This window comes from Callithrix jacchus, chromosome 7, assembly GCF_049354715.1.
Source record: "Callithrix jacchus isolate 240 chromosome 7, calJac240_pri, whole genome shotgun sequence".
Lineage (NCBI taxonomy): Eukaryota > Metazoa > Chordata > Mammalia > Primates > Cebidae > Callithrix > Callithrix jacchus.
In genome coordinates this window covers 27,953,990-28,075,885 of record NC_133508.1, presented here as the reverse complement: position 1 = coordinate 28,075,885, position 121,896 = coordinate 27,953,990, and the positions used below count along the sequence as shown (strand labels likewise).

General features: G+C 41.5%; 1 protein-coding gene across 9 annotated transcripts; it reads left to right on the top strand.

Moving 5' to 3' along the window:
* Positions 1–549: 549 nt before the first annotated feature.
* MKX (mohawk homeobox) lies at positions 550–69,103 on the top strand. 9 transcript variants are annotated; one of them, XM_017974125.5, is made up of 7 exons: positions 550–662; positions 2,829–3,098; positions 4,818–4,977; positions 10,986–11,139; positions 11,556–11,891; positions 66,439–66,472; positions 66,572–69,103. In XM_017974125.5, exons 2-7 carry the CDS (start codon positions 2,911–2,913, stop codon positions 66,573–66,575), a joined length of 876 nt encoding a protein of 291 aa, XP_017829614.1. In that variant the 5' UTR covers positions 550–662; positions 2,829–2,910; the 3' UTR covers positions 66,576–69,103. The 9 variants fall into 9 exon arrangements, with proteins under 9 accessions (XP_017829614.1, XP_008998340.1, XP_078185800.1 ...); XM_009000092.6 differs by having other exon boundaries at positions 66,567–69,103; XM_078329674.1 differs by having other exon boundaries at positions 550–965.
* Positions 69,104–121,896: the final 52,793 nt, after the last annotated feature.

Below are 121,896 nucleotides of genomic sequence, written 5' to 3'. Positions count from 1 at the left end.
TAGCACTTTCCGCAATACGCTCCAGGGCTGTAGGCGCAAAACCGAGCTCTAACTTCCCTCCAGCTAATAGCGAGGAAAATACAGGGCGCGTCATAGTGGCCTCTCCCGCCTAGCCACGCGCGGTGAAATTTCCGGCAATCGGGCCAGCTAAGACACGGGATTTGCACCGCGGCCTCTCAGCTTCTGGCGCCGGAGCCCAGCGCACCCGGCAGCTTCTCCAATTTCTCTACTAAAGTGCGAAGGGAAAAGCCCCTTCTGCTCCGCGACTGCGAGGCCGGCGGATCTGGGAGCCTTGCCCGGCTGGGAAGGACTCGGCGGGCTCGGGGCTCCCCGGAGGCGGCTCCTCTGCGAGGGGTTAACTGCAGCCCCCGCGGCCGGGCGGGCGCGGACGCTTCCTCTCCACCCGCCCGGGAACGTGTATACCGCGTCGGCAGGATGTTCGCCGGCTGGGCCCGGCAGTCAGGAAACATGAGAAGGCCTCGCTATTCCTGTTCCCGGGCCGCGCGCGCCGGGCTGGGTAAATAAAGCGGAGACGACCGCGGTGGCGGTGGTGAGCGCGCTGGAGCCCGCGTGGAGAACATGCGGCGGGGATGGGAATGCGCCTAGCCTCGAGGCAGGAGAGCCAGCCGTGCTGCCGCCTGCCGCAGGCCTCGCAGCTACAGGTACAGCCCCCGCGTCGCCGAGTCCCAGCCCGCCGCTGCGGAACGCCAGACTCGCTCCAGCCCCAGCGCCCCACCTTCTCTGTGCCCTGGGCGCCTGTGCTCTTCCCGCCCCTCCCCCAGCCTCCGTCGGAGGTCCGAAGGAGACGCTCGGGTGGCTGCCAAGGCTGGCCCAAGGGTCTGAGCAGAGCCTGGGAGCCCACCTGGGCCGCGCCTCCTTTGGTTTAAGATTATTCCCCGGCGTTGGGGGAGGGGGACACTTCTGCAGAAAGTGACCTCCGCGGCCACAGTCCGGAGTGAATCGGGGTAAGTTACTTGAGAAGAGGCGCGGGGGGGCCCGGCGCGGGAGTCCTGGGAAGGTCAGGAAATGTGGTTCACACGCCTGCGGGCCCCTTGCGACAGGAAGGCACTCGGACCTTTGCCATCGCTTGCCCCAGAGCCTGCTGCCTGCAGACCTAGAGCGCGCCGTGTGTCTGTCCTGCAATCTCTGCGTGGGCTTGGGGCTGCCGGGGAAGGGTCCGAGGTGGCAAACCTCGTGGTGACTTCGCTAGGAAAAACCCGTTGTCGCATCTAGGAGGACTCCCTGGGGTGGCGTGGAGAAGGACGGGCCAGGAAAGGGTGTCTTGTACAAATAAAGCAGCGTGAACACACATCCCTAAGGGCACTGATTTTAAAAGAAAACAGTCACGCGAGTCTTGACTGTAGAACAGGGGCTGAGAGCACGGAAATTCTCTTTGACACTTACCGTGGAGGCTGTGTGCACACCCCAGGCTCGTACCTGTCTGAGAGGGAGGACGAAGTCCTAGGGGCTACGCGGCATCCAGCAGAGGTCTGACTTCACTCCCCTACGAACACTGACCGTAGCCGTCCTTTGATCGCTGTGGCCACTGTCCTAAATGTCGCGCGTGGCCTCTGCTGTTGTGGCCGGAGGGCGGGGCGGGGGGCGTTGGCGAGTGTGGGCATTTGGCGAGGCAGAGGGTGTGTGTGTGTGTGTGTGTGTATGCGCGCGTGTGTTTGTGGAGTGGCAGCCCATGCCGTGGCTGGGCGGGCGAAGGGGGCGCTGGCAGCTAAGCCGAGACCGCTTGGAGGAAACGGGAGCTGTCCCGAGGCGGGGAGATGGGGTGGGCGAGGGCGGCCGCGCGCTTTGGGGCGGTAAATCCGCGGCGGTCAAGCCGACCAGCGCCCGACGCCCGCGCGAGGCGGGCAGAGGCTCCCGGCCTCCGCGACCCCAGAGGTGAGCTGCGGGCTCTCCCCGACGGTGGCAGCCGCGGGCCAAGAGGTGCGCCGACCGAGCTGCCTCTCGCCTTGGGCTTCAGACATCTTTACAGACTCTGAAAGGGTCCCTCGAGACCCCAGCGAGGGGCGGGTGTCGAGGGGCTCTGATCCCTCTGCTGACATCCGCTCTGCGGAAGAGAATGGCATTGATTGAGGGCTCTGTGGACCCAGGTCCTGGCGCCTTGGACCCGGGGAGAGTTGGAGGATGATAGGAAGATTCGGGGAGAAAAGGGGGAGAAGTGGTGCTTTCGTCCTGACACCACTTAACTGTTCCCGGTCCTTGAACTCACCCTCATCCCGGGGGACCTTAGCTGAAAGAAGATGCGGGGTTTTCAACAAACCATCCAGGATCTAGAAAATCCCCTAAATCCTGGTATGGCCGGGGACTCATGAACTGGCCCTCGCAGATGCGGTTGTCACATTACCCCAAATATTCCCTTCCATCCAACCCCTCCTAACGACCTGAGTTGGGATTCCCAGAGGCTTTAGTCTTCAGCTGTGAATTGAAGAACCACGCGCGGCCTCACGCCTGTCGCGCTCTGCAGTCAGGAGTCTGCGTCTCCCAGACTCAAACTGAAACCCGGAGGCTCGTTTGGGAATTTGTTTCCTTTGCCTCTGCGGGTAAATGATTCCCGGTAGAAGTTCTGAGGAGTTAGGTGATAGGGGGATCGATCGCTCAAGCAAGGAAGAGGGCAGGTACTTGTCCAGGGAGCCTGCAGGGGCGGGGGCGTGTAGCCAACTGGGGAGAGCCGTAGGGTCGCCTGCCAGTTGCGGCGGCGCCGCTCCTCCCCTCCGCTCCGCAGCCCGGCTACCCGTCCAAGTTCAAGGCTCGGGACCCGCCGGAATCTGAGCACTCTCGGCCAGTAAGTAACGAGATGCACCTTCCTCTCCTAGAAGCTGAGCCCCTCTGCGGAGCTCCGGGCGGCCCAGACCCGAGGCTCTGCGGCCGTGCCGCAGGTCCCTGCCACCTGGCACCATGAACACCATCGTCTTCAACAAGCTCAGTGGTGCGGTGCTGTTTGAGGACGGAGGCGCCCCGGAGCGGAAGCCGGACGGCCGGCCCTACGGCGGTGTCCTGGACTGTCCTCACGCCCGCCCGGAGGTGGGCATTCCCGACGGTCCGCCCCTCAAGGACAACCTCAGCCTGAGACACCGGAGGACCGGGTAGGCGCAAGCCCCGGGGACCCTGCCCGCCTGCGGCCAGGAGGGGTGGGGACGGTGAGCGATGCTGGGGTCCCGGGGCAAAGCGGGCAGGGGCGGGGGGGAAGGACCTAGAGTTCCCTGGGAGCGCAGGTCTGCCCCTCCAAGGGGCTCCTATCTCAAAACATGAGGGATCAATTAGTCGGGGCCCCTCCAAAGAGCTCGGTGGATATTGAGGGCACCGGGAGCTGCCCCTCGGCCCTCCGCTGCCTGGACCTCGGAATTGGGGGTTATTTGCCCCTCTCCGGACTGCGGGTGCCGGCGCGCGGCTGAGGGCGAGGAAAAAGGACTGAGCTGGGTGCCGAGAAACAGGCGAAGCCGATCGGTCGGGGAGTCCCGGTTCAGGGTCCGCGGACTGCTCTTCAGTTATCCCTCGCCAGGGCCCCAGGCTCGCCGGGCCTTGCTCAAGGTGTCGGGAAGGTCGCCTCCCCGCAGGGAGTCCGGGGCGCGCGCGCAGCTCAGCTGGGCCCGCGGCGAACCCGGAGGGGGAGGCCCTGGGCCTGCGGGGCCGGCTTTGGGTTTAGCCGGGTGAGGGGGATGCTGGGGGGCGGCAGCTCCCGGGTGGGCCGGCTGCTCCGACTGCCGCTTAGTGGAGGGCAGGGTCTGCCCGGCCAGATCCCGGCGGCTCCCCGGGCGCCCCGCCCGCGAGGGGCAGCCGTCCTGGCCGCCTCCACCTAAACGATTGCATCAGCTGCTTGTTCTGCGGCGTCGCTGCCTAGTAAAAGAGAGATCGGTTTTGTCAAAATGTTACTACCAGTCGCTTCGGGTGGAATTGCATTTCAAAGTGTTTAAAGAGGCAGAAGCCCAGGAGGCTCCAGCGCAGGCGCGCAAGCCTCGGGGAGCGGCTGGGCGAGCTGGCAGCCACGCGCGACACCTCCCGGACCCGTGCGGGAGCGCAGCGCCGCAGGTCAGGGTCCAGGCTCCAGGCTCCGGGCTCCGGGCTCCGGGGTCCAGGCTCCAGGCTCCAGGCTGCTTCCGCCTCCACCCCCTTTGAATATGCTTTTCCTGATATCTTTTTACTTAACCTGATGAGACAGAGTTTGCCGTACTTTTAACCCTACCTTAGTTGGGAAACGGCCCGACAGTGGTTTTTGGTTCTGCAGCCTTCCTCCGCAAACCACCGCCTCCGTTTAAAAGTTTCCCCCTTTTCCTAAAAGATCAAAGGAAATAAAGAGCTCAAAGAGAGCCCGGGCGGCAGTGCTACTTTGCTTTATTTCCTCTGTCCACTGGGCGACCTTTCCCCTAACCACAGGAGACGGGAAGCCTCTGGGAGCAGACCAGAGATCCCCAGGGAAACTTCGAGAGCCAGCCGCGTACCCTGCTGGGCCTGCCAGGCCAGGGCCACTCGATGGCGCGGCGCCCACGGGCGGGGAAAGGGTAGCAGTTAGCCCCTCTGCCCAGATCCGCGACTGGAATAGCAGCTTTCTTCAAATCACTTGAACTTCGTCTTCTAAACCTCTAGACTCGGGGTACTGGGTTCAAGGGATCCCCAATTCAAGATAAACCCAGCGAAATGATCTCCTTATCCAGAAACTGTGGCTCCCATCTCCTGCTTCTCCCAACCTCTGGGCTCGCACAGAGCAGGGGCGACGGCAGGACTACGCGGTTTAGGGTGCGGGGCCCGGACTTGGAGCTCCCAGACCGCACTGGTCACCAGGGCCTCCTCCTCTCCCCACGTCCCAGGGCCCGGCAGAATGGCGGGAAGGTGAGGCACAAGCGGCAGGCCTTGCAAGACATGGCGCGGCCTCTCAAGCAGTGGCTTTACAAGCACCGTGACAACCCGTACCCCACCAAGACCGAGAAGATACTCTTGGCCCTCGGCTCGCAGATGACGCTAGTGCAGGTAATCAGGACCCATCAAGCCCCTGATCCGTTTCTGGGCAAGGGGCTGAGTAACAAGCACTCTTAGGGTTTGCGTGGCTCTCCACCTGATGTTTCTACCCGGACAGGGATGGAGCTGAGCCGTGGGAGTTTCTGAATTACTTCTCACCCTCGTCAGTTCAGTGCAGATGCTAGTGCAGGAGGGAATGCAGGATGCGCTGTCAGGGAGGGAAGTGAAAAGTCAACTGCAGACTTATGAGAAGGTAACTGGGAATCTGGGTTCAGGAGCCACATATAGATGAACCCAGATGATACCATCTGCCGTGATTTTCAAGGTTAGTGAGAGTCAGAATCGCCTGGAGGGCTTAAAATACAACTCGCTGGGCGGCACCATTCAGATTCAGCAGGTCTGGGGGTGAGGCCGATCCTTGGCATCTCTTACAGGGTCCCAGGTGTGGCTGAAGCTGAGGCTAGAGAGGAACCCCACTTTGAGAACCATGCAGTGTGATATTAAGGCCCAGTATTAAAGCTCAGGTACAGAGTAACTTTCAAAATTACTATTACTGACAGCTAGGACTAGGGGATAGAAAGGCAAGAAACGATGTTTGGATCAACAATCCCCCCCAACACACACTTTAAAAAAAAAATAGGAAGCATCCTAAGCATTAGCTGCAATCCACAGCATTTTGCTCCTGGTGCTTTTTACTGCTAGGCTTAAGGAGAGGAGGCAGATTTCAGATGGATGAGTTTCTTTGCGAGTGTAGAGAAACGGTGCAGTTTGTGTATTCTCTAGTGAACAGCGTTACTTTACATTTGATTCGCTTTTCAAAACCAAATCTAAGTTCACAAAACCACGATGATGTAGGCAGTTACTATTAGCATTTTACACTTGATATAAGCAAGGCTTGGGGCAGTTGTGTCAGTAAAAGGCAGAGATAGGCCTGGAAATAAAACAATTCCAGATCAAATGCTCTTCCCATCGTTTCACCGTTTTTAAAAATAAATATGGTGGCTTGAACTTTTCTACATGCAAACAGGCAAATTTATTCAGAAAGAAGAGGAGGAGAAGCTATATCACGTGAGAAGTTTTGCACATTACAACAGCATGACCTGATTGTGAACATGTGTTTTATTAAATTTACAGTAAGTGGGAAGCCCAAAAAGAAAAAAGGAACTACTTGATAAAATAAAAATTGCTTTCCAGAATATTTTAAATTTCCCTTTAGGAATTACTGGACAGTTTGACAAGGCATGAAGGTTGACTTACAGTCAGGCTATCAATACTAGAATATGTAATTTCTGCTTATTTTTAGAATATAACTCTATACAAAAACATCTATTTTCTTTCACATTATCAGGCAATGGCATTAACAGTGATTTGCTGCAGCAGTGGAGGGGAAAAGTAATTTCGTGTTCTTGGCTTAATATCTGTTTAACGTATTTCTGTGAATCTTTTAGTGATTGACCAAAGCAGCATCTAAATAAATCATTCCAGTAAGAAAAACTTGATTTGCAAAAACAAATAACCCATGTTAAATTTTCAGTTTAAACAAGTATGCTATTTATTTTTTAAATACACCAATTTATAGAGTGATTTGAATATTTCACAGTGATATCAGCAATGAAATACTAGGTTATTTTGGTTGATTACAGAGCTTTATATTTAATGGTGGCTATTCTTTCATATAGAAAGCAAAAAACATTTATGACATGTTTTAGAACATTTTAAAATATGAAATAGCATTTTTCATTAGGAGAACCATTTAAACTTTCTTATGTAGTAGTTTTGTTGAGCTGCAGTACAAGTAGTTATAATTTTTAATTTGTCACCTGTAATGATAGTTCAAATACAAATAACAGTGCTTTTTACATGTAGATCTTGGTAAGGCTATTATATTTTAAAAATATACCTGACATAAAATTTTTATTCAGAACACTTTTTTTCTCTTACACTAGTACTCAGAAAATAAAAATGCACAAAAATATGTAATTTTAAGTGGGATAAAATAATTTTTATAATAATGACAACTGAAATGATTTTAGATTTTATTATTAATGAAGTTGGTTTCTGAAAATTTAAAGTGATAAATGGAAAAAATTAAATTGTATAGAATTACCAGTGGACCTTATATATAATCCTATGGCTGACCATTGCTCAAATGCTGTAGAAATACACTCTGTACTCTCAAAATAGAAACAGCTTTATTGTGGAATAATATAAAATGATATGTGATTGGGAAGGATCTGGAACTTACCCAGGAATAATGAGTAGATGTTAATGCTTCCTCTTCTAATAATGGAAGTCTCATATTCCTGTGATATGTCCATGGACAATTTGTTAAAACTGCTATGTTGCAAGATTCTGTCTCCTCTGTTGACATAACTCTGTCTTTGCTTCGTATTGAGTGTGTCTGCTGAGTTATATATGCTGTTATCAACTATAAGGCTTATAACGACTGTTAAATATTCAACAAAATCTCAGATCAGTCCTTATTTATTATTCTAAGTGTTATACTACATGATGTGGAAATAAAGTGCTCTATATTTCAGTTGAGTAGCTCAGAAGTTTGTTAATTCAGTGTGTTCAAAGGACAGATGCCAGTTTATCCCTCTGGGGTACGATAACAATTGCTTGGTCAACATGATGAAAGTCAACCTTTCTGTTAGAGTAGGGTGAGTATTAGTTAGTTTTCCCTTCCAGCTTCTAGATGTTTGGCCCTCTAATCTTTCACTATAAAATATAGGAGATAGATAGACAGATACAAATTATAATTATATAAAGTATAAATTATATAAATTAGACATATCTGTCTATCTACCTATCTCCCATGTTTTATAGTGAAAGCTTAGAGGCCAAATGTGTGTGTGTGTGTGTGTGTGTGTGTGTGTGTGTGTGTGTATGGCATTCAGTTTGACGTTAAAATTCTGTTCCAGAACCTATCCTTGGTAAAGAGCCCTGTTTCATGTAAAATACAATTTGAAAGAATATGAATGACAACCCAAAAGAATCCATAGTAGATTAAAAGTAGAAAATTTAAACTGTTGTTTTTTACCTTCAGTGAAACAGATGGGATTTGCATTAATTCATCAAAGAAAAAAATGCAAAGCAAGTATATGTAAATTTGTTAACCAACTGTTTGCTGTTTGCCGGACCTACTGCAAATACGCATTAAAAACCTTGGAGTGTATCTAGTTGTTAGGTTGTATTATACTGAGAAAACAAAACCAACAAATAAAAAAATCCAGCAGAATACATATATTAGCAGACTGGGTGGTGGTCAATTTGTGAAATCAGTTTTGAAAGTCTATTTTAGACATCAGCAAACCTTTCTGGAAAATCACCTAATGTGTAACTATTATGATATGGTAAAAAAGAAACTATGAGTATATAAAACATAAAAGAGGCATGATGCCTATATATGAAAAGTTAGTTAATCCCCATGACATTTAAGTGTTCCCACATTTTTGTCTCTTAGAAGGATAGTGTAGTACTTTTTTAAAGTTAGAAGGCCATTGCATTTCCATTATGAGAAGAGTTTCATAAGAATTGGATTTTATACCATACTATGCGTGGCTGCTGTGTGAAGGCTTAAGGTTAGTCAAGATTTAAGGTTAGTCTGAATTCTATGCTGTTTAGTAAAGAAAGTTACAAAAATGTTTTGGAATTGAATTCTAGTAAATATGAATGATCTAGGGGAAATTGCAGGCTGTACTCTGTGTGTGAAAGGAGCAAAGAAGGACATAAACACACTTGCTGGAGACCGTACTGACTTGCTGGAGACAGTACTGGTCGACAGAGGGAGGTTAGTACCTACTATAAAGGGAATTAAGCCATCTTAGTTTGTAGAGCTAGCAAGGATATTAGGAACCATCAAATCCGTTTCAGAGATGAAGGATTCAACATTCAGAAAAGTTGAATAACTTACCCAAATTCACACAGCATGTTTTTGGCAAATTCAGAACAGGAAGCCAGGTCCTTTTCCTTTGTGTGGTGATTATGGGATAACAGGACATTTATGTAGATTTGAGGAAGTGAAGTGATTCAATCAAAATGGCACATCAAGTCTTGAAGTTGATGATGGTTGCTAAGATCCATTTAAGAGAACAGAATGGAAAAGAGGGAAGTTAGAAAGAGAAATGTTTTCAAATTCCCAGTTAGTAGGTATGGTCAGATAAAGTAGTTGGATGAAGACTTTGGCAGTGAGTTGAAGAATCCCAGAGAAGTTTGAGAAATGTCATGAATAAAGGGATGAGACTCCGTGTGGTTCCACAGCTAATGTTCACTGGTGTATCCCAGTTAATCGTGTACTTCTTTTCTGCTAGTCCTTCTGGGAGTGCAGAACATAATTATTCATTCCTAGCACTTAACACCGTGGCTCAAGCACAATAGCCGCTCAAGAATTTTGTTGTCTGTCTGCAGAAAATGGGAAAGACTGAGAATTTGGACTCAGACTGAATCATAGTAATAGTAACATAGCTTAGCGGGAAAAAGTGCTGACAAAGACTGACTTCTGAAATGCCATGGTGAGATAATATGTCATTGCATATACATTTGAAAGGATAACTATCATTGCTTCAGGTACAAAGAAGATAATTGACTAGATTGGATATTAAATACATATGGGAAACCTACCATGTGTTACCCATGAGGACAGAGAGAGAAAGTATAATTTGTCTTAAGTAGAATAATAAGGACTTGAGTAATGCACAAAAAATGTGTATTTATAGTATAAATCTGAAAAAAAAGTAGAAATTTCCAGTGCAAGCATTGCCACACAAACCATTACAGTAATCTGGCCTTTCTTCAAAGCCTAGCTTAAATTCCTCAGTTTGGTCACGTTCTGAACCAAACTGGCAGAAAGACTTAATTCTCTTCCCATGTTTCATTATTTTAAAGGCAAGTATTGGCCTTTTGGGTTTCTAAAATTCTATGCACTGATGATAGCCTTTTAGAAGAAACCTCATGTATCATTTTAGCACTTAGGAATCCAGTAGCATCTTTAAAAAAAAAAAGAATGAAAGTAGCTTTTCTTTGTCTTGGAATGTTTCTTTCTTTGCCTTCACCTATTTGCCTAAGAAACACTTGACTTTTGGCTTGAAGTGAGGTGTTCTTTGGTTTATTTTCCCCCTCTTTGCCAATGGCTCTACCTCTGTTTGTTTTGCTAGCTCCTCTTCTGGAAGCAGAGGTCAGTCCTACCTTTTGCTTCTCTAATGGTTTCCAAAGCTTGGTCCCTGATCCTGCTTTCATTCTCTCTATTCTTGCAACCTTGACTGTCACCTCTGTGCCTTTCCTCTTTAATTTGGTCATTCCTTCCCTTCAATCTCAGGTACCATTTCTATTTTCTTACCAGACATCTCACCAGTATTGGCACTTCAAACTAGACATTGCACAAGCCAAACACATCATTTTATCCTCAAAAAATTATATTTATTTCCCAAAATGGCACTACCCTTCTCTTGGGTTACACAGGTTTGATGACCCAAGGCCATCTTTAACTCTTCCCTCTTCCTCAGCCCCTACAATATCTCTCGAACTTTACTTCTATTTGCTCCTATGTCCTCTTCATTGGGAATACACATCCCTTCCCTCTTGACCTGACCTATTCTGGACTTTCTTCAAAGCCTCACTTAAATTCCTCAAAAGGCTGGAGACACATATGAAAGTAACCTCTCTTTCCTTTGGACTCCTGTATCATTTTAATGTCTTGTATGCCACTTATCACATTCTTTCTTACATTAGTTATTTGTGTACTCTCCTACTTCTCTTACTGGACTTTTACTAAAATTTTTTGATGGCGAGGCCTCTTCATTTTTCTTATTCCACAAATGCGCTAAGTGCTCAGTGTGTGTAGTAAGTGCTTAACATGTTTGTTGAATGAATGAATGAATGAATGAATATGAATATCCAGTATTCTTATGTCCTGAGAATATTTAATGATCAGAGGTGCTGAGAGAGGCTTAGCTCCTTTATGAGAAAATAATTGCACCATGGTTAATGTTTTTAAGTTTTGTTAATTGATACCGTTTTAGGTGTCAAATTGGTTTGCTAATGCAAGACGTCGGCTTAAGAATACTGTTCGACAGCCAGATTTAAGCTGGGCTTTGAGAATAAAGTTATACAACAAGTATGTTCAAGGCAATGCTGAGCGGCTTAGCGTAAGCAGTGATGACTCATGTTCTGAAGGTTTGTTAATATTTTTATTTTGCTTTCTTTGCTTTGTCTCTATAGCAAGTTCACCATAATTGCTATTTTTAAGGTTTCTCCCAAAAAATAGGATGGTGCCATAATGGTTCTTTTTTATTGCATGAAATAACTTCATTTTTACAATACTATAAATGGCCAAAAGAATGATGGCCATTTCCTCTTGTTTATAGATATACCATATGTCAGAATAACATATTCAGTGAAATTCATTAAAATTAAAATACCATAAGTGAGAAATGCTTTCTTTTGCCTAAAAATTAATCTTCAATATCAAAGATGGTTTTATATACCTTAAATATATGTCCTTTGTATATTTTTAAGGATTAAATATAACAGTTGGGTGGTTGGGGGAAAGTTTGCATATCATCCTACTTAGCGATATTGTTCTGCTTTAGATGGAGAAAATCCTCCAAGAAACCACATGAACGAAGGGGGCTATAATACCCCAGTTCACCATCCGGTGATTCAAAGTGAGAACTCAGTCATCAAAGCAGGAGTGAGGCCAGAGTCACGGGCCAGTGAGGACTACGTGGCACCCCCCAAATACAAGAGCAGCTTGTTGAACCGTTACCTTAATGACTCTTTGAGGCATGTCATGGCCACGAACACTACCATGATGGGAAAAACAAGGCAAAGAAACCACTCGGGATCTTTTAGCTCCAATGAATTTGAGGAAGAATTGGTGTCTCCATCGTCATCAGAAACCGAAGGCAACTTTGTCTATCGCGCAGGTAAGCCCGTGCTTTCTGTAGTCATTCCTGTGATACCTGTTTAAACGACAATTAAAACCGCATCAGAGGGGTTCAACAGGTATAAAGCCATCAGATTTTTCATGTATTGCTCGTAATTCAGTTTTAAAGCTTTTGTTTTGTTTTTAATTGCCAGTGGAGTAGATTATGGTCTTTGTTAGTAGATTATGGTCTTATTGAGAAATTTTCAGTTTTAATTATAAAGACAAGTCACTTTTTAATGTTTTTTTAACTCTTTAATACTTTCATTTTGTTTTTACACAAAAGTTAACTCAAGATGGAAGAATTTCCATTCTTAATGATAATTTTCATCTTCATGATAACAATGTTTAGGGGAGGTAAATACTGGCTTTTATGAATAATTTATAATAAAGGATAGTGCCAGATTGTGGCCAGTCCAGCAAATACTTTGTATTTTATCTTTTCTGTTAAATGTCTTGATTGCTAAATAGTGATGGTAAATGAAAACATATTAATAGGGGTGCCAAGCTTTTGTGAAAGAAAGGTATAGGTCTGTTTCCATTGCTCTGGAAATTTTACTCTCATTCCTGAAAAGCATTAGCAGGGCTGAAAAATGGCTTTTTACATTTTACTTTCCTGCCAGAAATAAATAACAGATTCCTACCTGTCCCAAACTTTCAGATGGAGTAGCACGTTTGGTAAAAATTTCTATCTTGATTTCAGTTCCCAGAGAGGTTTGCTCCTAAGAAGTGTGTGAGGTGACTTTGGAACAAGGGATATGCATGACCTACATCTGGTGTAGACAGAGTTTGGATCCTGAAAATGCCAGGAAATGAGATTTAGAATATTAGAGCTGGAAATAACCTCAGAAAACATTTAGACCAGGCACATTACATCACAAATAAAAAAACCCAGACTGGGCCGGGCGCGGTGGCTCACGCCTGTAATCCCAGCCCTTTAGGAGGCTGAGGCGGGTGGATCGCGAGGTAAAGAGATCGAGACCATCCTGGTCAACATGGTGAAACCCCGTCTCTACTAAAAATACAAAAAAATTAGCTGGCATGGTGGTGCGTGCCTGTAATCCCAGCTACTCAGGAGGCTGAGGCAGGAGAATCGCCTGAACCCAGGAGGCGGAGGTTGCGGTGAGCTGAGATTGCGCCATTGCACTCCAGCCTGGGTAACAAGAGGGAAACTCTGTCTCAAAAAAAAAAAAAAAAAAAAATGAAAATGAAAAGAAAAGAAAAGAAAACCCAGACCAAGAACACATAGTAGGCACTCTCCTCCAGATCTCTGATTCTGTACAAGAGACAGGAAGAACATTACTACTGTAATCACTATTATTATCCCTACTGCTACCAATCATGTATTGAGTAGTTATGGTATGCTAGGCCTGTGACCAAAACTATACACATTTTGCTACCTATTTTCTTCATAATATCAAGAAGTTTGGTCCGTGAACAGTAGGGCTTTATTAAGAAATCTAAAGTTGCTCTGTTAATGTACCCTTTAGATCATTTACCTAGAAATCTGATTTTCAAACATCTACAAATATATATGCAACAATCATCTGTGAAAATTCAGGGAAAATAGCAATACATTTCTAAAGACTTAAATCAACCTCATTTTCTCTTTGTATCACCAACTCCGACAATAAAAACAAACTCCAAACACTCAGAAATACAGAAACAGTCTTGTAAATAGTAACTGGGTCTAGGAAGAAGTAAAAATAAAAGGCTATTTAGCCAATAATGAAAATGCAGCTGGGCACGTGGCTCACACCTGTAATCCCAACACTTTAGGAGTGGAGGGAAGAGGATTACTTGAACTCAGGAGTTCGAGACAAGCCTGGGCAACATAGTGAGACCCCCATCTCTACAAAAAAATTTTTTTAAATCACCCATGCATGGTGGTGCATGCCTGTAGGGCCAGCTACTTGGGAGGCTGAGGTGGGAGGACTGCTTGAGGCCAGGAGACTGAGGCTACAGTGAGCTGTGTTTGTGCCACTGCACACCAGCCTGGGCAAGAGAGGGAGCTCCTGTTACAAAAGAAAAAAAAGAAAATGAAGAAACTACATATTAATATCAAACTATTGTGACCAGAGCAGAACTTGAAAGTAATTCAGAGCTTTATGAATGCCTATTTTTAGAGAAAGGATAAGAAATCACATTGTTCAAATACAGATAATTGAAAAAAGTAATAAAAATAAAATAAAAAAGTTAAATGGAAAGCTGAAAAATAAATAAGAGTTGACTGTTTTAAAACAATAATAAACTAAACAAGCAAAAATCTACACAAATTAAATTGAAAATTACAAAGGAAGGAAACAGCAATCAATAAATAGTTATTAAACAAAAATGTTTTAAAAAATTATGACGAAGTACTCTGCACAAGTGTCTGGCAATATACTGTATGTAAATTTGTATTTAAATAAGTTGGCATTCTCCACACATATTAAATTATAAATTCATAAACAAGATGAGTTTTAAATGACCAATAACTCAGGAAAAACTAATTTTAGTCAATTCAATTCCCAAAACACATGACTTAATACAGCCATTTTTTTTCAAACTTTGAAGAATTCATGTTCTTGTTTTACACATTTTTCTGGAACACATAAAAATCTCAATTTTAAAAAAATGTAAATGTTATCCTAATCCCAAACCAGATCAAGACTGCATAGAAGTCAAAACTCTTTATTTATAATACTGATACTACAAAAATACCTAAGAAATATTTATAATGTAGTATTAATTAAAAAATAATTCAAAATTGTGGAAACACCGAGTAGTTATGACAGTACAAAGGTGCATAGACAAATACAAAAAACGACAAGTACATTAATTTTAATGAGACAGAGTAATTGGTTATTGGTAATTTTTTATTTAAGAATGTTTTTCTTATAAAAAATTTTAACATTGCCTAGTAAAACTATTGCATAGGTTAGATGCCTATGCAATTTGTCCAGTGTGGTGAGTCTTCTGAAAATGCATGCTCTTTTCAAAAGTGACAAATTATAAACCCAGAATGAATAGCATGCCTGTATAGTTGACTCTTTTCAAAGTCAAATATCTTGGTGGCTTATTTTTATTAAAGCATTCCAAAGGCACTTGGTCCATACTATGGACTATTCATTTGCCAAGTTTTTAAATAAATAGTTTTTAAATAAAAGCCTATTTTTTTTTTATTTTTTTAGTTATTTAAGCAATGAGAAAGCCACCAAGATGCAAACTTCTGGTTTTTCATGCATGCGCATCAACTTAAAAAGGACAGACTAAATGATTTGTTTTCATGGCTGGAGAATTAAGAAAGACTGGTGGCCTAAGACTGATCTGCTAGGTTTCAGATCAAAACAATCAGTGGCTGTCTTGTGTGGGAACTGAGGGACAGCGTTGCTGCAATTGTAGCTGAGTTCCCAGGCACATATAAATAGTAAAACAGGGGATTTCAAGAAATACTTTCTGAGCAACTGCTATGGTTTTCTCTGGCATACAAGCTTCTTCTGAATTCTTTCAATTCCATCTGGTTATATCTTTCTTTCCTCACCTAAATAGAAATTTTCTAAGTCTGTATTAACACACCCACCCCCAGTGCTACAGTAGTACAAAGATCTTGAACTTAGAAATTTTTTAAAAGAAAACTTTACAATTTTTTTTTACAACTTATTGCTAAGGAACTTTATCCATTTATTCATCCATTTTTGTTAGAGTGGCTGTCTTGTGATGAGTTTTATTAAATGCATGGAATCAAAAAGCCAATTGAGGCAGGGCACGGTGGCTCATGCCTGTAATTCCAGCACTTTGGGAGGCCAAGGCGAGCAGATCACCTAAGATCAGGAGTTTGAGACCAGCCTGGCCAACATGGTGCAACCCCATCTCCACTAATTAGCTGAGCGTGGCAGCACGCGCCTGTAGTCCCAGCTACTCAGGAGGCTGAGGCCGGAGAATCACCTGAACCCAGGAGATACATGTTGCAGTGAGCCGAGATTGCACCACCATACTCCAGCCTAGGTGACAGAGTGAGACTCCATCTCAGGAAAAAAAAAAATTAGCTGAGCTTGGTGGCAGGCAGCTGAGACATGAGAATCGCTTGAACCTGGGAGGCAGAGGTTGCAGTGAGCCGAGATCGCACCATTGCGCTCCAGCCTGGGTGACAGAGTGAAACTGTGTCTCAAAAAATAAAATAAAAGCTACTTCAAAGTTGGTGTGTGAAAGGGCAATGTACTACTGAATTTTATTTTACTTATTTTTATTAAGTCCTAGGGACAGACCTCTTGTAGATTATAAAGTAGTAATCCTAACTGAAGATACTGCTAGAAACATTAAAGCATATGCAAACATTTTTCCTGATTTTAAGTAGACATTATTTCTCTGTAAGCCAGTCTTTGGGTTCATGCCAGGGGCATAGTAGGCTTTCAATACAAATGGGTTGCAACATTTTTGACAGCAGTAGTTATACCATTGCAACTAATCAGAATTATTAAGATCACTGCATCTAAATGTAATTAACACTCAAAGGAAATTTAGTCATTCAGTGTCATCCATTGAAATAAGTTATCTAAATTAAAATTATAATTTGCAATTATGATATTAGCTTAGCGAATGGTAATTTTCAAATGTCTGACTGAGTGAATTTCCTTACAAACTCACTTCTAAGCCTCCAGCCCCCAGGTGGTCTGCTCTCTGAGGTACCAGGACAAGAACCCCCAGCGTAATATTCACCTCCATTCCTATTGAACCAGGCTCAGATTCTCCAAATGGAACCGTCTTTGCCACCTGACAGAGAGGGTTCTCACTGGAACCTTTCCTAACTTGAAGTAGAGTTTGACTTTACCCTCAGAACCAAGCCTATGGAATTTCTTTAATGAAGGAGGAGAGAGGTTTCTAAAAGGAGGAAATCAGACAAATCTTAAAATAAAACCTGTGGACTTCCCCTCTTGTTTTGCTTGGGGACAAAGCCTTATTGCATTTTTCCCTCTCAAAGATCACAGATAATCAATTTATAAAGGCCTAGTGCATTAAGATGGTTGCTCTATGAGCCCCACAGCTCTCTGTCAATATATAATTCATATATTATCCTGCTCCCAAGAGGCTGAATATTTAAACCTCATCTTGTGAAACTGTCTAAAATTCCTCTTAGACACATCTGGTATAAGCCAAAGCATCGAGGCAGATAGGAGCTTTTCTATGTGTGAATTAATGGGGCTACCTTCCCCTCTGCTTGACGGAGGTGAATATCCATGGGAAGACATGAAGATTTTGATTGAGAGAATATAGAAGACATTTATTGGTGCATGGGACACTTGGGGAAATAGGATCCATTTGGATGTCTTGCCACAGTTAGAGAAGTGGAACAAAACGAGACATTTTGTTTACTGGGGAAAGAGGAACAAAGGCAAAGAAGGTTTGGGAGGATAACAAGTGTAACTGCCATCTCCAAACCTCTTTTCTTGGCTCATAATGACACTCAGGGGAGAAAATGTTCTTTTTTTCTCTCTTTTTCTGCACACTATGTACTTTGGAATATAAGCTGGTATCAATAGTAAGATCTAGATATGCTCAGGAGTTCAATAAACCATTGGATCTGCCTGGGCTTCAAGCTTAATTTACTACGGCATAGTTTCTCTGGCGAAATGTAACCAACGTAACAAGGACCTTCTGAAACACAATCCATTGGTATATGAGGTGCTGCTCCTATGTGCATTCATTCCACATGCAAAAATGATAATTAGGAGCCACTCCATGAAGGCTCTGGCTTAGACTCACTTAGAGCCCCGTGTTTGGTGCTGACTCCTCTATCCATGAAACAATCTTTAAAGGAACCAGAAGAAAAGTTTTCAAAGATGCCTCAGCAGATCTTTTTGAGCAGTGTATATACCCCTGACGATATATGTTTCCTTCGTTTCAGCTTTTGTTTTGGGGGGTAGCTTAAAGGAAGTCTTATGGCTGTATCAAGAGCCGTCTTTGTGTTAAGGGCCCTGCGTGAGTGCATCTGTGGACATGCGTGGTTTCTCTTTTGGGCTTTTGTTGACCAGTAAGTCTACCTTGGATACTTATTTTCTTATTTTGTTTCCCTTTCTGTGCTGTAACTTTCTTGGTTTTAGTGAGAGAATTAAGCTTTGCCTTTTTGGATTATTCCAGACATTCTTTTCCTGGCATGCAAATGACTTTTGATGTACTCCAGCAGAGAATAATAAAACCTTCTATCGCCAGTCCAGCTAGTGACATTTAAAGGATACTTGAAAGGTTGTCCAATTCCTTGTCTTGTACCTTACCTAACAAAGGCCATCTGGGAATGAGGTATTTCACATAAGTCCAATTTCCAGATAGCAGAAATTTAAGGACCAATTTCTTAAAATAGAGAATTTTCTTCTGTTCTAAATTTACACTATTCAGCACAGCTTTGGAGAGGTGCCTTCATAATCTTTTTCTTCTCTGCACTTCCTGTTCCTTGTACTTTTTATATACTGTTCCACCCTTTCAAATCAGTAACCTCAGGGTTAACCACAATCGGAAACTTGACCCTCTCTCCTTTGGAGAAAGAGCCTTGTTTTCCTGACAGCTTTTTAAAAAGGGAACCTTTCTAATTACTTATTGCTAAGCAGTCATCTTTTAAAATGAGATTTATACAAATGCTGACCCTTTGAATATGCATGCGATTACTATAGAATTATAAAAACATAGGCACTATAGATTCTTAGTAAACATTTATGAGTGACAATAGCAGCAAAACACATTGACATGGACTCTTTCTGGAGTTCAAATTAATTTGGTGTTTGAAAATTACACTTCTTTCTGGCTTCACTTGGAAAAATCCAAATGCAATTACACCAGGATTTCTTTCACTTATTGTGAAGAACTGAGAGACTAATGGCAGATAAGAAAAGAAAAAAGAAGAAATATTGGCGACAGGAGCTGTGTGCTGGCTCCCTCAGGGGTGGCTTTCCATTCACTTTTCTTTGTTATTTGGTATCATGTGAGAGTCTGAAAAATCTTACATCTAGAGAGATGCTGAGACTTGCACTTTCATACTATGTGGCTTACAAATCGAAAGTATGAGGCAGTTTAGCCTAGAAACTGTACAGATATTGTAGGGTTGTGCTTGCTCATGACATTTTTGTCCTTTTACATTGTGGTACCTAAAAAATATAGCAACACTGATTTCATGTTTGGCTGAATGTGGGCAAATTGTTTTCCGAAATGCAGCCACATCCTATCTTTCTTTTTTTTTTGGTGCTGGCTCTCACTGCCTTGTATGTATTAAAAACTCCTGGAGGCCCAGAAATGGTGTTGTATTAATTTTTATAATTCCCCTAGTGCTTACTGCTGTATCTTTAACGCATTTGCTCTATAAATGTTTCTTAAGTGAATGAGTTCATGTTTTGATGATTTAGCGTGTCTGCTCCTTAAATCATAAAAGACATTTTAATTTAGTTAAGTATATGTTGATCTGTGTCTATGAACAGAACAAGAGAAAGAAAAGGGTCCTGAATAAGTTTAAATTAGTTTTTTTAAAAAGCTTTAAAAAGAAGAAAACTGTAAAGTAAAAAAACAAACAATGAAGCTGAAAACAATGAAATGTTTAAGGGAGTCAAAATAAAACATAGAAAGAGTAAAATGAAACTAAATCGATTTTCAAGTAAAAGAGTGACTTCCAGGGAGATGCAAGGATGAAAAATGGAAAAATTTAGCTAGTTTGAAGAAAATCCGCCAAAGAATAAAAAGCACAGCCGATAGACAAATAAAAACAAACGGAGCTTTTGCGCATTTGACTTCACTAAGTAATGGGATTTATTTTTTACCAGTACTACAGCCTCGGAGGTGAGACTTCAGAAATAAAGCACAGATCTAAACCCACTCATTCAAACCCTCCTGCCACATTTACTGTCAGGGCTGGCAAGAACACTAAGTTGTGACTTTTTCAGAATGACTATTTTTTGCTGCATTTGAAAATAAGAGAAAGTCCATCCAGAAATTTTACATTTTCTCTCTTCCCTGTATGTGTAAGAGCAAAGATCCCATGCATTTTTCATATTTTCCTGTTAGGAACAAGTTTACCAACATGAAATTTTGACCTTGCAAAGGCATTCTCTGTATTTTGGCATTACCGTTCTACTAATATTTATCAGCGAATCGATCATAATGGACTTCTGACACTCAGTGCATTTCAGACTTGCTTCAGTGGTCAGTCACATCCTGGGACAGCTTCATAGAAGTGCTTGTTCGTGTCACTATATTTAAGACTGTGTCAGTATTTCCGTTAAGAGACTTTCTCATTCCCTAGGGCTTCTAAATAAGTCGTAAAAAGTCAAGCCAAACTCAAAGCTGTCAAAAAGGGTGCTTTTCTTTCTTCTCCTATGAGTAAGGAATATAAGCACATAACTCCCATTAATTCTATATTTAGTTAGGTTTGTAAATGCTTTACACACTGATGAGACCAAATAGGATCCAATGATGCTTCTGTGGCCTAAGACTGAAAAGAATGTCAGAAACATTTTACTGTCTATGAAAATAACAAGACATTCTATTTCGTGAATATAGACACGATTTCTTTTCTTTCTTTCTTTCGTTCTTTCTTTCTTCTTTTTTTTTTGTTAGTTTTTCCCTTCTGCCTCCCTACTTTGTTTCTAAAATTAAGCAGGTATTTTTCTGTGTTAAAATTTGTCTTGTTGATGTAACAGAATTTTTTCACAGGGTAAATATGTGCTTTCTTCCACTCCAGAGTTTTGGTACTTTTAATTTTGGAAGGCTGTGTTCTTGCTTTCCATTATAAATGATATCATTTATAATTGTGAGGTTTGAAGAAGTGAAAAAGCATAATAATAAACACGTACACTTTGCCCAGTTTCCTTCACAAAATTCGCATTTTTTTTTTTGGTTTGCAGTTTAAAAGAAGGATGGTGAGTTTAACTAACAGCTACCTGAAACTGAACCTGAGAAAAGATAATGAACCTTTTCTCTCTTTCCTCTTCGACAGCTTCATTACCCAATTTCTCTGTTTCATTGTACTAAAGAGTACATATTCAGGGACATTTGTAAGCCCAGCAATCAGCTTTTAAAGGATCTTCCAGATCAATCCCTTATTTCTCAGGTTCGGAAATTGCTTTAGGCTCTATACAAGCCTCTGAAAATGTTCACTTTGGGCTGTGAGTTGCTCTGCTGCTTGGAGATGCGATCCTGATCCTTTGCATAGCAAGTCTAATGGCTTTTGGCAGTTTCAGGTACTTAAATGACTTTTACTTAAAAAATACTTAAATCATTAGTGTTGAACTTTTGAGAACTTGGAGTAGGTGTGTGTGCATTTCTGAAAGTTTCTCTGTTTTAACAGCTACAGTGGAAAGGTTTTTATACAAGTTGATACTATAAATTGTGGGTTGTAATAGCCATACAGTACCTAGGGATCATCTTGGTTATTAAGGGAAATAGAAATGGTTTGCAGAAGATCCCACACAGTTAATACTGGTGGCCAAAGCTTTCTGTGGGGGAGGTGTGTGTGTGTGTGTGTGTGTGTGTGTGTGTGTGTGTGTGTGTGTGTGTGGAGGAGGAGGAGGAGGAGGAGGAGGAGAAGAAATTGAACGTTGTTAGAAACACAAGGACGCTTTTGAAGATGATCCATTGGTGGCATCTCCCCTCTGCCTTGAACGTAACACTGGAGTCATTGAAGTTATCACCAGGAGTGGTGAGAATGAATTTGAGGAAGAGCAACCCATTGGAAAGTGGTTTTGGGGAGACAGATTAGCCTCAGTTTGAAGCAGGGACACCACTCTACTTCCAACAGTTCTGTCTTCCCCGAAGTGAATCAATAACTGTTTTCCGCAGACCAGTAGGAGGCGCTGCAGGGTGAAATTCACTTTGACCATTTGTTCAGGTCTCACACCTAGAAAAAGCAAAATTGAAGGTTAGTTCGACTTCACTTTCTCATGGATTCGGGCAGCACCTTAGCAGTGGGCCATGTTTCCCTTTAGCGTTTTTTTCATGTCTTCCAGAATTGCTGGACTGCAGATGGGGGTACAGACTGCCTCTTACCCGCTGACTTCTGTGCTTTTGAGTATCTTTGATACAGTGATGAAGATGTACATCTTTTACACACTATGTTCCCTTCTTGCTCTTGTTACACACACACACAATTTTGCCTTTCATCAGTTTTCATTTAAATAAAGAGAACGTTTTTTACAATAGTGACTTAGAGAGGAATATTTTAGTAATACAAAATTAAAATGGAAAAACAGAACTCAAATCAAAATGAAACCTTTTAAAATGCTGAAAGGTAGTCAGAGACAACCATTCATAAAGTGATATTTCCAAGAAACAGCTTGCTCCTTAAGTTTTCACAAAGTTGCTGTGTATTGAGAACTGATAGTCCCTTCAGCCGAGCCAGTCTCAGGTGATGGTGAACAAATCTCTCAGTATGGCAGAGACATTTCAAGTAAGAATGCCCTGTTCTGCCAAGACTGTCATGATACTAAAATGTACCCTTTTGCTAAGGGCCAAAATTCAGAGTCTCTCCTCCCAGTTTCTACACTGATGTAGACAACAGATGCACAAAAAGGCAAAGTGGCATGTCACATGGCTTCAGGGCAAGAGGATGGCCATCTGGCAAGGGAGAGAATTCCTTAAATGTTACTGGGGCTTACATTTCTTAACGTAAAATTCCTAGCCAGAAGCTATGTGGTGCCAAGTATCTTTGCTGTGATTCCCGAGCCTAGCAGGAGCCTGATGGTTGCAATATTGTGGCTGCTGTTGGAATCCACACACCCTTTGCTAATTTGCAACCAAGATTGAGTGATATGATTATCTGCCACTTTTCTTATCATTGTTTTGGTTGCATCTAATCTTGCTGTATTTTCTTCTCCTATAATTCTCTCCTGAGCTGCTAAAGCTACCCAGATGGGTCAAGGAGTTTCTTCATAACCTTGTCACTAGTGCAACAGGTCTTGTTTTAGTGTTGATGGTGTCTCCTGGGTTCATTTATTTTAGACCTTTTTAGAAATATGGCACCAATTCATATTTATGCAGCAACCCATGAGGACTCTAGCTTATCTAACTGTGTACTTTTTTCTTTCAACTGTGTACCTTTTTCTTTCAGAAGATTTTGTATGTATATTTTTTTCTTAAAATATGCTTGGAAAGTATAAACATAAATCATCTGGAATAGCAATTCTCAACTATCTTGAAAGGTGTTCGAGGATTGTTTCATGGTTACTATGATTGAAGCAGTAAAATTTGGTTTATAGTTACAATAACTTTCCTCTCATTAGGAAAATATAAAAAAGCTCAACTTTATGATTTCACGACATATTACCAACCCCTAAATTCCATTCCTAATCCCCACCCGCTAACGCACACAGACTCGGTGAAATGCTAATAGGAAGCTCAGAGAAGAACCATAGAGGCATATGATCTGTCTGTGCTATGTCTGACCTCACCTTGTCTCTCAGCTGCTTTCATTAAAATGACGGTATAAAGGTCTAGGTAGAGGCTGGGGTGAAGCAATATACATCGAATGTATGTTTTGACTATAGTAAAGTTCCTGCTACTTCGGCTGTGATTTGGAAAATGATTTTGTGGGGCTCCACTTTTCTCTCCAGTCAGCTTCCTTACCTACATGAAATTACTCACTTGTAGTTGAGACCACCAGAAGCTATAATGTGTACAGAGCAGAGAGCAATGCCTTTGAAATCAGCAGCTCTGTGTGTTGGCCAGATCTGTTAGCAACAGGGTGTGTGTTCTAAGCCAATTGTCTTTATTAATCATGGCTTTGGTTCCTTTAGCTGTAAAACAAAGATGCATGACAAGATAATCCATCAGTAACTTATACCTCTGACAGTGTGAAATTCTGTGCAATGCATAGGGAGACAAGGAAGCCCACAGTTTATAGAAAGTCATGGCTAAAGGCATATCTTATATCACTATTAGAACAGAACTTGGGCTCTGAGCCACAAGACAGGGACATTTCAAAGGAGCACTGGGGAGCATGGAACCAGTAAACTTCCCAGGTGGCAGATAAAGGACTCTGCCCAGTGGGGGTGTTGGACCCTGAGCATGGGGTAGGAGGCCAAGAGGGTAGACATCACGTGTTTAAATCTAACAGTTTGCCTTATGTCGTGTGTTATTTTTAGGAGATCTCTCCCAAGATTATAGAAGTATGCTGTGTTTTAGTTTTTCTGATAATTTTGTATCACAGTATATTTTTCTGACATTTTTATTATTTTAAGTACATATTATATGCTTATAATCTACCTACAATTTATTTTTGTAAATTATATGAGATCATGATCAGAATAATTTTTCTCTGCCAGATGAACAGCCAGTTGTTCCAACATTTTACTGATTACTTCTACCTTGCCTTACTGATTTGAAATGCTACCCCTGTTATACACTAACTTACTTTATATGTATGTCTATTTCTGGACTCCATTTTATTCTAGCAAACTTACACATATATTAACAGCATACCATTTTCTTTCCTTTTTATTTTACTTTAAGTTCTGGGATACATGTGCAGGATGTGCAGATTTGTTTCATAGGTAAATATGTGCTGTGGTGGTTTGCTGCACCTGTCAACCCCTCACCTAGGTATTAAGCCCAGCATGCTTTAGCCGTTTTTCCTAATGCTCTGCCTCCCTCTGGGCCCCCCATGAAAGGCCCCAGTGTGTGTTGTTACCCTCCCTGTGTCCACATGCTCTCATTATTCAGCTCCCACTTATAAGAGAGAATACTCTGTTCCTGCATTAGTCTGCCAAGGATAATGGCTTCCAGCTCTATACATGTCCCTGGAAAGGACATGATTGCATTCCTTTTTATGGCTGCATAGTATTCCATGGTGTATATACACCACGTTTTCTTTATCCAGTCTATCATTGATGGGCATTTGGGTTGATTCCATGTGTTTGCTGTTGTGAATAGAATAGCATACTATTTTCATGACTGTAGTTTTATTGTGCATTTTGATGTATGACAAGGTACTTTTTCTCCATTTTTTCCAAAATATTCTTATCTAGGTCCTTGAATTTATTTTTCTAGTTTAACTTTAAGATAAGTTTAATTATTCTATTTTTTAAAATCCTGTTAGAAGCTACTTTGGGATTTCATTGATTTATATATTAGTTTGGGGAATATTTTGTCCATGATATTTATATCAAGTCTTCCAACTGAGGGCATGGCAGATTTCTGCATTTACTCTGCTCATCTTTTATGACAGTTGTTAGTTTTTATAGTTTCCTTCACATAAGGTTGGCATATTTCTCATTAGGTTAATTTCTAGATTTTTATTTGTTGTTATTGTTTCTATTGTGATGAGTCCTTTTCAATAATGGTTATAACTGAGATATGGGAAAGCTGTTGTACTTGGTATATTTTTCTTTTATCAGTTGCATTTTTCAAGTACACGAGTATCTCATCTTCACATAGTAAGTTTTGTGTATTTACTCTTCTTCTCTCCCCTTCCTTCATCCCTCCATTTATTGCATCATGTTGGCCATGTTCTACAAAACATCATTGACTCACAGCAGTTATAACACACATTAATGAGAATTTGTGTTATAATTGCTATAATTTGTCTTATCTTTTACCAATGAGTATAATGTTTGCAGAAGGTTTCTGGCATAATCACTTTATCAAGGTAAGGGATTCTCCTTCCATTCCTAGATTATTTAATAAGATATTTCCCCAACCACACACTTAAGGTCATTGCATTTACAAACTGCTGTTTCTGTACTTTTAAGATTGTCATCTAGTTGTCTTCTTTTAATCTATTTCTTTACAGTAGTGCATTTCCTAATGCTTAACCATCCTTGAATTCTTGGGAAAAATTTTATTCCATATCAATGTAATATTCTTTTTATATATTTCTAGATTCAATTTACTAACATATTATTTAATAATTTTGCACCAAATTCTTAACTGAGATTTGTCTTTAGTTTTCTTCTTTTTCCTAATGGTTTCCTTGCATAGTTTTATTATTAGAGTTATGCTAGACTTACGGAATGAATTGGAAAGTATTTTAACTTTTTCTGCTCTAGGAAATTTTAAAGTAAGTATTAGTTCTTCCTGATGCCTTGAAAGTTTAAAACAACTTACCCATGAAAGGGCCCTAGCCTGAGATTCCTTGGTTCTCTACTTTTTCTCTTAGGTTTCTCACCTTTCTCCTCCATTCTCTGAACAGTTTCCTCAGATTTATCTTCCAGATTAGTATTCATAGTTTGGTCTTTAACTTTTCCCCCATTCATTCTATTAATTAACTTTTGTTTTGTTTTGTTTTCTTTCTTTCTTTTTTTGACAGGATCTCCCTCTGTTGCCCAGGCTGAAGCACAATCGTAGCTCACTGCAGCCTTAAACTCCTGGGCTCAAACAATCCTCCTACCTTGGCCTCCAGAATATTACAGGCATGTGCCACCATGTCCAGCTAATTTTCAAATTTTTTTTTTGTTGAGATGGGAGTCTTACTGTGTTGCTCAGGCTGCTCTCAAACTCATGGTCTCAAGCAGTTCTGCCATCCTGGCCTCCCAAAGTTCTGAGATTGACAGGTGTGAGCCAGCATGCAACTTTTCTATTGCAGTTTTTCTTTTAAGCTTGGTATCTTGTTTTTATTCTCCAAGCACATCTTTTTTATCTTAACACTCCTTTTTCAGAGCAACTATAATCCCTGTAGAGATCAGAAGTTACTAGAATCTCTACTCTGTACCTTTTAATGGCCTTAAAGCCTTTTCTAGATGGCCCCCTTAGACAGGTCCCCTCAGTTGTTTAAAGAGCATTTGTAGCTGCTTTCTCCTGGGGTTAGATGACCCAGAAAGCTCTCTGTGGGTTCAGAGAGGAAGAAGAGGTATGCCCTAACTCTTCTGACAGCGGTCTCATAACTGATAACCTTCTTGATTCCCCTAGTAGGCCACTTATTTTCTGTCAGCTGCACACTTAGAGCATCTGAGCCGTGTTGGGACAGCAGCTCACACTCTCCACAGTCTTGCCCTCCACCTGTTTCAAGTTGTGGCTCCCTGTTTGCATTTCCCCACCAACTTGATGCCATATGTATTTTCTCTTCCATGAATTTCTCAACTTTTCTGACTTGGCAGTGGTAACTTTTATTGTTTTTGAGCCCCGTTAAGCATGCATTTGTTTTCAAATTTACATTTTGCAATTTAATGGGACTTCGAGAGACAAATTAATAAAGCTTATTCAGTACACCCTCTGAAAGGGTAATTCTGTAGCATAGACTTTTAGCAAATGATTTTATGGTAAAGTATGTTTTCCTTACATCTGAGAGTTTTTATGAATAATTTGCATACATTCAAAATTAAGCATAGATTCTGAATATCAACGAATAATAAATACAGAGTGTTCACAGAATAGAGCAGTGGGAACTGTTGCAACATTCCCAATAGGTTTCATGTACATAAACATGATACATTGTGATATGTAAGACTTCCTCAACTATGGTGCTTGAATAAAGAGCTAAGTATACTTTAGTTGAATAAAAAAGCCTGTAATTTTAATAATAAGGTATATTGGTACTTGACAGTTGTGCACCTAATCTATACCATACTTTTGAAATGTGACTGGAGTCCAGATGGATACTGCTTTACTGTACCGTTACGCATACAGCACGATAGACCTAAGTTTTCTTTTTGTCTTTCCAAAGGAAAACTTAGGTTCTTTGTTTGCATGAGTACTGTTGGGATTTTTTAAGTAAAAACAAGGAGCTAAGAATTCCACTCCTTCTTGCCAATATTTCCTTCAAGCAAAATTATCAATTAACGGAGCATTAAATATCATATGCTTCATATTGCTTTTTTACCCTTTTGTACTTGGGTTACTTTAATACTTTTCAGCTAGTGTTAGAAATGTAATTGACTAAAATTATACACCAAAATAAAACAAAACCATGGGAGGGAAAATATTATCATATTTTGAAAACATATCAATAAAGTGCATATTTAAATTTGCATATTTGGCTTATTTTGAAAACGTCACAATAGTTTTGCTTTCCCCCAATACCTTCATTATTGTAATTTCCTCTTTTTCTTCTTCTTAATAATAATAAAGTGCATTGTCTTTGCTCAGAGCATTTCTGTTCAAATTCTTCCTTGGTTGGTTTGACTGTGAATGAGCTGACTGAATACTTCACCATACTTCTATTTCCCTGAGCAGTGGTGAACAGACCACGGAATATTTTTCTATGAGTTTTCTCTCTTCCTTCAGGAATAAGTTTGATTGTTCATCTGTCAGCAGGAGGAAACTGTGATGCTTACACAGTAATGAATTTAAAACAGTCACTGTTCCCAAGATCTTTCCAAGAGCAGCAAGCTTTCAGAGGAGTAACTCACATTTCTAGAGTCCTTTGCTTGCAGGGCACTTATCGTCATTGTGTTAGGTAGTCCCTGCATGAGTCTTCCCCTGAATTATAGAGCCAATTCTCTGCTTCATCCTTTAAGGTGCTAAAATTACTCTGATGAGGTCGAGAGTTTTACATGCTATCACTTGATCTTACCTCTGGACAAACATCATAAACAGCAAATATCCAGACCCAATTTCTAGCTAGCAATTACAGCATACTCCTCCACCAGGCTTTTCCTGGGAATATGGGAATTTGAAGAGTTTTCTTTTCCAATGATTCAGTATATCCTGTTGGAGACGCTGATGGGCAGCATCATAGCCACACACATCTTCTACGGACATATTAAGTGATGCCTCTGCCACTACGAAGGGCAAGAGAAATGCCAGATGTCCAGCCTGAGAGCGTGGCACCTCCATGGCCAGGAACAGACAGCTTGCATGTAGCAGTCAGGAATGCAGTGTGTGGTTTCTGAATTCATTCAAAATGTCAGGTTGAAAACTGATGACTAGAGTTATAAATCAGAGAATAGATTTTATACATGTATATTAGTTTTCTCTTGCTGCGTAACAAATCACAAATTGTACAGCTTAAAACAGCACCCATTTATGATTCCACAGTTCTAGAGGTAGGAAGTCTGGCATGGCATAGCTGGGTTTTCTGCTCAGGATCTCACAAGGATGACATCAAGATGTGTCATTCTGGGCTCTCACCTGATAGCAAGGAAAGAACCCATATACAAGCTTAGCCAGGCCAATGCACAGGTCATTTCCTTGTGGTTATAGGACTGAGATCAACATTTCCTTGCCTCTCAATTTCTAGAGGCTGCCCAACTCCCTTTCCTGTGGCCCCCTTGCACTTTCAAACTAACACCCGCATGCTGAGTATTTCTCAGGCTTGAAGTTCTCTGACTTATCCCCCTTCCTTCCCCCAGTGAAAAGCTCTGCATTTAAGGTCTCGTGTAATTACATCAAGCCCATCCAGATAATCTTCCTACTTAAGGTCAACTGATTGATCATCTTAATTACATCTGTATAGTCCCTTTTAACATGGAATGTACATATTCACAGATGTAATACCAGGTTGAAAAGTCGTGAGGGCAAAATTCTTCCTACCCCAGCGTAGATGATGTGGCAGCGGGATTTGGGTAAGGTTTGCCTATACAACCACAAATGTTTAGACAATTAACATTATGATGAGTGTGAGCTTATAATTATAAAGTATAAAAACTGTGCTGCTTTAAGTGCTTTTTTGTATGGCTAATCTATAAATGGAGTAATCAAATCCTGTTTAAATAAGTTGGAATGTGCATAATTATTTACAGATGAGCATGGAAAACACGTGTTCTTTTTATCCATTCAGTCAATCTTGCTTTCCTTAAGGTGATTTGTATTTTAACTCATAACATGAAATAGGCATTTTCACTTGCAGGCCAGCATCAGGCATTGACAATATGCTTTTTTTTTTTTTTTTTTTTTTTGAGACAAAGTCTTACTCTGTCACCCAAGCTGAAGTGCAGTGGCACGAACATGACTCTCACTGCAGCCTCCACCTGCCAGGCTCAGGTGATCCTCCCACCTCAGCCACCCTAGTAGCTTGACAATGTGCTTCTGAGGTAGCTGGCTCACTAATTCCCTGTGGCATGATGAATGTTTATGACACATAATAACAGCTGCTATTTATCAAGCACTTCCTTTGTGCCTGGCTTTGTGCTATGTGCTACATTTGCAGGTATTATTTTAGTTAGTCCTTACAATAACTCTATGATGTACATATTACTATTCTTATTTTAAGGATGAGGGCACAGATTTAAATAGCAGAATGTGCCCATCTAAGCCGAGATGTTGGAGAACCATGATTTGAACTCACATCTGTTTGGCACTAAAACCTTCTTCTTCAGCACTATCTTTTATTTTTTCCCAGTCCTGGGAAAAGACGGCAGTTTATTTTCGAGAGATCCTTCTAAATTTTCTAAGTCATCCTCTACCTCTTTTTCCCACTATGCCCAGAGCAACCTATGTCTTTACACTATGCCCAGCCCCCAGCCCATCCCAGAGGTCCTCTGTCTGCCCTTCGATCTTCTGGAGTAAGTGGTTTTCCATGTGTCAATCTAGAACAGCAGGCCCTCATCTCAGGACAGCTGATGCCAGTGAAGGATGAAAACAGCCCCATCAAAATAGCTTATACCAGGGCATAATAATGACAAAAATAGCTGGGGATCCCTGTACCAGGCATTGCACTAAATGCCCTACGTGTATTTTCTTACTCAATCCTCATAATACCCCATGAAGTAGGTACCTGATTATTCTCATTTCCCACAGGGTATTTTGAAAGCAGCATTTCTAAATCTCTGAGGGGATTAACCGTGTGAGAGAGTTTGCAGGGAGACTCCTTGGCTTCTCCAGCTACCCTAATCCTTTCCTCATTCTAGAAGATTAGGATCAGCCACGTAGCACCCTCATCTTCAGTAACAACCTTCAGTTTAGAATTTATTTTATCCCTCCTTCATCTTAGATCAGACCCTTTCTCACAGAGTCCCACAGAGGGGCATTTGAGGCTGGAGAGAATGCCATTAGGACCGAGCCTTCTCTGGAGGACAGGCCAGTAGCATTTTGATCTTAGAATCCAAGTAGTAGGGGGCATAGAACATCTCTGTAGAGAGGAGAGGGATTCCAGCAACATAACAGTGTCCAGAGCAAGACATGCATCTGCCTGCAGCAATTCTCCTGAGGGCCAGAAAGTCCAAAACTCTGATAAAGGAAGGTATAGCAATTGCATGGAACAAGGGGGACAGGCTCCTTATTGGTGGGGAGAGCTGTTCCTTTGAAAGAGACAGCAAGTCCGTTAAGAAAACAGGACTGCCGTTGAATTCCTTCCTCTGGCCTAAAGATCTGAGTGGTCTCAGAATGCCAAAGGCAGGAGACCCTGCCTGGGGCCTGGGGTCCAGGGCCCTCAGTCACTGCCCCTGCCTGTAGATTTGACTTACAACCATTACTTCACATCACTCTGTAAATACACGGAAAATAAACTTTCGCCTTGATTTTCAGAATAGATACATTCCAAAAACCAATGTTTATATCTAATCAAGGTTTAAGGACAGTGCAGACACTTGATGTTTTAAACGAATCTTGTCATAAATCGTTTTGTTACGTGTACAGTGTAAGTCAACTTCTGTTTCATAAGTTTAGGTTCTAAGATATTGAGTTTTTCTGACATTTGCCGTTAACCAGCAGTATCAACTTCCTTTGGTTGGGTCTTTCATTGTGTCGGCAGTAACCGCTATTAAAATATTGCGTCCTGGTTGTAAAGTACAACTGAAATCACTGGAACATGTAATACTAAGTGGGTGAACTGTGACTACCATAGTTTAAAAACCACAAAAACGTTGTCTTGATGAGTGAGTGCATACTGTCAGCTTTTGATCATCCTATATTAATACAGATTGTTACTTTAAGAGAAGAATCAATTAAAAAAACTCAAGTGCTTTCTCCAACAGTGGGACTCAATGACATTTCTTTAAAACAACTTTCACTTCTAATCTATAATTAAAGCCAAAGGTTTACGTTTTAAAAGCTTGTCCTTGAACTAAAATAACATGGAACATTTTAAAACACGGCTCCAAGCTACTCTAGATACATTTTATTTAAACCACAGAGACTGCAGTTAGATTTCTCAGTGCCAGACAGACTACAAATTACAACTGTAGCAGAAGCGACTGTGAATTTTTGGATGTTGTAGTAGTACCAGCAAGCCTGGTTGTTTCTTGGAGCTGTTCCTCCCTTTGGTCTCTATTCATGAATGACTTAATCCCTGTGTCAGATCAAATGTCATGCCTGTTGCCATGCAGAGGAAAAGCAAGGAAAGCCTCTTTTTTTTTTTTTTTTTTTTTGCCTTTACACAAATTTGCTGTACTCACCTACAGAAGAGCAGCAGAAAGATAAGAAAAGTCACAAAATAGAGGTTGTAAAGAAGTGAGGCTGCTAGAACACAGTGAAGCCCCAAATGTTGGATGTACAATGAAAATATCATCTAAAGCAGAATGCCGTTGTTTATTATGGCAAGAAGAGGGGATAGTATCCACGGTTGAATTGTGAAAATATTTTTACTAAGGTCATTTTTGTACTTACTATTCTGATATTAGATTAGCAAATCTAATGCCAGATTAGATCTAATAATATCTTATATTGTGTTGCACTGTGTACTTATATTGTGTTGAACAGCTGTTATTATATTTGATCCTCATTATAACTCTATGAGGTAAAAATAAGGATAAGTATTCCTGCTTTCACACAGGGTGGGAGGGAGTGATCAACTCTTGCACAGCTACTTACTGGCAGAGCCAGAAAGAAAATTTAAGTCTCTAAGCTCCTGGTTCGGGCTCTTTCCACTCGATTTTACTGTGTTTTCCATCCTAGTTAAGTCAACTCAAAATAAAAAGTCATTTACAGAATAGAACTCTCTAAAGCAGTGACTTTTAACTTTTGTACGTGGACTGCTTTACAAATTAGATAAAAAGCTTTGGATTCTTCCTTAGAAAAATGTACACCCACCCCCTTAAACCCACACAAACCCATGCACAGTGTTGTATAACCCAGATGGCAACAAGGGTATCTCTGATCCTTTCCATCTAAGTAGCATTCCCTTGGATACTTGATTGCACACTGTGGAAGGTCAGACACTTACAAAAATTTCTAGAGATGCCCAAGGGCTCTGTCTTCTACACATACAGTACATTTGGTGCATAGGTCGTGTTGCCATTCCTCATAGGTGCTCCCTGTTCTGCATTGCGTTGATTCAGTTGTGAAATGTACTCCCTTCCTCAAATGCCAGAATATCTCCACTCTCAGAAAGCCTGTGCATGTGGTAGACTTGAAGGAAAATTCAGAGGGAATGAAGGAGCCAGCAATCCATATTACTTTATTGTTGTTTTTTTTTAGAGATAGGGTCTTGCTGTCACCCAGGCTGCAGTGCAATGGCACGATCACGGCTCACTGCAGCCTTGAGCTCTTGGGCTCAAGCCGTCCTCCCACCTCAGCCTCTTCAGTAGGTAGGACCACAGGCAGTCACTACTGCACCTTGCTAACTTTTTATTTGTAGAGATGCGGTCTTGCTGTGTTTGGTCTTAAACTCCTGGCCTCAGGCAATCCTCCCACCTCAGCCTCCCAAAGTGTTGGGATGACAGACATGCGCCACTGTGCCTGGGCACATCAATTCATATGATTTCCTACAGAGCACTGCTTGTCTTCATTCTTTAGTGCCCTTCAGCCACCCCCACACTAGACTCTTCCCTGCCTGCCCCACCTCCCAGGGTCCCCAGCCTCACAGCACCTCACTGGCTCTACTCTTCCCCCTCCCCCGCTTCCTGTTACCTCCTAATCTTGAGTTGCCTCAAAATCCCATGTTGTTTACCTGTAGTGTAACCCAGCTCTCACCAGCTTAGCTCCCAAACTCTGTTCCATGCTCAGACCACCTACCGAGATGCTAAGTGAACTTTAGGGCTTTCTAGGTCCCCTTCACCTTCCTTATAAGGTATTTGGGACATTAAATGGTGGTTTATTTTCTTCATGCACACCTGTTTATAATTGTAGGAGTGTCAAGGATTCCCTAAACATCATCCCCCTGGCTTTAGAATCCCATTTAAAGACCGCAATGGGAGTATATAGTCCCTTTGGATCAGTGAGTTTAGAGCTTTATTCAGGTTCCTCTTTGGCACAGCGTTGATGATAAGAGCCTGAGCACTCCAGAGCTGTATCCAAGCCAAGACAGCTGGTATGGGGTACCAGGAGATCCCATGCTGATGACCCTGCCTGTCTTCTTTACCTGGCCAGTCTAGAAGCAGGGGGTGGTATGGAAGCTTCTAGGAAAAAAGAAAACAGGTCAGTTGGTTCACAGAAATCAACCTTGGTTCATGCTTATCAGTCTACCTGCTTCTTGTCCTTTATGGGAAATTATACCTGTATGGTGGCTCACGCCTGTAATCCCAGCACTTTGGGAGGCTGAGGCAGGTGGATCACGAGGTCAAGAGATCGAGACGTCCTGGTCAACATGGTGAAACCCCGTCTCTACTAAAAATACAAAAAATTAGCTGGGCATGGTGGCGCATGCCTGTAATCCCAGCTACTCAGGAGGCTGAGGCAGGAGAATTGCCTGAACCCAGGAGGCAGAGGTTGCGGTGAGCCGAGATGGCGCCATTGCACTCCAGCCTGGGTAACAAGAGCGAAATTCCGTCTCAAAAAAAAAATAAAAGGAAAAAAAAGGAAAAGTGAAAGCTGAAAGCTGAACATGGTTATTCATGCCTGAAATCCCAGCACCCAAGAGCAGGAGGATTGCTTGAGGCTAAGAGTTCAAGACCAGCCTGAGCAACATACTGAGATCCCATCTCTATTTTTAAAAACGTTTAAAAAATTATCTGAGTACAGTGGTGGGCACCTGTAGTTTCAGCTACTGGGGAAGGGCTGAGGCAGGAAGGTCACTTAAGCCCAGGAGTTTGAGGCTGCAGTGAGCTATGAATGTGCCACTGCACTGCAGCCTGGACAGTAAAGCAAGACCCAGAAAAAGAAAGAAAGAGGCCGGGCGTGGTGGCTCATGCCTGTAATCCCAGCACTTTGGGAGGTCGAGGCTGGCGGATCACAAGGATAGGAGATCGAGACCATCCTAGCTAACATAGTGAACACCGTCTCTACTAAAAAACACAGAAAATTCGCCAAACATGGTGGTATGTACCTGTAGTCCCAGCTGATTACACCACTGCACTCCAGCTTGGGCAACAGAGTAAGATGCCGTCTCAAAAAAAAAAAAAAAAAACAACAACAACAACAAAGAAAGAGAGAGGAAGGAAGGAAGGGAAAGAAAGAGAAAAGAAAAAGTGACAAACATGAAATAAGAATAGATAATGCCATAAAATAGTATTTTTAAAGTAGATAGTGCTTTTAGGATATAAGTTTTAAAAAGATTAATATATTTTTTAATTTGATTCAAATTTGAAGCTATGTTATTCTGAGAGATGCATTCTTTTCCCAGTGATGAAGCTTCTTTCCTTGTTGATGGTCTGTGACTTTAAAGCACTGTTGCCCGAGATCTATCTCTGTTTCCAGGATATTCTAGCACATCTAGTTTTGTTCATACCTGTGATAGGATAGTACGAAAAATTAATATCATCTTACTTGAAAAGTAATGATATGGTTGGGCTAAGATTGAACATGTTTCTAAAGGAAACTCCTGCCAATGCAATAATATGTCTTAGAAATAGAATTGCTAAGCACAAATGTTTAAAAAAAAACTGGCTGAACACAGTGGCTCATGCCTGTAATCCCAGCACTTAGGGAGGCCGAGGCAGGCAGATCACTTGAGGTCAGGAGTTTGAGACCAGCCTGGCCAACATGGTGAAACCCCGTCTCTCCTAAAAATACAAAAATTAGCTGGGTGTCATGGCTCATGCCTGTAATCCCAGCTACTCAGGAGGCTGAGGCAGGAGAATCACTTGAACTCAGGAGGTGGAGGTTGCAATGAGCCAAAATTGTACATCGTACTGTTGCACTCCAGCCTGGGCTTCAGAGAAAAACTCTATCTCAATCAATCAATCAATCAAAATAAAAACTAAAAACTAGCAGAAGTATGGAGTTAGGGATAGACCAGCAATGGTATTACACCCATTGCCAATTCTGAAGTTGTGTGGAAAAGGTAGAAATTCTCAAACTTTGAATTGGCCCTGCCCATGCTGCCCCCAGAGGAGGAGTCCCTTCTGTGAGCCTCAGGCTTTAGCTATTCTCTAATTGACCTGTTGGAGGACACCGGGGAGTGTGTCCTTCTCATGCTAATGCAAATCCTTAAGATGAGCGGGTGAGAGAAGGAATCCAGTCCTTGTGACCAGTCAGTAGTGAATCCAGAGTAAGCAATTCCTTTAAACCAGGGATCAAGAATAGGAAGCAAAGTACATGGCCACAAATCAAGCCCTAGCTCATCTTCAACTTTTGCATTGCAGGACAATTCTAGGAATCCCTACTTCCACAGGAATGCTATAGAAAACTATATATTGTATTTTTAGTAGAGACTGGGTTTCACCGTGTTGGCCAGGCTGGTTTCGAACTCCTGACCTCAAGTGATCCACCCACCTCGGCCTCCCAAAGTGTTGGGATTAAAGGTGTGAAACTCATTAATTATTTTATTCATGTAATTGGTGAAGAATGAGTCTGAGCATCTCTGTACGTTTAAGAGCTATTCATAATTCCATTTTCCTGTGTGCAAACATTTATATTTCTTTTCATACAGGTGCTCATGGATAATGTCTTATTAATTTGAAGAGCTCTTCAAATATTTAGGGCCGGGCGCGGTGGCTCAAGCCTGTAATCCCAGCACTTTGGGAGGCCGAGGCAGGTGGATCACGAGGTCCAGAGATCGAGACCATCCTGGTCAACAAGGTGAAACCCTGTCTCTACTAAAACTACAAAAATTAGCTGGGCATGGTGGTGCGCGCCTGTAGTCCCAGCTACTCGGGAGGCTGAGGCAGGAGAATTGCTTGAACCCAGAAGGTGGAGGCTGCAGTGAGCCGAGATTGTGCCATTGCACTCCAGTCTGGGTAACAACAGCGAAACTCCGACTCAAAAAAAAAACCCAAATATTTTGCCCCAGTTAGTCATATATACTTATTTTAATGATAATTTTTTCCTCATGTAGACTTTTAAAAATGTAATTACACTGATTATTTTTTATTACTTCTAGATTTTAGGTGATAGCAAGAACTTCCTCATTTTAAAACTTTAAAGGGAGTGTTGTAAGTTTTCTTCAAGGATTTCTATAGTCTCAATTTTCACCTGAAATCTTTCATCCATTTGGAATATCTTAGTTTGAGGTATAGTATTAGAATATGGAGTGACAAAAAAATGCAACCTTTTTTCCCATACAGTTACTCAGTTATTCTAACACCATTTACTGGCCAGTCTTTCTTGCCCTCCCTAATTGGAAATATCATATTTTAAATTGAGTTGGTCTTGTCTTTCTATTCTCTTCCATCGATTTTTCCTTTTACTCATGTTTCTGTCCTGTGCTATTTTAATTATAGAGGTTTTAGAATATGTTTAATGTCTGGTTGTGCTTATTCTTCCTCATTGTTCTTTTTTCATAGTTTTTCTAGGTAGTATTGCTTATTCTTGCATATTAACTTTAGGATCAACTTGTCTATTTAAAAAATCCTGGCCAGGCACAGTGGCTCATGCCTGTAATACCAGCATTTTGGGAGGCCGAGGTGGGTGGACCACAAGGTCAGGAGTTTGAGACCAGCTTGTTCAATATGGTGAAATCCTGTCTCTACTAAAAATACAAAAATTAGCTGGCATGGTGGCATGTGCCTGTAGTCCCAGCTACTCAGCAGGCTGAAGCAGAAGACTTGCTTGAACCTGGGAGGCAGAGGGTGCAATAAGCCAAGATCATGCCACTGCACTCCAGCCTGGGCAACAGAGCAAGACTCCGTCTCAAAAAAAAAAAAAATTCTTTTGTTATTTTTAATGGGGTTGTGTTACATTTATGAAGTAATTATAGAAAAATCAATATTTTTAGGATGTAGAATCCTCTTATCCAAACAGTAGGTATGTCTGTTCATGTCTTCTTGTGTCACTGTTAACAGTGTTTTAAGATGCCCTGAATTGGTCTTGCACATTTCGTATAAAACTATCCCCACTGTATCTGTTTGTTGCTCTGTTGTTATAAGCAGGTCCTTTCTTCCATCGCATTTTCTAGCTGTTTTTTTAATATAAAAAAGCCATATATTTCTGTATATTAATACTATATTGTTACTATCGTAAGTTTACTTCTCATTTTGGTAGGCTTTTAGTTGATTTTTCTATGTTTTCTTGTATTTGCTTCCATCATAAATTTGCTTATCATTTTGGTAGTCTTTTTTTTTTTGAGACAGTCTCGCTCTTTTACACAGGCTGGAGTGCAGTGGTACAATCTCTGCCCACTGCAACCTCCACCTGGGTTCAAGCAATTCTCCTGCCTCAGCCTCCTGAGTAGCTGGGACTACAGATGCACACCACCATGCCTGGCTAATTTTTGTTTTTTTAGTAGAGATAGGGTTTCACCAAGTTGGTCAGGCTGGTCACGAACTCCTGACTTCAAGTGATCCATGTGCCTCAGCCTCCCAAAGTGTTGGGATTACAAGTGGGAGCCACCACGCCCAACCCACTTGATAGTCTTAGAGTTAATTTTTCTGTGTGTTCTAGTAATACAATCATATTTGCAAAGAGTGATACTTTTTTTTTTTTTTTTTTTTGAGACGGAGTTTTACTCTTGTTACCCAGGCTGGAGTGCAATGGCGCCATCTCGGCTCACCGCAACCTCCACTTCCTGGGTTCAGGCAATTCTTCTGCCTCAGCCTCCTGAGTAGCTGGGATTACAGGCACACATCACCATGCCCAGTTAACCTTTTGTATTTTTAGTAGAGACGGGGTTTCACCATGTTGACCAGGATGGTCTCGATCTCTTGACCTCTTGATCCACCAGCCTCGGCCTCCCAAAATGCTGGGATTACAGGCATGAGCCACCGTGCCTGGCCCAAGAGTGATACTTTTACCTCCTCTTTGAATTTTTTTTCATAGATGTCTTTCTCTAGCTTATTGCATTGGATTATACTTCCATTGACCTTAGTGGTGTTATGTAAGTTGCTGGCCTTGGGGTTTCAGTCAATGCCTATTCAGATTATGGTTTTAGACTTTGAGGACCTGGGTTCTAATTTTTTTTCTCTGCCATTCACTGAAAAACATTAGATGAAACATTTAATTTCTCTGTTATATTCATATCAATAAAATGAAGGCAATACAAATACCTACCTCCCAGGGCTGTTTCAAGGTTCCAACATGATAACGATGGAGAAAGCACTTGGTAAACTGTGCTGTATAAGGGTTCCTGTTTTTGGAATTATAAAACTGGACTTCCCTTTGTGATCCTGCGCCTTTCGTAATTCCATTCACAACACAGTTTTTACATATGCTCCAAGGCTGGAAAGAAAAAGTGTTTTTTGAACGATGAGCAAATTCTTTTGCTGACATTTAACCAAAATGTATTCCAAACCTGAAGCTTTTTGGAAGCCTAAGAAAATGTTGGTCACCTTCTTGTAAAAAAGTGAAATAAAAAATGTTTATGTACCTCGGCACTTCCTGACTGAGCTGGAAGTGAGTGCGCTGGCATGTCGTTATTTTGTGGTGTTTCAGTTCTGGGAAAAATAAAACCAGAAAATATAGGACATTTTTCAAGATTTTTAGTTGTGAAAACTTTCCTTACCCCCGCCCACCCCTCCACTTTGGTTAACGTTGAGAAAGCCATGTAAGTTTGATTCAGCTGCAAGTCTTCTGCAAACTAACTCTCATCTGCAATCCTGTTAAATGTCCTTCTTTTTCCTTCTTTTGTGTTAAATTTGGTAGAAAATAAACTGTCTAGAGATAGGCCAGTGGTTCTTCTTTCACACTTAGACACAACATTGCTGCCTGATAGCCTTGACTGAATGTATAATAACTTCGGTATGTAGGATGTTTGTTTTCCTTTTGAAAAATGAGCTTCCATAACTAGTTTCTGTGCAGAGTCTTGTGTTCTGGTCCAATCTGATAAAATTTGCAAATTTGCTATTCCTTTGTAAGAAACCACCCAGCAAGTGGCTTCACTCCTTCAAGGGTTTTAGTTACATATCAACTGCCCCCGCCCTGCACCTCCCATGCAGGCATCTAGCTTGAAAAGTAATATGTGCGGTCATTGGTTCGGCCCAGTGTTTCCTAACACCACTAACCTTCCTATTTAGACAGCTCTCTCTCTTCAGACCTCCTATCCAGCTGTGAAAGTTATTTTTCCAGCAGCAGCCGCCTTTCCCTTGGCTTCCTGGCCTATCAGTGGCTTTGGGAGATGCCTCTGGCTTTGTCCCTGCCTGGGCTTCAGAAGAGAGTTTCGTACTCCCTCATTTTCCTGGATTCACTTCTACAGCTAACTTTGAATAGGAGGAATCTGCCCTTTGTGGAAAGAGTATAGATCAGTTTTACATTAAAAGCTAATGAGGTCTTAATGTATTCTCTCCTGGAGATTGGTATGAGGAGGACATTCTAGTCTCCAGACGAGCTATGGATTAGTTTTCTTTCCTTGAAGGCATACATATTTGAAAACATTCCTTCACACACACACAAAATAACTCTGTAAAGTTTTTTTATATTATATATATTTATATATTATTTACATTTATATAATATATAATACATGTCATATATAATATACTATGTATGTTTATGTATGATATATATTATACATATTTACATATGATATATAATATATGTCATATATATTATGTATAATAAACACATTCTATACATAATATTATGTATAATATAAATATAAAAGAATGTATGTAAATATATAATATATATATTATATATATAATATATATAAATATATTTATAATATATATGTATATATTATAAATATATAATATATAAACATATTATTTTAAATATTAAAACAATTTTATGTTATATATACATATATGTATATTTATATTATATATATGTATATATAATATAAAATCTTTACATTATTTTATCTCTATATATTTAAATAAATATATAAAGATATTGAAGATATAAATATATTTTTTATATAATATATTCATACATCTTTAATATATAATATATGTAATCCTTTATATACTTATGTATTTTACTTGTATTACATATAGTAAAATCTGTTATATATTTTATAATCTTATAAATATATACATCAAATCATCTTTTGTGAATCTCAAAGCTCAAACATAATGAGATAAAATAATGTGAGAATGTGCCATGTGCCGTGATGGACACTGCTTCAGTTCTTTAGAGGGAAAGTCTTTTGAAAACCTTTGCTTATTAGAACGTTAAGAAGCAAGTGTTACAACAGTAGCAGTGCCATCGCTTATGTTAGCTAACTTTACAGAGTGCTTATCGAAGCAAACTTAGTAAATGTGAATAAAAATCAAAGTAGAAACAGTCAAATGAATTCATTACAAACTTAACCCCTTTGTAGACATAGCCTGAACTTCAGGAGCCATCAAGCCTGAAGAAAATTATTTGTGGCTACCTTAACACACCACTACTCCAGCTGAAGGGCTTCATTCCTAAGTTTATTCAATAATATAACAGGCGCATACACTTGCTATGTACCCAGAAATATTTTTTTAAAATTAAACAATTATAGAACAGGAATCAAGGAAGACAATGTGTTAGTTTTGGTAGCGGAACACTTTTTATAATTGTATACATTAAAATGAACAACCTAGAAAATGAGAGTATGTGTTTAATGGATGATTGCTCTTGTTAAGTAAATTTCAGAGGACAGAAACCACCTTCCTCTTGTTCACTACTGTATTACTAGCTGTTAATGAAGTGCAATGAAAGTCTGTTGATTGATCAGTTTATTGATTGATAACTAGGGAATATAATAAGTACTTCCACCTTTGAAACAGTCTCACTTTAAAGAGAAAAGTATGTCTATATGCTGCTATGTAAAAATAACAGCAAGCAAAGAAAGCATGAAGGGCCAGAATCATCAATTCCTGGGTAATGAGGAGCAGGCTCTATTCAGCAGAAATTGTTTACATTATTCCAAAAGCAAAATTTTGCATTTAGTGTAAGATACAGTGGTAAAACATTGAGCTTTTGCTTTTTACCTATAGTGTAAACATTACTCCAAAATGTAGTCTCTGGAAATAATTTAGTTAACTCTTATTTTTATATGCATGTTCTGTTCTGGAGACTTGTTACAAAAATTGATGGAAAGTTATTTTCTTTAAGTGACAGTTTGTTTACAGAAATTCCTTGAAATCTTGATGGTTACTGAAAAGACTGAAACAAATGTTGCCTGAAACGGCCTGTTTTAGAGCCACTCCACACCTTCCAAAGTAGTACCATACTGTGTTAGTAAATCATCTAAAATCCATAAAGGTCATGGAGACTGCTCCCTTTGTAAAATGAAATATTTATGTTTCAATCTCAAAAACATATTGTGGATCATTCTGTTGTTTTAAGTTGAGGGTACATAGTAAATTATTCCAGAATTATGGAGGCCAAATGTCATTCCCTCCAAAAGTTTGTGTAATATCTATTTATCTGTGGGCAGATGACTGCTCTGTATAATCAGAGGCAGACTTTGTCAAGTTAAGTCTAAGTAAACACAGCTGAACATAAGCAAGTTGGACTACAAGGTTTTTTTTTTAGCTTTGCCAATAGCATATGACCTTGGAGAATGCTGAATTCTTACTACAATCTGCTTTCAATGGAAAGAAGAATTTTTTTTTGTTTCAAATTAACAAGCGATGATTAGAAGCTTGTTACGTTCTAATTTTTAGATGCAAGACAAATGAACATCATTTGTCTTCCCAAAGACCATCTTCCTGAGGGAGTTATTCTCATGTTAGGGAGCTGAATTCGAACTGGGAAGGTGTGTGGGGAAGCCAATTAAATGGAGTCTCTTTCTACAAGAAAACTTTTTTTGTTGTTGTTTATTTGTATTTTGTGGGTTTTAAAATTTTTGTCTTTGTGCCATTTCAACAGATTAAAACTGTGGTTCCATATGCCACTAGCAAGTGAACTTCATCAATGTATTCATTCTTCATGAAGCATTGGTCTGCCATAGGAAAGGAACTTTGTGTTGTCATTACCTTTTGGTTTTCAATAGAAATTCTCATTAACTTCTCTGCACTTTCCACAAGTCCCTTCCTTCTTCCCTTTTCTTTTTTAACATACATGCTTCTTTTCAGTCACCGAATACCTCCTTCTTTTAGTCTCGTATGGAGTCAAATTTTTAAGGGCACTTTGCAGCTAAAATAAAACTCCTATTAAATATTTCATGTCAAAAGGTGGGACTTTAAGTGAGAACTTTGGTAAAAGATGAATTAGTGGAGATTTGCCTTGAGACTTCTAGCTTTTCAATATTCTCTGGCCGCTCACCAGACAGATCCTCTGTTCTTTCTGTTTCTTCACTTAAGGAAACTATTACTTTCTGCTTCGCCCTTTGGGTGTACATTTCTTTCTGAGAGTAAATAAAGTATGTATTAAGGATGTGTGACTAATAAATATTTTAAAATAATTCATCTCTCAAGACTTTGGCATTTTACACTTTTTTAAATAACATGTTGAATAATATTAGCAGAGCATATGGAAAAATATTTAGATCTATGTGCTAAGATATTATACTGTAGCTACATTTATATAAAACTCTTTTGATTGATTAATTGATTTACATACCTCTTTTTTTTCTGTATGCGACTAACTTTCCACATTAAAAGGAATGCATTGAGGAGAAAATATCAAAACACGCTGTCTTTCCAAATATGTTGCTAAGTAATTTCTCATCGCAGTTTTCTTTTTGCAAAGAGCTGAATCAAACATCTCTGAGTTCAGCAACAGCTACACAGGAAGGTCCCGAAGACACCACATGCTCTCGACATGTCTAAATCAAACCCTTTATGTCCTGCGTCCTTCAAAGTGAAGCTTGGCCTTCTTCCTGGCCCCCCTAACTCAGACAATGCCATTGCCAACCACCCAGTCACCCAAGGCAGAAATCAGAGAAACATTTCACACTCCCGCCTCCCACTCCCTTAACTCCGTCTGATCATTCCACAAGTCTCTCCTATAAATATCTCTCAAATTTTGTCTTTCCATCCCCACGGCTACTCCCATAATTCCCAGGACTCCTCACGTCTCCCTTGGATTCCTGCCATGATCCTGCCTGGCTCCTTCAATCTGGTCTTCCACTAGGGCAAGAGGAATCTTTCCAACATTCAAATCTGATCCTATTATTTAAATATGAATGAGTGACTCCCCATTAGTGAGTGACTTTCAGGATAGAGTTCACATTCCTTATCTTGGCATGCAGAACCACAAACCCCTCAATGCCTGATCCCTGCTGATCTCTCTTGGTTCATTTTCTAGCTGTCCTTTCATATTCTCCATTCATTTCAACTCAGACAAAAACTCAAACACTTTCCCAGAGGAGTCAAAACACTGCACTTTCATCCAGCTCATTCCTCTCCTTGGGCTGCTCCTGTCCATCTGTTCATCTCAGTAACTCCTGTTCACCTTGACCTCACACTGGGGCGTTCCCATCTTTTCCATGCCTTGGCACTCAGTTAATGATAGCCTTGGTTGGGCACACTGGCAAGAGCAGGGGAGGCTGCTTGCTGCTGGAAGCAACCTCCTGGGGTCTTTTCCCTGCTGTCCCACTGGTATCATCTTCTTTAGAGCAACTGGCATGATCACCACCTCCTTGTCCCTACCCTTCCTGCATCTCCCGTGTCCCCACCATACTTACTACAATGAGCTGTTGCCATTCATTCACTGCAATGTGAGCTTCTTTGTGATGAGATCCATTTGCAATTTGTATTTTGAGGGCCTGTCACAGTGCCTGATGTACGACACGCATTCAGTAAATGTTTGCTGGATAAACCAATGAACCTGTGAATAAGTAAACAAAGGCAACATGAAGAAGAGAAAATTCTGTTGCACTTGAAATAAGAAGACCTGACTTTTAGTGCTAGCCCTTTTGTTGACTAACAATTTGGCCATGGACCTGTCATCAGGCTTTTCTGAGTCTCAATTTTCACTTCATAAATTGGGAATTGTTTCAAAAATAGCATAAGTGTGCACAAAAAAAGAAATGAGATAAATTGTAGGTTTATGACTTGCAAAATGCTCACTAAATACTATCATCATCATCATGGGTTGTATTAAGGAGTCCTAGTCCTTTATTATGTCAAAAAGCGGGAGAAAGAGGCAACATTTTGCATGCAAAGTATAGTTTTCCACACAACACTTACAAGAAGATAATTTGGTTTTCATTTGAATAACTTCAGATACATTGTAATGTGATTACATGTCCTCTATCAAAGTGCCAGGCATCCAAGGATGGCAAAAATAATTCCAAGGAAAATCGAGGAGTATTCCCATTCAGCAAGGCAGTAGGAAGAATTTGTGGGATTGTCAGCCTATTTGTAAAATACCAGGATTATTTGAAAACATATATACATTCTTGCACCAGTAAATCTGAGAATTTGAGAATACCAAGTATACTGGTTAAGGATAAAGCAGTGATACAATTCAACTCTTTTAGGTAATACATGGTTACTTAGTGAAAAGGATAGGAATAACGGTTGTGAAAACGATGAGTATAACAGTTAGATAGATCCTCACAGAAAATTCTTACTAACAGATTAGAGAAGTCACTCTTAGAAATTGGGAATTTCCAAAGGTGTCCCTAGATTCAAAGGCCATCCTCTTCTTGAGTAAGAACCTTTACATTGAAAACTTTTCTCCAAGCCATTAAAACACTATCACATACCTATACAATTGAGTGGGTGATATATGCATGATGCTAGTTCATGCACCAACTCTAAAAGAGAACAGCAGAAGACTAGCTGCTGACATAATCCTGGAATTAGCCTTGGCGTGCACGTTCTCACTCTCAGTGAATATTCCATCCTAAGTTTTTGCATATTATGGCTACTAACCAATTTAAGTGATCTTCTCCAAGGAGTCTCTAAAACCAGAACCTTTGTAATATGCAGCTTGTGCTCTTTTGAGAGTTTTCCACACTCGAGCATCAATCATAGACATAACATGACTGCCCTTGACCCAGGTTAGGCAATTCAAATACAAAAACTACTTGCTTTCTGTTCCATTTCAAGATAAATCTTAAAAGTTGGCTGTCACTACAAAAACAACTTTTGCAATTGTGGAGTCATTATTGCTACTGCTTTTTGAACGTTACTGGGTACCCGCTGTCTGACAGTAACTATCTCTAATTTTCACAACAGTCCTAATTGTATGCTACTCTTATATCGATCTTACAGATAAGCAAAAAAAAAATGAGACTCAAAAAGATTAAGTCACTTGCCCCAAATATAATAAAATCTCAGCAGAAGGTTGGGATTCAAACCCCAGTCTCTGAGGTCCCAAATCTATTACCTTTCCAGTGTAACTTACTGTTCAAGGAATAGAGCACGGTTAAGTTTGTACTGGTTAGCAGTAAACAGGCGTGTTTAATTCAAGATAAACAAACAAACAAGAAAAGGCATGAGTGCTGTGAGAAAGCCACTTTAGGAATTCAAATAGCTAATAAGTTATTCTCTTCCTCTGTGCCTTTATAACTACTAAAGTTAGCATGGAATTTCCATTTGAATACTTCTTCAATTAATCATAAACTCCCAGTTCTAAAGTAATCTTTTGATACATGTTTCCAACCCTTGTCCCACACAACTCTCATTACTTCTTTTCTTCTTCGATATAAAAATAAACATCATTCTCAGCGAACTGATGCAAAAACAGAAAATCAAACACCGCATGTTCTCACTCATAGGTAGGTGTTGAATAATGAGAACACGTGGACACAGGGAGGGGAGCATCACACCCTGGGGTCTGTTGGGGAGATCTAGGGGAGGGACATTGGGGTATAGGGAGTTGGGGAGGGATAACATGGGGAGAAATGCCAGATACAGGTGACGGGGATGGAGGCAGCAAAACACATTGCCATGTATGTACCTATGCAACAATCCTGCACGTTCTTTACATGTACCTCAGAACCTAAAGTGCAACAGAATATATTATAAATAAATAAATAAATCATCACCATCTTTTTCCAACTCTGGCCCACTTCTGCTTTTTCTATCTTCTTTGTTATTACCATGATTAGTCATGTGAATAATTAATTAAATGCATTTTTACCTTTAGGGCCTTCCTCATCTCTCATCCTTCCTGTCTTTGTTCTTCTCCTATGAGCTCCTAAAAGTCAACACAAGAACAGACTCCTTGCTCCTTTCATGTTGAAAGTATTTTTCATTTTATGTGCATCTTCCTGTCCAAATAAGAGTCTATATATTAAGTTGCCTAACAAACCATCTATCTTGTAAGATGATTTTTATAAACCTCCTAAGTTAAGCCAAAAATTGGCTAGATAGTAGAACTATGAGTGCATGGAAAACATGAGAATTCTTTTTTTCTGTTAAACTTCACTGACCATCTCTCCTTTCCTCTCTCCTGTTCTTGTCTTATGCTGTGGGCTGTGTAATTAGCATTACCCAGAGGCCTGCGACAGTGGCTTGCTTCTTCATGTGTATTGTGTCGTGTCTCGTTTTCAGCTCCCATTATGGGTGGCCTATGAAGGAGTATTTCTCCTTCTGTGTTCAGTAGATGCCTTTAGCTCCCTTGGGTTGGGACTCATGTGCAAACCACATGCAGTACAGACAGTGCCACACTACTGCTGGCCATTAGCTGGGAGGGGTCTAACTGGGTAGACATGGAAAATAATAGAGGATGTCAGGAACAATGGTTCTGGGACACATTTCGAGGCCCAGAAATCCTCACAGTTCCTGGTTTCTTGTGAGAAATTATTCCATCCTTGAATCCAAGGCTGGGCTGTAACAACACGTCTTGTTTCCACCTTCTGAGTGGTGGAAAAGTTAACTAGAACTACCACAAACCTGTAGGAGCTTGGGACTCTCTCAAGGAATGGAGGATTTTCCTCTCTGTTGTTACAAAAAAAAAAAAAGAGGGTAATTTGTTTGTGCTTCTATGATGAAAATATGTAGTCTGTTTACTCTTGTGTATGAGTGCCAGACTTTTTTGTATGAAACTTTGATTCAAGGCAGTAACTACTATCTGTTTCTTATTGCTCATTCACCATGTAGTTTTGGATGCCTGGAGAGAATTTAGAATTGGGAGATTTAATTTTTAAAGCACTTTGGAGTATGTGCAGTATATTCCAAAACCAGACACAAAAAGTATAGATAAGTGGATCTGGTTTGTACTGGAAACATCATGTTTGCTTCCTTTTCTCTTTTGCACAGCTTTCTGCCTTTTTCTCTGTTTCTGTTGTTTATTTTAAAATTGGTCAGAGTAAATTAGTGGTTGTTAAAATATTACATTTCTCTCTGCAATCATTGTATTAGTCCATTTTCATGCTGCTCATAAAGACATACCCGAAACTGGATAATTTATCAAAAAAAAAAAGAGGTTTAAGGGAAACACAGTTCCACATGGCTGGAAAGGCCTCACAATCATGAAGAAAGGCAAAAGGCACATTTTACATGGCGGCAGGCAAGAGAGAATGAAGTGAAAGGGGAAACTCCTTGTAAAATCATCAGATCTGGTGATATCTATTCACTACCATGAGAACAGTGGGGAAAGACCCACCCCCATGATTCAATTACCTCCCACTAGGTCCCTCCCATGATACATGGGAATTGTGGAAGATACAATTCAAGATGAGATTTGGTTGGGGACACAAACAAACCCTATCAGTCATGAAAAGATATAACAAAGAGTAGAAAAGATAAGAAAAAGCAGAAAATTGTTTTTAATCTCTCAGAAGTATTAGATTCACTGGTCATTTCTCTAAATCAGTAACTTCTAGTGACTCAAACAAATATGTTTTCTTTTTTATTTATAGATGTCTTATTTACTTATAACAATATGTGACCTCTGTAACACAGTATCTATGGCCAATTGGCATTTAAATACATTTAAATCATGTGAACATGTCATTCTTTGGTACTTAAATTTTCATGAAATGGCCTTGCAAAAACTTTTCTGTGTAGTATACTTGTTTTTGCCATTTCCTGGTAGACACTCAATTCTTGTTTGGGCATTTTTAAATCTAAGATCCTAATGGTATTTGTTCTCTCTCTCTTTCCCTTTCTTTCTTTATAATTTCATTGATTCATGCTTAAGAACTATAGTTTGAATGTCTGGTGATGCTCACAGAAACACCTCTCCTACATATTATACTTCTTAACTCTGTAGTATAGATCCTTATTGTTTTAGACCTGATATGTTTAATTTTTGGCCATTGGGAGGGGTGATCTCAGCACAGAATGACTCCACAGGCTCTCGGGGAGGCATGAGCCCAGCTCATCTCTCAGCACACACGCAGCCAAGAGTTGTTCTCAGGCATATAGGGGCCTTTGAGTTGGCCACTGTTAGCAGTTTAGTCTTCTTCAGCCCTTTGGTTCCAGATGCTGATGCTATGACATCCTGCAGCTCTTCAAAAGCAAAGCCATCAGCAGGCCTAGATAGGATCCTGTCTATCCCCTATTACAGTTCAATCCAGCATCCTAACCTTTGTGCTCTGCCTCAGTGGTTTTGGTCCAGCAGTTGCCAAGCTGTTTGCCTGGTGGATCTCTACCTCAGTCCCTGTTCCTCTTTAGAGACCATGTAGCTCCCGCTACCTTGCAGCACTGCTCCAGAAATGACAGATTAGAAACAACCAAATATTCTGTTCATAAAACCTCATCACTATGTCAATGTATAATACAACAATGCTCTGTTCTTTTTGAGGCAGGCCTGTATAAAATATTCCAAAAGCAGCAGAAACTAAGTTCACTTTAGTTTATAAAAGCTTATTATCCTACCCTAGAAAGAAAATCTATGTTAGGTTGAATAATTAGTTTTTGATGACCCCATGTGGAATACTATTTGTCACCTTATTTTCCCAAAGGAAAGATTAAGAAAAAAGTCAAAGACTTATAAAAATAAAAGCCCTACCGGCACAGCAATTTTGCACTGGGCCAACATGTTTATTTTCAAAACAGAAAACACAGATCTCATGATAGCATATCATTACCATGACTATTCCAGTTAGAAGGAGGGTGATTTGCATATTCTGAAGTACCTTGTAATATATTAAAATGAAAATCTTGGATGCCTTTGTTCTCAAGTGTGTATTAGACTCTCCCTGATTTATGTATCATAGCAGAGCAAAAACTGTAAGAACCAGGCAAAAGTGAGGTGTTTCACCACCTTCCCTGACAAAAGACATTTTTAGAGGTACTATATCCATATTTAAGCAAAGATAGAAAAAAAGTATTTTTGAAGGTGGAGTCACCAATTTCTGGGTAATATTTTCTTATAAAAATGTTATATCTACTATTCATATTAAATTAGAATCAAGAACTTGGTTTATTAAAACAATTACAACCCAGCAATCCCATTACTGGGTATATAGCAAAGGAAAATAAATTATTCTACCAAAAAGACACATGCATTTGTATATTTATCACAATAGCAAAGACATTAAATCAACCCATATGTCCATCAATAGTGGATTGGATAAAGAAACTGAGGTACATATATACCATGGAACACTACACGGTCATAAAAAAGAATCAAGTTACATCCTTCGCAGCAACATGGATATGGCTGAGGCCATTATCCTGAGTAAATTAACACAGGAACAAAAAATCAAATACCACATGTTCTCATTTATAAGTGAGAGCTAAGCATTGAGTACACATAGACACAAAGAAAGGAAACAATAAGCACTGGAGACTCCAAAAGGGTGGAGAGAGGTGGGCAAAGCCTAAAAACCTGCCTGTCGGGTAATGAGCTCACAGCCTGAGTGATGGGATCATTCGTACCCCAAACCTCAGCATCACGCAATATACCTGCGTAACAACCCTGCATATGTACTTCCTGAATTTAAAACAGTAGTTGAAATTATTACAGAAAAAAATCTTGGTTCATTAGATACAGACTTAAAATGGCTAGTTCTTGATTCTTGTTGGAATATTAGAAATCCAATAATAATGATAAAGTAACAGTGCCTTGTGCTGTTAACTTGAGTGAACCCGGGAATTCCAGCATGATTCTTTACTAAAACACTCCATTTTTAATGCCCCACACCATAGTTCTTATAGGGAAGCCCCTTTACCATCAACATCAGAACACCTGAGGAGCTTGTTCCAGTGCCTGAGCCATGACCTACCTGATCACAATCTCAGAGATGGGATCCAGGAACCTTCCTCTTTGAAGAGTTCCCCAGAGAACTTTATTCTCCTCTCTAGAGCATCCTAAGAAAAGGAGTGAGAAGCCTGTATTAGTCCATTCTCAGCCGCTATAAAGATTCTACCCAAGACTGGGGTAATTTATAAACAAAGGAAGTTTAATTGACTCACAGTTCTGCATAACTGGGGAGGCCTCAGGAAATTTACAACTGTGGCAGAAAGAGAAGCAGGCACCTTCTTCACAAGGCGGCAGGAGACAGAAGAGGGAGCAAGAGCAGGGGAAACTGCCTTATAAAACCATCAGATCTCATGAGAGTTCCCTCACTATCACTAGACCGGCATGGGGAAATCACCCCATGATCTGATCACCTCCCGCTGTGTCCCTCCCTTGACCCGTGGGGATTATGGGGATTACAATTCAAGGTGAGATTTGGGGACACAGGCAAACACATCAAGGCCTAAGGTATGACAGGAGAGATGCAGTAGGGGGCTTATACCTTTGTGGAGCTTGGAGTGGCCCCTTGGCTAACAAAGGATGATTTACAACCTGGCTTCTTCAAGTCAGGAGGCATAGTGCTACAGCCCTTCCTAAGCGCTGGGCACTGTTTCAAGAGCTTTCCATCTAATACGTCATTTTATTCTCACAGCAACCATACGAAGTAAGTGTTACAATGATCCCCATTTTATAGGTGAAGAAACCTAGATACAGTGTGTGTTAATAACTTATCCAAGGTCACATACTTAGAGAGTCCACTATGATCCCATGGCCCGAGGACAAATCCAGTGCCTCAGACAAATGCTGTATAAGCAGGTGGTTTTGGATCTATGAAATATTTTTGTTTTCCTCCAAAAAGATCAACTTGTTGGGGTTTCCTTGTTTTTGTTTGTTTGTTTCAGATGGAGTTTCGCACCATCACCCAAGCTGGAGTGCAGTGACGTGATCTCGGCTCACTGCAACCTCCATCTCCTGGGTTCAAGCAATTACTGGTATCTCAGCCTCCCAAGTAGCTGGAATTACAAATCACACCCAGCTAATTTTTGTATTTTTAGTAGATACAGGTTTCAACATGTTGGCCAGGCTGGTCTCAAACTCCTGACCTCGTGATCCACTCACCTTGGGCTTCCAAAGTGCTGCAATTACAGGCATGAGCCACCACACCTGGCCAACTTGTTAGATCTAAGCAATTTATCCCTCATTTTTTTGCTAGCAATCTCTTATATTCTAAGTTTAGGTGGTAATAGCGGAAAAAGGATCTGAATGCCATTGGGATTTAATAAGTGTATATTTAATAGATTAATAGGAAAGGATTAAACAATCAAATGCTTCCAGTTAGCGAGAGCTGTCCCTAGTCACCCGCATGAGGCTTCCTTCAGCCAGAACCGGTTCTCCTTGGCAGGACTCTTTTCTCTAGGAGTAGAGTAGTTCCCATTTAAAAGCAGAGGTGACTGGTCTCTGCCTTCTTTGGAGGCTACATTTCTTCTTAGTTTGAAATGTACATCCCTTGGCAAAATTTAGAGTAGATATCTCTGCAAGATTTAAAGTGGAGAGAAGTTATTTAGTGTTCTTTTGGTCAAAAGGGGTCATGGGAGGACCGCTAGACTAGAGGTGCTCTGTGACCTACAGCTTCAGCCACCCACCCATAGGCAACGAGTTTTACTCGCCTTTATGCATAGTTCTTTTTAACTTCTGCCATTTGATACCATCAACAGAAATCTACCCGATTTTCATTTCAAAGTATACCTTCACCCCAGGTTAGGCTTTAAATACTGTTCCTAAATTAAAAGTGGAGAATTGCAGAACCTTTAAACATAGAAATGTGTGAACCTAGAACACTGACATGCCAAGTACAGTTTTAAGGTTTAAGTTTATTAAGAACTCTGAAGCATATTTGAAATGTAAAAGAAAGACAGGTAATAGTATTCATCTTATGTCTAAAATGTGGGGTATTTTTTCTACTAGTAAATACAGCAGATGAACTGTGAGTCAAGAAACTGCCATTTGCTGCTCTTCTCAAAGAGCCAAGAAGTCTGTGAGCGTCACCTCTCCCACTGTGCCATTTCTGGTGCTAATGCAGTCAGATAGGTTTAACACGGAGATCTAGTCTGAAGTGTCATTTATGGAGATGGTAATTTGAGGAATGTTGAAAGCATGGTAATAATGTGATCCAATTCAAAGATACACTGCAGTTCATCTATCAAAGGAAAAATACTTTGTGATGGTTTTTCAGAGATACTGAGGAGTCTGAAAATAGATGGAGGAGCCAGACTTTCCAGCCAACTTCTAGATCATTACGAATGCACGTTTTTTTCCATTTAAAAAGACATTTTTTGCTGAAGTCATATTAATCCTTTGTAGCCTAACACTATTCAGCTGTATATTTATTAAACAAGTCAACCCTTCTAAAACTGCAGTGGGGCAACTATAAAGTGAATCTTGGGCCGGGTGCGGTGGCTCACGCCTGTAATTCCAGCACTTTGGGAGGCCGAGGCAGGTGGATCACGAGGTCAAGAGATCGAGACCATCCTGGCCAACATGGTGAAACCCCATCTCTACTAAACATATGGGCCGGACGCGGTGGCTCACGCCTATAATCCCAGCATTTTGGGAGGCTGAGGCAGGTGGATCATGAGGTCAAGAGATCAAGACCATCCCAACCCTATCTCTACCAAAAATACAAAAATTAGCTGGGAATGGTGGTGCACGCCTGTAGTTCCAGCTACTTGGGAGGCTGAGGCAGGAGAGTCACTTGAACCTGGAAGGTGAAGGTTGCAGTGAGCTGAGATCGCACCACTGCATTCAGCCTGGGCAACAGAAAAGACTCTGTCTCAAAAAAAATAAATAAATAAATCTTGGGAGAACTAGCCCTTGTGCTATAGAACTGAAAGGATGAATATCAATATTAAGATAAGACATGGACACAAAGTTAAGGTTCAGCTAAGAAGCACTGTAAATACATCCAGGTTTCAGAACTGGTAGCCCAACTTGCATATAAAAAGGAGTGCTTTCATAAACAATTAATGCTCCTTGCAACATACAGGCACACACAGAAGTTACTCATGCATAGTTAGGAAGTGATTTTCTGAGACTTTGGCTGGAAATGTAGCTTTCATGGATGAAACATTTTGGGTAACATCTCCAATATTCCCCTTGAGAAAATGAAGTAACAAAATCCATTAGACACTTAAAGCTAGTAGATATTCTTTAATGTGGCTCCAGGTTTCTTTGTCTTGGCATGTTGTGGTGTTTTGGCACAAAGAACCATCAGAAAAGCCATTTTTGTCTTTGAAGATGATAGATTCTGCACACTTAATCCATTAATCTGAGATGATGGGCTTTTGCCCAGAGTTAAAATATTTTTTCTTACATAATGGTTTTCATATTAAATCATTGAATAACACTAATTTTTCTGGTGACCCTATATAATTCCATTTTCTAGATGTAGAAAGTTAAAGTGAGAGAGGAGATTAACTTTTTTTTTTTTTTTGACAAGGAGAGCTCAAGCTCCCTTATAAGTGTTTTATAAAATATGAACTCGTGTGGTCCATGTAACTACCCTATGACTCCAGTACTATTATCCTCATTTAATAGGTGATAAAGATGAAATGCAGGGAAGTCAAGCAGCTGGCCAGCTTGGCACACAAATGCTAAATGGGAGAGCTGGGGTGCAGTTCACGCTGTCTAGGTCTAGAGTCTGGGCTCTGACCATTACGCTACACGGCCTCTAAGGCTCCCTCCAGACCACCCTCATGGTGAATACGAAGAGCCAAGAATAGAAACGAGAATACTTAACATTTCCAGACCCCCTTTCTGATCCTCCACCCATACTGGCCTCCACATAGACTACATTCAAATCTTCAAAGTGAAATTTCAGGCTAAATGTTTTAAACTTGGGGAAGATGGAGCCTTTGAGATCACAGAGGAGCAATCTTGGAAGATGGGACTCTGCTGAATGACTTAGCATCAAGAATATTTAATGTGCTTAGTGAAAAAGATTGAAAGTGAATTGAAACGTGATCACTGGGTGGTGTTCTGTTTATTCTGAAAAGCTACTTTTAAGTTACAAGTCCCACTTCCTGCACCTCCACTGGGCCAGACTGATGAGGCCAGAAGAGCTGTGCATTTTACCAGAAAAAAAGAAACAGCAGGAAATGACTGAAGAACCACCAGCCAGGGCTACAGCTCCCTGACATAAGGAGCCAAGTAGCACTTTCACGGGTCTATCCAAGGCATTGGCACTCCTGCAGCAAGAAAGATGTCCTATTGTTACTATGAATGGAAATATAACCTAGCCTGAGAGCTTTGAGATTTGAACATAGCCCCGTCTTAACCAGGGAGCTCTTTACTATTGGTTCAAAATACAGAGGTGTGCTTTTTAATTTTTGTTTCCTGACAGGAGCTAGTTGGGGGGACTATGTATTGAAAGAAAGGCAGTTGAAGGCGAGGACCCTGCAGATCCAGGACATCTGGGTATCATTAGCCATCATGAGGGGCCAGCCCACATGAGGAGTAGCAGAAAGGAAAAGAATCTCTGGCCAGAATATGGAAGTCATGTCTGGAGGAAACACTGGCTTTATTTTTGGAAAACAGCTGGCTGGACGTGGTGGCTCATGCCTATAATCCCAACACTTTGGGAGACCGAGGTGGGCAGATCACCTGAGGTCAGGAGTTTGAGACCAGCCTGGTCAACATGCTGAAACCTCATCTCTAATAAAAATAAAAAATCAGCTGGGTGTGGTGGCACATACCTGTAATCCCTGCTACTCGAGAAGCTGAGGCAAGAGAATCGCTTGGAGGCAGGAGAATCGCTTGAACCCAGGAGGTGGAGGTTGAAATGAGCCGAGTTGCACCACTACACTCCAGCCTGGGTGACAGAGCAAGACTGCTTCAGAAAAAAGAAAAGAATTTTTTCTTTCTTTAGTTCTTCAAATTCTGAAATAATTTTGGAAGCCCCTCCTTCTTTATGTCCCCAGGATAAATAATTTAGCTAGTCTATTGCAAGAAGAAAAAAATATTAGGTCCATCCACGAAGATGGGGTGGGTTTCATTTTATTCATTTATTATTTATTATTAATTTCTCACCATTTAGAAAGCTTCCGAAGCGCTCCTGTTTCTAGATCCACAAAATCCAGGCTTCTAATAACTCTTTTAACTTAGTAGCCTTGATCTTCACCAGGCTTTAGTCACAGTCTCTTCCTGTCAGGCCAAAGTTTTAAAGTAAATCTGACTTTCGGTCAGCGGGACTGGTAGAAGCAGTTCAGTCATCAGCAAGTGTTATGGGTTGTTGGGTGATTTTTCTTTTCTTCCTTTTTTTGGCAAATATCACTTAGAATGATTTATCTTTACTCATTCAAAAGCTCCAACTGTTCCAAAGAGAGGATAACCACAAAAATTTCCTCTAACAGTGACGCAGCAGCTGCTGCCTAGTTGTTTAGCAGTCATTCCCTCTGGGCTATAGAGGAGTAATTGTAGGGATATCACACATCAGTTAGAAATCACTCTACTGGTCAGGAACAATGGCTCATGCCTCTAATCCCAACACTTTGGGAGGTCAAGGCAGGGGGATCACGAGGTCAGGAGTTCAAGACCAGCCTGGCCCAGATGATGAAACCCCATCTCTACTAAAAATAAAAAAAAATGGAAGTGGCACAGGGGTGGGCACCTGTGATCCCAGCTACTCATGAGGCTGAGGCAGAGAATTGCTTGAACCTGGGAGATGGAGGTTGCCATGAGCTGAGATCACACCACTGTACTCCAGCCTGGGCGACAGAGCAAGACTCTATCTCAAAAAAAAAAAAGAAAAGAAAGAAAGAGAGAGAGAAAGAAAAGAAAGAAAAAAAAAGAAAGAAGAAAGAAAAAGAAAGAAAGAAAGAAAGAAAGAAAGAAAGAAAGAAAGAAAGAAAGAAAGAAAAGAAATCACTACTGAAAGTCTAAAGATCTCAAGACAGCTTACTTAAATTTCCTATTCTGCAATTTGGACAGATTCCTTGATATTACATGTTAAATCATAAGGAGAAAAAAAAATCTGGTTTTGGTCTCTTGGTGGTCTAAAATTCTAGCAAAAAGTACAGAAAAAAAGTTTAATCCATTTTTAATAGGTTCTGTTGCCATAGACTTTTTCTGTATACGATGCATTAAGCCTTGCCATGTTCTTTTCAGGTGGCTTTACTGGCAGAGATTACTTGGATAGTGCCATGCAGGGGCTGAAAGCATGGCCTTCAGGGCCAGGGGACCTGGAGCTGAGTCTCACAGCTTGCAAAGGTGCAAGTTCCTGGTCCCCACTAAACTGCAATGTTATTTGTAAATAAAGGTGGTAGTGCTATCACACAGGGTCATTGCAGGCATTTAACCAAATAACATCTGTAGAGTTTCTGGCATAGTGCCTGGCATAAGAATGAGCATTTAATAAATACTAGTGAATATTAGCAGTGGCATTAGATGTTCATAGAAGCCTCAACCCTATTGTGAACTGTGCATGCAAGGGATCTAGGTTGAGTGCTCCTTATGAGAGTCTAACTAATGCCTGATGGTCTGAGGTGGAACAGTTTCATCTCAAAACCCCCACTACCTGGTCTGTGGAAAAATTGTCTTCCATGAAACCAGTCCCTGGTGATTTTAAAGATAACTCCTTCTTGCAGCATTTGCACTGCTTAATATTCAAGTTTCAGTTGGATGGAGCTGGATTTTGAATTCTTTCAGGCTGTTTCTGTTTCACAGGCAAAACTCACTGCCATACTGGGAAAGACCAAGGGAGAAATTATTGTCTTATTTATTAACAAAAGGTAAGGCGAACATCGGAGTTCAGTAGAAAAAGCAGGTTATAACACAAGTCCAGAATGACACCATTTTAAAAAAAATGTGTCTAATACTTGTTTGAAAGGCCATATATCGAAATGTTAATATTAGTTATCCCTGATTGCCCCTTATTTTTATTTTATACTTTTTCTTAGGTTTTCTGTAGAGAAGCTATATTACTTTCTTATTAAAGAAAAACAACAAATGCTATATATTATATATATATATATTTTTTTTTTGAGACAGGGTCTCACTGTCACCCAGGCCCAAGTGCAGTGGCATGATCTCAGCTCACTGCAGCCTCAACCTCCTAGGCTCAAGTGATCCTCCTCCCACCTCCACACCACCATGCCTGGCTAATTTTAAAAAATGTTAATAGACACGAAGTCTCACTATGTTACCCAGGCTGGTCTCAAACTCTTGGACTCAAGCAATCCTTCTGCCTCAGTCTCCCAAAGTACTAGGATTACAGGCATAAGCTGCTGTATCCAGCCAACAAATGCTATTTTTATAAAGAAAGAAATGTGTAGTCACAGTAGGGCCAAGCTGTAGGGGTGTTTGGAAGCCCAGCTTCAGTCTCCAGGTATGGAGAAGTAGGGATGGAGACCGTAGCAATGTGAGCAGGGAGCCTGGGGGTCATTCGGTAAGGCACTGCAACTTCGCAGCAATTGGTATTTCAGAATCTTCAGTGAGGTTTTATACCTGCCCCACTCACCAGAGTCTTGTTCTTATCCTCAGTTGTTCCAAGTATGTGAATAACTCCAGAAACTGATCTGGTATCCTCAGAGGCTCTCTGTACCTCTGAGATCAGTAACACAGTAGACCCAGGCTCTGCACATCTGCTATCAAAGTAATGGCCCTCAAACTTACCAAGTGCAGAAGCACAGTTTTCAAGCATCTGCAGCTCTGACTTGCTTTGGATCATTATCACAGGCCCCAGATTTTTAATTGCTCTACAAGGGCACTAGGCCAGACCTCCTAGGCAAGGTGAATATAGTCATGTGTTTCTTAACAACAGGGATGTGCTCTAGGAAATGCAAACGCATCATCGGGCAGTTTCATCATGTGCGAACATCACAGTGTGCACCTGCACAAACCTAGATGGCATAGCCTTCTGCATACTGAGGCTGCATGGTGTAGCCTATTGGTCCTAGGCTACAAACCTGTACAGATTACTGTTCTGACTGCTGTAGGCAATTAGAACCAATGGTAGGCATTAAAATATATATTTAAACATACCTTCACATCGAAAAGACACAGTAAAATATGGTATAAAACAGGGATCCTGGTTGGGCGGAGTGTCTCACACCTGTAATCCCAACACTTTGGGAGGCCGAGGCGGGCAGACTGCCTGAGTTCAGGAGTTCGAGACCAGCCTAGACAATATAGTGAAACCGTGTCTCTGCTAAATAAAAAAAAAAAAAATTAGCTGGGCGTGGTGGCATGTCCCTGTAATCCCAGCTACTCCGGAGGCTGAGGCAGGGGAATTGCTTGAACCAGGGAGGTGGAGGTTGCAGTGAGCTGAGACTGCTCCACTGCACTCCAGCCTGGGGGACAGAGTGAAACTCTGTCTCAAAAAAAAGGGGGTCCCCCACCCTCGGGCCACAGACCAGTAGTGGTCCGTGGCCTGTTAGGAACCAGGCTGCACAGCAGGAGGTGAGCAGCTTCATATGTATTTACCGCTGCTCCACAGGAGGTGAGCAGCTTCACCTGTATTTACCGCTGCTCCGCAACGCTCGCATTACCGTCTGAGCTCCACTTCCTATCTGATCAGCAGTGGCATCAGATTCTCATAGGAGCACGAACCTTATTGTGAACTGTGCATGCGAGGAATCTAGTTGCGCACTTCTCATGAGAATCTAATGCCTGATGATCCGAGGTGGAACAGTTTTATCCTGAAACCCTCCTCCCCCGTCCGTGGGAAAATGGTCTTCCACAAAACCAGGCCCTGGTGCCAAAAAGGTTGAGGACCACTGGTAAAAAAACAAAAAAGTATGCACTTGTATAAGCCACTTACCAGGAACAGAGCTTGCAAGCCAGGAGGTTGCTTAGGATGAGTGAGTGAGTGGTGAGTGAATGTGAAGGCCTAGGACATCACTGTACATTACTGTAGTCTTTATAAACACTGGATGCTTAGGCCACCCTAAATCTATTTAAAAATTGTTTTCTTCTATAATAAATTAATCTTCGCTTACTGTTGCTTTTTTACTTTATAAGCTTTTTAGAAAAATGTTTTGTCTCTTTTGTAATAACACTTAGCTTAAAACACGAACACATTGGACAGCTGTATGAAAATATTTTCTTTATATCCTATTTTCTTTATATCCTGTAAACTTTTTCCTGTTATCAACATTTTTCATTTTTTATTTTTACTTTCTAAACATTTTTTGTTAAAAACAAGATACAAACACCCACATTAGCCTAGGCCTGCATCAATATCACTGCCTTCCACCTCCATGTCTTGTCCCACTGGAAGGTCTGCAGGGGCAATAACATGCATGGAGCTGTCATCTCCTATAATAGCAATGGAATTTCTCCTGAATGAGGCTGTTTTACAGTTAACCTTTTTTTTTTTTTTTTTTTTGAGACATAGTCTTGCTCTGTCACCCAAGCTGGAGTGCAACAGCACGATCTTGGCTCATTGCAACCTCTGGCTCCTGGGTTCAAGCTATTCTGCTGCCTCAGCCTCCCAAGTAGCTGGGATTATAGGCACCCGCTACCATGCCTAGCTAATTTTTTTGTATTTTTAGTAAAGACAGGGTTTCACCATATTGGCCAGGTTGGTTTCAAGCTCCTGGCCTCAAATGATTCACCCATCTTGGCCTCCCAAAATGCTAAGATAACAGGCATGAGCCACTGCACCCAACTATGTTAATTTTTTAAATATAAGTTGAAGGAGCACACTCTCAAATGACAATCAAAAATATAATAAATACATAAACCCAGTAACATAGTCATATATATTATTATCAAGTATTATGTACTGTGCATAATTTATATGCTATACTTATACATCTAGCAGCTCAGTAGGTGTTGTGATTGTGGTTGTTTGTGTGATGGAGTTCTGCTCTGTCTCCAGGCTGGAGTGCAACGGTGTCATCTTGGCTCACTGCAACTTCTGCCTCCCCAGTTCCAGTGATTCTCCCACCTCAGCCTTCTGAGTAGCTAGGATTACAGGCATGCACCACCACGCTCAGCTAATTTTTTGTATTTTTTAGTAGAAACAGAGTTTCACCATGTTGGCCAGGCTGGTCTCAAACTCCTAACCTCAAGTGATCCCCCAAACTTGGCCTCCCAAAGTGCTGGGATTACAGGCGTGAGCCACCATGCCTGGCCTCAGTAGGTTTCTTTACACCAGCATGACCACAAACATGTGAGCAATGGGTGACATGACCACATTACAACGTCACTAGCTGATAGGAATTTTTCAGCTCCATTATAATCTGATGGGCCACTGTTGTATGTATGGTCTATTGTTGACCGAAATATTGTTAGATGGCACACAACTGTACCTTCTTTTATTGTTTTAAAACATAAATGGCTTCCTCTTCCCATTCAAATAATCCTTGGCCAAGCTATTTCAGTAATGATTTCTCACTAACTCATTTACTTACCTTTCCATGATCTCAAAAGTTTTTTTTCTTCTACTCCTTCCCTATATAATTTAGGGAAACATATAGTATATAATTTTTAGATTATTTAATTTAAAACCCCAAATTCTCAATCTCACCTCATTTTATTTATGTTTCAGTGGTATATGTGAAACAAAGACATTCTTCCCTTTAGGGCTTATTTATTAATTTTTTTATAAAACTCAGAGAAAAAGATTTGGCCATGTGTGTGTCTCTTTTTATGGCTGCGAATATAATATCAGGCATATATATCAGAATTAATGTGCTTCTGAGCTGCATTTTTCACAGTTGGCCACAGAGCTTTTTGTTTAGATATCTCGAGTTGCAGTGAAACTGAGTTTTCTGTATAATTTTTTCTCTACTTAACTGTAGAAGAAAACACATGTCTAAACTGAGGATAGCCCCACTTTAACTTCCAAAATGGTTTGGGTTTTGTAGCATCCAAGATTTTCCTAACTACACACCTCTTTTTTTTCTTTTCTTTTTTGGTCTTAAAACATGCTCTTTTGGCTGGTTCAATAAGCCGTTCCTGCCAACCAGTTGCTTTTATGGTAATTGACAGCATAGCTGATTTTTGGAACCTTGGAATCTAAAAAGGCATTTTAGCTCAGACTTTGGAGAGGCTGAGCCAAGCTACTTGCAGAGCAAGAGATATAGCCGAGCCAAATTTGGGGCAGTCAGACCCTGAGTCTGTGCATGCTAATGAACTGCTTGCTAGAGTCTACAGGAGCTAGCTCCAACTTGCAATTTCCCTCTTTCAGCAACATGCACAGTCGTTCCTTCTCCTGTCTGATTGTTGCTGGAGCTACTGGGTGCCACTTCTCGAGTGGAGCCAGTGAGACCACCTGTCAGCAGTGGACAGATGTGTCAGGAGCCCCATGACCAACAGTGATGGGTACACAGACCCACTGCCCCTCAAATACTGACCATGAGCTGAAAAGACACAACACACAGCACATATAAGCCAGAGAAGAGCCGATAAGTTTTTTACTTCAAAGGGAAAGAGCATAAGGAGAAAAAAAAACAAACCACTTGATACAACCAGTTAGTATAATGAGAAGATCGTAAATTTTCTGAGTTCCCCTCAAATGATATCAGTTCTCTAAAAGCTGCAACATTTCTAAGATTTTATCTTAAGACAACAAATAGAAAAAAATAAAATAAAATCTCCCCAGACTCCCAGATCTTTGGAGTCCTTGCTTTCCTACAAAAGCACAAATGTCAAAGGGCTCTGTTTGCTATCTTCCTTTTGCTGGTTTGGCTTTTCTGCCAAACACACTACTCCACAGGAGGTGGCTCTTGGATGCAAAATTTCCAAGTGACACTGGACAGCCCACCAGTAACAGCCTCAGGAAAAGCATGCCCTTCTAACATTAATTTATTTGTTGAACTAAAAGCACTTTGCACCGGGCATGGTGCCTCGCGCCTATAATCCCAGCACTTTGGGAGGCTGAGGCAGGCAGATCACCTGAGGTAGGGAGTTTGAGACCAGCCTGACCAACATGGAGAAACCCTGTCTCTGCTGAAAATACAAAATTATCTGGGTGTGGTGATGCATGCCTGGAATCCCAGCTACTCAGGAGGCTGTGTCAGGAGAATTGCTTGAACCTAGGAGAGGGAGGTTGCAGTGAGCCAAGATTGTACCATTGCACTCCAGCCTGGGCAACAAGAGAAAAACTCCATCTCAAAAAAAAAAATAGAATGCTTTGGACACAAAGACTGTCCCTTCTCCCAAGCAGTGGTAAGCAGCTTCTCCTTGTTGATTTCAATCTTAGAGATTGAGCTTTGTTGTATACAGTTTTCACACTGACCATTGATAGAAAAGCAACATGCTTCTGTCCTCCGTTGCTTTTTAAGACGATTTTCTTCTGTCATTGGGAAGGAGCCCAATCTATACCTAGTGACATTGAATGTGCCCATCTTCCTGAAAACTAAAATACAGAATTCAGACTATTGACTCCTGTGTAGTACGTTGTTGAGATTTGTAAAAACTAATTAAGAATACCTGAACGGGGATTTGAGTCTGTGTTTTTGCACTTCAAAGGTATTTTCATAGGCACCAAAGTGTCAAACACATACACCCAAAGTGTAAGCAGAATTTTATAATTTCACAGTTGGCTGCAGTAAACGTGTTTCTCAGTGGAACAAGTTCAAGGAGTCAGCCCCAGGGAGGGCTAGCCACAGCCAGGCACTCATGCGGCTGCAAGACATACGCGTTCACTCCTCATCTTAAACAGAAGGTCTCCGTGGACCTGAGCTGTGAATTACATCTTGTCCTTCCACGTGCAGGCTCCATGCACTGATGGCATTGATGCATTGGCAGGTTCTGTAACCCATAACATATTTGATAGCCACAGGCTTTCTTCTTGCCTGTGCAGTAACCACTCTGAGGTTGATGGTTCAGATAGGGAATTGGGTTCTGGTCTCCTTCACCTATGCGAGCTGGCTTCATCTGGGAGCCAGAGTGGCAGTTACATGGTCTTCTCTAAATTATGTTTTGTTATTTCCCTAACATTATTTAAGCCTCATGGAACTTATTCTGCTTTTGCCAAGTCTTTCCATTGAATAAATATCTCCATAACCTATTGCTTCACTTTGGCAACAGAATTGTTGCAATTTGTGGGCAAAATGGAGCAAAGGCCTGGCTCTTTTTTTTTTTTTTTTTTGCTTCTGTAAAATGTCCAATTTGCTGGCTTTCCTTCTCCCAAACAAAAGTGTTGACTTGTTCTCTGTTCCAGTAGCGCCTTGTCTCTGTCCTTACTGCATGGAGATGTACAGATAGGAGAATAGAACTAATAAAAAGTGACTTCGCGGACACCACGGAGACGTGCTATCCATATACAAAGTCAGTAATAGTAAATAAATTAGGGAACAAAGTGCTCAGAATTGTACCTGACACGTAGTAAATGATCCGTACATCAGTGGTATCAGAGTTCTGTAAATTACAAATGATCATTCTTTTCCTGCATTTACATGAGTTACTCCAGAATTCCAAACTTATGGAGAGTGGCAGAGGTAAAGCTAAGCATGCAGGCTGACCCTGTAAGAGCTGGAAGCTGGCAGAGCTGCAGAAGGTAACAATCCAACTGCTCACACATCAGTGATTTCCCCCAAAGGATCCCTAAAACCTTATAAAATGCTGCCTGACTAGTCAATGAAAGGAGACCAAAGGAACCAACATTTGCTGTTCCATTCTGGGCCAGACACACATTATCTCATGTGTTCTTCACAACAGTCTTGCCATTTGTTCACTAAATGCTTTTGTTTTGTTTGTTCGCCTTGTTTTTTAAATTCCTTAGGTGAAGGGTTGTGAAAAGAGATCAGAGTGACCCATGATTGTCTACACCTTAAGGCTTAACTCCAGATGCCTCAGCAGGCTTTCCGCATTCTTTTCCTTCAGAGAGGGCATCGATGCTCGGCTGCCTCATGGTCGTGCAATTTATTTCCTTATGACCATCTCTTCCCTGGGAAATTTTGCCCTGGTTAGACTATAGGACAATCATGTTGATGTTACTCTTCTTAAGCCTCTCCTAGTTCTGTGACTCTCTTAGAGCTCAGAGTTGGGAATTGGATTGCATTTCCTAAATAGCTTTGAGCAGTGCAGAGAAAAAGAAATTGTGAGAAATACTGGGTTTGTGGGGGGCAGGTAAAAGGAAGGGAGAGGACAAAGGGCAGAAAAAGGCAGTTTTGCAAAGGCCATAGAACTAGCAGAGGGTTTCTGTGTGCTGCACAGTGCCACGTGCCGTAGCTCCCCGGTAATGTTGATTATTGTTATGGATGGTGATGATGATGAGTGGCTTACCCATGATCTGGCTTTGGAGTCTCAACCCCACTCCTTTGCTCAGATGCCACACCAGTAGCCTCTCTACCACCCCTTACATTCTTGCCCTTCAGTAGGTACATTTTTGTGTTACTCATACCAGATTCTTTTAGCCTAAGGATCTCAAGAACCCATTTTCGTGGGTTCTTTATATTTACGTGGTGTTGGGAGACATTCATGTTCTGAGTGAGCAGCAAATCTCAACTGAAGATGTGAGTGCAGAAGCAAAGGTTAGCATCTTGACTTTCAATTCCTGCTGCAGCAGGAGGAGGTGTTCATTTGGAAATTGAGGACTGGTGCCTGCTTCTTCTAATAAATATCGCAGGAAATCCTGTACTGCTATCACCACTGGGTCTGTTACTCATTTGCTAATGAGCAGAGGGAACTATTTGCCCATCCTTTGTCTGAAATGAAAGTTTGATAACCATGAAATCATAGAATCATTGAACCAGAGGCACCCCCAAGATTTTCTAGAACCCTCCCTTTTTTTTTTATTTTCTTAGAGACAAGGTCTTGCTCTGTTGCCCAGGCTGGAGTGCACTGGCACAAACACAGCTCACTGCAACTTCAACCTCCAGGGCTCAAGTGATCTTCCCACCTCAGCCTCCCGAGTAACTGGGAATACAAATGAATGCCCACCATACCCAGGTTTTTTTGTTGTTGTTGTTGTTTTTTTAGTAGAGACGAGGTTGCTATGTTGCCCAGGCTGGTCTCGAATTCAGGGCTCAAGCAATTCCCCTGCCTTGGCCTCCCAAAGTTCTGGGATTATAGACATGAGCCGCTGTGCCCAGCCAAAACTCCCTGATTTTACAGTTAGAGAACTGACATTTTGGGGGTCATAATCTGCCCCCAAGTTACACTGCAGATGAGTGGAAGGGCAAGGCCGGAACCTGGCCCCAGGTACAGTCAGCACTCTTTTCCTTATGCTGCTTGTCCCCTGATCCAAAAGGCCCAATTTCTCAGAGTAAATAACTTCAAATTTCTGTACGCCTATGAGAGCTACCTTTTATTCTTTACTACCCACTGACATCTTATTTCTGCCTCTTTGCAGAAGTTTTTCTGCATCTTAACATAAACTGCTTTGTCTTTATTAAAAGCTAACTAATTTTCAACCATAGTTCCTGATGGACTTTTACTTCTGGTCATTAGTGGTAAAACTCCTGAGATGAGAAAGGAAAGGAAAAAAAGAAAAATAATTGAATTTTTGCTTTTCTTTACAGACACTCTGGAAAATGGATCCAATAAGGGTGACAGGTGAGCACTGACCGTTCCTGCTTTTCAGCGATGGCATTTTCAGTGCAAACTGCCGTGAGTTTGATCGTTTACTTTCTGTTCTGCTTAACTCTAGCGCAGCTAACAGAAAGGGACCAAGCAAAGACGACACGTATTGGAAGGAGATCAATGCAGCCATGGCCTTAACAAATCTCGCACAGGGAAAGGACAAACTGCAGGGAACTACCAGCTGCATCATCCAGAAGTCGTCTCATATAGCAGAAATAAAGACTGTCAAAGTGCCACTGGTGCAGCCGTTTTAAGAGCTTGCTGCTTTTCAGATCCAATGGATGTTCTTTTCCGTGTTTTCCTAAATCCTCATCCTAAGAGCCGAAGCAGGGATGAAAATGACTCTCTCCCAAACCTCTTCTTGTTTTTAATTATCCCAAATATATCATTTAGTTGCTTCTATAAAAGACACATAAATTATAAAAAAACTCATAATAATCAAAAATATTAACTTATTTTATGTTACTCAAACTATGCATAAAACGTCTGCATTACCATTACAGTAAGTGCCTTGCTTCCCGAAAATAAGCTCCAACGTGGGCATAGTTGAACAGCTGTGCCTCAAAATGCCAATGCATATGCTTATTAGCCTGTATGCATCACTCCAGACGGACCTAACCATTCCAGGACTGAAACCAGAATCGCTGAAAGCCCTTGAAATATATTCAATAGCTCCCATGTTAAAACTTGGAATCTGTTCAGCCCAAATGAAATCTTCCTTTAAAAAAAAAGTCTACAGTATTGAAAATTGTTCAATGTGCTTTTCAGAGTGACAGTGAGAATTTTATGCATGTATCTTGCCTGCATATTTGATATGTTACAAACTTTCAAAATTCAAGGTGCAGTGGTCCACATAATGTTGTACATTTAAGAAATGATTCCTTCAAGCTAATTTAAAATTTCAAAGAATACATTGTGATCAGGAAAACTTTTATTCAAGCACTGTTGGAAAGCACCACAATGCCCTTTAGAATTAATCTGGATTTTTTTTGTCTCAAGTTTTGCTGAAGTTAACAAAAAAACTTTATTATATAAATAACTCAAAATTTTTCCTGTGTAAAACTAAGCCTGTAGTTTAAAAATATAATCCTGTTTGCATTAGAGCTCACTGTTATTTTGTGTTGGAAACTGTGTTCATATGGAATGACTAAAAATCTTTTATTTGGTTCATTTCAAATTACAATTGCTGATGGACAATTTATATTGCAACGAGAACAAGACAATGAAAGAAATGTATCTCTGTGCGGCTATACATATACATACATAAAATTGATTTTTATATTTAAAACATATGAAAAAAAACATTAAACAGTTTGAATTTTGCCAAGTAGGACATTAAAGTAAAAATGAAGTGAAATCATGCATTCAAAGAAAACATTTTGTTTCTAAATTATACTAACATTGAGTGAGAATAATCAATATCAAGGAAGAAGACTATCTTTCTCAATCAAACAATAATATTCTCATCAGCTTGGGAAGACTTGAAACTTGAATAAACAGTGGAAATGCCAAATATAACAGAGGGTATGTGTTACAGAGAAAGAAAAAGGGTTTGACTCTTTTATGATGGGATTTTTTTTTTCTGCGTATGTAATCAATTTTTTTTTTAACTGGAAGGCATTTTTGTCAGTGTGAATGAAGGTCAATAGTGCAGCCACGTGGTGACATTTTTCTTTATTTTGCAAAATGCTTTTAAAACTAAAGGCTGCTCTAGTTGATGGACAGTATCAGTCTTGATAGAAATTGTAGGACACTTTTTCATGTAACATAGCATTTGGGGATTGGGTTTATTTCGTGTAATGAAGATAATTTGATATAAAAATATTTTGTGTATATATATATTTTTACTTTGTTTTCTAAATTGCAGTAACAGTAAGCGCAAAGCAAAATATATAAGTTATGACTGTATGATCAGATGAAGTATGAGTTCTTTTGGTTTGCATCCTTAAATAGTTAGAGATCTCTGATAAAAACTTTGGAATCTTTACAAAACAATTTTGCCAAAATGTGAGCATGCCAATGAAAACTAAAGACAAATACTTCATTCTTTTTCATACTATTATAAGTTATTCTGGTATTAAATATGTTAATAAAAGTGTTTTTGTTTTGACATATTTCAGTTAGATGAATGAATGCTGGTGGTATTTTATTTGAATGAGTCATGATTCATGTTCTCCATCTTTTTTCAAAAATCAGCAAATTTCTTCTATGCTATAAATTATAGATGACAAGGCAATATAGGACAACTATTCACATGATTTTTTTAATATCAGATGTTGGAAGATTTTATAATTAACATGTCAAGAAGACTTTATAATAAGCACATCCTTGGCAATATCTCCAATTGCAATGACTTTTTAACTTATTTTTTCTTTTGCTGCTTTGACATTTTTTGGATATTAAAATCTACTCCCCCCGCCCCAAGTCCTTTAAAAGAATCTTGAACAATGCTGAGCCGGCAGCTGAGAATCTAACCCATAATTTATGTTGTAGAGAAATAGAATTACCTCCATTCTTTGTTTTGCCATATGTAATCATTTTAATAAAATTAATAACTGCCAGTTCTTGACAGATTTAAAATAAAAGTTAATTTCTAGACCTCAATGATCATATGGATTTTGTTTTCTTTTGAGAGCTGACCAGGTGGATGAAACAGTAGAACATATGGGCCCTTTAAATGCAGCCATTGTCCTTAGATTGTTAAGGGATAGGATATAGGAGTGCTGCATTAGTATTAGGTTTGAATTTCATCACCTTAGGCCACCAATCCACCTTTTAAAGACCAAGGAAAAGGGAGTGTGATGCTGACTATTGAAATACGTAACTTTAAAATGAACATTTTCACTGAATGCCTTCTTTCCATCACTCATACAATTAGCATTATTCCTGGCGTGCTCTGCGCTGAAGAGAAAACCTTGGCTTTGAAGCCAGCCAAAACTGCCTTTGAATCTCAGCTCTGCTCCTTAATACATAGCCATTCTCATCTAGTTCCTTCCTCTACAAAGTGAGAGTAAGGAGCTCTACCTTGCAGAGTTTGCATTAAGATTGAGATAAAATATAATACATAAAGTGCCTACCACAGTGTCTGGTAGGTGCTTGGTAACCAGAAGGTATTATTGTATAGTTATAATTCCTCTATCCAGGCTTTATGCATAAGAAAGTAGAAATAGGTAATATAAATAGAACATAAGACACTGCTGGTTTAATGGACAGCTGTGGGGAGGGAGAGCCCTGTCAAGAAAAGCTGCTGTGCAATGGTGAAAGTTGGTATCAGAGTTAGAAAGGCCTTCAAGGAAGATTATTTTAGCATTATCACTTTGAACTTCCAGGCAAAAAGCATAAAGCGTTGCAAAGCCAAGGCAGAACAGACGTGCCGATTGAAAACACAGTATGTGCAGTCGCTTTCTTCTTTTGGATAAACAAGAATTGCTTTCCCGCTATTTGTCCTGCTTGATGCTGTTCAAGATGGCTAAGAAAAACTCAAGCCTCTGCCTGTGTTCTCTGTCTACTCCAAGTAGCAATGTTTAACAAACAGTGCCGAGAGTCACAGTCTGCTTTTAAACTTACCCAGCTCAATGGCATCGCAGCATGCAAATAAACACAGAGAAGAAGAGCAAGCCTCCCAGGGTGCCCTGTCAGGGATGGCATAGGAAGCCAGTGTGTTGTGGCAGTGAGAACCTGGGCTGGCACACTCTGGCTTTGCTACTTCACTCCTTAGTGCCTTTGGGGAATAAGCATAAGCCTTCTTTCTATACCCAACATTTGCACCTATAAAATTAGATCTATGAAATTTACCTACTCCAACGATTTGTTGTGGGGAGTCAATGAGACATTTGAACAGTGCAATGCTGTTTGCAAAGTACTTTCACTTTGCAAACTGCATTGCACTGTTCAAATGTTAGCGATTATGACCATATTCTGCATAACCCTGAAAGGCCTCATGTCTCATACTTTTGGGCACTATAAATTGTGGTTTCCATGAAGCCTATAGGACCCCTAGATTCTGTCAAATATGTGTTAGGGTCACCATCATTGAGTCCTGTGAGCACTAAGAAGTTCTTGGTCCTGGTCTTGTTTGTAACCGTTATGATTAGAATGAGAAGTTAGATTTCCACACTGCAGGACTGGAATTCAAACTTCACCACTCCGAGCTTCGAGACCCATCTTAGAGATGGACTAAAACTTTGGTTTGGGAGAAGGGTGGATGGGCCACAATAAATTTTTTCTCTCAAGAGGAGGATAAACAGATTTCTGAGTTTGGAAAACAAATGCTGAGGTGTTCTTACATTTTGCACAAATGACTCCAAGGGAATTCACCCCACATAAAGATGGCGTCACTAGGTCTTCTACAACAAGTTTTAGCCCAAAGCCAGTTTCTGGAAATTTGACCTACAATGAGTCTAATCTGACAGATATTCTTGACCTTTAAAATTTAAATTTTTAATTATAGGTGTTTTAAAAAAATTATAAATGTAATTTATGCTAGTTGTAGAAAAATGTAATCAGTATAGAAGGGCACAAGGTTAAACATGGACACAGAAAGGGGAGTACTAAACACTGGGGTCTATTGGGGGGAAAAGGGGAGGGCCAGTGGGAGGGGGAGGTGGGGAGGGATAGCCTGGGGAGAAATGCCAAATGTGGGTGAAGGGGAGAAGAAAAGAAAGCACACTGCCATGTGTGTACCTATGCAACTGTCTTGCATGCTCTGCTCATGTACCCCAAAACCTATAATCCAATAAAAAATTTAAAAAAAAAAGCACCTACATGGGGATCTATTACAATTTATGTAGCAAATGGCCCACTGATGAACTTTCGGGTTATTTCCAATTTTTAATTATTATAAACTAGTGCTACTCAAAGTGCCATTTCACATTGAGATAAGGAACTTGCACCAAAATGGACTTCTTTCTTCATCAATAAAGTCTTTCTGTAAGAAAAAAAAGTCCACTGAATGTATACTGCCCTTAGCGATGTAGTTGATTCACATTGAGTAGCACCGATAAACAATGATTCGGGCTGGGCATGGTGGCTCAAACCTGTAATCCCAGCACTTTGGGAGGTGGAGGCAGGCAGATCATTTGAGGTCAGGAGTTTGGGATCAGCCTGGCCAACATGGTGAAACCCCATCTCAACTAAAAATACAAAAGAGTTATCCAGGTGTGGCGGCACATGCCTGTAGTCCCAGCTACTCAGAAGGCTGAGACAGGAGAATTGCTCAAACCCAGGAGGCAGAGGTTACAATAAGCAGACATCGCACCGCTGCACTCTAGCTTAGGTGATAGTGCAAGACTCTGTCTCAAAAAAAAACCAATGATTTAGTGAACATTCTTATGCCTATGTGTTTTCAGACACTTATACGTCTATGGAATTGATAGATAGTATAAGTGGAATTAATGTGTCTTATGATAAGCACATTATTTTTTTTTTTGATGAATGTTACCAAATTAGTATTTGAAAATTCTACCAATTTACACCTCCAACAATAGGTTATGTCTGTTTTCCCTCAACCTGGTCAAAACATTGAGTAGTAGTAAAGTTTTCAATAGTTGACGATGTGGTTGATAAAATGTCTCAACATTGTTTTAACTTGTACTCGTTTAAGACAAGTAGCACCGCACATAAGCTTCTTGGCCTTTCTTTTCAGTAAACTGCTTGTTCGTGTTTTCCTTTTTCTTTCTTTTTTACCTTTACTTGTCCATTTGTAAGTGATTTCTATGAGTTCTTGGTATATTAAAGAAAATGTAGTACCTTGTCTGTAATATATGTTACAAGATTTTCCCGTTTGTTAGGGTTTTTTTTAACTTATACTATTTTGAAATGTAGAAGCCTAAGTCTCATCTGTGCATATATATAAGGTACATAGGATGCTACTGCATCTATTTGGTCATCATAGAAGCAGTGTCACATGGTAGTTCAGAGCACACACTCTAGAACCAGATTCTGAGGTTCACGTCACTTCTCTTGTGCTTACTGGCTCTATTTATTACCTTGGACAACACACTTAAACCCATCTGTGCCTTAGTTTCCTCATCTGTAAAAGATGGTTGATAATAATATCTACTTTTTAGTGTCTTGAGGATTAAATTAGTTATTATATATAAAGTACTTACAATGCTACCCAGTATATAGTTAGTGCCAAGATTTTTAAAAGATTCATCCATGTTTTCTACTATTAGTTTTATGATTTATTTTTGTATATTTAAATCTTGTATCTATTGGTGATTTATTTTGACTAAGAAGTAAGCTAAGAACCTGGCTGTCTCCCTGATCCTCCTATCAAAAGAAAACCTACCTGGCTGTCTCAAAACTATTTACTAGATAATCCACTGATCTCAATATTTGCTTCTGAGCTCTCTTCAAGGCCTTACTGTAGTAGTGAATATAAATCTTTCAATGCTTATCATTCTTCCTCAGAATTTTTCTGGCTCTTTCTACATCTTAACTTTTAAGGATATACATGATACATTATATTATCAAATCCCTACTGCCCCAAAAATAATGTTGGCATTTGTGGCATTCATGAATATATAGATTGGTTTATACTTTGCAATATTGAATTTTATTATTCAGTTTTTTTCTTTCATTTGATCACATTAGAGTTTTAGTTTTATTTTCTATTTCTCATTAATTTCATCCATTGGCATTTATTTGTCCTGCATCTGTCAGTGTAATTTTTCCATTTTTGTATAATCTTAATTATCATTTGTTTGCAGACAAACTATTGGTTTTTTAATATTACTTATGTTAGCCAGACACATAATTAGGATTTTTTTAAATTAATGTTCCAAATATTTCACTTGGACTTTGAGGTATATGATTAGGTTATTTCCAAATAATGAAAATTTACTGATCCATTTCTAATATTTATACTCTATTCCTTTCTTTACCTTGTGATATGGACTGATATTTCCAGAATAATTGTTAATGACAGAGATGATGGCAACCTCTCTTGCATTGTAACTAGAACTTTGATACTTCCTCTCATTCTCTCATGCCATCTTTGACATTTTCTTGTTAATTTTACATCGTCAGTATTCATGCTACTTAATTTATTCTCTGAAACTATAACTCTTACAGTTACTGAAATAAGTTTGATGCTTACTGAGAATACTTCCATATGTTGCTTCCCCTTCTTAAGGTCTCTATTTTGACTTTTCTTTTGATTAGATGGATTTTATCATTAATTTTGTTTTTAAAGTTTATCTTGTGAATGCTGCATTCCTTCAGGTTGAAGCTGTCTTCTTTTCCCTTATACGCTCCTGATAACTTAGCTAGGTATAGAAGTCTGGGCTCTTACTTTTGCCTTCAGAACTCTTGTCATTGCTGCACTACTAATAGAATACTGCTGTGGCAAATTCTGATGTCAGCCTTACATTCCTCCCTGATACATTGTCTGCTGGGTTGTTTTGGATTTGGTCTTGTTTTTGTTTTTGCTCTGCCTGAACACACATGCTATTTTTTATTTATACCTAAAGTTCACTCACTGAACCAAGATATGTCTGGAGTGGATCTACAAACCAAAATCTGGGGAAAAAAATGTTATAACTAAATTTTAGGGGAAAAAGTTAGATCTAAATTATTTACTAAGTTCCTTTTTTCTATTATTTTTCTCAAAATTGCCAATTTGCTGTATTTGTTTATTCAACTGTTACTTACTGTGTACCTACATTTGCCAGGCACTTTGCTAAAAGTATTGGGTATTCAGTAATGTGAATAAAAAAGTGCAGTACAATTCTCAACCAATCTCATGCCTCAGTCTCTCATGCTTATTTTTAGCAGTGTCAAGTTTTCATGGTATTATCTTCATGTCTCTGATTTTGCTTTGGTTTTGTTTGTTTATTATCTTCCATTTCTTCTTTGTCCTCAGGAAGCTCATTGTTATTCTCCCCTCCATGCTGGTTCTCTTTCATCCCCTCTTTGAGCTTGCATTTCAAAATCTATTTCCTCTTTAACTTTTTGGAGTATATAGAGTAATAATATTTGTCAGAAATTCTCTTCTTTCTTTGGAAAATTGCTCTTCATGCAGGTTCTTCATTTGCTTTTTCCTTGTTATGTTCGCTTTTTTCCTCTTTGAGAATAACATTCAAGTCTCACTTTTCATCCTTTATACTTACTGATACTCTTTGCTTAAAAACAGTTGTGGGGGTGAGGAGGGCACAGTGTCCCTGGCAGCTGCAGGGCAGGTACGTGTCTTATAACAACACCATGCTCATATTTCTTAGCAAATGTTCTCTGTCTCTGCATGAGGATAGACCTCCCCTCTCCAAGCTGGGCAGATCTCCCAGGCAGGAATTAAAGTGGCTTACGGTGAAGTGTGGTAGCTCTCACAGATTATGTCTTTGTTCACATGACACAGTTCAGCAATTGCAAATCAGATTATTGTTTTTTTCTGTTTTTTCAAGCCTGTCTCACTTCTAGTCAATTTTGGGGATAGAAAAAGAATAAGACTTTCAGCCCCACTTTCCCTTACGGTTCTATGCTATGAAACTAAACTCTCGTTGGGATTTATCCCTTTTCCTATGGTCTAACCATGACTCAAGTCCTTGTCTTTCTAAGTCAGGGATTATTAGTTGAATATTTTATGATTTTATTTTACTTTTTTTCTTTTTCTGAGATGGAGTTTCGCTCTTGTTACCCAGGCTGGAGTGCAATGGTGCAGTCTCGGCTCACCGCAACCTCCACCTCCTGGGTTCAGGCAATTCTCCTGCCTCAGCCTCCTGAGTAGCTGGGATTACAGGCATGCGCCACCATGCCCAGCTAATTTTTTGTATTTTTAGTAGAGATGGGGTTTCACCATGTTGACTAGGATAGTCTTGATCTCTTGACCTCATGATCCACCCGCCTCGGCCTCCCAAAGTGCTGGGATTACAGACTTGAGCCACTGCGCCCAGCCTATTTTACTTTTAGAGCAATCTATGCCCTTCTTGAGGTATAGAAAGGCATGCATCAACTCTTACTTCCTCTCTCAAGTTAGCCAAAGTTTCACTGCATGGCACGGATACTCCTCATAGGCTGTGATTGTCTAGACCAAGTTTCATCAAAGATGGAACTCTGCCCTCTGTTTTTCTTCTTGCTGTGCTTGTGGAAGGCTCTAGCAAAGGGCATAAGGTATGTATAACTACACTATCATCTTCTACCAGAAATCTTGGGGCAAATTATATTCTTTTAAATTTTCCTTATTGTGGTCTTATAAATCCCTGTTCTGATATCTTTTTTTTTTACCTTCTTTGCTAGATTTTTACAATTCTTAACACTCTCTTTTTTTTTTTTTTTTTTTTTTTTGCCTGACACTATCATGTTACCTAGAAATGATTTATTTCTTCAAACAGCCTTAGTCTTGACTTTCCTAGTTTGTCACAATACCCCCTGAGGTCAATAATGAATGGACTAGCTATGAAGAAGTGATAACCTCTATTTCCTGTTCACTTTCTCACAGGCGTTCAGTTTAAATGTGTGCTATAAAATCTCTTCGACCAACAAGCCCAACCATTTATCACTATAGTCTTAACTACCTCTGTTTTTCGGATATCTTAATTCCCCAAAGGACTGTCAATTTAACCATAACTACCTAACAACTGCCAAGCCTCACTTTATGAGCTGCTATTGAGAGTTTAGCTATTTAAGGCTGACTTTTAAAAAAATTATTGGCACTTCATGGCATTTGCTTGATTTACGCTGCTGTAAATAACCACAAATTAGGAAAATTTCTTTTCCTTTAAGGTATGGTACACAAAGATGAAAATGGATCCTGAGTCATCTTTCTTCATATAGTTAACTCCCTGCCAGCGCATTCTTCCAAGTTTGCCCGAGCTCAAAATGTCAAATGTGGTCAGTTCTTGAGTGAGCAGAGACCTCTTTGAAAACAAAGAATGAATCTGCTAAGGTAGAAGCTTTTTCCTACCCCAGCCTGAGCTGCTGAGGGGTCTGCTCCTTCACCAACCCTTTGGTCTTACAGCAAAATTCTTCAATTACATTCATAGCTTCATGCATCTTATCAAGTAGTCTGAGTTTTCGCAAAGGTATCCAAAATAGGTTTAAAAAAAGATGTCGGCTGGTGCGGTGGCTCACCCTTATCATCCTAGCACTTTGGGAGGCAGAGGTGGGCAAATCACTTGAAGTCGGGAGTTCAAGACCAGCCTGGGCAACATGGTGAAACCCCGCCTCTACTAAAAATACAAAAATTAGCTGGGCATGGTTGTGCACACCTGTAATCCCAGCTACACAGGAGGCTGAGGCAGGAGAATTTCTTGAACCTGGGAGGTGGGGGTTGCAATGAGCCAAGATCATACCACTGCACTCCAGCCTGAGTGACAGAGTGAGACTTTCTCTAAAATAAAATACAAATAAAGCCAAATATTGCTCAGATATAAAAAGGAATGGAATTCTGATACTTGTTACCACACAGATGAACCTTAAATATATTGTGCTAACAGACATAAGCCACACAAAATGATAGATGTCTTATAATTCCACTAAGATGAAGTAGCTAGAATAGGCAAAATCACAGAGACAGGAAGTAGATTTGAGTACACTAGGGCTGGGGGAGGAGGAATGGGGAGTGATTGCTTCATGGTTGCTGAGTTTCTGTTTGGGATAATAAAAAGTTTTGGAAATAGCTGGTGCTGATGATTGCACGACATTAGGAATGCAATTAATGCCAGCAAATTGCACACTTAAAATAAGTGAAAATGGTTTATTTTAGAAAGAAATGTATTACTTTGAAAAAAATTGTCGAAAAGTAATTTAGGACTTCTGATTCTTGCAGACTTGCCTTCTGGGTTACAGTGAGTAAATGCACATCCTGGGGCCCTGCCGTGGATCCCGACTCTCATTCAGAATGCTGAAGCCCTTGACTCTCCCTCAGTGGGTCATGGTCCAACTCATTATCTTCTTCACCCTCTGAAGTTGCTCCATTCCTCTCTCCTTCCTCCTGTTCCCTCCCTGAATAGTCTCACCCTACATTCCTCTGACTCCACCTCCGTTGTTCTCAGTCGCACCATTGCACTCCAACCGGTTCTCTGAGGTTGCACCACTGCACTCCAACGTGCAAAGCGAGACTCTGTCTCAATCAATCAATGAAAGGTCAGTCCTTTACCTAAATGCTACAGAGGTGGGGCAGAGCAAATGCCTGCCTTGCTCCTTCTTTTTTTCTTTTTCCTTTAGAGACAGGGTCTCACTCTGTCGCCCCAGCTTCAGTGTGTTGGTGCCGTCACAGCTCACTGCAAACTGGACTTCCCAGGCTCAAGTGATCCTCTCATGTCAGCTTCCCAAGTAGTTAGGACTACAGGTGTTTACCACCATGCGGCTAATTTTTTAATATTTTTTCATAGAGATAGAGTCTTGTGTTGCCAAGGCTGGTCTTGAACTCTCAAGATCAAGCGATCCTCCTTTCTCAGCTTCCCAAAGTGCCGGGATTATAGGCGTGAGCCACTGCACCCGGCCCCTGTCTCACTTCAGAGTCTGAATGGCACCAAGTAGAATGTGACAATTCCAGCTAACACCTGCTGAGATTTAACAAAGCACACTTACCACTTCTGTGCTGCACGAAGTCCTTCTGGTCAGAGCCCACAGTTCTTCCCACTCTGCAGCCTTTCTTGAGAAACAAGACAGCACGGAGTTGGCCACAACCTGGGTCCCACTGCCTGGGCAAGATACGGGCCAAATCTCTGGAACCATCATGCCAAACCACCAATTGGGCTGGTTACCATTTTGACCCCTGGCCCAGCCCTAAAGCCCTCAAACCAGGTAGAACAGTTTGCTTTAGCTTCACCACCAGAAGTAGGGGGCAGGTATAGGACCCTGGTGAAGGCGAGGACAGGAGCAGCTCATGGCACCAATCTGCAAAAATGGAGAAGACTTAAGTAGTGTTTAAAGAAAAAATCAGGTCTGGCACTCCCACTTTTGTAATCTCAGCACTTTGGGAGGCTGACGCAGGCAGATCACTTGAGGTCAGGAGTTTGAGAGCAGCCTGGCCAACATGGTGAAACCCCATCTCTATCAAAAATACAAAAATTTGCTGGGTGTGGTGGCAGGTGCCTGCAGTCCCAGCTACTCAGGAGGCTGAGGCTGGAGAATTGCTTGAACCAGGGAGGTGGAGGTTGCAGTGAGCCAAGATTGCACTATTGCACTCCAACCTGGGTGACAGAGTGAGACTCTGTCTCATGGGAAGAAGGAAGGAAGAAGGAAGGAAGGAAGGAAGGAAGGAAGGAAGGAAGGAAGGAAGGAAGGAAGGAAGGAAGGAAGGATCAGTCTTTTCCCTAAATACTACAGAGGTGGGGCAGAGCAAATGCCAGGTGAAGGCAAACACCAGGGCAGGAACAACAGCCAGAGAAGAAAAGACATTAGGCTGTGTTGTGGGTTTAAAGCAAAGCCACCCTTTTGTATACTAAATGGCAGTCCAGGATAGAGCTAGGCAGAGGCCAAGACAACACCAAAAACTTTGGGGGAATTCCACATTAATTCAGGAAATTGCTCATTAAGCAAATTGAATTTTAGTGAACTTACTTTCAGGAAATTGATTTTCAGCAACGGCGTTTGTTATACTGATACAGCGAGAGAAAACTAGCATGCCAATATATTTAATAAATACGAGTGATATTACCTAGTCATGACGAATCATTCCAGGCTCCAGTGCTGTGCTCCGGGAACTCTGGAGAAGTGGAATGCAATTGCATGCATCTGCTTAAATTCGTTAAGAATTACAAGAGGAGGCTGGACCTGGTAGCTCACACCTGAGCCAAAGTGGGTGGATCACCTGAGGTCAACAGTTTAAGACCAGCCTGGCCAACATGGTGAAACCCCATCTCTACTAAAAATTCAAAAAATTAGTGGAGCTTGGTGTGGACACCTGTAATCCCAGCTACTCAGGAGGCTGAAGCAGGAGAATCACTTGAACCCCGGAGATGGAAGTTGCAGTGAGCCAAGATCACGCCACTGCACTCTAGCCTGCCCAAGAGAGCAAAACTCTGTCTCAAAAAAAAAAAAAGAATTATCAGAGGAACTTTCACATCAGCAGGTGAAGGTGGAGAGAAACAAAGTGGGCAAGCTTAGGAGGCAGAGTGGGCTGAGCAGCCAGGACCAGGCAGGAGCATGGAGGGGTACTGCTCATTAGCCTAAGAAAAACATCGTTAGGAAGGAAATCTGCTACTGAAAACCAGGCCATCATATATCATGCAGTCCAAAGCCAAATACGCTGGGAGGTTTTTGTTTATCCACTGTCTGGAATTTTCCATACTTTTGCCATTGACCAATGGAGAAACAACCTCAGCTTTAGGCTGGCTCATTAAGACCTTTCAGAAAAGAGCCAATGGATTTAGCATCTCATCCCAGAGGGAAGGCTCCTGATCACATTAGAACCAGAACGGAGCTGGCTGGCTGTTCCCTGCACTGTGCCGTTAAATGAAAGTGTCCAGCACTAAAGTCTCTGGAATTACATTTCACTTTCTTTTCTGCCATTGTTATTCCCAGAAATAAGCTACACAGGCACATTGCATCTCCACCCGATCCCCATGCCTGTTTAACTTTCTTACTCCCTTTTGAATCTTTTCACCCCACCCTGCATCTTCCCTTTCCTCTCTCCTTCTTTTCCTTTTTATGGAGCTTCTTGATCATTTGTCTCCAAGTTGAAGTCAGAGATCTCGTACTAAAAACAAACAAAAAACACAAAAAAGCAAAACCAAGAGCCCAGGTGTATGTAAAAACTTTCTTATGGCAACTCCTCTATACTGTATTTGGGTAACCTGCAGAATGAAAACAGCATTGTGTCATGTTTCAATATGGTTTCACTGTAGGAGCTACAATGGTCAGATTGCATCTCCCGATGGTAGGGAAAGTCTCTCTGAATGACCATGTGATTGATTCCTGGACCAACTTCTTTAGGAGATAAGTTCAAAGCTCAAAAAGGAGATTGGAACCAAGTGAGGGGACCTAGGTAAGCATGAAGGAGGGTTCTGCTTTTCTCGATCAGACATCACAGAGTCTAGTGTCTGGGGGATCACCTCTGAAGAGTGGATATGAAATAAGGCATTTTCAAACTGACACCTAGAAAAGGAAATTGCAAAGCAAGGCTGGATTTGCTACCTGAATCCCACCTGGAACTGTGACCTTTGTACTGCAAGCTCTACCTTGCAAGGCATACCACCTCTATTTTCAATATTTTCTGCATTTGTTTTCCTCTGGTTATCTCCATCCATTATTAAATAATTTTCATGGAGCACAGGAAATAACTTCTTTTTTTTTTTCTTTTTTTTTTTTTTTGAGACAGAGTTTCACTCTTGTTACCCAGGCTGGAGTGCAATGGCGAGATCATCTCGGCTCACTGTAACCTCCGCCTCCTGGGTTCAGGCAATTCTCCTGCCTCAGCCTCCGGAGTAGCTGGGATTACAGGCACGCATCACCATGCCCAGCTAATTTTTTGTATTTTTAGTAGAGACGGGATTTCACCATGTTGACCAGGATGGTCTCGATCTCTTGACCTCATGATCCACCCGCCTCGGCCTCCCAAAGTGCTGGGATTACAGGCTTGAGCCACCGCTCCCGGCTTGAGGAAATAACTTCTTTGCAGGGTTTAGGTCTGAGTATCTTAAGGATGCATGTGTCCTTAAAGCCACCCGTATGACCCTACAGAGACTGTGGTAAAAACAGATTTACAATTTCTCTTGAAAAGGAGACTCCGGCCCCGCTTTTTTTTTTTTTTTTTACTTTTTATTTCCATAGGTTATTGGGGAACAAGTGTTGTTTAGTGACATGATTAAGTTCTTTCGTGGTGATTTGCGCAGCAACCTGGATGAGACTGGAGACTATTATTCTAAGGCGAGTAACTCAAGAATGAAAAAGGAGAATTCCCTTCTAATGCTAACTTTAGGTCTTGGCCTTAATTTCATGATGGAAGTTGGTATTTCTTTGGCCTTTTCCTGCTCAATTCGCTTAATGGTCTCCACCTTCCTTTCCAAAACAATTCAGTGATTAATTTTTGCTCAGCAGAATTAACTCAGTTAAAAGAAATCATGTATTGTTGTAGCCAGTAAACCCACCCATCTCTCTCTCTCTCTGACACACACACACGCGCGCGCTCACACACTTTCTCTCTCTCTCTCTGACACACACACGCACACACACACACGCACACACACACACACACGCACGCACACACACTTTCTCTCTCTCTCTCTCTCTCTCTCTCTCTCTCTCTCTCTCTCTCTCTCTTTCTCTCTCTCTCTCTCTGCAATGCGGGTACGCTGCCACCAGGTGGCGTAGTACTTTAACTTGCTGTTGAAAACCAGAAGTTCTAAAACCCTGGTCCCGACAACATTGGTCAAAATGAACTGAGATAATTGTTTAAAACATAAATTCTCATTTCCTGTCCCTGACATACTCAGCAAAACCTCTAAGGATAAGACTGAGGAAATGTTTGTTTGTTTGTTTAACAGTTGTCAGATGAATCTGAGTCACAACTGTTTGTCAGAATTTCTGATACAAACTATGACACATATTTATATTTTGCTTAAAATTCAACTGTTTTTTTCCTTAAACAAAGGTCCCTCGGCTTCGTGATAAATCTTTCATCTTTCATTTATTAAAATATAGATCTCTTTATTAAGTTGACAAAGATGACCTCCAAAACAATCTTCTTCCCTCAGAATATTTTTTTTTCCTCTTCTCTTCATTCTGGAAAATCTTCTTAAGTTTGTCTTCGATATTACGAATGTAGCTTTTTTAGATGGAGTCTCACTCTGTCTCCCAGGCTGGAGGGCAGTGGCGCAATCTCAGCTCACTGCAACCTTCACCTCCCAGGTTCAAGCGATTCTCCTGCCTCAGGTTCCTGAGTAGCTGGTATTACAGGTGCACACCACCATGCCCAGATAACTTTTGAATTTTTAGTAGAGACAGGGTTTCACCATATTGCTCAGGCTGGTCTTAAACTCCTGACCTCAAATGATCCTCTTGCTTTGTCCTCCCAAAGTGCTGAGATTACAGGCATGAGCCACTGCACTGTATTACAAAGATGGTTTTCTGAGATATTGATTCAAACGTTTTATTTCATCTTGTATTTTGTAGTATTGCCTCCTTGTCCCATTTAATATATTTTTTTAAATATCAGCTTGGTGATTTATTTCTAGAGCACATGTTTCCTTAAATGTTAGTAAGAGTCCATAGCAGACGTTGCCTAAAACTGACTTTTTTTCTGCAACAAATCTTTTGCAAAAGTATGTTCCCTTTGCCTTTTGAGTATTGCGTTTCTCTTCTTCCATTAGAGAATTTCTTCCTAGCCCCTGTATGAATCAGAGTACAATCAGGAAAACATAAACACACGAGATAATTGAAACTGGGAAGCTCCAAACAGAGATTTGGTCACAGAAGTGATGGAAGAGACGACAGGTCAACCAGGGATGCTGAGGACTGGAGAGGTGAGAGGAGTCCAGGAGCCAGGCTACTGGGAAGAAACTGGGACCCCCATGGGCTGGTTTGGGGGAGCTGGGACCACAGAGGGAGAGGCAATGCTTAGGGAGCTAGAGCCACGAAGGAGACATGGCCACTACCCAAAGGGCCTTCCGATGCAGAGAAAGAATGCCCTGGCTTCTCCCTCCCTCCCACCCTCAGCCTTCAATGGGCCAGGGAGCCTGGGACACAGATCCGGGAGAGAGCAGAGGAGGCAAAGCAGAGGGAAATCACCTGCATCATAATGGCTTGTTGGACTCACTTCCTTTCCACTCTTCTATGAACAATCAGTGTTCTCTACTGGCCTAGTATTTGGGCTGAAAGCGAAACCAGCCTAATTTTCCAACAAGCTGAAAGCCCATAGAACAGAAGCTTTAGAAACTTACATTTGTACAATGAGATGCACCTGCTGCAGCTTGTTGGCCACTCCTCTTCCTTACCTGTCTGATATGGTTTGGCTGTGTCCCCACCCAAATCTCATCTTGAATTTCCAGGTGTTAAGGGAGGGACTAGGAGGTAATTGAATCGTGAGGGCAGGTCTTTCCCGTGCTGTTTTCATGAGACTGAATAAGTCTCACAAGATCAGATGGTTTTATAAGCAGGAATTTCCCTACACAAACTCTCTCTCTTTGCCTACCCCCATCCATGTAAGACGTGGCTTGCTCTCCTTGCCTTTCACCATGATTGCGAGGCCTCCCCAGCCACGTGGAACTGAGTCTGTTAAACCTCTTCTTCTGTATAAGTTAGCGAGTCTCAGGTACGTCTTTATCAGCAGCATGAGAAGAGACATCGTCCCCAGTGCTTGTTTTCCTGCATGTGGTTATGACATAGACCCCTCACTTGACCACCTGCTCCCTGACAACCAACTCCCCTTCCTCACCTTTCTTGTTGTCCTTCCCAGCTACATAAACCCTTAACTTCCATCTGTAGGTAGGGAGGGATTTGAGGTTTGGCTCCCATCTCTCTGGCTGTTGTCACCTGAAAAAGCCTTCTTCCCTGGTAGTACTCATTGCCTCTGTGATTGACTTTCTGTGCAGCAAGCAATGGGACCTAGACTGAACCCCTGGTGCTAGTAACAACAGAATGCCTCTTTGTTGCCCCTCAGAAGGTGCCTGCCATTCCTAAACAGGTGCAATCCATTAACTAGAGGAATGAGGTAGGAAGTTGGGAGTTCCCTAGCAGCACATCTCCTCTCTGCTTTAGGGGAAGCTGCCCTTCCAGGGCCAGCTGCTCACACTGATCCTCCTCCTGGGCCTTATCATGGCCCACCCCTGCCTCTCCAGAGGCCGCTCACCTCTCACTCAGCCTCTCCCCCAAGCCTCCGCACTCAGCCTGTCCCCCGCCTAGCCTCCCCACCCAGCCTCCCCCAGCATCCCTGCCAAGCCTCCCCACCCAGCCTCCCCCCAGCCATCCTCTCGTTGCTCAGTGTCCTTCCTGATGCTGCTGCCTGAGAAACTTCCAAATGCCCAGCACTGATGACTGCCTGGCAGGGCTCCTGGAGCCCCACACTACACCCTGACCCACCCTCCTAAAAGATGATGTGTTGAAAGAAGATCCTTACTCCTGCTGAAGAGGCCTCGTCCCTCAGCACTGCTGGGGGGTGCCTTCATCTGGACCTGTGTGTTGAGCCTCCCTTACAATGGCCGAAAGTCCTCTGAGAGGTTGTCCCCTCTGTCTCATCATCTGTCCTCACACTTGGACCTAGCAGACATTCATGGAGTTTGAGATCCTCTCTATTTATTTCCTGCAAGGCCACTATAGCCAGGGACTCTGCAAGGCTCTAAGGACACAACAGGACAAAACTCCTGCCCCAAGGAACTCATGGTCCCATTAGGACAACAGGCAAATAAAGAGGCACTCCCAGGACAGAGGAAGGGCCAGACAGGGTGCGTAGAGCATGCAGGGTGTGCAGAGAGGAGGTGGCAGTGGTCCGAGGAGGCTCCTGTGTGGGGGCATCTAAGAGGGGACCTGAGCTCAGGAGGTAGCAGGAGTGAGTAGGACTAACATCAGACAAGAGAGGTGCAGGGAAAGGCCTCTAAGGTAGAGGGAAGAGCACGCCCAGGGGTCTGGAATTGGAAGAAAGCCAGGCACATGCACAGCCTGAGTGGTAGGGAATGGGTGGAGAGTTGAGGAACAAGGTTGGGAGTGTTTTGAGAGCTCTGGGGAGCTGTGACACAAGGTCACGGAGGGCCCTGCATGCCAACTCAACCACACTCCAGGCTGAGGGAAGGGGCACCCAACAAACACATCACGGCATCCCATTTGTGTTTTAGCAAGAAATCACTCCGGCCACAGTAAGTAACATGGTGTAGAGGGAAGCCGGTCCAAATGCTGAAAAGCTGTGACAACTGTCAAGGCTAAAGACAAAGACATCCCAGACTAGGCGATGGCAGAGGGGATGAAGAGAAGAGGATGGATAGCTTAGGAGAAATCTCAGCACTTGCTGGCTGACCAGGTGTGGGTGTCAGGGATAGAAAGAGGGTGATATTGAGGCCTCTCTGATTTGGGTGACTGGAGGAATGAGAGGAGAACTGAAGTAGTGAACATTGATTGCAAACCAGGAGGGTAAGGGTGATTTCCTTTTTCAACTTGATGAGTTTGAGACATCTGTGAAGTCTGCTTGATCTACCTGTCTCTGGAGTGCAGCAGCTACCTACAAAATGTAAGGACGAGCTAGATATACTGATGTTCTAACTGACGATCTTACATTACTTTGTAAACACTGCATTGTATGATACAAGTGGCGAACAATACGGAAAACACTCTGCAGTTGACCCTTGAACAACACAGGCTTGAACTGTGACAGCCCACTTGCCCCTGGATTTTCTTCTGTGTCTGTCACCCCCTGAGGGGGCAAGACCAGCTCCTCCTCTTCCTCCTCCTACTCAGCCTACTTAACATGAAGACGATGAGGGTGAAGAGCTTTATGACAGTCCACTTTCACTTGTGAATATTTTCTCTTCCTTATAATTTTCTTAAGAACATTTTTTCTTTTGCAGCTTACTTTATTGTAAGAATGCAATGTGTAATGCATACAAAATATGTGTGGGTTTTTGGTTTTTGGTAAGACCTACAAAAACTGTGTGGGTTTTTGGTTTTGGTTTTTTTTTTTTTTTTTTGAGACGGAATCTCACTCTGTCGCCCAGGTTGCAGTGCAGTGGCACAATCTCGGCTCACTGCAACTTCTGCCTCACTGCAACTTCCGCCTCCCAGGTTCAAGGGATTCTCCTCCCCCAGTCTCCCAAGTAGCTAGGATTACAGGCACGTGCCATAACATCTGGCTAATTTTTTATAATTTTAGTAGAGTCAGGGTTTCCCATGTTGGCCTCTGATCTCAAGTGATCTGCCTGCCTCAGCAGTGCTGGGATTACAGGTATGAGCCACCGCACCCGGCCAGCATACAAAGTATATGTTAATCGGCTTTGTGTTATTGGTAAGGCTGGTCGTCAATAGTATACTATTAGTTAAATTGGGGGGAGTCAAAAGTTGTATGTATATTGTTGACTGCATCAGACATTGACCCCCTTAATCCGCACATTTTTCAAGGGTCAGCTATATTTGGAAATGCCCTGCAGTGTTGTTTCCAAGATTGTGACAGAGACACAGGTTAGTTTTAAAGACAAGGACTTTGAGGAGAGTGAGCCTTGCAGCAACACAGGTCAGCAGGTCACTGCGAGCCAGAATACAGATTTAAAATACATTGTGAAGGTAGCAGATGTGGCAGCCTGCACATGAACCCTTCGTGGACCTGGCTGGTTTCTCAGGAAGCTCTGCCTCACAATTACTGAACAGGACAAACAAGACAGTCTCTCCCATAAATGTGGCCAAGTCAGGAACCGTGACATTTGGTCTCTATCAAAAAAGTCTCCAGAGAGCCCAAAACTCATTTTGAGCTGTTCCATAGAGAACCTATTCGAGGAACATGACTGGCCTCATACAACACCTTTAAAATAACAGCTTTCCATTAAGCTGTGAACACTAAGGAAAACAGTGCTCACAAATATTTTTTAACCAACTTCCAACAGAGCATGGTCTTATGCAGGCACCCGAGCTAAAACACTGCTCTCCTTCTGTGAGGAGCTATGGGGCCTCCTGCAGACATGAACGGGCGCTGAGGGCATGGTTCTTTACAGGTTTTGCTAGGAGCAAAACAGAACGAGAATTCTCCACATCACTGTTCATGTGAAAAATCCTTTGGCTCCGTATCAGTCTGTTCTTGCCTTGCTATAAAGAAATACCTAAGACTGGGTAATTTATAAAGAAAAGAGGTTTAATTGGCCCATGTTCTGCAAGCTGAGCAGGAGGCATGATGCTGACATCTGCTCAGCTTCTGGAGAGGCCTCAAGAAACTTACAGTCATGGCAGACAGTGAATGGGAAGCTGGCATGTCTTTCATGGCTGGAGCAGGAGGAAGAGAGTGAGGGGGGAGGTGCCACACTTTTAAACAACCAAATCTCCAGAGCACTCACTCACGATCACAAGAGCAGCACTGAGGGGCAAATCCACCCCTCTGATCCAATCACCTCCCACCAGGCCCCACCTCCAACACTGGGAATTACCATTTGGCATGAGATTTGAGCAGGGACAGACACCCAAGCCACATAACTGTTTAATAAAAACATACTAGAATGAAAGTCATGGCGAGGTGAATATGGATTTACCACTGAAATCCCATTCTTTCTTTTAAAAAGTAATTATTGAGAATTTACTGGATCCCAGGTACTATTGTAGGTACTGGAGAAAAGGTCTTAAATGGTAAGATTTCTGTTCTTCTGATGCTTACTTTCTAGTGCACAGAAAAAGAGAGAAAGAAACAAATGAACAGAACCATTCCAGCTGGCTCTGAGTGGTTTGAAGCACTATAAACGGGGCCGGGTGCAGCGGCTCATGTCTGTAATCCCAGCACTTTGGGAGGCCAACACAAAGAATCACTTGAGCTTAGGCGTTTAAGACCAGCCTGGGCAACAAAATGAAACGCCATCTCGATTTCTTAAAAACTAAGAAAATTTAGCTGGGTGTGGTAGCACGCACCTGTAGTCCCAGCTACTACAGAGGCTGAGGCAGGAGGACCACTGGAGCTTGGGAGATCGAGGCTGCAGTGAGCTATGCTCACACCACTCTACTCCAGCCTGGAAAGCAGAGTGAGACTCTGTCTCAAAAAATATATAAACAAACTACAAATGAGGGGCAGAAGGCATAGGGAAGAATGTAATATGAGCTGGGATGGGGTGTGCAATTAGAATAGTCAGGAATATTTAGTCCAAACGTTTTAGTGAGGCAATGTTTGAATGAAACCCAAATGACAGTGGGCACAGTGGTTCATGCCTATAAAATCCCAGGAACCATGGGAAGAATGGGGTTTGAGTATCATAGTCAGGAAGACCTGGAGGTGCTGAAGCTCAGTGTGTGTGTATTCCAGAAACCAAAATAGTTAGAAGGAGCTCAGTGAGCAACAGGAGAGTGGTGAGACAGGAAGTCACAGATGTGGGCAAGACCAGATCCTGTAGCTCTTTATAGCCATGGTGATGAAAATTGGATACAGACCTAGGAGACTTTATGTGATGATGACTACTGGATGAGCCAGAACCCCACAGGAAATGAGACCCCTTAGATGAGCTTCTGAAAAGAATGCAATGAAGGGATTATTTTTAAAGCAAAGTTAAAGGAATTAACAGGGGTTGTTGAGGATTCAGAGACTGAGAAGAACAAGAAGACCTTTAAAAAGGGCCAGACACAGTGCTTCACATCTATAATCCCAGCATTTTGGGAGGCCGAGGTGTGGATCACTTGAAGTCAGGAGTTCGAGACCAGCCTGGCCAACATGGTGAAACACCATCTCTATAAAAATACAAAAATTAGCTCCCCGAGCTACTCAGGAGGCTGAGGCTCAAGAATCACTTGAATCCAAATGGCAGAAGCTGCAGTGAGTTGAGATCATGCCATGGCACTCCAGCCTGGGTGATGGAGAGAGACTCAGTCTCATAAAAATGGCAGGAGGTGCAGGGGTAGTGTAGTAGGAGCTGACCATGGAGGAAGAATCAATCAACAGAAGATGTCATCATAGAAGAATGCAACCATGGCTGCAGGGGGTTGTAGAACAGTAAGGGAGGAGGTAATGGGGGGAGAACATCTCACCTCCCTCTGTCCCCACCCTCCCGTCTCCTGCTAGTGTCTTCCATTGGCTGAACCCAACCAAAGCCAGAGTAAAAGGGTGGCCAGATTATGGAGTCCCCATGGTCACTATCCCAGGGCCAGAATTTGGCAGAAAGAGGGCATTTGGGATTGGGGAAAACGGAAAAATGACCTGTCCCCCAGCATTAGCTATTTATAACAGCTTTTTGAAAACTAGCTTTAGGGGATACAAGTGCAGTTTTTTTGTTTTTTTGGGTTTTTTTGAGATGGAGTTTCGCTCTTGTTACCCAGGCTGGAGTGCAATGGCGTGATCTCGGCTCACCGCAACCTTCGCCTCCTGGGTTCAGGCAATTCTCCTGCCTCAGCCTCCTGAGTAGCTGGGATTACAGGCACGCACCACTGTGCCCAGCTAATTTTTTGTATTTTTAGTAGAGACGGGGTTTCACCATGTTGACGAGGATGGTCTTGATCTCTTGACCTCGTGATCCACCCTCCTTGGAATCCCAAAGTGCTGGGATTACAGGCGTGAGCCACCGTGCCCGGCCACAAGTGCAGTTTTGTTACATGGATGTATGGCAGACTGGTGAAGTCCAGGCTTTTAATGCATCCATCACCCAGTGTGCATGGCACCCATTAAGTAATTTCTCAACTTCATCCTGCCTCCCATCTTCCTACCCTTCCTAGTCTCCAGTGTCTATTATTCCACAATGCATGCCCATGTGTACACATTACTTAACTCCCCCTTATCAGTGAGTACATGCAGTTCGACTTTCTGTTTCTGAGTTATTTCACTTAAGATAAATGCTTCAGGTTCTATCCATGTTGCTGCAAAGACATGATTTTATTCTTTTTATGGCCAAGTAGTATTCCATGGTCTATATGGAATTTTTCATTATTCAGTCAGCCATTGACAGAAACTTAGGTTGATTCCATAGCTTTGTGATTGTGAATAGTGCCACAACAAACATACAAGTGCAGGTAACTTGATATAATGATTTCTTATCTTTCAGGTAGAAACCCAGTAGTAAGATTGCTGGATTTAATGGTAGGTCTATTTCTAGTTCTTGGAGAACTCTCCATACTGCTTTCCACAGAGATTGTACTCATTTACATTCCCATCAACAGTGTATAAATGGCCAGCTGCGATGGGTCAAGCCTGTAATCCCAGCACTTTGGGAGGCCGAGGCAGGCAGATCACCTGAGGTGAGGAGTTTGTCGATATGGCAAAACCCTGTTCTATTAAAAATACAAAATTTAGTCAGGTATGGTGGTGCACACCTGTAATCCCAGCTACTCGGGAGGCTGAGGCAGGAGAATCACTTGAACCTGGGATGTGGAGGTTACAGTGAGCCAAGATCATGCCATTGGACTCCAGTGTGGGCAACAGAGCAAGACTCCACCTCAAAAAAAAAAAAAAGTGCATAAGCATTCCCTTTTTCTCCACATCCTCACCAACATCTGCTATTTTTTTACTTTATAACAGCTTTTCCAAAACAACAACATAAATACAGCACAGAAAACACCCACCAATGTTCTAACTTACTCTACTTCCCACTAGAATAAAGAACCAAACTCACTATGCAAGGAAACCCAACTAAAATGCTAGTGGGGTCCACAACTTCCTATTGCATTACAAAGAGAATGAGGTTTTCTCTTAGGAAAAAATTTTTAGTTTTCTACGACATTTAATGATCTCTAAAATCAATCTGCAAGTATTTATTATACCCAAAGAATGTCATAAAAATAGGTCAGAATAAAAGCTCTAATTTACAGGGATTTTTCCAATGCAGCCCTGTCATAGTGTTGGGGGTGATCCTTTCATGACTTAAGAGAGGTCCTTTTTTGTTCAGCTTTCCCTATAAATTCTTTCCAGATGACTCCAGGTCTTGTCAGTCTCCACACACCCCAATTCATCTGTACAATATTCTTTGCCTATTCCCTATAGCAGGGTGGGTAAGAGTGAAAATTCCCACCGCCACCAAACTGCCTGGCACACACAAGCAAAGACGGAGAAGCAACACAGCACAATGTGAAAGTGTGTGTGTTTGGCTGAAAGCCTGCCTGTGTCCCTGGCTGGGCCAACCACTAACCGAGTAACCCTGGGCAAGTTGCATAACCTCTCTGCACCCTGGTTTCACCATCTATAAAACGGGTGATAATAGCACATGTTGCATATTATTGTTATGGGGATTGAATAAACGACAATTTCTAAAGGTTTCAAGCAGTGTCTGGCCTGTAGTATGTACTATAATGCTCTCCCCTGTGCACAGAAGGCTTCCTGTGGGACACACTCTAGTATACCACCTACCTCGCTGCTGTACACGTCTGGAAGTCCATTTCCCCCATATGGGATGGAGGACAACCACAGGTTATAAACTGAGTTCTGGTCATTTCTGAACCCTCAGCACTCACCTCCCTGCCTCACCTCTTCATTGCACAAGAAATTATGGCTTACTATGTGCATGATGTTTCTGGAATCTGCTTCTAGTTTGGTGAATTGAGGAACTGCATCGTTGCATGTTTCTGTAATTGTTTCATGTGTATATGTCTTGTCTCTCCAAATAATGCTCTGGAGAAAAGAGGTAATATCAAAAATTTATCTCAATTATATTTAAAGATATCTATAAATTTTATGTTTTCTATAAATCACCCCATTTTGCCAAAGTCATTGAAAGAACCACCAAAGTTAACAAATTATACGTTAACAACCTTTCTATTTATACGTCAACAACCTTTCATCCCTTTGTCTCTTTAATAGAGGGGATAAAATGTACATATAAACAACTGTCATACAACATAGAAAAGACTGAGTGCTGGGTAAAATGCAGAGGGGATTCAGAAAAGGGCAGAATTACTTTTGGTTCTTAACTCATTAACTCATTAGTTAAGATTAAGTACAAGTAATAGAAAGCATTATGTTATCTTTTTTTTTTTTTAATTTTTTATTGGATTATAGGTTTTGGGGTACATGAGCAGAGCATGCAAGACAGTTGTGTAGGTACACACATGGCAGTGTGCAGAAAGCATTATGTTATCTTAAACATTGAAAAAAAAGGACATGCATTCAAAAATATACTCACAGAATTTGAGGGCAATTGGGCATTGCAGGGCGCTTGAAGCAGGAATTGGCAAACTGAATAAGTCCTTCCATTTCAGTGCAACTGAAAACTGTAATTCTTCACTTCATCTGTTTCATTCCTGTTTTTTTCTTCAGGTTACCTTTCTTGTCTCTCTGCCCTAATGGCACTGGGTTTTATGTCATATCATTCTAGCCACAGCTAATGATCACTGGCCATCTCTTAGTTTGAGTTCCAAATCTTGCAGAATTTGATAGACCCTATTTGGGGCAAGAGAAGGGATGCCAGTGAGCCAATCAGGCTCAGAAAAGATGTCTCTTCTGGGGCTCAGGGATGACTCTGTGGAGGATAAGGCTCTGGAGCTTCAAGGAGGATGGCTGTGCACTGGAAATAAGAGCACGCATGTGCAAGGCTCTCCTCCACTAGCTGAGATCATTCGAAAGGCCTCAGAACAAGAGGGCTAGAGATGGCTTCATACTGACTTGCAAGAACTAAGTGTTAAATTTTCAGGCATTTTCTGATACAGTTGTTAAACACAGCCCTATTAAAAACTAAGCTATATAAATTCATAATTAGAAACAATATTAAAAATGAAAGTAAAGCAAAGCACTCATGCCTATAATCCCAGCACTTTGGGAAGCTGAGACAGGAGGATCACTTGAAGCCAGAGGTTGGAGACTAGCTTGGACAACAAAGTGAGACCTTATCTCTAAAAAACATTTTTAAAAATTACCTGGGTGGCATACTGGCATGTTCCTGTAGTCCCAGTTACTCAGGAGGCTGAAGTGGGAGGATCACTTGAGCCCAGGAGTTTGGGGCTGTAGTGAGCTATGATTATATCATTGTACTTGAGCCTGAGCAAAAAATGATAATAATAATAATAATAATACATACTCAAAGCTCATTACTTTCTAATTACTTTTTATATGTTACTCTTAGCTATGTCTTGTTTCTTTTTGTCTGTTGTATCTGTATGCTGGAAAGACTCAAAGGCTGTAAAATGCTACTGGGGTGCGACTTCACATTCTGTGATGTCACATTGGTAGCTTGAAATCAGCCAGATGGGTGTACTTAGCCCATGGAAATTGACAAAAACTGTAAATCAGACCTTGATTTGTTTTGTTTTGTTTTCTTACTGTTGCTATTTTTTAATTGTCTAAACGAAGGATCAGCAAACTGTGGACTAATAGCTTGCCACTAATTCTTGTAGAATCCACGAGCTAAAATTAATTTTTAGTTTTAATGATTGGGGGATAAAAATAATGATATTGAATGACATGTGAAAGTTATGTTAATTATAAATTGTAGTGTTTGTAGATGAGGTTTTATTGGCACACAGCCATGTTTACTACTATCCATCGTTCATCTGCGCTATAATGCCAAAGTTAAGTCATTGCAACAGAGACCACATGGCCTGCAAAGATAAAATAATGTGTGGTTCTTTACAAAAATAGTTTTTCTGATCTGGTCTAGATTGAAGAAAATGTGAAGAATGCAGATTCTTAAATGTTAAAATTAAGAGTGTTGTGTGTTTCAGTGTTACATTATGACTAGCACAAAAAAATTTAAGAGAATATCCTTTTGGAATTTAAAAGCTATTATCCAACTCAACAAAGATAACCCTCCAATCAAGGACAAACAAGTGAAATTCTGACATAGTCTTTCGCTTCAGAAATACTCTCATGATAAAAATCTTGACCCTAGTTAAATCTGACTCCCTATGTGGCATCTTCACTGGTGCAGTTATCTAGGGGTGAATTTTTAAAAAGCACAACTATGTTCATAGGTTTAGTTTTAATTCATTTTCATGAACTGTGGGACCTTAATGCTCTCTGTTGGTTATACTATGTATTTTTTTCACTCTGATCACTTTTCCACTCTCCTGGAAAAAACACTTCATGTTTTCTTCGCCATTCTTTCTCTCCTTCCCTCCCAGCTTGTCACCTTGCTTCTTATTTCGCCAGGAAAACAAAAGCAACCAGAAAGGTCTTCCACTAGTTCCAACCACCACATCCTTCTATAAACTGTCTTTTGTTCCCATATTCTCTACTTTCTGTCCTGTTATAATAATACACCTACCATTTTTACTGAAGTGTTAGATATCACCTTCTCTTCCCTATTAAAAGGCATTGCTCCAGCAATTCTTTCCATCCCCTCTCCCCCCCCTTTTTTTTGAGACGGAGTTACGCTCTTGTTAACCAGGTTGGAGTGCAATGGGGCGATCTCGGCTCACTGCAAACTCCGCCTCCTGGGTTCAGGCAATTCTCCCGCCTCAGCCTCCTGAGTAGCTGGGATTACAGGCATGCGCCACCATGCCCAGCTAATTTTTTGTATTTTTAGTAGAGACAGGGTTTCACCATGTTGACCAGGATGGTCTCGATCTCTTGACCTCGTGATCCACCCGCCTCGGCCTCCCAAAGTGCTGGGATTACAGGCTTGAGCCACCGCACCCGGCCTCTTTCCCCTTTATATTAATTTTCCTCTCTCTGTTGAATCGATGCAGCTCTTCAATAAGGTTTTCACCATTATGCCACTCCACTGAAATTGCTTTTGTCCACACCACTAATGAACTCCACTTTGCTAAATCCAGTGGTCAACTTCGTCCTCATTTTACTTGGTCTATCCGTAAGATTTGACATCAATCACGTGATCCTTCCTGAAGCACTTTCTTCACTGTGCTTTCAGGACAGCCTTTCTCAGGCCACACTTTTCAGTCTCCTTTTCTGGTTCTTTCTCATCTTCCTTACTTCTAAACATTGATGTGCTCAATTTCCTTAAGTCTCTTATTTCATCTTTTTTTTTTTTTTTTTTTTTTGAGATGGAGTTTCGCTCTTGTTGCCCAGGTTGGAGTGCAATAGCGTGATCTCAGCTCACTGCAACCTCCGCCTCCTGGGTTCAAGCAGTTCTCCTGCCTCAGCCTCCTGAATAGCTGGGATTACAGGCACGCGCCACCATGCCCAGCTAATTTTTTGTATTTTTAGTAGAGACGGGGTTTCACCATGTTGACCAGGATGGTCTCGATCTCTTGACCTTGTGAACCACCTGCCTCAGCCTCCCAAAGTGCTGGGATTGCAGGCATGAGCCACCATGCCCAGCTTCTTATTTCATCTTTAAACACTTATTTGGTGATCATAAACTGTCTAATGGCCTTAAATATTATCCACGTAATGGCAACTCACTGATCTAATCTGATGGCCCAAACTACTGCCTGAGTTCATCTATACAAGTGCCTACCCAACATCTCCACTTAGAAGTCTTATTAAACTTAATATTTCCAAAACCGAGTTTGTAATATTTCCATCCAAGCCTGCTCCATCCACAGTCTTCCCTTTCTTAGTTAATAGCAACTTTATCCTACCAAAAACCTAGGCTCATCCTTGATTCCTCTATTTCTTTCACATCCTGTATCCAGCTGGTCAGCAAATCACATCAACTGTTCCTTAAAAATAAGCTAGAATCTGTTTTCTCACCACAACCACAGCGACTACCCTGGTGCAAGCTTCCATCCTCCTTCATCTAGATTACTATAGTTTCAGAGCTTGTCTCCTTGTATCTTCCCTTGCTTTCAGTCTATTCTCAAAACAGAAGTCAAAGTGATCCTACTAAAATTTAAGTCACATTACGTACCTTCTCTGCTCAAATCCTTCCAATGGCTTCCCATCTCACATAAAGTATCATAAAAACCCAAGTCCAGCTGGGCGCGGTGGCTCAAGCCTGTAATCCCAGCACTTTGGGAGGCCAAGGCGGGTGGATCACGAGGTCAAGAGATCGAGACCATCCTGGTCAACATGGTGAAACCCCATCTCTACTAAAAATACAAAAAATTAGCTTGGCATGGCGGCACTTTCCTGTAATCCCAGCTACTCAGGAGGCTGAGGCAGGAGAATTGCCTGAACCCAGGAGGCGGAGGTTGCAGTGAGCCGAGATCACACCATTGCACTCCAGCCTGGGTAACAAGAGTGAAACTCTGTCCCAAAAAAAAAAACCCAAGTCCTCATCTTAACCAGCAAGTCTCTGCATGATCTTCCCTATTCTGCCCATAACCTTTCTGAAATCATCTCCCTAACTCAGTCTTCTTCAATCACTCTGGAAGACACCTTCCTGCTCACCGCCTTCCTTAGCTCTTCCCATTATTAAGAACTGTATGTATCTCCACTACATTATAAACACCATGATAGCAGGATTATTTTCAGTCTGTTTTACTATATCCACAGCACTGAAATAGTGTGTGGAGGCAGGGGAAGGATATATGAGGTAGCAAGGACCTGGTATTGAACATTTTCACTGTAGACATGGTGATACACTTTGGCTGTGTCCCCACCCAAATCTCATCTTGAATTGTAGCTCCAATAATTCCCACATGTTGTGGAAGGGACCTGGTGGGAGATAACTGAATCATGGGGATGGTTTCCCCAGTAATGTTCTCATGGTAGTTAATAAGTCTCATGAGATGTGATGATTTTATAAGGGGAAACCCCTTTCATTTGGTTCCCATTCTCTTTTTGCCTGCCACCATGTAAGACATGCCTTTTGCCTTCTGCCATGATTGGGAGGCCTCCCTAGCTACAGCCATGTGGAAATTTAAGTCCATTACAACTCTTTCTCTTTATAAATTACCCAGTCTCAGGTATCTTTATTAGCAGCACGAGAACCAACTAATACACATGGATTTTGTCATTCAAAGGGATATCATTATAGCTATTAGTAGCCAGTTGATAGGGAGATCCTGCAGTCATTTTGAAAGAAATAATCATTTCCAAACTCATGATGTTTTTCAGAGACTACAAATGAGGACAAAGATGAGATGACATTGGTGGTATTTTAAATAGGTATTTTAAAAGATGCATCTGTACCTTATCAGCATTCGAGGAATCAGTGACAGGCAGGGTGCTGCAGAGAGACAGCCAGGGGACAAGAAATAGGTAATCCTTTCTGCGAGGCAAGAAGGTGGGGCAAGGTGAGGAGGAAAGTGAGAGGGAAAGGCCAAGAGTGACACAAGCTTCGGTTCTTATGGTGTAACCAAAATACAGCTAGGACTCCCCGACCCCCAGTGTACACATTTTCAAAAAACCACACTCTGAAGTAAACTATAAATTAAATCAGTTCCAACTTTTATTTAGGGAGAAATCACCAGGAAATGTGGAGGGAACTACACTTTTAGTGCATAGCAAATTATTCCGCATCCCCTCTATGGGTATCCTCCACTCTCAAAACCCACCACAGAAATTGCTACTGACCCCAGAAACCTCTTTCTCCCTCCTGTCATCTCCCACTCCAAACCTCTCCATGGCCAAGTCCTGCTACTTCCCGTTATCCCTCCATTCATCCTCCCTTTCCTCTCTGGCTTTCTTTCTCATGAATAATCTTGTTCTTTCCAATGTAATCCCTATGACCCACTTGTCCAGTTGTGTCTCTGGCTCACCATTAACTCAATTCTACATCATAAAACCCTGAGCTCTGAGCTGACAAAGCTATAATTATCTCTAGAGAGGCAGAGGGAGGTAGAGGAAAGGCTTTGACCACAAAACATTAATAGTTTTTTTCCGCATCACAGTAGAATAAAGTCTCTTTTCCCTCCCTGGATTTCAAGTGTCTGAAAATATCTAATTTCAAAAAAAGGAGGGGAAAGAATCCCTTGGTAAGACAGGAATACTGGTGCAAAAAGAAATCCCTCTCTTTGACTAGGGGTTTCAGCCAAGTGAACTAAAACGCCAAGATTCTTTCTAACCGTCTATGCCACAAGATGTAAACGAATCTATTTACTCAGCAAAATATTTCCTTATTACATTTTGAGTAATTTCCCATTGAAAACAAACAGTGCATGTCAAAAAGCTCCAAGAGTCCCTCAGGCCCTTGGGGCTTAGAATGGGCCCATCTCAGTCATCTTTCCTCTGCTTTCAAGAGAGGAAGCCAGACAAGTTTATTTTTACTTTTGTCTTGCTATTTTGATTTACCAAATGCCGCTGCTTAATTGAGTTTTGAAAAAGACAAACAAAAGCAGCAGTCTTCTCAGCTTAGACTGACTACAGAACATTTGAGCTGATCTTAGCTGACAATGAATTCAACCATATTTTATTTACCAATAGAGATACTGGGAGCGGTCAAGATTACCAGTCTTGATGTGGGATGCCCAGCTGTCATTCCCTCTTCATCAATGAACCATTAAAAAAGAAACAAAATCATGTCACTTTCCTTTTTTTTTTTTTTTAACTGATTATCAGCACAATTCACTGGGCAATCCATTCTTTCCCTATCGATGTCAAGGGCCACTTTTTTCATTTACTGAAATGTATTTAATTCTACTCTGTTATAATAATATCAATATTCTGGCAGTAAATCCCCAGACTTTTAATTTCTGTGACTGTGTGATTAATTTTATCATCTTATATATTAGATTGGTGCAAAAGAAATTGTAGCTGTTGCCATTGAATGTAATAAAAGTAACACATCGACTTTCATATCTACCAGAATGGCTAAAAAGAAACAAAATAAACATTACCAAGTGGTGGTATGGATTTGGAGCAACTAGAGTTCTCAAATACTGCTGGTAACAGTGTAAATTTTCAGATGTTTCTAAACTGTTTGGCAGTGTCTATTAAAGCTAAAGACATGTGCTGTGTACTCCATGGTCCAACAGTAACCCTCCTGGCTTTCCCTCTAGTAACAATGAGTATTTACTTTCACCAAAAGACATGTGCAAGAATATAATAGCTAAAAATCAGAAAACAACCCAAACGTTTATCAACAGTAAAGAATTTATTTTTTAAAATGTTGGTATATTTATGAAATGGAGCACTATGAAGCAATGAAAAATAATAAGCTGCTGCTACATGCTACAATAACGAAACTCACAGGCATCGTGTTGAATAAAAGTCACACACGAAAGATTAAAAGATCTATCTTATTAATCTTACCAATTGTATTAATTTAGTACATTAATATGAAATTCAAAATGAACAAAACTAATCTATAGGAATAGAGGTCAGGAGAACCGTTGTCTTTTACTGGATTTACTGACTGAGAGAGGTGCAAGGAAGCCTTCTGGAATATTGGAAATGTTCCATAACTGGACCTGGATTGTGGTCATATAGGTGTGTACACATAAAAATGCTTACTGAGCTGTACGCCCAAGATTTGTGCATTTCACTACATTAAGTTATACATCAATAAATTTTTTAATATTACCTTTCTTTTATTTTTATTATTTTGGCTAAAATTTATGATCATTTCACTGATTTTGATAAAGAACCTCTCATGATTTACATATAAATCAGAGTGCATTTAACATCATTCTAATTATATTTATTTTAAAAATATTTCTCTTTTAAAAGTTGCTGTTTGGTGTGAGCCACCGTGCCTTGCCAAGCTTGCTCTTTTTTTATGCATGCCCCTACTTATATGACTGAATGTATCTCACCATCCGAGTGCTCTCAATAACCCGGGAATTAATTTACGTCAATTGTGGGGTGGAGGTCTCAAAACACAGAAGAATCCATCTGAATTAAAAAAAAAAAAAAAAGTTGCTGTTTTCTTCAATATAAGTATAACCAGATGTCAATTGCACTCAGCAAATATTTTGACATTCTAATCACAGCGTTTCGTTTGTTGTTGTTGTTTTTGTTTGTTTTTAGAGATAGGGTCTCATTCGGTCATTCAGGCTACAGTGCAGTTGAGCAATTATAGCTCACTGTAACCTCAAACTCCTGGCCAGAAGCAATCATCTGCCTCAGCTCCCAAGTAGCTAGGGTTATAGGAATGTGCCACCATACTTAGATTTTTACTTATTTTTATTTTATTTTATTTTATGTTTTAGAGACAGGGTCTTGTGATGTTGCCCAGGCTGGTCTGGAACTCCTGGTCTCAAGTGACCCTCCCTCTTTGGCTTCCTAAGGCATTGGGATTACAAGTGTGTGTCATTTTTCCTGACCTAATAGCAAATTTATACACATTCAACATATAAATAATTATGCCTTCTCTGTACTTGAGAACTTACTATTTCTTTTCACTGCTTTTACTTTCTTTTCTGTTTTCTTTTTTTTTTTTCCAGATCATTTAGATGCTTAAAGGGGGCTGAAACAAGAGATAAGAAAGATTAACAATTGTTTTTCTTTGTAAATGTTACAGATCTTTTAACTTTTTCTCATAGGCTCAAAGCTCTTTTAACTTTGTTCTGTCATTATTGTTGGCCTCTCAGAGATAAAGCAAATATGCTAAATAGCATATCCACATTGGCAGATTTTTATACTTGCTGTACTTTCAGGCAATGGAATCAGCAGCCTAGAATACTCAATTCATTGCTAGAGTTATTTCTGGCTAAAACCGCTACTCCAACATGAATGTGCATTCCCATTTCAGGTATTTCTTGGCATGGTACTTTTCCCAGTGCTGAACCCTTGATGTAGTTAGTAACGACGACTATTAAGGGGACAAAGGATCCAAAAATGAGAAAAATTTTCAGTGAAAGATAAGCTTTTGCAGTTGTCCAAGAAACACAATGAGGTGGTGTTATTGAGCGTTGGTGCTCACTAACAGGACCTGCTTCTGATGATTAAGAGAGAGTGTTCAGTAGGCGTCATACTGAAGTAATTAGCCGATTTTTTATTATATTCTGACAAGTTCAATACAGAGTTGTTTAGTTACTCTCCACAGTCGGAACACACATGGAAAACACATGTGGCATTGACTGGAGTTTGTTCCACTCTAGAAGTGTTGATAAAATACTTTTTAAAATGTAACTCACAAGCCTGTAACATTCCTCAGCTCTGTAGGATGTAAATCCACCTCCTAGTCAAAGGGTGGTATCTTTGTGGAGAACTCCATTGCTACCACGCTGTCTCTAACACTCCAAACCAGTACTGCCCTGCTTCAGCCATGACCTTGGTCTCAACCCAAACCATTTTCTGGGAGACTGCTCAGCACAGGAAAGCTCCATGTTCCAGACAGGGAAGGTACCACACTGAAGCTTGCCTCTTTGTCTTCTTCCAGCTCTTGCAAGTGTTCTGTGTTCCTAGAACCCGAACACTACCAGCAGAATCTGGATCTAAATCTTAGAAGGAAATAAACAGCTAAGGAAATAGAGTAAGTAAAATCACCAAGTCCTTGTGATTCCCCTCTCTCAATAGTTCTTATCTATCTTGAATCTATCCATTATCACTGTCAATATTTTAATCCTGACTACCATCCTCTCTACCTTGGATGAATACGATAATCTCCTAAAACGTCTCTTGCCTCCAGCCTTATTTTCTTCTACTATGGCCAAAATAATCTTCCTAAAATGCAAATGTCGATCATGTTTCTTTCCTTCTGGAAACATTTCACTGGTTCCTTGGACCTATCTTCAGGATTAAGTTCAAATTCCTTGGCATGGATTAACTGGGGTGACAGATCACTAGTTGTCTAAACCAATCACTTTTTTTTTTTTTAAGAGATGGGTCTTGTTCTGTCACCCAGGTTGGAGTGCAGTGGTGTGATCATAGCTCACTGCAGCCTCAAATTCCTGGGCTCAAATAATCCTCCTGCCTCAGCCTCCCAAAGTGCTGGCATTACAGGCATAAGCCACTGCACCCAGCCAAACCAGTCTTTACTGAATATGAAGGAGAGAAGATGGTCATAGTTATGCTGGGACCACAGGTGTAAGTAGAGTTTATCCCAGGGCAAACTCATCCGCATAGTCACCCAGAGCAGAAATGAATATGTCTTCATGATCTAATCCCAGCTAATCTCTCCAACTTCACCTCCCAAGCCTTTTCTTTTTTTGCATACCTTATTCACATTGCCTTTCATTCTGTTCTCCTTATCACCAGCCCCTTCACCTGGACATCTCTGAATTAGTGCTTCATATCCCTGCTGAGGTTCCTCTTGTTTTATGAAGCAGCCCTAACCTAAACTCTTTTTTTCTTCGAGACGGAGTCTGGCTCTATCACACAGCCTGGAGTGCAGTGGCATGGTCTCAGCTCACTGCAACCTCTGCCTTCCGGGTTCAAGCGACTCTCGTGCCTCCGCCTCCTGAGTAGCTGGAATTACAGGCACTCAACACCACGACAGCTAATTTTTGTATTTTTAGTAGAGACAGGGTTTCACCATGTTAGCCAGGCTGATCTTGAACCCTAACCTCTTGAGACCGAGAGAAGCGCTCCCCTTCGAGTACCCTCTCACTTTCTGTACTTTCCAGCCCTGGCAGTGATGATAGCATGCTATTTGTCTTTTCCCCCAATACATCATCACCATTTGTGTATCTCCCCTAGATGGTGCTAAATTCTTTGAGAATAAAGATCCTGGAATTGGTTGACTCAATACACATGAGTGAATTAATGAACTCCACGTGCCACTAGAATTGGGAAGGGAGAGATCTGGAGAACTTGCAGGGAGATGGTATTTGAGCCTGTCCCTGAAGACTGGGTGGCATCAGGGAACCTTGAGAGGCTAGAGGCACAGCCAGGGACGTGAAGCCTCACTGCTGCTGAGGATGGCATGGGCCTGGCACATCACAGCACTGGGGACTTGTGGGATGGCTTTGCCCTGAAGTTCTGGCACAAGATAAATCACCCTCATCTTTAGTAGCTAACAAGAAAAACTGCATACCCCCTCAAACTAAAAATAAATAAATAAGTAAATAATACAACATAATGAATAAGAAGGAGAAGGTAGTACCTGCAAGGGAAGTGGAGTGAGATTTCTGGGCGCTACTAACATTCTTATCCACAGCCCAGAGGTTAGTCATACCAATGTGTTCCATTTGAGAAAGAAAAAGCTTAAAATTTAAGTGAGTCAATTCTCTCTGAATCACTTTTCTGAAATGGATAACTAAAGACTCATGGGGTGTTCAATATAAAAGATTGGCCCAGCGTCCTTTGCCCTGTGTGTAGGTAGCACAGCTCTGGAAACCCTGCCTTAGGGCTAAAGGTGTCCCAAAGCCTTTTCGACTTGCACCACCACCACCACATCAGGAGGGTGCCACAATGCCCCGACAGAGCCATTGAAATAAGCCAGTTTGCCAGTGCTTAGGTGCAGGTTTAATTTTTCTAAGATACCCTCTTGTTTTTGTTAATTGCGCATGTGTTTCCAATGAAAATTCCAAATGTCTATTTGAGCTCCCCACCCTTTCTGGGATAGTCATAAACATGCTACAATATACCCTGTGTATGTGAGTTAGAATTCAATTTGCAATGCGCATCGCCAGACATGCATATTTATGGCCCTGCATCTCTGCTCAGTGGACTCCTGCTCCTCTCCTCCCCAGCCCAGAGCCCCTCATTTACATTTTTTGTTTTCCTGGAAGCTGACTTGCCCCCCAGATGCCTGGGATGTTCCCTGGCCCATCCCCGTGGTTTTAAAATGACACCAGCTGCTGACATGCAGTGGCAGCTCGCCTTTGTTACAGATGTAGATTCTGTCTGGTGATGCTGGCCTCTGTCCCTGTTTGAAGGGAGCCCTGCCCAGCCAGAGCTGCATAAGGGACCCTAGGACAGACAGGGGATAACTGCTGCTCCTTTGTTGAATGTAGATTCTGCGGTGCCTTAATTGTCCCATGCTGTCAGACAACTTGAGCTCAACCCAGTCAGAAAGGGCTCAGCCCAAGCCAGCCTGGCTCTAGGGCAGAGGACAGAGCACAGAGTTTAAAGGGGGCCTTCTCTGCCTTCCTCTGCCTCTCCATGCCCTTCCATTGCTCTTTCTGTCCCCTCTGCCTCACCACCCCTTCCTCCACCTTGAAGGCCTAATGGGGAATCATTTCCCAAAAGAAAAGTCAACTGGAAATGTGAAACAGAAGCCATTTTAAAAGAGCCCTGCTCCACATTTTATTATTTTTCCAGGGAAAACAGGTTTTGCCTTGGCCAGGCCTCGGTGCCACGGTAGGATATGGCTTATGACAGCTCTGAAAAGCATTCAGAACAGTAAACACAGGCCTGGCCGCAGCACCCTAATTTAAACCGGGGGCATTCTAGGCAGGCAGTGTTTACCACTGCACTCCCAGCACAAGCGGCTTTATTTCAGAAGAAATCATTTCTTTCCAATCGGACACAGAGAGAGAGACCATATAAGAAGGAAAAAAGTTTGGTTTCAATCTGTGAAATTGGTTCCCCTGGGGGAAACTTTAATTCTTGTCAAATGGCAAAAGAGAAATTTTCCACGATTGCAGGCGGGTTCTGTGGCGCTGCAGCTCCAGGTTTCTGTGCAAAGCTTCTCACTCCTGTCCTGGGTGTTTCTGGAGGGAACAAGCCTTGGGATGGTCTGAGAAAGAGGAATTCAGGGATGTCTAGCGAGATGATAGAGAGTCCATCCGGCCACAGTCTGCAAGAGTCACTTTGTCTGGTTAAGGGGAGGGGTCTGGGGCAGGGAGGAGACCCAGGGGAGCTGAAGGCTGCACTTAGGGTCCGAGCAGCCCCTGCCCACGCAGATCAAAAGCAGAGACACACAAATCTGAGAAAGTCCTCTAGTAAAATTGTTTTTCACCTTTCTTTCTTCTGTCCTGGGCGTCTGCCTGCCAGCCCAGGAGACCTTGACGCCCCCAGCGAGAGGGGGTTAGAAGCACGGTGCACTCCATTGAGGCTGCCAGGCCATATAAACGGAGCCTTGGTTATGGCCGTCGAAAACACATTTCCCAGCCCTTGTTTCTTAAATCCACTGCCCTTGGGATAGAAGTCAGAAAGTCTAATTATAAAAGGTGACTTCAGGGCACTTCTGGGCATCACTAGGGTTTTGAAGAGGACAGGGAGTCTCAGTGGGGAGATCTGGCTACAGCAGCAAGGAAATGGAAGTGCTATAGACGCTTTCCTCCGAAAAATAAATAAGCCCACAGTTAGGTAAATATTCTGTAGATAAACAAAAGCTGTGAAGCCCCAGAGTTTCAACTGAGATGGGCTATGAAATGAGACGGTATTAGATCCCCTCTAAGACGCAGACAAACCCTCCACCCTGGGAGCATTCAGCAGAGTTTGGGGGACATCATTTGGGGCACAGTCCCCATGGGTAGCTGGCTTTGTTTAGGCTCTGGGGTACACTCAGGTAACCACCTTCCTGGGTTACCTTCTGCTCACTGCCTCGACCTCTCAGCTAAGCCATGCCATCTTTCTCATCACCTCCATCCCACACTATTGTTTTTCTGTGTGTAATTTCTGTCTTCCTAGCTGGACTAGTAACACCCTGAGGGCAGGGTTGTCTGTGTTGCTCACCTCTGAATCCTGTGTGCCTACTGAGGACTGGCACATAGTAGGTGTGTCAGGACTCTGCTGAAAAAATGAATGAATGAATGAGCCTTCCTGCTTGCTGCTCATGAAGAAGGCAGTTGGAAAAGCTGATGAGAAAAAGAAGAGGTGAAAGTTTTGAAAAATCTCAACTGCTCGGCATGGGCTCTGTCTCTAGACCCAACTACTTAAGAGGCTGAGGTGGAAGGATCATTTAAGCCTAGGAGTTGTACGGTGAGCTGATTGCACCATGCGCTCCAGCCTTGGCAACAGAGCGAGATCCTGTCTCTTAAAACAAAACAAACAAATAAAAACAACTTAACTGGTCTAACTTAAGTTAGCATCGCCTAGAAACTACCTTTGAAGGCAAAAAATCCTTTGAGACCTCAATTCTAGCTAAAGGAAGCCTGGCCTGGGGAACATTGAAAGTCCCATCATGCCACAGTCATGCCCAAGTTTGCCCATGTTAGAGTGTAGGGTTTAGGGAAGTGGTTGTGGGTGGAGAGTTCAGATGCACAAACAATGTTTAATGTGAAGAGAAGAGTCAACTCTGCAGAATAAGAGCCTCCCAGGCATTCTGATGACACCAAGAACTGGTGTTACCACAAATTCCCTTTACTCATTCTTTTGGGTTAAGGTACAGAGAGCTATCATTAGAATGGAGGTGTCATATTGGAAAGGAATTAGGTAAATTCTTTGATGATCAATTAAAAGCTTCTTGGTACTCTGAATGAAGTTTAGAGGGAGCTCTAGGCTGGGCATAGTGGCTCACACCTTAATCTCAGTGCTTTAGGAGGCCAAGGCAAGAAGATTGCTTGAGCACAGGCGTTCAACGCCAGCCTGGGGAACATAATGAAATCCCATCTCTACAAAAAAACTTAAAAGTTAGCCGGTCATCATGGTACACACCTGTAGTCCCACTACTCAGGGGCTGAGTGGGAGGATGGCTTGAGCCCAGGAGTTTGGGGCTGCATTGAGCTATGATCGCGCCACTGCACTCCAGCCTGGGTGACAGAGCAAGACCCTGCCTGGGAAAAAAAAAGCAGGATATGGGGTCCAAAGGGAAACCAAGGAAGATGCCAGCGACAAAGGCAGATAACCAAATGGGTTCATGAGAAGTTTCTTTTCTATTTAGAAAAGAAAGCTTCTACCGGCACAGCCACCATAGCTTTCTATAGGGAAGTCTCTCTATGCCAGATTCAGTGTCATTTTTGACAGCATCTTCAGGTGGATGAGAAAACTGTGGTGGACATGTTATGTAATAATTTCAGCAAAACCTGTGATGAAATATTTAACAATATTTTTATAGAAAGTATGGTGAAATAGGGGATGGATTTGAAATTGATAAACAATTAAATCTGAAGAGTGATTTTATGGCCTGATACCATCCAGGGAGTAGTTTCTAAAACATCAACTTTTCATCAGCGGCTTTTATGAAGACACAAAATACATTTTATAAAGACAGCAAATAACCACAGGGGACTGGTTCCAGGACCCTTCCATATTCAAATCTGAGGATGCTCAAGTTCCTGATAAAACATGGCATAGTATTTGCATATAACCTGCGCACACCCTTCTGCATACTTTAAATCATCTCTAGATTACTTATGATACCTAATACAATGAAAATGCTATATAAATACTTCTCATGCTGTACTTTTTTGTTTGTATTATTTTTATTGTTGAATGGTTTTATTGCTTTTTTTTTTTTTCAGATATTTTCCATCCATGGTCAGTTGAATATAAAGATGTGAAATCTGCAGAGGAGAGGGCCCCCTGTGTCAACAATGCAAGTGAAAAAATTCAAGACAGACAGCCAGGACTCTAGAATACAGAGTCAAAATTCAAAATGCTGTCAACAATCTCATACACCAGCCAAGACTGATGGAATGAATCTTAACAGAGAAGAGGTGTAAAGTCTTACATGTGTTCTCCAAAAATAAATCACAGAAAAGCAGAATGGAGGATACTCACGTTGGCATAATCTCTTATGAAGAAGATGGGATTATTCAGAATAACTAGAATGAATGTAGAGGAGGAAGACCGAATAGGGTACGTTCCAAATGAATGACTGAAAAAAACTGGATGAGCAGCTTGGGATAATTCTTTGATGATATGGGGGTATTCTCTACAAATATTTAAAGGATTGCCTTATCAAGAGGAAGAAGTTGTTGCAAAAGGAAGAATTCAGGAGAGGCAGGGAGACAGACTCGTTCAATGAGAGAATGACTTTCCTTGGGATTACACCTGTCTGACAGTGAATGATATGGGCTGCCTTGCAAATCATGAGCTCTCTCTGGTGGCAAAATCGAAGTCATCTGCAGACAGATACTTTGCAGACAGAAATTACAGCACTTAATTATCTACAAAACAAAGAGCTACAATAGACAAGCTTGATGAGAATGCACATTACTGGGAAATAATGACGAGTGAATAAAACACAAAAGTGAAGCCTAAGTGGACAAGGTGTTTTCTTCATGGAATGTTGAGGTGGGCATTTCACTCTGCGGACAAGGACAACTTAGTAGTGGGTTTGAAGTAATGGAGAGTGGTTGAGGAAAGTCCACTGCTAGGAGTTCTCAAGGGGAAAGGTGACCTGCCATCTTAGGTGACTTCCAAAGTTCATCTCAGCCTTTTGATTCCGGGTCATTTGTTTTTAATCCCTTTCCCTTCCTTGGCTTTGGCAAGAACACACATCATTAGGTCGCTGCGTTTTCTTTGTGAATCACTCACAGAACAAGAAATTGTTCTGCCATGTCATAAAATATTTTTCCACTTAGAGACACAAAAAAAATTGTTGTGAACACCGAGAACCCTGACATGCTCCCCTCTCATCAGCAGTCTCAGAAATTGTCTGAAAGAAAAAGAGGAGGGAGGAGAGAGGGGGTTGTTTCCATACTCTTAAGGCACACCGCTCTTCTGGGCAGGTCTGATTCAATCCGTCTGGCTGGTCTCATGAAACATTCTATTTTGTACCTTCTGGGGCTGTTGAAGAAGGCAGGAGCAGAGATTTATAACAACAGTTCTTCATTCCAGCCCAACTGGTTTGGCACGGGGAGGAGCTATATTTTTCAGAATAGCTTTTCAACATTCCTGCATGAGTTGAAATGCATGAAAATTTCAGTTTTGAAACAACCAGATGCTTTTGTCAGGGAAGACAGAGATGACCCAAAGGAGACTGGGACGACAAACTCGGGACTTGGGGGAGGAAAACGGTTCTGCCCAGCACTCACGTCTTTCTCAGAGCGCCAACCAGCCATTTGCCATGATTAGCCTACTTGTACCAACGCCAGACTCCACTTAGCATTTTCCTTCCCAAGGATTCCACTTCGGCTGTAGTGCTACTGATTGTTTGGGAGTAAAAGAAGTAGCCTACTGTCTTCCACTGGAAACTCGAGGAGAGGGAAGGGTTGATGGCCAGTAACCCCTCATGGCAGAACTGGCCCAGATGAAGCAGATAGACGACAGGCTGCAGAATTTAGTGGAAATGACGCTGCACTTGGCAGTGGGGCCCTGGGTTTCCCAGCTACAGATTTTGTCATTTCTTTGAAGCCATTTCATTCTCTGATGAGGCTGGGAACAGATGAACTTTAGCGCCTTTTCCAGCCCCCAGCATCAGTAAGCCCCACTCCATAACTCTTCTCTTCCTTAAAAATAGATAATACATTGAAATTGAACATGAGGAAATCACTTTTTTAATAATCAGCACATAAAAAATAGGATTTTTTCAACAAAGGTGGCATTTCCTAATTTGAAAATTATAATTACTTCAGTAGATTCAGTGAATTAAACCTATATTATTACCGTGACTATAGTCACAGGGATTTTTAAAAATAGTCCCGATTTTGCATATTCTGACTGGCTCTCAAACTGTGACTTCTAACTTTTAGTTAAGAAAATATAGCCAATTACTTATAAATGCTGGTGGGAAATGGAGACAGGTAGGAGAGTACAGAGTTTTCATTTCCTGTGACTGTTTTTGTCCTGAGTAAAAGGTTTTCTTGTCAGTTTTTTTTTTTGGGGGGGGTGACACGGTTTGGATTTGTGTCCCCACCCAAATCTCATGAGGAATTGTAATCTCCAGTGTTGGAGGAGGGGCCAGGTGGGAGGTGATTGGATCATGGAGGCGGACTTCACCCTTGTTCTCACAATAATGAATGAATTCTCACCAGATCTGGTTGTTTAAACATGTGTAGCATGCCCACCCACCCCCACTCTCTCTCTCTCCTGCTCCAGCCATGTAGGACTTGTGGGCTTGCCCTTTGCCTCTTGCCATGATTGTAAGTTTTCTGAGGCCTCCCCAACCATGCTTTGCTTCCTGTATAGCCTGTGGAACTGTGAACCAATTAAACCTCTTTTCTTTATAAATTGCCCAGTCTCAGATAGTTCTTTATAGCACTGTGACAACGGACTCATATGGGAAGTTCTTGAGCAAGAAAAGCCCGTGAGTCGTGCATCTCCTCTAACCTGGTCTCCAGACCTCCTGACTCCAGGCGGCGTGTCTAAGACATTAGGCTACACTAGGTATCTATCTGTTGCAACAGTCGAGCGCCAAGAATGCCAAGCATCCTGACTGATGCTTCTTGGTGGTCTGGCACCTGCCACCATTTCTGTGCTTACTACTTCTTTCTTCTGTTTTTCAAAATCCTGCTTAGTTATAAGAGGAAAAAGAACTGAAAAGCAGATGCAACTGAGAATAATTTGAATGGGGGAGCTGTGAAGCTGCCTGTCTTCATTTGTACCTGCTATAGGCCACACGGGTTTGACTTCTAGAGCTGCACATCTGACTCTGGTGCTGCGTTTTGCCTGACAATCCACGGTTTCCCAGGCAGCTCCCCCATTGCTTTCCAAGGGCAACCAACACTGGGTGATTCGTTTAACATTACTCTTGTAAAGTTGCTGCCTCTCTGAGAGCCGCGTCAGCATGCCTCCCTCTTCTTCAGAGGGAGCCAAGAGAAACTATTAAAAATGTGTTTGAAATTACACATTCCCCACTCTCCTTGACAGAGGAACTTTGCAAAGCTCGTTAAGAGAGCTGGAGAAAATTCCACAGCACATTTCTGGGTTTATGGTTATTATTTTGCATGTGCTGCTGAGCTAATAGAATATGACTTTGGACATCCATGATCCAAGGGAAAATGGCCGCCTAAGTCTAGAGGCTTTAAAACCAGAACAGCAGAGATGGCTACCATTCTGGCCATTCACCCCTTCTTGCTCTGCTTGCAGACCTAGTGAGAGAGAATAGAGCCAAGGGAACAAAGGCAAAGAGGAAAGGAATAAATTAAGCCAATTTTGGAGCCACTCCTCCTTCTTCCCCCTCCCTTTTCTCCCTGCCTCCCACCTCTTCTTTCTTGCCCTTTCGAATGTTGGATGGGCTGATTTAAGCTTATTTTACAGCTTTTCTCCAACTCCGTAAAACTGAGCTCAACCAGAGCTGGACTCTGAGACTTGTAAATCATCTCCTAGAGGAGCCTCGCTAAGTGGAAGCAGCCCGTTCAGTTCCATTTTCTCCTCCGGTTACCATCGATGACCTCCAGACATCTCAATTTCTTACATAATCGTCAAGCAAGCAATGCCACTGCTCCATTGCCTCTTTTGGAAAGAATGCTACTCCTGACCTTATCCCTTGCTGGTGCGCTAGCATGACAATGTGAGAACCAGCCTGGCTCTGATCAGGAACCACCACATCGAACCCCCAGACTATAGACCTCATAGTTTTATAGTTTCTCCAGGAGATTTGCATGTCTGGTGAATGTATTGCTGAACAGACACATTAGAAGTGAAGTTCTCTACCACCTCATTGAAACTGATCTTTTCCTATAAAAACAATGGAGTCTCGTGACATTTCCGTTGAGCAAAATGTGAAACAACACCATTTGACCTTAAGCCATGTAAATAATTTTAACAAGCAAAAGCTAAAACATACTGGGTACATCTAACAAGAAACATATATTGAGAACCCAACATGTGGGAGAACTTCAGTGGAATTTTTTTAATCCATTAGAAATGGAAAACAAACAGTTCAAAAATACCTGATTTCCAGGGTGTTATAAATTTCTAAAGCAGAGAGTGGAGGATTTATCCCTGGTGCTATGAATATAACTCCACCTTGATTTGAGATAGCATTGCTAAACAAGCTGGCTGCCTGCTTGAAAGATGAACATCAAATGCTTTTCATATTGAATTCAGATTCTCTCAGTTCAAAGAAACACAAAAAGACAAAATATTCCTATTAGATCAAATATTATATCTCTTGATAAGATAAATACTGAATTCTTAACGGGACGCTATGCAGCCAACACCAAAAGCCTTCTTCATTCTGCAAAACTTTAAGCACAAGTTCAGATCACAGAGTTAAAAGACAATTTCCAGAAAACAATTCCAAAACTGCATTAGTCTAAAAAGACCTTTTTCCAAAACTCTGTTGTAAGCTTTTCATCTCCCTGAATGTTTTTCTTTCCAATTCAGTTCTTACCTAAAGCAAAAACCAATCTTAACTTGCAAGAGTATCTCAAAAAACATTTTCATCCAGAGTATTTTTTCTTCTTAGTTTCTAAGCACTTACCCACAAAAAGTGGGATCCTTTTCTTTGTTATAATTGCTTCCTCTCCAATCTGACCCTTTGACTTGAAAATTTGTGTTTTTCAAATCCACATTAATGTTTTATTTAGATAATTGTTCAAGATTCACAGGATGTACAGATCTCTGCCTTGGTAGAGTTAGCACTTAGCGTGCATCCCCACAGCTCCAAAGAGGGATATAAGAGGGATATTTGCTCTTTTTGTTTAAGAAGCCCATGGGACACTCAATGACCTGAGAGCTTGGGACGCCTGGCCTATGGCACACAGAGCTTGCCTCATATGCAGGGCTCCAGTGCTCAAACCTCTGCCCAGCTATAGGGTGGCAGTTGGTAAATCACAGCTATGAGAAACAAATGAACAGCTTATGCATCCAGTGTGGCAGCTGGACCTTGAACTATTGGTCCAGAGAACTGGCATTTTCTAACTGGCCACATGGAAGTCTGTCTGTGATTCTGGACAAGAAGTCCTTTCCTTGAAATGTACAGGTAATCCAGGCATGGAGGGCAGGAATGGCCACCTGGGTGCTTCATTCACTTTGATGTAAAGACAGCTGAAAAGAACACCCTCCCCCCTGCACCTCCCAGAGTGAGGTGACAGTGAATTTTCCCAGGTGGGAGCGTGCGGAAACTGAAGCAGCTCTTAAATCTCCAGGCTCCACTTAATGTTACCGCTTTCCATGACCTCTGCATTAAGAAAGGTAAGAAGGTGCCTTGGAATTTGTGAAGCTTCAAATGGCTCCTGCAACCACCTTTCCCATGGGCTGATTTAAATAAAGAGATTTCCTTTGTGGTGCACAGAGAATTTAAGGAAAAACAAAAATGTACCTGGGAGAGCCTGACTAGACTCTGATTATCACCGTTTGACAAACAGGAAAGATTAATACATGTAGGAAAAGATATTGTTGAAAGTATCGATGTTGGAAATATAAACCAATTCAGGAGGGGAAAAAAAGCAAATGTTGGTAAAAAAAAAAAATCTGTTTGGCGAGGAGAGTTCCTTAATGCTTTGCAGAAAAACAAAAAGGAGAGAAACAAGAAAATAAAAGGGTGAAAGTGGAAAGTCAGTGAATTTTTTTTTTTTTTTTTTTTGGACATGGAGTCTCACTCTGTCTCCTAGGCTGGAGTGCAGTGGTGGAATCTTGGCTCACTGCAGCCTCCACCTCTCAGATTCAAGCAATTCTCAAGCTTCAGTCTCCTGAGTTACTGGGGTTACAGGTGCATGCCACTACACCCAGCTAATTTTGTCTATTTAACAAACCGGGTTTCACTATGTTAGTCAGGCTGGTCTCGAACTCCTGACTTCAGGTGATCTGCCTGCTTCACCCTCCCAAAATGCTGGGATTACGGGTATAAGCCATGGCACCCAGTAAGTCAGTGAATTTAAGTGTAAAAAGACCTGAAACTGAAGTCTACGATGCTAGGAGAGACTCAGCAGGTTTTCTAAGGTGTTGCTAATTCCCATTTGATTTCCTTTTCTCAGTATATTATCTTCTCAAAGCTGAGCTAATAACAAAATTAATACCAAATTACCATCTGGAAAAATTCTCTCTCATAAGCCTCAGATACATGCAAACTTCACTTCCCTGGGGAGCCTCCTGGATCTTTCCAACTAGACCAGAGTCTCCCATTAAAAGCTCTCTTGCTCGCCCTGAGATTTTTCTCCACAGCAGTCACTGAATGCAGCCCTTGGGTATGCGGTGGGGATAGGTGGGAGCCCCTCACCCCATGGAGTTGTCAAAGAAGCATCACTGAGAAATGATATTTGTATAGACACAGTGGTGACAGGAAGCAGCCAGCTATCCACATGATGCCTATTCCTTAAGCTAAAAGTGAGCACATTTAGGTTAGAGAAAGAACCACTGTGGCTGACGTTTAGTGGGATATGAGAGAGAGTCAGGAGATGATATGAAAGGAAAAGCAGAGCGGGTCATGTTGGTTATGCAGGCCATGGCAAGGAATCTGGGTTTTGTTTCCAGCTCTTGGGATGTCATCAGAGACGTGTCAGCCAGCAGGACAGTGATGCGATTTAATTGGCATTTGAAAGATTTATGGGGACAGGGACTTATGGGGGGACCATGTAATGAAAACTAGGGACATTCTAGTTCATGGTTTGGAAAATCACAACAGTAAGCTTTCTGTTATGGTTAGTAGGGGTCTTCAAAAGGGCTCTTTATGACGACTATGTCATTCGGGGGATCTTTAGAACAAGTTATGCAAAATTCTTGGTGGTTAGAGAAATTCTTCAGTATCCTGGAACCCAGGTTTAGGGACCCTGGCCTGGCATTTGAGGGTGTCCCCACTGTTGCTTGAGCATCACTTAGGACAGCAAATGTCAGGGGAGAAGGAGGAAGAAGGCAGTTTCTTTAGTTGGGGTTGAATTTACCAAAGAAACTGTGTCATTAGGATGAATTTACCAAAGAAACTGTGTCATTTTCTCCAGCAAGGAAACTTATTTTAGCCCCGTTCAGCTAGCAGGTGGGGGTTGAGGGGACAGCCATAGAAAGTGCTATAGACCATTGTTTCTCAAAGTTATCCACCAAAGAATGCCAACACCTGGAGGTAACTGATAGTGATCTCTGGGAAGGTAGCCTGTTCACTACAGGCTTAGACTGTTACGTCTTTTTTGTTGTTATTTTGGTTTGTTTAGACACAGGGTCTTGCTGTGTTGCCTAGATTGGAGAGCAGTGGCACAATCATAGATCACTGCAGCCTCAAATTCCTGGGCTCAAGGGATCCTCCCACCTCAGCCTCCTGAGTAGCTGGGACTATAGGCACACATCACTCTGCCCAACTAACTGTTTTATTTTCTGTAGAGATGGGGGTCTTGCTATGTTGCACAGGCTGATCTTGACCTCCTGGTCCAAGTAATTCTCCTGCCTTGGCCTCCCAAAGTGATGGAATTACAGGCATAAGCCACCACACCTTACCCTTAAATGTTATGTCAATCTAACTTCCTATTCCATAATATACTTAGGTTTGGTTTAAAGCTTAGAATTATGTTTAATTCTTAATTTTATAATTAAATTTCTAATTAGGTTTAATTCTAAATTTTATAATGAAATTTATAATTACACTGCTTTTTCTCTCACAATTTTTCTGACCAAAAAAATTTAAATATTCCACCTGCTCTCCAGTGAAAAAGGCCAGATTCTAGGTCCATCACTACCACCACCATCCCGAGCCCCAAGAATATGATCCACACACCAAAAAGGCAGTAACTGGAAGCTGGCCTGAGAAAGGGAGGCAGAAATGGAGGAGTCAAGAATTCTGCCCAGGTTCCAGTATATGCCTAGATTTCTAGATGATGCTCAAGTTCCTCATGTCACCCCTCTCTGCAGGGCAAACTCAGATGCTACCTGCAAAGCACTCAGGGCCTAGGCCAATGCCAAGTTCTACCACTACTGTTCCCATCAGACTGACTTCTCTTCTTGCTTAGTTATGAAGACACAGTCAAGTGAGGAGGGGTCTATCACATGGTAACCACATGCAGAAGAACATCGGCATTAGGGATGACGTGTTAGTCTGTTCTCATGCTGCTGATAAAGACATACCTGAGACTGCATAGTTTATGCAGAAAAAAAGTTTAATGGACTCACAGTTCCACATGGCTTGGGAGGTCTTACAATCATGGTGGAAGGCAAGGAGGAGCAAGTCACATCTTACATGGATGACAGGAGGCAAAGAGAGAGTTTGTGCAGGGAAACTCCTCCTTATAAAACCATCAGATTCTGTAAGATTTCTTCACGATCACGAGAACAGCACGAGAAAGACCTGCCCCCATGGTTTAGTTACCTCCTATTGGGTCCTTCCCAGTGGGAATTCAAGATGAGATTTGGGTGGGGACACAGCCAAACCAAATCAGACAGGTAAGGAAGAGGATATGCCAAGAAGCAGCAGCAGTGTGTTAGCAGAGGAAAACGCAAGGGTCTCATATCTTCCTATGTCTGTTTGGATGAGCTGTTCATGAAAGTCACGTCAGTGTTTCTGTTTTGCAAAAGGAATGCAATTTCACACTTGCTGAGCCGATACTATGATCCCAGCCAGATCAGCCATCAACTGTTATCTTTTTTAAACTCCAAGTAATGAAGTGCTCTTGTTTTCCTGAAATGTCATGAAAAGGTTATTTCCAGGCTGACACTCTGCCTGCCAGCTTTGAGTTAGAAACACATTTTTATATATTCACTTGAATTATCTGGATAGGGCCAAGAAAGAGTAAATAAAGCCACGGCCAAGGTTACTATCCATCCATCAATCCCCAGGCCTTGAGGAAGCCCAAGCCTTGCAAACACAGCCTTTGTAGGCGGTGGCTCTGGCCAGACCCTCTGTAAAAAGGGACCCTTGTTGCCCTTGAGGGTTTCAAGTTGAAAAAGAAAGCTTTTCAAAGCCATCAGAAAGTGAAAAACCAATCTAAGTGCATCCATGTAGCACAAGAGTGTCAGAATTCATAATTAAGGGTCATAAATCTTTTTGCAATGGACCAAAAATAAATAAGCTCACTCGAGTACAAACATAAAGGCAGCAGGCGTACACACACTCCAAGTGTCAGCTTTAATTTATTTCTTCACTTGGAAAGGGGAGACTGAAAGCTGGCTGCCAGGCTGGAAGGAGCCTCCTCGACTCTTCTTCTGGCCTAGACAAAGGTTTGAATGTTGTAGGGAGAAATCCAAAGAATAACACAGGAAGCTTGTTGACTTCTTACATTGAAAAAGAGTTCTTTGGAAAAGAAAGGCAAACAGCAGAGAGAACAAACCTCTTCTATAGTAATCTCCTTTGTATAATCCAAAATGCTTGGCACGTTAAGACCAAATACCAGCAGACCAAAGGAAAAAGAAAAAAAGGAAAGAAAAGTCTGATTTACAGTATGTTATTTGACACATCTGGAGGGGATTTAGAAAAGGCATTCACAAACCATTTCAAGTGCATTGAGAACTCCACTAGGACAACAAAGATATGTATATAAATATGTACACAATTATTCACACAATTCAAAGTGTAGCAGTCACAGCACATAATCATTTCCCTTGTGTGCGGGAACAACATCATTACAGCATTAAAATCAGAGGGGATCAATAGTAATGGAATTTTCTGAGAGCTCCATATGGAAAAAGGTCAATGAACACAGTACCTGTGGAACCGATTACTTGTCATTAAATTCAGCAGCATTAAAATAAACTTTTCCCCTCTCTTCTCTTGTCACTTACTCTAAGGCATCCAAACAAAAAGGCTCAAATTAGCAAAGTAAAAGAGCCACTCCAGGAAAATTCTGGTGCTCTGAGAAAATGTGTTCTGCAGCGATCTTTCAACATTAGAGCAATGTTAAGACATTTATGAGCTGAGTCAACATTGCACATGCAATGTTGGTCTTTGAGTCACACGAGCATCAGACTACGGGTTAGTCACCAGGTTCTTGCAGTCACCTTTGAGTTTTTGAGTCTCTGTTGCTATTGTCCATAAAATAACCTTTCTTTCCTACCAAATCATTTTTATTTTTAAGATGAGATATTGAAAGCATTTTTAGGACAGGCATGGTGGTTCATGCCTGTAATTCCAACAATTTGGGAGGCTGAGGCAGGAGGACTGTTTGAATCCAGTAGTTTGAGACCAACCTGGGCAACACAGTAAGACCCCCCAAAATATTTTTTTAAACAGCCAGACATGGTGGCTTTGTGCCTGTGGTCCTAGCTACTTAGCTGGCTGAAGTGGGAGGACTGCTTGAGGTGGGGAGGGCAAAGCTACAGTGAGATATGATCACACCACTGCACTCCAGGCTGAGTGACAGAGTGAGACCCTTATCTCTATTTATTTATTCGTTGAGACAGAGTCTTACTCTGTCACCCAGGCTGGAGTGCAATGGCAGATCTCAGCTTACTGCAACCTCTGCCTTCCAGCTTCAAGTGATTCTCCTGACTCAGCCTCCTGAGTAGCTGGGACTACAGATGCCCGCTGCCATGCTAGGCAAATTTTCCTATCTTGGCCAGGCTGAAGACCCTTATCTCAAAAAGAAGAAGAGGAAGAAAGAAGAAGAAAGAAGAATGAAGGAAGAAGAAGAAGAAGAAGAAGAAGGAGGAGGAGGAGGAGGAGGAGAAGGAGGAGAAGGAGGAGAAGGAGGAGAAGGAGGAGAAGGAGGAGAAGAAGGAGAAGGAGAAGGAGAAGGAGAAGGAGGAGGAGGAGGAGGAGGAAGAGGAGGAGGAAGCGGAGGAGGGGGGAGGGGAGGAGGAGGGGGAGGGAAGGAGGAGGAGGGGAAGGGGGAGGGGGAAGGAGAAGGAAAAAGAGGATAAAGAAAGAAAGCACCTTTAAAGCATGAAGTGCCTTAAATTATAAGGAATGTATTGTTGCCAAATTACTCTAGGCAACCCATGCAGAGGGTGGAGGACAGAGGGCAGGTATTGTACCTGTATCCTTATAGTAAGGTATAGCAGCTTTTCTAGTGTCTCTTGAAGGCCAGTATGGGAGGGAAGGTGGTATGTGGAGAAAGGAATAGGGGACTCTGTTCTGGATTTGCATGCAGCCAGCTGGACTAGAAGGAATGGAGCTCAGGGACATCTGCAGCCTTGCCTAATAGCTCCCTGCCATGCAGTTTTCCATGTGGGACATTCAGAGGAAGCCTGACTTGTGAGAACTGCAATCCCACGTGTCGGAACCATCTGTCTTCCACTGTTGAGAAGAGCTAGAGAAGTTGAGTGGTTCTTGGAATTATTCTTCATGGAGGAAACTAGATGGGCTGTTTAGCAGATTTTCCATCATTTCAAAAGACAAATTCCTCAACTTATCCAAGGCCTACCTAGGATGGCACCACCTTTAAAGAATCAGGCACTCACCACACACCCTGGCCATGCTGAGTTGTGGCCACCGTGAAAAAAAATCTCCCAAGAACCAAGAGTTAGTGGAGAGAACTCTCTTGAAGTCTCTGAACACATCTCTAGATGGTGGAACAGGGCATCTATAATGCATGCAACGACTGTCTTCCCCAGCGGACCAGCAGATACATGATCCAGAATAAAAGTTTATTTTTTTATGCCACTGAGTTTTGGGGTGGAATGTTATTCAGCATTTTGTGGCAATAGTTGACTGACATGAATCTCTGGAAAACGGAACAGGTTGTAAATTACAAGTGGAACCTGATGTTTGGTATGTCATATTGGATTTTTTTACAGCCTCAAAATTTGGAAATTATGTCTTATCCATATGACTTGATTGGCCCTCTTTGATATGCAAAGGTTTGGCATAGGTTCAGTAGGTTTTAGCCAGTCCTCTCTATGGTGCCACCACACTTCGTTCTGCCCCTACAAACAGCACTTTAGCACCCATTGGTTTAAGAGTTTAATTTCATCTAAAATTCCCGACACATATTAATATTTGTAAAATGCCATGGAACAAATGATCCGCTGTTACAACAACATATCATTATTAACCATCCAGGGGCACCTTAAAATTAGCTAATTCATTTTCTTTGTACTGATGTCCTCTCCCTTAAGCTGATCCTGTTGTCACCTAATCCCACTGGGAAGATATCGTTCTGTCTGTTCAGCAGGTTCAGTTTTTTAAATTGAGTTCCCTTACTCTTCCCATGTTTCTTGTTTATTACCACAACATTTCAGTCGCATAGAACAATAAATCTTTATTTTTGGTCACTCGCAAGTTCCACAGGTCAACTGGACAGCTGTGCTGATCTGGGCAGGCCTGGCTGATTTCAGCTAGGCTCACATGGTCAGCTGGGGCCTGTCTGGGAGAGCCTTCTCTGCTCAACATGCTCCCTCGTCCTCCAACAGACTGACCTGGGTTTCTTTGCATGGCTGCAGAGCAGGTTTCTAAACAAGAGTAGAAGTACACAAACTTAGACTATTCTAACTTAGACTCACAACATTCTTTTAGAGCATTCATTCTGTTGGATCAAACAAGTCACAAAGTTGGCCTAGATTCAAGAGATGGGGAAACAGACTCCATCTCTTGGTGGGAGGAAGCTGCTTCCAAGTCACACTGCAAAGGGCGAGGATCCAGGAAGAGGTAGAGAAGACTGGCCATTTTTATAATTCAGCCACCAAACCTTTTCCCTAAATGGATGGCACAAAAAAGCCTTATGTGTCCTCGTTAGAAGAAAACGATAACTATTTCTATGCTTTAGCCTGAATGTTTGTCCTATCTACACTCAAAGGTAATAAATTTTCAGCAATGGAAGCCTGTTACAGCAAGTCCCAAAAGGAAAATTGTTATATATATTTTTCTAAAGGGGATTTGGGATATGCCTCCTAGTGACACAAAAAAAAAAAAAAAAAAAAAAATTCTTCTCATTAACTGAGGCAGGTTTTAGAAGAAAAAGAAAAGATATTAACCTTTCACCTGAATTTCAGGTTTAAAGAGTTGGTCCTTTTCCTATCTGGTCTAAAAAAAAAAAAGCAGCTTTATCGGAGGCAAGAATGGACCTGCCACAATCCGTGTTCACAACAGGGAGTAAGCTTGCCAGCTCTTTGGTGGTGTAAGCTGATACATTCAGACTTCTTTTTTTTTTTTTTTTTTTTTCCTGAGACAGAGTCTCACTCTGTCACCCAGGCTGGAGTGCAGTGATGAGGTCTCGGCTCACTGCAACCTCTGTCCCCTGGGTTCAAGCGATTCTCTTGCCTCAGCCTCCAGAGTAGCTAGGACTACAGGCATGTGCCATGACACCCAGCTAATTTTGTGTACTTTTAGTAGAGACTGGGTTTTACCATGTTAGCCAGGGTGGTCTCAGTCTCCTGACCTCATGATCTGCCTGCCTTGGCCTCCCAAAGTGCTAGGATTACAGATGTAAGCCACGGCGCCCAGCCCCATACTTCTTACAGCTTCCTGAAAACACAGACCTGGTGTGTTTTGATATCTATAATACATCCATCCTATTTGTGAGCCTATTTAGCTCTCACATGTCTGCATCCAATTTGACAGCCTGTTGGATTTTATATATTATAACCACCTAATCACTGACATAATACTTTCAGGAGATTTGAGAACTAGGATTGGAAATGATCCTGCCAAACCCCAAAGAAGCCGAGGGGAGGGAAAATCTGGTTGGAGAAAGAGGTCCACCGTGGGTTCCTCTGCTTGAAACTGAGGCCTGGATAGCTTCCAATACCCATGGGAGGTCACTATGTTTTATTAGAAATGAAAAAACAATGCTCTAGCCCTATAGTTAATAGATTATTAGTTATTTTGTATCCAGTCTTGTTGCCACATCACTTTATAGTTCTTCCTTCTAGAGGCTGAATGCTCTTCTCCAACCCTTGACTTTGGGCTTTGTCATGTGACTTGCTTTGTTCGACAGCATATTGGCAAGGTGATGCTCTTGCTCTCTGAGCCTCTGTCATGACAAGACCTGCCTTGGACAGCTCAACAATTCCAAGAAAATGATAAATGCCTGGAAGACACTTGACCTGCTGAAATCATCAGAGCTGTCTGTCCCAATTTGCCTGAAGTTTGAAGCCAATTTATCTCAGCTGACCAGCAGATATGAGATCCCAAATACAAGTTTATTTTTTGTATGCCACCAGGTTTGGGGACGGCATAGTATGCAGAATTTTGTAGCAATGGTTGACTGATGTAAATCCCTGGAAAATAGAACAGGTTGTAAATTACAAGTGGAAGCTGACATTTGGTGTGCAATACAGGATTTTTATAACTGCAAAATTTGGAAATTGCATCTTATCCACGTGACTTGATCAGTCTTCTATGACATTTAGTTGGCATCCCAGATTCCCTCAATAACTAAGACACAAAATTTAAACTGGGTAGAAGAAAAGCAGATGTTTTTAAAAATATTTGTTATTAATCTACTTCCATACCACAAAGAAAGCAGATTAATAATCTCTCATACAACCATCACCCAGCTTCAACATTTATTAACATTTTATATTTGTTGCTGTCTACCCCATCCACTGTTTTCTTGAAAACTAGATAATTTTAATTCCAGCTCCATTAGAATATATCTTCCATGAATGCCTAGCACCAAAGTTTTAAAAAAAA

Bases quoted from the DNA above. Each gene is read 5' to 3' on its own strand.
- MKX (XM_009000092.6), top strand. From the start codon at position 2,911: ATGAACACCATCGTCTTCAACAAGCTCAGTGGTGCGGTGCTGTTTGAG. The intron at 4,978-10,985 runs GTAATCAGGACC...ATACCGTTTTAG, and splicing joins CGCAGATGACGCTAGTGCAG to GTGTCAAATTGGTTTGCTAA. The intron at 66,473-66,566 runs GTGAGCACTGAC...GCTTAACTCTAG, and splicing joins GGATCCAATAAGGGTGACAG to CGCAGCTAACAGAAAGGGAC.